This window comes from Zootoca vivipara, chromosome 8 (genome assembly GCF_965207765.1).
Source record: "Zootoca vivipara chromosome 8, rZooViv2.hap1.1, whole genome shotgun sequence".
NCBI lineage: Eukaryota > Metazoa > Chordata > Lepidosauria > Squamata > Lacertidae > Zootoca > Zootoca vivipara.
The window spans coordinates 40,126,487-40,270,665 of NC_142591.1; the positions used below are offsets into that span (position 1 = coordinate 40,126,487).

Here is a 144,179-nt window from a genome sequence, read left to right on the forward strand (position 1 = left end):
TTTTAAGTCTGGCTTTTAAATTTTATCTGTTTTGATAGATGGTATCAGCATATGCTCATGATCAAACACCAAATATCAAAGGAAACATAAAAAAAGAAACTGCCACCCTAGTGAACTAGATTTCTTTCTTTCTTTTGCAAACAGCAAAGAACACTCCCAACATAGTTCATCATACTCTACAAGTTCAGCTTTTGTGTGTGTGTGTGTGTGTGTGTGTACATGCCCATTTGTTCATATTCAAATTCTTCTATCTTGTTAAGGATGTTTGCTAGCATTCATGTAATAGATGGGAAACAGGCTTCAAACAAACTCCAGCATTTTGTAAATACTGAGGAATTTATTTCCACACCACATGGTCTCAAACAGACTCTTAAAACAAGGCCAGTTACAATTTAGTATGCCCAGAGTTCTCAGTGCTTTCCCTCAAACAAGGGAAGTTTTCAATAAACACTGTACATAGCCAGTTGAACTGTTTGAACAATTATTTAGAAATCATTTTTTTTGTACAATCAATGCAAGAATACCAACATTAAAAGTACAGTACAGATAAATTCACAACAATATAACAGGGAAAGAAATTGAGACATGGATGTGACAGTGGAGTACAGTAGCAGTGTGTACATGCACTAAAGTGCTAGGGACCTAATGACATGCAAATCTTTTGTCTGTGTATGTATCGTACAGCTCACTTCATTAAGACTGTCTGAGGCTCCCCCCGCCCTTTTCTAAACATTTCATTCCATATTCCCTGCAGTCCCCTCTAGTTTATTTAAGACAACTCTAGTCAACTAGTTCAATGGCTTTTTCACTACTTAAAAGTTACCGCTTCAGACATGCTAAAGCACCTCTATGAATTTTCTTTTTCAAACTGGTAACCAATATAATTAACTTAAAATTCTTTTTTTTTAAAGAACAAAACCCAAACCTTAACGGTGCAAATATAACAGAAGGCAGTCAGTAGTCAGAGAGAGGGAAAGAGAGAACACATTCAGTTTCCCATGAAACATAATTCATGTTTTATTTAAAACCTTATCTTTATCTGCATATCTTTTAGATCCTTTTAGATAATATACTGTGTGTAGAAAAGATGGAGGCAAAAATAGTTTTCTGAGCTATGAAAAAAATAAGTTATTACAGGCACGTTAACTGTTTTATTCTAGAGACATCTGTTTCTCAGGTACGCAAAGCAGCTGCATTCTAGAACATTCTTGAACCTCTGCAACTTGAGCTCTCCTCACTGACAGAGACTGGCCATGGCAATGGTGCTACTATGCAAAAGACAGTGAATTATTCTGTGATAATTCATGCAGGCTTGCATCACTGGTTTGGGTTCTCCAACGGCAGTTCCATGCTTCCATATTCCTCCCCAGTTAACTGAGATAGTGAGGCAGTAGGGGAATGTGAGGCCCATCGGGAAGGTGGGCGTCGATTCGCTGGTCTCTCTGGTCGGGAGAAGCAGGATTCTAAGGATGGAGCAAGTGCGGAACACGGTAGTTCCTTTTTTGTGAAAAAATGGAGAGGAAGAAAATTACCAATTTATATATCACACAATGAAAGAAAGCTAAATCCAAAATCTAAGCATATGTAATTTGGCAAGTAAACCAAAGCAGCAAAAACCACATTTTTGTAGACAGCTCTTAAATTCTTGACTTTTGCCTGTAACCAATGAAGCAAAATATGAAAGGATGAGGCAAGCAGTTTAAGTGAACTGATGTCTCTGACCAACATTCACTTACTAGGATTTTGGAAGAAAATAACTGAGATGGCAGCTAGAGGAGGCCCAAACAGAGTCCTGCCAGTCTCCTGGGGGGGGGGGGAGGGAGAGGGGAATTTCCAACCCACCCCATTTTTAATACCAGTTTTTATCCCAGTGAGGTTTACTTCTGATCTTGGAGTCACCTCAGAGGTTACTTAACAACAACAAAGTGCACCCAGGAAGAAGACTGGTTGAATAGGGGAGAATTCTAACGCCTCGTCTTGTCTACTCATGCTGCTATTCAAACTGCACCTTTCCAATGAGTTAGAGAGATTTGGACCTCATTCTACACAAAATTCTCTTGCTGTCACATGCAGTCTGGCTCAAAATGTTCACATTCAGGAGTAGTATACTGTTTAAATATGTTCATAATTATAAACACTGGCTGTAGGCATAACTAAAATACTTGATGTGAGGCAGTTCCATCGTGTGAAGTGCCCCCAAATATATTTAATATGTTTTCAATGATGCTGGATGTTGCATTTGCTTGTGAGAGGACAATTGGTCAGGTTTGTTCAGGTAACATTCTCTATAAAATTATGATATAATTATCAACTGAAGAACACTCAGAATAGAAAGCATGATTTCCTCTCAATGTACTTGGATTTAAAAATAATTTGGACCAAAGAGCAATGGTAGGCAATTGCTAAGCAATATTACTGACTTAAAACTGACCTAAACTGACCTTTATAACCCAACTGAAAGTAGTAAAACAGACAAGCAGCTCCAGCTAACACCAGTCATTGATATCTATTTACTTGAAGTAAAAAAATGAAAATCATCCCCCAACCTCTGGCTCCACAGTTCTTAACTGGAGCACCCCCTCCTCCTTTTGTAATTGTACAAAGAGATCGATCAATCCAAGTGGAAGGAAAGAGTGCCACTTTTAGAAATCAGTCACATGAGGTACTACTTCAGGTTGCTTCAAGGCCTTGTCAGCCTTGGCAACAGCCCAAATCAATCTGCAACCCAGGACTACTGAAGGAGAAAAGTTAAAGACTGGCAAAGTAAACAATGCAAGGCCTGATTGCATTTGGAGTACACAGCCTTTAACTGTGATGTTTCACACTGAGAGTTTATTTATATTTTAGGACTGATGATGACAGCTAGTAATTACAGACTTTCCTATAGAATGGAGAATTTTGCGTACAATTTGTACAGAGGTGTAAACTTGCCAAAGCACATAATCAGGTTTCCACTGTGTACCTTTAAGAATCTAAAAGCAAAAAGTGCTAAGATTACGGTATCAACACATAGAAGAAAAAGGTCCACAATGAGGGTGTAAATCACTAAACAGGTGAGAGAGTGATATGCAAGCTATACAAAAATCCAAATCAAAATGTGCCCTGGCAGTATACAAAGCTGGAAGTTATATACCACATAGTAAGAGTTATGGAATAAGTTACTGAATAAGAGCCAAAGACACATGTTAAATGGAGTGAGAGATTTAGCACACCATGCTATAAAAATGGAACAAAGGCAGCAAAAGACAGGAGGATGCTGAGCCTGGTTACATGATATAAAGCAGACATTGACAGTTAAGTATTTTGCTCCACAATCCCTAACCATGTAACTCAGAAGTAAGTCCCGCAGAATTCAGGGGGACTTATTCTCAGGTAATTGTGCACAGGATGGTTGCTTCAGAGAAGCAAGGGCAGAAGAGACAGAAACAGACTGAAACAGGATGCACAAAACGCAAATTCATGGAATGAAGAGAGGTGGCTCTCGTGTTATTGTCTTCAAGCTACCCTTGAAAAAGCCCTTTCCCTATGGAGAGAAAAGGACCACAGCACTTTATGGGGGAGAGTGCCTGGAAGCTGAATAAAGAGATGGTGTACAATGGATACATATTCTATATGTATCAGGCCTCTAGCAAGTGCCGAATTTCTTTAGCTCCAGTGCTAGAGACAAAATGCTACCCTTCAAGATCCCATTAAATTGAGAATTCTTAGCATTATAAATCAGGAATAGAGCTTTTGTACTGTAAAGCTATCATGAAACATCCAATAATAAGGTGAAGAATACACTCATGCCCATTGGAAAGAAATTATAAGTCTCCATCTTGTTAAAATATGGTATACTAAAATCATGCCCAGCCCAGCGTCTACTGTAAGAAAAGATGGCCCGAGACTATATTTTTCTAGATGTAATTATATGCGCAGCTCAGTTGGTTACCCTGACATATTCTTGCTAAATACATGGCCACATTTATTTATTTCAATGATGTTACTCCTATTTCAGACAACTTTCTATCACAGCTTTAAGAGATAGGCAGAATTAGGCCCACATATATTTCTGCACTCCAGTATGTAGTACACACCATTTATAGCTGCTTTCAGTGCATAAAGGGCTGGCAGGTTTTGTTTTGCCATACATGGTTATGTTTAAGCCTGCTGCTTAGAGTGTCTATAATATGAGACAGGATAAATGAGATGCTTCAGTGCAACCAGTTTACTAGTAATGGACAGCACTGGCCTGGTTCACACATAATCCTAAACACAAATATGCCTCAGTGTGAACAAGCAAATGGGCAGACTCTCAGAGTGGAGATCACAACTGCTTGGCCCCTCTCTAGTTGTTTGTTGCTGTGCAAAGCTAATCTGAACTAACCAGGCTTTTTGTTGTTGCTTGGTCAAAGCAATGTAATTTACGCAAGCAACAACATTTCAGCATTTGTCCCGTTTCCTTTTACTTCTTTCACAACACATTTCATGCCACAGGGGAAGCCCACCTTTCTCCCACAGTTGCTATGCATTTGGCAGGCATAATAGCAAGTGGCTTGAACTGACCCAGTAATCTATCTTGCTCTTCCTATATGCTTTATTATTTTGAAGTGTTGCATGCTTATTTAGGTCCCAATGCTAAATGTCTTTACTAGGGTAAAACTCCCACTGAAGTTAATGAGATGATGAACTCAAGTGAGATATAAAAATGCATAGGATTGTGCTGATACTCAATTTGTGCCTCTTTTTTCTTTTTTAAAAGCAGGACCCATTTTAAAACAGATGAAAAGCTGTGAGGGGAAAAACTCATGCCATCATCCCTTCTAGCCAATCAGTACTGTGTACAACCAACTTTTGCTGCAAACACAGAGAATGGTTTTTCATGTGCTTGTGCCTGCGGAAGAGTTTGCATGTCTTGAACATGTAATGAATGTGCACCCCCAGGAGCCCTGCCTCTCAAACTATGTATGTTCAAATACATCTGTAGGACAGACTCGTTCAGTGAGGCAACCATTTCACCTTGCCAAGCTTTCTTCCCATTTCCTTTCCATCTGAGAGAAAAGGAATGACTCACCATGCAATGAAAACCTTTGCAATGACAAGGCTATCATGCTGCAATGGCAAATTCCACATTTATGAACGTCTGAATGCACCATTAGTCTCGAAACTAGGTATGTAGAGATTCTTTCCATTTTACTCCCAGCCTTCTGTGGGGCTTTTACTGACCTTGTCCTGTGGATTGGTCTTCAGTTGCCACAGCACAAGCAATGAAGCATGTTGCTGCATCTAAAGCAGGCATAGGCAACCTTGGCTCTCCAGATGTTTTGGAACTACAACTCCCATGATCCCTAGCTAACAGGACCAGTGGTCAGGGATCATGGGAGTTGTAGTTCCAAAACATCTGGAGAGCCAAGGTTGCCTATGCCTGATCTAAAGCATGACCCTAGCTGGCTCTGCCCTATTTATCTAGAAACTGAAGAATTATATTAACAGGTGCAATAAATGATGGGGACCGTCAGAACAACAAGTAAAAATACCTTCAAAACTGCACTGTGGCCATTGTGGGCAGAACCCTATAGCTAGCAAAGCTGCGTTAAAACTAATTTGGTTCAACTTAGTTCCATGGAATGGACCTGGTTTAAGAGGAAACATGCTGGTTTGAAAGTGTTCATGACAGTGACTAATGGATAATATTTTGGTGGGAAATGTTTTAGAAGACATAGCTATATGAATCAAAAGCTTCATTCTCTATTTGGAATCCACTGTCAGCTCATGCCAGTTACAGGGAATGCTGCTGTTCCCCCGGTTTACACTTCTACACCAAGCAAAAGTTGTTGTTGTTTTAAGTAAAGAATTTTGGAAACAAAGGTAGAAAGGACTTACAGCAGTGAGGCAGGCAGGGTTAGGGTCCCCAGGGGGCAGTTAGTAAGACAGTTTGGTTCTGGACATAGACAGACAGAGGGAAAAAAGAGAGGAAGTAGGTTGGAAAGAATATTTAAACCAGAGAAATGTAGTCAGCATTGAAGAGCTCTCCATATTTCACTGCTAACATTTATTGTGCCACAGCCATAATTGGAGAGGCTATGTGAAAGATGCAGTAAACTGCTAACATCACACTGAGAAAGCAAATGGGAGACACCCCCAATTTTTATCATTGTCTTACATGAGGGTTTGGTATTAAAGGCTATATCTGATTGGTAAGAATGTATTCCACTTGTTCCACCAAATGTATTCCAAAGTCCGAATAAGTTTTGAAATTAGAAAGCTTCTGTCTATTATTTTTTTTAAAGGCAAGGAATGGGTTCATATAGCAAGAATCGGAAAGACTGGGTGACAAATCACATCTAGTGGATATGAATTTGCTGTTTTGTCTTTGCCTTTAAGGAAGGGGAGAAAAAGCAGAAGCAAAAAAAAAAAAGCATTCTGATGCCATCTGTTCTAGCGCTGGAAACGGTTGTCAGCAGAGAGGGCAATATGCAGTAAGGGCCACATAATTAGGAACAGAATATGAAGCATGACACAGCACAGCAGCTACAGTAGCTCTCTTGCCAAATAATGTAGCCTGCTGGACTTTCTTCATGAGCTCTTCTCTTTCCCAGCTTCTTGAATAACACAACTATGGTGGATGTGTGCAAAGTTCTTGGCAGCTCAAGGAAAAACCAGACATTTTGTTTTTTGTGTGACCTGAAGGAGTTTCATGTATATAGATTCCATGACTAACTAATCAGATAGACGTTTGGTAGGGTCAGGGCGGATGTAGAGGGCATTTTGAAAATTGCATTTTGAAGATACAAAACTTATCATATTGCCCTGGGACAGAGCAATATAAATACACACACACATATATATGAAAAAAATCACCAGTGTGTATTTAACATTTGTATACATAATACACATATGCATGTGTATGCACACAAATATTCTGCATTTTAGCAAGTATCACAGAAAGTATCCTAAATGGAAAAATTGAAGAAAACAATTGTAAGAAGCACAAATGAAATAGCAACAAGCTTCTAACTGGCATTCCATGTGGGTATTCAAAAATCAGTGATGCATTATTCCTGCAGAGCAGAAATAAATTATTCTTTCAGAATGAGCAGATTGGCTAATTTGGAATAGATACGTAAGGCACTCCCACTGCCAGAATCAAGAAAGGAACAATACTGACAGGATGCTTTATTCACATGGCATGCCATTTTAAGTTCAGCCCAGCCACCAAATGAGCAAAAATGCATTTGGTAATCTGAATAGAAGCCATTAGCAAGTAACTTCCTAAACTGACTTGCTCTAAGTGATTATTCCATAAACTTTTCATCGTGTTATCACATTTTAAATGTCCATCCTTTGGACTTGAGCCTTTCAAAGTTCACCATCCCACATATTTGTGGAGCATTACTCGGGGTGCTTCTAGAAAAGCATTTGCTGTGAGAGTGGTTCTCTTCCTGCATACAACATTTTTGCCGTGTCCCCACAATGTCACTGCCATAAAAATGCCAGCCTGTATCCTCACTCCCTAAATTAATTTGGATTCACCCTTTTTGAGGAAAATCCAGTAAGTTTTTTTTCTTTAAATTGTTTACAACACATTTACAATATTAAGACCTGTCTGGAAGCACCCTCAGTGAGACTTGTATCTTTTTGTGGAACTATGGAAGTGAGTTCAAACAACACCCAAGCAACTGAAGCAATTGCCATTGTGAAAAGATCTGCTTAAAGATGATATAACAAGAGTAGTAACACACCACACAACTGGCAGTGTTTCTTTTTCCCTGTATGTGACATTTGGTTATAAAAGTTGCCCACAGAACATGTTTGCCTTTATGCAACACTTCTTAATTATTACTTTATGTTAAGAGATTATAAAATGTGTATATTCAAGGTTAACTTCAGTAACTACTTTTGGAAATTGCAGAGCAATTCTACACATGCCTACTTAGAGTTCATTGGAGCTTACTCCCAAGTAAGTAGGTACAGGATTGCAGTCTTAACGCCACAACTGGCACAGTGAACCAATTTCAAATGGTCATTATAATGAAGATCCGTTTAAATAGCATATTCACACATATTTTTTAAAAAAAGAATATAAAATATTTAGAATGCAAATGCAAATACTGCACTTATTCAAGAATAACAAGAGTTACCGTGGCATGCCCCTAAGTGAATTCATTGCTGAGCTGGAATTTAAACCTAGACCCATGCCAACTTCTATCCATAAGACCATACTTGATCAGCAATAAACCTTTCCTAATCATCTTTATACATAATTTTCACATAGGAGAAAAACCGTACAACCTTGTGTGAAAATCACATGTCTATTGTGCTACTCTGCTTTCAAATACCTGGAATCCAAGGCACAAGCCTCACATAGTTTTCAGATATGATGGCACAGGTGAACTATCCAGAAAAATATTAACATCTGGACTCAAAGAGCAGTACAACAATGTTGCAGGATACTTATGAAGATTATAGAAAACCTAGGGGTTCAAATATGTAGTACTGTAGGCAGATATTTGCTGGGATGCATTATGGACAGTGTATCCTTCCATAAATCTTCTAAGACCAAAGAAAGAGGCCCTGCTGAAAGTTTCCTCCATCCAAAAAGTAAATTTGTGGGCAAATTTGTTCTAGCAGATAATGTTGTAGTCGGTAGCTCCCAAAGCTGTGTCTGGAATTCATTGCTAGCTGACCTCCAGAGTGCTACCACCTTCCAGACTTTCAGAAAGGGTCTGAAAACCTATTTGTCTCAGGAGGCTTTGGATCACAAAACTAGCTAGTTTTGAAGCAATTGCATGGATACTCGAGTGTGGCAAAGAGTGCCTTTTGTGTATATGAAATCTCCAATTCCTAAAACAAACTTGCTATGTTCTCCGCTCTGGTCAGAGCTCACCTGGAATACTGTGTCCAGTTCTGGGCACCACAGTTCAAGAAGGATACTGACAAGCTGGAACGTGTCCAGAGGAGGGCAACCAAAATGGTCAAAGGCCTGGAAACAATGCCTTATGAGGAACGGCTTAGGGAGCTGGGTATGTTTAGCCTGGCGATGTTCAAATATATAAAAGGATGTCATATAGAAGAGGGTGAAAGGTTGTTTTCTGCTGCTCCTGAGAAGCGGACACAGAGCAATGGATTCAAGCTACAAGAAAGAAGACTGCACCTAAACATTAGGAAGAACTTCCTGACAGTAAGAGCTGTTTGACAGTGGAATTTGGTGCCAAGGAGTGTGGTGGAGTCTCCTTCTTTGGAGGTCTTTAAGCGGAGGCTTGACAGCCATCTGTCAGGAATTATTTGATGGTGTTTCCTGCTTGGCAGGGGGTTGGACTGGATGGCCCTTGTGGTCTCTTCCAACTCTATGATTCTACCACATTCAGCAGATCTTACTTTTAATAAATAAACTTGCTTAAGATTGTACTGACATACATTTAAAATTGTCATGGTGGTACTGTATGAAATACAAGTTAATTAATATTTTAAATTATACTGCGTATGAAAACTGCTGTGTTATCTTTCAAATATATTACAATGAATCACCCCTCGATATGATCATCTCATGGCTTGATCCATCATCATGATGCATTCATTTAAAGACCCATTGCTACTTATATCTCTATTATATACAAATGCCACGTCCCACCCCCCACCCCAAATGTGTGTGAAGCATAGAAAAGTGTTGCATTAAAGTTCTTCCAAAATGCAGTCTCAAAGAAGCATACATTATACAGTCAATTTCCTTTTGCTTAAAAATGTTTGCACATTTATATTTTAATCAACATTCACATATAACATTCATCATCTAAAAAGGTTTACTATACAAGGATAAAACTCATTACCTCAATGGACCCTGGTTCAACTTTGTTTATTTCTCCTGTGCTGTTCTCATTGCTAAGACTGGGAGGGCTGTATGAAGCTAGCCTTTTCTCCTCCTTTAAGGCATGCTCCATAAGTTTCTTGTTGAGAATTCTGGCAGCATTTTCTGTAAGAGTATATCCCGGAGGAGCTGATAAGTCCTGCCTGATACTTGTCGTTTCAGCTTCTTCATCCTTTTGTAGCTCTGTGAAACGGAGGGGACTGGGTGACCTACCACGGATACTTGTGCACATGTCTTGCATAGGACCCAGTTCTGACCTGGGTTCTGCTGACCTTGATCGGCTGCTGGACCTGGAACATTTTTGGAGGGTGTCATGAACCACAGGGGTATGGTCAATGATATTGAATAAACTGGAGAGGCCATCATTGATAGTAGTATGAACTGGACTCTCCCTTGTGGTGGTTGATCTGGCCCAAGCAGATTCACTGAACCCTTTCTGAGGTGTGCTTGGTAATGTCCTGTTATTTGGCTGATCTGATTTGGAAAAGGCTTTCTTCTGTAATTTTGGGGAACCATATTTGGGAGAACAACATGTGCGTTCAAATTTGGCCTGGACCTTTTCAATAGCAGGTGCCACCTGCCTGCTCCTTAAGCTTCTTGATGGTGATGAGACAGGTGTAGTACCCCCCTTTGGTGTCAGACACCTGTGTGGACTGCTTGTGATACTACGCAAAGTTTCTGTCTGTAAGCCCACACTGATAGTTTGAGTGGTCTGTGTGCCCGTAGTTCTCAACCCATTAGTCTGACAAGCTGTGTCTTTGAACTGAAGCTCTGTCGAATTTGAACGTATTGCATTTCTGACAGAATAAGCTACCTCTTTCATGTCATCACTCATGTTTTTGGACATCTCCAGGCTGTGCAAGGAGGACGCAAAACCCAAAGTAGTGCAAATAGGACGTTCAATAGGATGAATACCACTTTCCAGGAAATCGTTATGGTGTCTGGAGAGGTCAGAAGACCATCGCCCAAACACTTCTGAAGAAGCACCTTTTGTCTCGCCCCCATTTCCCTTAGCTTTGGTCATAGGGAACAAAAAGTCTGGTTCTGGCTGGCTTTTCCCTTCATTGCTAGCTACCACTGAGGTTTCAAACCTGCGAACAACTGGGGGACTGTGAAAGACCTTAACTCCCATTTTTTCTGCAACAACATGACTCCTCAGTGGTTGTTTCTGGCAGTGCTCAGGGCTGGTCATGGTATTAGTTGTCATAGTAACACTGGTGGTGAGGTACCATGAAGGTGGTTGGAATGGATCTGGAATTGAATTATTGACTGCCTTCCCAATCTCTGTCCTCTCTGCCCAAGTATCTCCAGGTCTTTCTACAGCTCCACCATTTTTTCTGGTAGTGTTGTAATCCCAGGTTTTGTTGAATTCCTCAATGTATTTCAGATCATCAGGAGACAGAGGAGGGGTTATCTCCTCCTTGCTGCTGGAAGAAGGCAGAGTCTTTTCGGGAAGAAAAGGAGAAATGTCCATCAAACGCTTGAACTCTGACATAGAGGAGACAGACATTGCCCTGAAGAAGGAAGCACATATCAAATTAACAAAATTGTCAGGAAGCCTGTATTGAATTTGTTGTATCATTTAGGGTAGTAGTAACCATATAGTGTAAACATTCTTATTTAAAGCAACTTTAACAAAGTGAAGTTAACCATCTAGTTTAAGTAACCATTACACATAAGCATCACCACCTGCCAATATCACTATTTTAAACAAAATGCAATCTACTTTGTTTTCACTTTATATTTGAATCTTTGTGCTATTTTGTCCTACACTTAACCACAGCTATTGATGGGCAAACTGAGGAAGAAACTAAATGGCATGCCATATATTAACAAAGGTATTCAAAAAATAAGAAGTCATCACTAATGGGAAGTCACATGTGTGATACCTCTCCATAATATTATGTTACAGAATAGTGGGGAGATTTTTTTCACAGTAAATTTCTAGAATTGAACCTCTGGTATCTAGTTTTAAGAACTTGAAACCAATTTAGGGTAAGTGTGTTAATATAATTCATGTAATTCATTTTGTTCTATGTTTCACCCCACTTTACTCACCTTTGAAGATTTCCCTTGTGCATTTCTTCTTCCTGTAAGTAAAAATAACTGTTAATTTTGACCTTGCACATATGCCTATATTGGGTGCCTGTGGGCTGTATTTGCATTAACTTTATTCAATATATCAAATTCTTGAAAACCCTTTGAAGAGCATATCTGACCTCCCCCATGCTTCCAATATTGGATAATTAAGCAGGATTTTTTTTTCTTTATATGCATCTGTGTAAAGTATTCCCAGTTGAATTGACTAGTATAAACAAATAACCCTCACATTGCTAAGACCAGACACACAGATTAATTATCTCTCAATAGAGCACAACTTTTTTTAGTTCTAATTATTATAAAGGCAACTAGTACATATCTCATATTATATATGCATGTCTGAAGCTGCTTTTCTGTGCTACTCTCTTTGATATCAGTGACCTTGCAGTTCCGAGATCAGATAAAATCTACTTTTTGACATTATTTCATTATAAATTTACTAGATATTGATAATTAGCATCAACTGAAACTCATTATACCATCCAAGAGTTGCAAGCAAAGGACCAAATATCTGCAGATAAAATTACATCGTGCAAGGGAATGCATAAAGAAAGGACTAGTCCAAATATCCTACATGCCAGGTAATGAAATTCCGGCTGATATGTTGTCCAAGGTTGTAAATAAAGAACAGTTGCACAGTTATATGCAAAAGCTACAGTTTGGAACTACTGAGCTTAAGGTTTCACAGAATGGGGGAGTTTTGTCAGGAGATTCAGTTCCACCTTAAGGCTTAGGCATGTTGCTGCTGATGTATGTCACATGTCTAGGCATTTCTGTTTGTACTTTTTCTTTACTGTACTGTTTGAACTGATGGAAGAGAGAAAGCATCGTTTGGCTCTCTCTTCAGAGACGCTGTAAATAAACCGCTTTAAAATGCCTCTCTGCTGCCTTATCATCTCTGCTGAAACTGCGTGGGCATCTCTGCTGATTGCGTGCTCAGGTTGCTGAGACCCTGAGTCTGTTGAATGATTGTGTAAAAGTGTCATTATTGTTTCACTGTACCTTTAAGAGTCAGGAAAGATTTAATGACTGGGGCTCTGCAGCTGTGGAGCAGCTCTACAGGTGTTGCTGTGAAGCTGATGATGCAGGGTATATCAGGGGTGTTGTGTGTTGCCTCTGTGCTGGGCGTTTTCCCAGTGTGCTCTTGGTGGGTGGTTTGGTTGTGTGGGTATTTTGTATAAGCCTGATTTAATTTTTGTTAAATTTACTTTCTCCATTAAACCAAGCATTTGTTTAAGTCTTGGTCTCTATGTGTAAGTTTCTCAACCAGTTTCTGCTGATTTTGCTTTTAACCCCAACATCTTGGTTATGGGCCCAGTGGTTGAGCGTGGAACTACACATGTTAGTTTTTGGAGAAAGGTTTAGAAAGGTTTTTTCCTTCTTTTTGCTGCAACAGTTTTGTGGGCTGGTGGTTGAAAAGTTCCAGCATGGCAGACCGTGCTGCTGAGGCTGAGAAGGCTTTAACATTCCCGCAACTAACGGCCGAGAACTACAGTCTATGGTCCTTTCGCATGGAAGCACTTCTAACTTCCCGTGATGTGTGGAAGTACGTGACCGAGGACCCTCCTGCTCCTATGACCGATGCCTGGTCGAAAGGTGATGCTAAAGCAAGGGCATTAATTAACTTGTCTGTTAGTGATCAGCAAGTTGTGTATATAAGAAATAAGACTGCCAAAGAAATGTGGGACAGTATTGCGGTAGTGCACGTTGGAAAGGAGTCAGCGTCTGCCATAGCTAGTCAGATATCTGCTGTACCTCCAGCAAAATTAACTGTGGAAGGGGTAACAGCAAGATTGATGGGCGAGCTGGACAGAAGGGAGGCTTGTGGGATTAGCACTCCTATTTCTAAAAATAATGAGGAACGCCGTATGCAAGTCTGTGGTGATTCATCTGCTTTCAAAACTTCCAAGCATTGCTGGTTTTGTAAAAAGCAGGGGCACCTTGCGAGGGACTGCAAATTTAAAAAGCAAAATGCTTCAGGGTCCGTTCCAGTTCGTAAATCACAGACAGCAACCCAGCAGTCGGCAGCACATCGTAAAGATGGACGTGAGCCGCGAGCGTCCCATGTTCATGAATTAGGTCGTAAAGTAATTAAAGATGACACGTGGAAATCGTTTGTAGTAGATTCTGGGGCGTCAATTCATCTTTGTAACGACCGAAGTCTGTTTGTTTCTTTCGAAGAGGAAATTGGCACCATTCATCTGGCCAACTCCGACGTTCTACAGTCGCTTGGCAGAGGTACTGTGAAACTTGACTCCTTAAACATCACAATAGCAAATTGCACTTACTGCCCATCAGTGGACAATTTATTATCAGTAAGTTGCTTTGCACGCCAAGGAGTAACTGTGTGCTTCACAAAATCACTATGTGAGTTCTACAAAGGGGGAAAGCGTGTATTGTATGCCAGAGAGTCTGAAGGTTTATATAGACTATATTTTAAAAAGCATTCACAGCCACCTGTGAACTGTAGAGTAACCCAGCCAAGTCAGGGGCTGAGAAATGTAAAGCCTCACTCCGGATGTATTCATGAGGCGCATAGACTTTTGGGACATTTAAATTTCACAGATGTGATAAAGACAGAGAAGATTGTTGATGGACTAAACTTAAAGCCATGTAAATACTATATGCAATGTGTATCTTGTTGTAAGAATAAGATAAAAGTTGCAAGAAAGGGTAAATGCTCAGGCAGGAAAGTAACAGAGCCATTTGAACGTGTGCATTGTGATTTAGTAGGGCCACTCCCTCCTTCCTTAGGAAATTCAAAATATTGGCTTACTCTTATTGATCAGTACAGCAGATATTGTTTTGTTTACACCATTGCTGAAAAGTCACAAGCACTTGAGAAGTACAAGATTTTTTGCAACTGGGTAAAAACCCACTTTAACAAACCTATAAAGCATTTGTTTTCTGACAGGGGGGGAGAATTTGTTTCTGAGGAATTTTCACATTTCCTGGAAGCGCAGGGGACTGTTCACGAGTTGTCCTGCCCTAGAAGTCCTTGGCAGAATGGGATTGTAGAAGTAGTGCAACGTGATTTGCAGGCAGGTGTTAAAACTTACTTGCATGATGCTAATTTGGGGAAAGAATATTGGGCGGAATCTCTTCATGCCTATCTTTTTGTTAAAAACAGATCCTATCATTCTAGTTTAAATGTTACACCCTATGAAATGTTGTTTAAAAAACGCCCTAATTTAAAATACCTGCGAATTTGGGGTTCAGACGTTATTATTCACTACCCTGCTAGACACAAGTTGGATGAGCGTAGTGTTCAAGGAAAGTTTATGGGCTACCAGCAGGGGGCGTACAGAGTTTATGTACCAGCAACTGGTAAATTTCATATTACCAGAAGCATGATTGAAACTGTGAATTGGAATAGAGTTGCTATTTTTCAAGATAGTGATGGTTTAGATAATGCTGATGAGGAGGAAGTAGAAGTAGAAGAGGAAGACGCTGGAGCAGGGGATACTAGTGAATCTGAAGACGAAAAGCCTGTTGTGTCTGGTGATTTGTTTGAAAATTTAAAGACACAGACACCTAAAGAAAGGTTAAGTTCTTCTGAGTTTTCTGAAAGTAAGAGAAGCCCACAAGAGTCTCATCAGTCTGATGATAGCAATTTACAGTCTGAAGCTAGAGGTCCAAATAGTTCTACTGATTCTGAAGGGCCTAGCTCTTCTTCAGGACTAAGACGTTCAGACAGAAAGAGACAGGAACCAAGACGGTTTTCAAAAGAGCAGTTATATACTGTGTATGCCAATAAAGCAGTTTTTGAGCCAAAATGCTACAACGATGTTCAAAAATTACCTTTGCATGAAGCTGTAAATTGGTACAAAGCTATGGATGATGAAATAGCTTCTTTAAAAGAGCATAACACTTGGTCTCTTGTACCACAAACCCCAGACATGAGAGTTATTGATTCAAAATGGGTTTATAAAGTGAAAATGAATGATAAAAACGAAGTTGTAAGGTACAAGGCTAGGTTAGTAGCCAGAGGTTTCCAGCAAATCCCAGGTGAAGACTATGATTTGTGTTACTCACCGAGCGTAAAATATGAATCTGTTAAGCTTTTGTTAAAAGATGCATCCCAGCGTGGACATTTTGTCTATCATGTAGATATAAAAACTGCCTATTTGTTTGCAGATTTAGAAGAACAAATTTTTATGCGTGTCCCTGATGGCGTAATCGCCACTAAAGGAGTAGTGTGCAAACTAAATAAATCTCTTTATGGTTTGCATCAGAGTGGTAAAAACTGGCATCAGACTTTAGTGAAGGAATTGCTGAATTTTGGCTTTACACAAGGCAAGGCAGATAACTGTGTATTTACAAAAGAAAATGGAAATTCTGTGACCAAATTATGTGTGTTTGTAGATGATATATTAATTTCTACAAAAACTAAACATGAATATACACAGATAGTGTCACTGTTACAAGAAAAATTTGATGTGGTAGAATTAGGCAAAGCTAAAAACTATATATCCATGCAAATTCAAGAAGGCAAAAATGGTTCTTATCTGATTCATCAAACTGCAAAAATAGATGATCTTGTTGAAATGTTATGTTTAAAGAATGCAAATGGGAAAGAAACGCCTATGGTATGTGGTTTTACTTTTACAGATGGCAATAACATGTTCTCTGACAAAACTTTGTATCGCTCTGCCATAGGCAAGCTCAATTTTATTCAAAGAGTTTCAAGGCCAGATGTAACTTATGCTTTTCATTTTCTGGCAAAATTTGTAGAAAAACCCACTACCCAATGCTTCAAAGCTCTTAAGAGAGTGGTGATGTACCTCAAACACACAAAACATTATGGGTTGGAATTTACACCATCTATTGACAAAGGTTTTGAAATATATTGTGATGCATCTCATGCTGTAGAGCAAAATAATTACAAAGGTACATCTGGTATGGTTTGTTTTTATAATGGGTGTCCTTTTGAATGGAAAGCACAGAATCAAAGGATTAATTGTCTTTCTTCAACTGAAAGTGAGTTATATGCCTGTACTCAGGCCATTCGTGATATAGAGTGGTATTTACAAATATTTGAAGACTTAAAGATGCCAGTATCACTCCCAGTAAAAGTTTATCTCGATTCCCAGAGTGGACTTGCTATCCTGTGCTCAGAAACCAACACACAGCGCACTAGAGTGTTGAGATTACGTTTACAATTTGTAAAGAATTTGATTGCTGACAAAACAATTGTTTTTGAATATGTCCCCGGTGACAGACAAGTTGCAGACATCTTTACTAAAGCACTTCCAAAAGTTGCGCATGAAAGACATGTACAAAGTTTGTCTCTGTTTCACAATAATGAACTGCAGGGGATATGTTGAATGATTGTGTAAAAGTGTCATTATTGTTTCACTGTACCTTTAAGAGTCAGGAAAGATTTAATGACTGGGGCTCTGCAGCTGTGGAGCAGCTCTACAGGTGTTGCTGTGAAGCTGATGATGCAGGGTATATCAGGGGTGTTGTGTGTTGCCTCTGTGCTGGGCGTTTTCCCAGTGTGCTCTTGGTGGGTGGTTTGGTTGTGTGGGTATTTTGTATAAGCCTGATTTAATTTTTGTTAAATTTACTTTCTCCATTAAACCAAGCATTTGTTTAAGTCTTGGTCTCTATGTGTAAGTTTCTCAACCAGTTTCTGCTGATTTTGCTTTTAACCCCAACAATAATTAGCATCAACTGAAACTCATTATACCATCCAAGAGTTGCAAGCAAAGGACCAAATATCTGCAGATAAAATTACATCGTGCAAGGGAATGCATAAAGAAAGGACTAGTCCAAATATCCTACATGCCAGGTAATGAAATTCCGGCTGATATGTTGTCCAAGGTTGTAAATAAAGAACAGTTGCACAGTTATATGCAAAAGCTACAGTTTGGAACTACTGAGCTTAAGGTTTCACAGAATGGGGGAGTTTTGTCAGGAGATTCAGTTCCACCTTAAGGCTTAGGCATGTTGCTGCTGATGTATGTCACATGTCTAGGCATTTCCGTTTGTACTTTTTCTTTACTGTACTGTTTGAACTGATGGAAGAGAGAAAGCATCGTTTGGCTCTCTCTTCAGAGATGCTGTAAATAAACCGCTTTAAAATGCCTCTCTGCTGCCTTATCATCTCTGCTGAAACTGCGTGGGCATCTCTGCTGATTGCGTGCTCAGGTTGCTGAGACCCTGAGTCGTGTTCCATGGGAATCACCGGGACTGAGGAGAAGAGGGGGCTGCCGGCTGGACCTCCCAATGGTGATATCCCAACAGGCAGACCATTACGTTAATCATATGGGGAATGCCATAACGATTCCACACAACATGCGGTGTAAGAACAACCTTCCCTTAGTCATAATTTTTATGCCCAGCTTTTAAAAACATCTATTTTATGGAAAGAGCTTGTTCTACAATTTAAAAAGATAACTGTTTAGAGCCCTATTAAAAAGACACAAATGATAAACAGTGGCAGGGAAGAAGCGGGTGAGAGAAGATATACATCAGAAATAAGGGGGGTGGGGAGAAAGATCAACATCAGCATCTGCTGCCCCGGTAGGTCCTGCTTCCTGAGGTAGTTGCCTCAACTTGCCTCATGGGTGCGTTGGCCCTGGCTATATGCAGCATAATGTTTGAATAGAGTCACTGCAAGAAAGATCCACTGTGCATCTGGCTAAATCATGGAGTCAACTCCCAGAATGAACTGATTCACAGAAGGCCCATTATAAACAGCAGTGGAAAGCATTCTTTGACAAAATAGCAGGGATATGGGATTACAACTGAGCTGACAATACAAAGAACAATGGACGCACCTCATTTGCACAAGTTAAGAATCTTTCTCGCTCCAGTTTCTGAGGCTGCTGTTCATCGGAATCATCCGGAGAATCAAGGGACAGTGTTTCCAGAAAGAGGTTTTCTGTGGCAGTGCACCTGTCACTTTCCTTCAATTTCGACAGTGATCGATCTTCAAATTGCATGGTGTCTGAATCAGAGTAGGATCTTGACCCCATTGGGTGAGGCACTTGATTTGAAAATGAATGAAGGCTAGTTTCTTTTGAGTCACAAAGAATGTCTCCTCTTTGTGGATTTACTTTCTGAAGCTGAGAAAGAAATTAATCATACATGAACATCAACTGAATACAGAGTAGCTTTCACAGTAGTTGTCTGCTTATTTCATCTTATACCACTATAGATATATAGATAGATATAGATACGGTATAGATGATATTGACTTAAATATTGTATTGAATTTTATATAAAAAAAGGTAGAAAGATTGATCATTTCCATAAAATCGTTTCAACTCAGATGCTTCAGGAAAAGGCAGTTCCTAGTTTGTGTTTCTGATGGCAAGAGCACACTTACATGGAAACTTCTTGTTCAATGCCTTAGGCTTCAATCCTAAATACATTTAATAGGACAAAACGGGATTTGCTTTCATGTAAACATGCACAGGGCTGCCCTGTTAGGCTGCATTCAAATGGCAGTATCCTCCAGCTAGATGAGAAGGAAATACCAGAAAAGGTTCCAACTTGTCTCTACCATCTGTTCTCACCCTAATAATTTTATTTGGACTAACACAGATCAGTGCAACAACTAGTGCAGTGCCTGTGTGCATTATAGGTGTCAGGCATAATTATTTAGCTCATGCTGGGAAGAGTAGAAAGCTGTTGGGGACACAGGCACAACATTAAGTGGGATTTTAGCATCTTTCCACCTGTAGACCATGCTATCAGCACTTAAAGCTGTGAACTTCCCCTGTTTGGTGTGCATGGGGTGAATCTGTGGTCAACACAGCCACAGGAAGACTTGCAGGGGTGGCATATACTGAATTGCATTTGAAGTCCATCACTAGTCTCCAATATATGGACATGTTCAAGGATTTGGCAATGAACTGTCTGTGTGTACATAAATATACTAGAACAGCAAAAATGTTCATCTTCATAATTAAACAGCAAAAAAATGAGCTGTGAAATAATTAATATGAAAACCGAAAAGTGTGCAGTCGCCATCAGTATAAAATTAGGCTTGATGTTTGTCTCAAGAGATAACACTGTAGCAGTAAACTTGAAAGAGAATATTTGGAAGCCTTGAGAAATGTAGGTCAGCATGCTTCTATTTCCACAATTATCCCAAATGATCTATTTCATGCTTCATAAATCTGGGGATGTTTTGCTTTCCTACATTATGGTTTAAGTAAACAGAAAGAAAAATGGTCAGTGATTATGGTGAATACAAATTGATTATGCCGCAATCCTCTTTTTCTGTTTTTAAATGCTTCAGATTATTTACCTTCTTGTTTTACGTATATGTTGCTGTGTTGTCTCCAAACACACAGAGTGCCATGCAAAATACCAGAGATAAGTTAATTGCTTCCATAGAAAGTACCATCTGGCTAACTGCTAAGAAGCTATATTGATCCAAAGATGTACAATTTTCTGAAAGTTTCCTAGGTTAAAGAGGAGTGCTGCTGCCTATGAAAATGAATTTAAACGCAAGAACTTTGTTCTGTTTATAAATTGTTTGGTTTGTAAATAGTCATTTTCCCTTCCTCAGTGAACTGAAGTTTGCTTTATTGAAGCCCAGGAGATATAATGTACAGGTTTCCCCCCAGTTGGTAGCCTGTCATGAAACAGCTAGGCTGATACGGTTACTAAAAAGGTGAGTATCTGTCTTGTGAGGTTTTCTGTTATAACAGCTGACAGTAGAATTCAGCTTTTATATGATTCAATAGTATCCAAAAGATCAACCTGAGGAAGGATATTTCATTTGGACTATAACTAAGTTTCAATGAGATGTAGAGTTTTCAGAGACAGCCTTGTGATTGGTTAGAGGGCTATGGCTCACACATCACAACAACTACACACTAGGAAATCGTTCTTGTGAGAGGAAACCACAGGATTAAAAATGAGTAGGATACAATGTGTAGATCTTAATTTTTTAAGAAGGAAAAGGAATATCATTTTGTGGTCCGAGAACAAGAAAGCTTTGCATTATAAAGGTCAGAGTGACTCTGCCTTTGTGGGAGAAGTGAAATGACAGGAAATAGCCTTTAACCTTTAACTAATTTCCTATATACTAGTGAGGCTTCTAAAATTAGTTTTGGAAGCATTCTTCCTTAGGTCCCTTGGGCTTCTGTAATTATCTGTTATGAGAAACAATGAAACAAAGAGTGTTCACCCTGTTTGTGCAGTTCTTTGTTTTCTATATAAAGAAAGCTGTATAGTTTCTTTTTAATTTTTGCAAGATAGTTGCACAGACACATTCCATCATGACCTGACATCTGAATTACCTGCTCTAGCCTTCTCAGCAGTTCCTTCTTTTGCCTCTCCCACTCCTGCCGGTCCTTGCTGAGCTGCTCCAGAAGCTCTACCTTTTCTTTATTCCAGTTCTTCTCACTGTGCTGGATCTGCCACTGCAAGTCCATAACTAATCGGTGACTGTCAGCCAGGAGCTTCTTGTGCTCCTCCCTCTCTCTCTTGAAAGCTGCTTTTGCTTCAAGACCAGTCTCACTCTGTGCTTTTTCGCTCTTCCCTTCCAGCTATAAATGAAACAAAGGTTGTTAGTGTGAACATCTCTTTTGATGGCAGATTTAAAGGCTGGGCTTTGCTACCCAGTTGACGGGGATTCCTACATACATGCCTTAACATTCTGAAGCACAGCTTTTCTCTAAAAGAGGCAACTATAGTATAATAGTCATACAAGGACTCCATACTTGCCTAATTGCTAGATTAAGGCTGAAAATCCAATTAGACATGTCACCGAAATTTGTAATTCTTTGGCTCTGAATTCAAACCTCAGCAACTCATTATATTTGTTCAATCTAAGGCAAGTATTACAATCCACAGCTTTTCTTGCAGTTCAAGCTATTATCTGAGCTGGAGGATAGCTGTATTATGAATCAGAGTAAGTCTGTGAAGGGGGTGGGGGTGTTCTCCTATTTCTGTATCCAATGCCCTGTTCCTTGCAAAGATGCCATATTGAAATCACAGAATGGTATGCAGATCTTCCCAACGCTATAAACACATCCTGGGAGTTTCCGTGTTCATTATCAATAATTAGGATTACATTCAGCTAAAATATCTTCCAATTGAACCAATACCATGACTCTGGAGCAGTTTCAAATAAGTGATCTGTCTGTATCTATGCAACAAAGCTGTGAAGCAGTCATCTCTGTCTGCTGTTCTAGGCATGTGTCATGAATAGCTTGATGGAGATCTTACACAGTCTCCCTATTCTTGGTGTCTATGGTGAAGAACTCATGTAGGGAAAGAATGAAGAACCCCCATTCACTGGCTGTCACCAGTTGCAGACACAACTACTTTTCTACCTAAGCTGCAAGATTGCTATTCACACACACACCCCACTTCATTTATCATTCATTACATCCAGTAGCTTTCTGACTTTTATCCTCACTGAAATTAGGTAATGCTACCAAACAATTTTTTTAGGCCTCTTGTCATTTTTGCTCTCACCACCTATGCCTGATGTAAAATAATAGCATCAAATAATACATTTGTCATGACTTAGAATAAGCCTGCCACAACATCTGCTCTAATTTACAATACTTTACTTAATAAATGCAATAAAGCACAATTAATAAATTACTCTAACATAAAATTATTACATTAAATAAAAAATCAAAACCACTTACAACAGGGAGACACAAAACCACAATTTCTAGGACTTAATAAGATTCTAGGACTTAATAAGATTAAATAAAAGCAAAATGTTAATACTGTCCAAACAGTATTCCAAACAGCATCACATCAGGGAAACCATCTAGAGAATGAGGCACTAGTTATTTGAGTAAGTGCACCTGAATCCATCCTACAATTTGATTAAACAATAATAAGAGCTGGTGGTTCACTCAAAGTTGTTGTTTCCAGGGCCAGCCTTATGGCCAGGCTGGGTGGCGCAGGGCGCCAGGGCGCCCGCCCGCTCTCCGCGGAGCTGCGCTCGCCCACCACAGAGCTGCGCCCCAGCAGCCACACTGTGCGCTGCGTCTGCCCGCCTGTCGCACTGGGAAACGGGGCCGGGGGGGGCGCCGGAGGGATCCGTCGCACCACGGCGCCAGGGCGCCAAATATACTTAAGATGGCCCTGATTGTTTCAGGCAAAATTGAAGCTACCTTATTTATGTTAGACAGCTGGTCCATCTAACTCTGTGGTCTACACCCATTGGCAGCAGGTCTCCAGGATTTGAAAATACGGCCACTCCCTGCCCTACCTGGAAATGCCAAATATTGGACCTAGGGGCCTTCTGCATGCAGAGCAGATCGTGTGCTGCTGAGCTACTCCCCTTCCCCAATGGGAACTGTACCTGCTCCAGCTGACACTTCAGTTTAGTCCATTCCACTTCCCAAGTAGCTTTGTCAGTGGCATACTGCTGCTGGAGGCCATGACGTTCTCGTTCATCATCCCGGAGCTCAGATCGGAAGTCATCCAACAGTATTTTTAGGGCATGTAGAAGCCTGCGGTTTTCTCGTGCCTGCAGAAACAAAAGCTATCTGTAACATTAAACCCATTACCGTCTTTTCAAACATCTTGGGATAAATAAGGGGTTAGTTTTCTACGTTCTTGTCATGAAAAAAACCCCAAATGCTAGCATCCTTCCAAAGAAAAAGGAAAAAAGTCTCAGAAGGCTGGCTTGTCTATAGTGTGATTTCCTGGTTTATAAAATAAAACAAAATGATTCAGCCCACAATTTTAAGATACCAAGTCAAAGATGCCCATAATATCAAACTCAGCTGCATCCAAAGTGTATTGGTGCCTGGTACATCCAGAGTGGGAACCCGTACCCCTATTACTATGTTTTCAAAACCTTTCCCCATCTTCTCTAGAATGCCTAACCCAGTGATTGTGAATCCAGCACCTAAAATGAGAAATTACCCTGCTGTACTGTATTAAGTCAGTGTGAGAAGGAGAGACACACTTGGATAGAGAGAGTGTGTGCGTGGGGAGAGAAATGTTTATATACAGTGTGTGTGTACAGTGATACCTCGGGTTACAGACGCTTCAGGTTACAGACCCTGCTAACCCAGACATAGTACCTCGGGTTAAGAACTTTGCTTCAGGATGAGAACAGAAATTGTGCTTCGGCTGCGCGGCGGCAGCAGGAGGCCCCATTAGCTAGAGTGGTGCTTCAGGTTAAGAACAGTTTCAGGTTAAGAATGGACCTCTGGAACGAATTAAGTTCTTAACCCAGGGTCCCACTGTATAAGTGAATGAGAGATGCATGTGTGTCTGTGATCCGTATATGTGCAGTGTGTGTGTGTGTGTGTGTGTGTGTGTGTGTAAAATCAACACTGTGATCTCCACTATCAGGACCTGCAAGATGTAGCTGATTTGAGGTTGTCTGGGGCAGGGGTGGGGGAGCAGCAATGACTCTAGCGCCTCTAATTTTGTATTATGCCGCCACCACTGTCCACCATGGCAGTCATGTTGTGTTATGGCAAGTCTCCATGACAGTCATTTTGTGCTGAGGCCCACGGCATTCTCTCAAAATTCAAAATATGCCTGCTGGTTCAAACAGGTTGCTGACCCCTGGATTAAAGGAAGCCTGTGCCAAAGCTCAGAAGAGAGATGAAAAGAAAGCATAAAAGGGGCAATGTTATTCCCTGAAGGATGCTGCTTAACTCCTATGCCTATGAAAAAATGTTATGGAAGAAAGTACATTTCTATGAAAAGCCACCAAATAAGAGTCTATCATTGTGTGTAACCATATTATGATGACTGAGAGGCAATTCTCAGTGTGCTAAAAAATCCAGGTTCTTAATTCAAAAGTCAAATAGGACCTTTGTTTCACTTCTCTCATGAAGCAGGGCTATTGCTAGATCTTGCCTCTACAGAGTCACAGAATGATAACTGTAGAGTTAGAAGGGATCCTGAGGATCTTTTGGCTCAACCCCCTGCAGTGCAGGAATATGCTGCTGTCCCATGTGAGGATTGAAGTTGGTATTTATCAGCACAATGCTCTAAACAACTGAGTTATCCAGTGATCACTGCAAGAATACATTTCCCTGAAGGCGAAGACAACTCTGAGGAAAAACAAGGATATGTGCCCTGGTGATTTGTATTGCGGTGACGCTCTACAACAGAGGTCGGCAACCTCCGGCCCATGGGCTGGATGCGGCCCACAAAGGCCGTTTATCCGGCCCATGGGCCGCCCGTGATCCGAGCCACCCGCTCGGTGAGTCCCCCGTGTGCTGCGCTAAACCGGTGCAGTGCGGCGCGGGGACTCGCTGAGCGGTGCCAGAAATGGCGCCTGTGCCTGCGCAGACACCGGAAATCATGTGTGTGCATGCCCAGATGCCGAAAATCACTTCTGCACAGGCACGATTTCTGGCATCTGCGCAGCCACAGAAGTGATTTCCGGTGCTGCGGACATGCGCAGATGCCATTTACAGCGTCCTGCTGCGCCCGTCTGGCCCACAGACAATGTCCGTGGGAATTGTCTGTGGGAATTGTCCGTGGGCCCATGGCTGGATAACCTTGCCAACGCCTGCTCTACAAGATAGGCAGAGTGAAAATACACCAAGGCTAGCATCCATGTCTATGTTTTTCTACTTTTGTTGTTTATCCTTTCCATTCACAATGAAACATTCAGCACTGTAGGGGAAGCCAGGACTACCCTGCACTGTGCAGGACTATATAGCTTGAAGTTTCTTCTGGTTATTACATTTCCACCAATAGAAGTGGTGGTAGTTTCTTCCTGAGGTCAAATGATATGGCTTATTTCAAGTCCTGATGAGTCAAAACTTAATGTGTCTGGGCAATCACTGTTGCTCCCCATCTCTCCCTTTCTCAAATTTATTCTAAAGAAAATGCCCTTTGTGGGCCAGAAGAAGAGAAGTTTCTGCAGATGTTGAAAGTGTCAGACAGCCTACAAAAAACAACACATGGGCTACTCTAGAGTGGCAGTTACTTCCTTTCTTGTTTTTGACCTGCTTTCAAAGAAATATCGTAACTGTAGTCCATTTGTTCATAAATGCTATTCTGTGTCTTAATAGTCGCTGGATTACTACTGTCAGGACATCCTTTTTATAGGCAGAGGTTCTAGAGACAATGAGTCATTGCCCAATTTTATTTCCATAATTAAAAATTGCATTAGTAGGTGCTTAATGAAGTGCATCCTGGGTAAATAAAGCAACAGCCGCCAATTTTACTAAAAATGATGTTACACCTAAAGCAGTCCGAGGATGGGGAATGGTGAATACTCGTTAGGATGCCCGAGAAGGCCTTTTTCATTACAGTCACAAAATTGCAGACCATCTCCCACAAGAAATCCACCAGTTCTGGAAGTATGATCTGTTTAAAGCAGGCTTTTTATTTTTAACTTTTTTCCAAATTAGCTTTTGCTTGCTAAATATATCAGTGCTGTAATTGCTGCTTCTCCCTGCTATCTAAAATAGTTATTTGATTGTCATTATTGCTTGTTTTTATTTGAGTGTTTTATTGAATTTTATTAGTGTCATTGTATTGATCGTATTAAATTTTTTTTACTGCCTTTGGAATATCTTATTAAACAGTGAGTTACTTCTCCTCTAAATACATAATTCTGACTTGTATATTCATCCTGAAATAGAGAGTTTTCAAAGACTTTATATCAAAGAGCATTGGATAAACTGCCAATGATTTTTAAAGGCTCTGCATTGCACCCCAAGCCACTGCTGCTATTTTGGAAACCACACTGCTGATTTAATATATCTATTGGTATTTCCTGAGGCCTAAATGCTGCATATGAATCTAGGTCAGGCTCAAAATAGGTAAACCTCTCAATGCACTTGGGGTGGGGGAGAAGATATTAACATTAAGTAGCTTGTTTTAAAAGCACCCATTGCAGTAAAGGGGTTTTCTTGCACCATTGCTATCTTTAAATTAAATAAATTAAAGCATATATGCCTTCTTCTTTAATTATTTATATGAAATAAAAAGCCGCACACACAAATGGTTACTGTAGATGGTACATTGCTATGATGTTTAGGTGGTGAGCCTATAGATATTGCAAACCATCAGACAAATATATATGTTTCTGGGCAATAAGCCATGATAGGAAATGGAATATTTCATTTAAAGTATCAGTCAGAAAGGCAGCAGCAATCATATCATTCCTTTTTCTCCTGATTAATATAAACACGATAAGTGAAACACATTAACATCACTATGTAATTAGGATCACTGGCATGCTGTGATTAAATGAGTTTTACATATTGCAGAACATGAGGGGTTATAACCAACCAAGTTCTACTCAGAGAAAACCCATTGAAATTAATGAACCTAAGTGAGCAGTGTCCATTAACCTGAGTGGGTCTACACTGAGTAAGATTAATGTTGAATACAATCCAGGAAAGTAATTATCTGACACAGTAAGCACCTGCCTTGGTACCTGCTTTTGATGCTGCAACAATTCTGCAGTCTGCAGTGGTGGCCCATGGTCCATTATCTCCATGGTGGAATGTTGGGAGTAGTCTGCCAGTCCAAACACTTCCTCCTCTTCCTCTTCGTCCCGTTCATCATGCTTTTGTTCAGACTGAAAGCTGAATTCTGGCAGGGACTCAAGGTGTTCCAACTAAAATAGCAAGTGAATAAAATCAAAGATAACATTTCTGTCTGAACGTTTGGATCCAAAAGTTCCAACAAGCATGTGTTACACTGCATGCACAGGGTTTCCTCATTCCCTTCCATGACTTTATTTCATAAGGAATTCTTCATTCCTTAGAAGATAAAGTTGGGATGGGAAGAAGGCTTTGTGAATATATATTTAAGATTCAAGGAAGAGGATCATTACCTATTTTAAACATGCAATTTGTTTAATTGTAATAATATTAAACAGTGTCTAAAATCTTGAAGAGATTTTGCTTTGGCATGGTAACACTAAGTGCAGACTAATTCCATTAGGGCCAATATGCATACAATAGGCATTATAAATCATCATTATTTGTGACATGGCCACTACATTAGTGATGGAAATTTTATAGCATATATGGAAGCTTAAAAAATGAAAAATTCCACAGCTCAAATTCTTGTCTCATTCAAAAGGTAACATATTCTTCTCACTTTTGATAATGTAGATATCTAGTTTAGTACAAAGCCAACAAATGTGAACGAACATAGCAGGCATGATGAACATGTTAGCTACATACAAGACTGAATTATTTGGATTCAAAAGGTAATTTCCCCCCTCCTGAGGTGGTTTGGTAGAGTATTCTCAAAGAGCGATATGCTTTTCTCTTCCTTCCTATTTTCTATAATGCATTATTTAGGAGCTGCATAAGAAAACAGTTCGCTCATGATAGAGCCAAATATTTTGAGGGTGGAAAACAGAATGAATGACAACCACTTCTACTTCCTCACAAAATGCTGCTTTAGGGCTCTTCTGCTAGTTTTCAAACAAAGCATATTTTCATTATTCAGAGAACATTTTACCTAAAATGCACAATATTGCTATGACCCCCAAACTGATCTGAAACTATTAATAGACTGATTATTGTAAATCTTTTCAGTTCAGTGCTAGCTTCTTGGCACCCTGGGTGTTGGGTGAGGGAGAATGGCCTATAAGGCTATTGATTTGCTTCACAGATTTGTGTCAGACAGGATTGATGTAGAGATAAGTAACAGGTAATTGAGAATAGCTGTACAGCTAGGCCCACACTGCAAACCTCTTTCAAAAAAATACCAGAGACAGGTAGCTTCAGATTCATACCTGCCAAGTTCTGGCCTGAGAAATAAGGGACTGGGCTGGAAGTAGCAGACCGGAAGTAGCACTGTCGCCATTTTGGAACTGGGCGGAGCATGCTCAGAAGTAACCTTTGATGCTGCTCTGCCCTGTTCCAAAATGGCCGCTGCACCAGAAGTCGCGCTGCAGCCATTTTGGAACTGGGCAAAGCAGCATCAAAAGTCGCTTCTGAGCATGCTCCGCCCAGTTCCAAAATGGCCGTCGCGCCAGACTAAACCGGGAAAAAACAAAAAAATCCGTTTTTTTCGGCTGGGAACAGCTGGAAAAACGGGGGTTTCCCAGGGAATACGGGAGACTTGGCAGCTATGTTCAGATTCCACTTCAGCATTTTTTCTGCTCTATAATCAATGTGACACTGATTCCAATACTACAGTTCAGCTTGCTCTGACACCTGAACTTGAAGCAAGGTTATCTCTTAAAATCTATTTTGTTCCCAGCAGAACTATCCACATCACTTTTCCTTGTAGTTTCACTCCATTAAATGACACGGGACAGTTACCTTAAGAACATCCTCTCCTTGCTCCTCCAATTCCTTGCCTTGTCGCCACTGTTTCAGCAACCCTTTCAGTTTGGCATAGAGGAGAAAGGTGTTCTGCTTGAAATGCCTGAGTTCTTGATGCATCAGGTTTTTCTCCTGACTCCAGGTCTTCTCTTCCAATTTGTTCTGCAAAGTTAAGCTTTGCACCTCCAAGTCTTTCCTCCGTAGGCTCTGCAGATGGTCCTCTTCCAGCTTTGAACAGAACAACCATGCACAACATCAACAGGGTATCGCCCTTAAGGGTTCATTCTTGTGTGTGTTTTTAAAATCTGGGCAAGATGAACCAAGGTTGCTCATTCTAATTATCATCAGCTAACTGTGTTTGGCAATGGATCTGATTTTTGAGGAACCTGAAGAACACAGGCTGTAGCCTTAATTTAATTAACCGTATGTGAATAATCTACTGAGGAAATACACAGCTCATTTACTTTAACAAGCTGCATCAGACTTGTGCAGCATAAACATTTTTATGCTCTATGTTCTCTTCATTGCATCCTTTCAATATGCTCACCATATGACCCAGACCCTGCTACTGCTGTATGTGAATTGTCTTTGCTAAATTTATTTTTGACTAGTCACTATAAAACACCCAGAGCTTCAGTAATTATAGCTCATTCCTCTCCCTTTCTCCTTTCTGAAATAGTACTTTCTCTGCCTTAAGGAGAGAGAGCTACTTGCCTTCCAGGACCAATGCTGCTAAAACTATAAGAAATCCTATTGATGGAGAATATGGCTACTATTATATGCCATCTGCATACATTCCAAATAAATAGCCTGGGATGACCCAGGCTATTTAACCAGCAAATAAAGAAATAAAACAGTCCACAATCTCAGAGTTGCCATAGTTTTAGAATACTTATGCTTCAGTGAGAAAGCACACTTGCTACCCAGTCACGTCTACTACTTTTACATCTGTTTTATCTCTGCCAAATATTACCAATGAAGCAATGAAAAGAAAGGAAAGAAAACTACTTTGTGGTAAGTTTCTGTTTGGAAAAAAAAGGTTATTTAAGTCCTATCCTGACGGGTTTACTTTTAACAAATATTGATTGACAAAAACATGTACATTTTAGTTGGCTGTAACAATGGGCAAAAATGTAACAGAGGCCAAATCTCCATGTCAACTGATTTAGACCCAATAACGGACTAGATAAATTTAATGCACAAAAATAGTTCTACAACATACCCTACAAAAAATAATAATACTGTTTTCAGAGGCCATTCCTTTCATTAGATTCCTGAGCTATGGGAGTTTTACAACATTTTCAAGAGGTGGAATTGGGCTACAGAGAGTAGGAAAACTGCAGAGCCTTACAGCATACAATATCTCTGGATCTAGAAAGATCCTTGTAACTTTGAGATTTATCATCTTGGCAATAGGACTGAAAGCCAGAATTAATTTTCTCTTAATTGTATTTCCACAAGTCTGCCAATCCACAACAAAACTATCTATGAAACAGCACTGAAACTCATTTAAGAAACTTCTAAATTCTTACCACAAACTAAGGAGTTTCTGATAGTCAGAAAAACAGACAAAGGTCTCTTCCAACAACTGCATTATGCATTTACCTGAATTATCTTTTCTGTAAACGTTTCTTGCTCCTCTTGGCGAAGTTTCACCTCTTGCTCAAGTTGAGCCTGAAGCTCCTGAATCGATATATTCTGTACAGGTAAAACATGGCAGTTCCTGAGCTGATCAGCAGGACAAAGGAGTAAGGTTCTAACAGGTCTGACAGAACTACAGGACAGACATCACTGAGACACACAACTACACAGTGAAAAGACACTTCAAATATGCATTGTGTTCATATTCAGTGAGATCTAATTCCAAATGAATGAAAAATCTGCACACAGATTCCATTGCTGGATCAGGAACTGCACATGTAGACCTGTGGCCTGTATCCATATTAGGATACACATTAAGACAGGGGGCTTTCAGGCCTTTTCTCATTTGCACTGTCGATAGTAACATGCACATCTCAGACTGTGTACATGTTGTGAAAAACTGTATCTGGATCAGAGACTATGTATTTACTAGTCTGTGTGTCACTTGAAGGTTATGGAGATCATCAAAAAGTTATTTATGTTTTTAGGGGCTCTATTCTATTTGATAGTAAAATGTCCAATGTGATAAAAAACAAGATTATCCTTACATCTAATTTTTAATTCGCAGAACTTCAAATAGCCAAATTTCTATGTGTCATCAATCACAGGCCAACATCATGTTCCAGCAACAAATGTAAAAGTATAATTAATTTAATATGTTAAATCAAGTATACAGTCATACCTCAGGTTGTGAACATGATCCGTGCGGGAGGCACATTCGCAACCCGCAGCACTGCGCCTGCGCATGCGCGTGACACAATTCAGCACTTCTGTGCATTATGTCATTTTATGTTTCTGCGCATGTGCGAGCGCCAAAACCCAGAAGTAACCCATTCCGGTACTTCTGGGTTTGGCGCGGAGCGCAACCCGAAAATGTGCAACCCGCAGTGTTTGCAACCCGAGGTATGACTGTATATTTAAAGTAAGGATCCTGGCAGCCTTGGGCAAAATCTGTTCTCAGCCTGGATCCTTGGCTGTTTCAGATGTGTCAGGAGGAGATCCAGAAAATGCAACCCCCTCCACATTTCTTGTTTTCTAGCATTTCTGTGTTGCTTGAGCAGATTGATTGTTGTATTCTGATTTTGTAAAATGTCAAAGGGGTAAAAGCTACATACAGCCAACTTGTAAAAAAATAATAATCAGATGATACTAGTGGGCCATATCTAGTGCACCTCTGCTGGTGCAAAGGACTTCTGTGCATGTAACAGAACTTCTGCTTCCTCTCCTGTCCCCTCTAGGCCACTGCATTCCCTCAAAATTGGCTTTGGAGGGAGGGGGACCCTCTGTAGCAGATTTTGAGGGAGGAAGGAAAGGAAAAAGAAGTTTCACTGTACAATGACTTAAGATTTGGCTCTAAAGGAAAAGGAAAAAAATATTCCAAAAAACAAAAATCAGAGTTCTCTTAAACTCATGTTAAAACTAGATTGTTGTATTTTTCAGATAGCTGAATATGGTTTGATATTAGGATGTCTGCTAGTGGTGTGTACACTCATTCTACATTGGCTTTGGTCTACAGGTTTTATATTTCCCCCCCAAAAGACTGTTTGACTATACAGGTGATGAGGACAAACATGTATGCACAACTGTGAGAAGTGAAACTACTTTTACATTTCTTTAAAAGTATTGCCTATCTCCAGCTGAACATGTTAAGACTTTGATGGAGATAACATAAGGTGTACTGCGCTACCCTATGCAAATGACTCCTATCATGAGAGTTCCATGTCAGCAAAATGTAAAAGTTTCAAGTAATGAGGCTAATCTGTGAACTGCTTATGCATAGGTTTATTTCATTTTAAATGAAGTGTTAGCTTCAGCTTTAATAGACACAAAGTACATGACTAAAATCTTTTAATTAGTAATTCCCGTCTCTAAAGATTTCTAGAGAGCCTGATCCTCAAGCGCCCTTTAAGCAGAAGGGGAAACATGCATACCAGTCTCCCAGTCTAATAAATAAACAATGAAGAGCTAGCTAGCTAATTAATTAATTAATTAATTAAAGTATTTTGCTGAATTTATATTGCTCTGCTCATTTGGAATAGCTTTTGTGTATTTTATAATTGTAATGATTTTATTTGTTTTATGATTGCATTTTCTATTGAAGTAACTTACCCTATAACTATATAGTGAAAGGCAGTTTTAAAAAATCTTCTAAATAAATATATAACACACTATTAAATACTAGCAACAATAATTGGAGGAAACAATCCTTCTACTGGCAAGTCTCAGCATCAGTGAGTCTAATATTTGTTGTGTTTACAGTGCATTGTAGAAGAAGAAGAGAAGAGTTTGGATTTGATATCCCGCTTTATCACTACCCAAAGTAGTCTCAAAGCGGCTCACAATCTCCTTTTCCTTCCTCCCCCACAACAAACACTCTGTGAGGTGAGTGGGGCTGAGAGACTTCAAAGAAGTGTGACTAGCCCAAGGTCACCCAGCAGCTGCATGTGGAGGAGCGGAGACGCGAACCCGGTTCCCCAGTTTACGAGTCTGCCGCTCTTAACCACTACACCACACTGGCTCTCTCATGTTGTATATACAACATGAATAGAATCTATACTTCCATGGGTGGAGTTTCATTTAGAGAATGTTGGACTGGAAGAGAGTGTGAGTCACAGTAGGTGTGAGGTTGGAAATGATGGCTGAGAATGGCAGGTGAAGAGTTGGGATAGTTCTGTAGGGACAGAGGAGAGGGAATGAGATGGCAGTAAAAATGAAAGTATAAAGACCTAGGATAACTGTAACGGTATGTTAGTTTAGGCTATTAGCACTCTTAATATTACTTGTTCCAGATGCTATGTTCCCCAGTTAAATATATGTTTACATTTTAATTATGTGTTCTGGCCTGGGTGGATACTAAGGTTAGTATATCTCACCCCATATTGTTTTGTCTGGATGTATTCAGGTAAATGGGAGAAGGCCTTCTGAGTGGCTGCTCTCAGACTTTGGAGCTCCCTTCCTGGAGAATTTAGACTTGCTCCCTCCTTGTCCTTTCACTGGCAGGTGAAGACTTTCTAAGCCTTGACTCCAGACTTAACAAAGCAGCTGAGTGATCAGAGACCATCAGAGGACAGAGTCTTCTAAGGGATCCCAGGAATTTCACACCAATAAAAGGTATGTTTCCTGATTTGTCAGGAAAGCTGAATTGTTGAAGCAACGATACAGTCTTATAACTCTATTCACTCATATTATTCCCTTTCTCTCTTTTGACTAATTATATATTTGATGCAGGTGAGGCAACATTCATCATTATGACCTACTTACATCATAGAGAAAAGGGGCGGCGGCGGGGGGGGGGGAGTCATAGACACAGAAAAATAAACTCAAACAATGCAGACTATTGGATAGTAACACAGAACTATTGAACATAATGCAAATGCGGAATAACACAACTCACAGGCATCCCAGTCCAGGGAAATTGCTGTTACTTTTACTGGAATCAATATTTTTACATCTCCCACCACATCCACAGCACCAATCCATTATTGGGAAGATATGGGCGGGGAGTAGGGGGATAAGAAAATAGGAAAAAACTGACCTAAGTCTGGCCACACTACACCACTGCCTGCTCTCAATCCACCTAACAACATACCAGCACAGCAAGAGGTTTCTACTCTCTAGTCCCAATCAGCCAAATGGGAATGCTGTTGCACTTATACAGGGGTCCCCAAACTTACCTCGCCAAGGGCCGCTGTCGCCAGCGCCGATCGCGCTGTGGGCCGGAGTGCGCGGGAGCACATGCCCATACGCGTGCACACACACGATTTCCGGCACACTTCCGGATCGCCGGAACACCGGAAATAGCTTGTGCACATGCGCATGAGCCTCCTCTGGCCCGGAAGTGCGCCGGAAATGACACTTGCACATGCACATAAGCTATTTCTGATGCTCTGGTGACCTGGAAGTGGGCAGCCACGCCATGCCGCGCCGCACCAGTGAGAGTGGGTGGCAGCAGCAGGCAGTGGGGGCTGCCGGGGGCCGCATAAATGAGCCTTGTTGGCCTTAGTTTGGGGAAGCCTGCACTTATAGTTCCTAGATTAGGTTCTAATGCATTGAGTGCTATAGATTCATTTTAGAAAACTCAACATTAATTTACAAATATTTCTTTTTGTATTTGTTGTTTAATTTCAAAGGTTGCTTACTAAAATAAAAAGTCCTCCCACCTTCTAAATCCATAACAAACTTAAGACAAATAAAAAAATTCCTTCAGTAGCACCTTAAAGACCAACTAAGTTTTTATTTTGGTATGAGCTTTCGTGTGCATGCACACTTCTTCAGATACCATGAAGAAGTGCACACGAAAGCTCATACCAAAATAAAAACTTAGTTGGTCTTTAAGGTGCTACTGAAGGAATTTTTTTATTTTGCTTCGACTCAGACCAACACGGCTACCTACCTGTAACTAAAACTTAAGACAGTCCTCTAACTAGGACAATTAACAAGGAAGAGGGATTGGTTTCCATGTTTTCACTGCTGAAAAGTCTTTTCCCAACGCTTTCTGATTACAGAATAACAAGAAAACTTTTATATGTTTCTTATTCTTCAGATATACATAAAATCAAGAGAGAGAGAGACAAGAAACCGGTGGAAGGTCACTTGGACTCACAAATTAATGTTGAAGAGTGTTGCCATTTTGGGTTGGGGGGGATGACATCCATATTTTTAGCCCATGTGCAACTATTTTGAGAATTATATTTCATTGATTCAATTTCAAACATGCATCAAATAATAAAAAAGAAAAGCTAAGTAAGTATTGGGGGAAAGAAAAAGAGACGAGCAGTTCCAATCCCCGTTTGAAAATATAAATAAGTAAACATATTATGCTTTCACTGACATTGTACTGCATACCATGCTCTTATTTTATATTAATGTGATAAAGTTTTAGCCTTTAAAAAGTATCAAAATGAATTAAAATGTGCATTTTAAGATAAAGTATGTTCAGAAATGCACAAAATACATATCTGAGTATAAATTTTCACACATAATTTTTTAAAATAAAAAACACTATCAATGTGAAAACAGGACAGAACATACTTAAGAGTAATCACATCTAAAATTGATATGAATTCATGTTACCATTCAATATTACTTCCTATATCCAAGTATTATACATAAACTATATTTCATTTAGTTAAAAATAAAGTCCAGATTCTAACTCTAATTTAGAACATTCCACTTTATGAAATATAGTAATATGAAATATATGTCTATACCTGAAACTTTTGCTAAAATGAGACTGGGGATGTTGAGCAATATTATGCACCATTTTCTGAATGTGTTTAGAGTTTGGGTATCAAAAATGATTTTATAATGGGTATTCCAAGACTATTATTTTGTCAGCTTCATGCACACTCTGGCTCATATGTAAAGTATTTGTTCTTGCTGTTTGGGTTTTTACTAATAATTGCATAAATGTTTCAAGCTTATCTTGAAAGTGAATTTACAAGATCCACATGTACCCATTTAATTAGTGAAAACATACAAATCACACACACACACACACACACACACACACAATGTAACACAAGAAGGGAACATCTACACAGATTTGCTGATGGTTGTGCAACAATGAAAAGGCTATGGAATGTCTAATGAAATATGCCATAGGAAATAAAACATATATTCATATAATACATTTTATGAAAGTTGAAACCATTAAAAAAATGGTTTCAACTCAGTCCAATGTGATCTGTTATACAGAGAATTCCCTGCAGATACAAAATGAAAGTTAACAAAGTTAACAAAACAACAACTTCGATTTACAGATACTTATGTTCTAGACTGTTACTTACAATACGAGCATAGTAAATAACAAAACAATATATTCATCCATTTATTTATATTTCATTTATATTTATATATTTATATTTCATCCATTTATTTAGATAAAAGGCATTTGTGCTTTTTTTTGCTACCACTAAGGTAGGGAAAGGGAACAGAGTTTCTCATTTCACTGCACTTGCTTGGTCCACAACAGGCATCCCCAAACTTCGGCCCTCCAGATGTTTTGGACTACAATTCCCATCATCCCTGACCACTGGTCCTGTTAGCTGGGGATCATGGGAGTTGTAGGCCAAAACATCTGGAGGGCCGCAGTTTGGGGATGCCTGGTCCACAACATGCTACATGCTGTTTCAGCCCACCGGGCTGAATTGAATCTAATGTGTGAAGGCCAACCATTAAGCTTCAACAAAATTCATCCTTGCCCTGTCCAAGCTGCACCTGAGAGACAGAAATTGAAAGCACTGTATAATGATGAAAGGTGGAACCATGAATAGCAAGATATTCCCCTTGGTCGCAAGTCTATCAGATATTTATTGGCAAAACCATTAGAAGAAACAGGATACTAAATTAAAGTATTATAGTTCTGAACAGGAGGATTTCTGTTCAAAATCTGTAGGTACTCTTACAACAGTAGAGCAAAACTTTTACTCCATTTCTTATTTTAAGAAACCCAAAGCCACCTGGGACAGGCTCTATCTAAGCAAAAGGTAGATGTGACGGGAAAGGCTGCTTAACCCCAACTTCTCTGGTCCCTTTTTCTAAAGCTAAAAACCACAAGCTGCCCAATTTTATTCCTGTGCAGTGTGAGGAAATCTCTGTTTGAGAAAATAGCACCCCAAGGCACACAAACAGAACCAAGTAGCCCTGTTCTTAGATTCTATGCTATTTTTCTTGCTGTTGCCATTTCACAAAACTGTTTATGTGAAACGCCCTTCAGTTTCAAAAGTAATTTGTCATGCAGGATGGCAGAGGGCTTGTTTAGGAATTCCAAACATCTTAGGGCTTGTGGGACAAGCAACATGCTTGTTCCACATTAATGAACAAAGTTATAATAATAGTTAGTTCTGCCCCATAAATTAAAGTATTTTCTGAGACAGGAGGTTCACAATTCAAAAGACACAAAGAAAGAGGAAAAAACAAGGCGGTGAAAGGACAATTTGTGAAGTGAGATGACTGGCTATGGATCCAAAAGTGGTTCCTGTGGTCATATTTGGTACCTGGAGATGGGAAGTATTAAGTGAAGAAATTCAGAACAGTTGGACCTGCACTTCATTCAAAGTTAGCATTTGACTAGATTAAGGACTATTCACCTTGGCATATAAAGCCTAGGGCTTGCTAATCAGAAGGTCGACGATTCAAATCCCCGCGATGGGGTGAGCTCCCATTGTTTGGTCCCTACTCCTGCCAACCTAGCAGTTCAAAAGTGCAAGTAGATAAATAGGTACCGCTCCGGTGGGAAGGTAAACGGCATTTCCGTGTGCTGCTCTGGTTTGCCAGAAGCGGCTTAGTCATGCTGGCCACATGACCCAGAAGCTGTCTGCAGACAAACGCCAGCTCCCTCGGCATATAGAGCGAGATGAGCGCCGCAACCCCAGAGTCATCCGCGACTGGACCTAATGGTCAGGGGTACCTTTACCTTTACTTATCTTTGTCACATTTCTAACACTTTGAATTTATCTTCCATGAGTTGTATCCCAAGTTGTTAAAGGCTTCTCTTGTTTACAAATGGGCTGGTTTACACCTTGTACTAGAGCACTGGGGGCCATCCCCCAACCTCATCCACCTGCCCCATACCTAATGTCATATATGACACCAGGTATGGGGCAGATAAAGCTGCAGCTTCAAAGGAATAATCAGGAACCTTAAAATACACTCCCAATTGTTGTTTGGAAGCAAGGGTTGCTGTTAGTGCCAATCAGCTGGCAGCAAGCCCTGCTGGAGTTGACAGGACTATGGAGTTCCCTGCCCAAAGTGGGGGATTGCTGTGATTGGCAATTAGCTTATCAGCACTTGCTGGAAATGCCTCCTTTGCCCATGTAGCTTGAAATCAAGTCACATGGGCAAGAAACATGTTTCCTAGGGAAACACTTGACCTTTGACATCAGGTAACTGACAGGTAGGTAGACCCACTGACCTGTCAAAGTGGCCTGTGAGCCACTCTGGGGGTGGGGAGTTGGGACCTGGCCTGCCAGCTAAGCCCAGTTACCCTACTCCTGCACTAGAGTGTTGTAAATGAACCCCAAATGTAATCTTCTGCAAGGAAAAACATGAGAATTATTACAGAATCCACATCGTACAGCACAGTGTATATAAATTCAATAAAGAACTCCTACTCTAGCACTTGCCCAAGGTATTGTAAGTCAGTGCTACTAGCTATTTTCCTTCTGCTTACAGTTCCTTGGAGCCAATAGTTTGCTCCTATTAAAGATTTAGAAATATAGTTCTCTCTCGCACAATAGCAGGGCTCTATTCTATCTGTGAGTAATGAGTTGAAATGTTTCAGTAGGCGTCTGTCTCCTCCCCTGTGCTGAACTAGTTGAATAACTAGCTTTAATGAAGAAAACAAGAAGTCTGCTCTTAAGGCTTTTTTTTTAAAAAGACAAGTTTCAAAGCATATACTTAACCCAATAGTTTACCTACTAATAATACTATATGTTAATAACAACTGGTGCAGTACAAATAATGGTAGCAATTTAAAGTAACTTAAGACTAGAGGGTGGTTCCAAATTAAAGACAATAGACTTACACTGTCTGTCATCTAACAATTAATCTACCACAACACTATGTATAAAATAATCTGCAGTGGGAAAACAGACTTAGAAATGGGGGGGGGGGACGTTTTAATTTTTTTAAATCTTCCATCTATTTTTATTTTATTAGCAAAAAGAAATATGTATCATCAATATTAAGAAAAAATAAAATAAAATCAATAATTTAATTATACTCAAAAAGCAGTTTAAACTAAACTGAGGTTCACTTCCCCCTATCCGTTATTTATAATGCCTGTCCAACAAGACTAAAAATCTACAGATTTCCTAAGTGGCCAATGCAAATACATTTATTCCCAGAGCAAAGCAGCTAAAAAGTTCCCTTTTGCCATTTTGAGCTGGGAAAGCATCAATGGCACACCAACTTGGGGAAGATAACAAAATAGTGCTATCTTCAACATCATTCTTTAACAGCTGACTTCCCATTTTCTATCTCCAATGTATATAATTTTGCTCAGTTAAAATATACAGTATTTTGTATCAACCGATTGGCAAATTACTGTGAGGTGGGATATCCCTATATCCCTGCCAATGAAGGAGAAGAAGTAGGATGAATGAATCTAGAATAAATAAGCTCATGGGTCTGTTCTCATAGTCACAAATGCAGGTTGGAATAACTGATTCACCGTTCAGGGAAAGTTCTGAAGGAGCACTTAATGCAGATTAGTTAAACTTTAACATCTCGAAGCCACTCTTTTATTCACATAATCGGGGTGGTTTATGGGAACATTTTCACAGTCTTCTGTTAATCCACGTCTTTTATTCTTGTCAAATGCAAGTGGACTATTTTTCCCACAGTCACAGATGACAATCACCATTCCATGCTTTAAAAACACTTTATATGGCTAGAAAAACTCCAGTGCTTTCCCTTCTGACTCTATAAACAATGGAGTTCGTTAACTGTATTAAGGGGCAACTATTGAAGTGTTAATGCCCTCATAGCTTATTGTCCATAGTTGTGAACCAAACTATGTTAACACAAAATCTAAAATCAACACTCAAAAGTAATTTCACCACATGCAAATAATCTTGGTTTCCCTGTTCTATAATGGCAAAAAAGTGGCAAAAAATGCTATTCCTGAGATCTCCAAACTTTGTGCCATTGTATATAAATTTAATGTCAGCCTACTATTTTAATACAATATAAAGTTTGATCAATTGTTGACGTGGCCTTAGTTTGACAAAACATAGAACTGATTGCAAACACACACACACACCCCCAAAAAAATGTTTGATAGGGATATAGAAATTTGGAGCTGGAGTTACTGGGTCTTCAAAACTCTTATCTCAGGCAAACAGGTGTGTTTTGTACACTTTTGACTCATGGATTAAAGTTCAGGTTTTATTACCTGTAAAGCACTACCCTGTAACAAAAAATTTTATGACATCTTGCAATATTGTGTCATATACATGTCTGAAATAAATGGCTAACATTTACTTCATATTCCTATTCTCTGGGATAATATATACTGTATATATATATATATATTTAAAAAATACACTGACCAAATTTATTTATAATATCTAATGTCTCTATGCCCATCTGCGTGTTTGCTCATCCATTAAAAGAAGGAATCTAGTACAGAGCTGGCAAGCCTGGGCCCTAAACAGACTGTAAAATAATATGTCTGTTCAACACAGGCCATTAGAACAAACTATTTAGCATAATACCAACATGCTTCCAAACTCTGTTTATTTATCATTGCCCTCCTTCATTTCCCTAATTCTGATTATGCCAATTCATTCTGTGCCTGGCTGAACCACAACAAAAGTTAATACATGTTGTGCACAAACATACATGCAAATGGAGGCTTGTTGCATTATTCTCTCCTCTACATTTCAAATCTGCCTCCCCACCTTCCAATCTAGGCAATGCATCTGACAGACTTGCTGGATTGTGAATCAAATGCTGATTTAATTGTCTATCTTGCTACTTCCTCCATGCAATCAGCCTTTTGTAATTTTAAAATGCTGCATTTAAGGAATCAAATATACATTCATACCCTCTTTAAAAGGTTTTAAACACTGTAAAACTGCTTTTGGAAGAAGGTGAAGAATTGGGTTAGCGGCATCACTGATTTTCAGCCAGTTAGGACTGGGAACAGTTTCCTGTCAACTCAATCCAGGATAAAAGTCATACATCTAAACAAAACGTAGTGACTGCTATTCTACAGAGATCACCACTCAACATCTGTACATAACATACCCACGATTAAGAATTCAAATATGGCTGGTTCCAGGACACAGCCAGATGGACTATGATGGAAACTAATGCTTTTGCAACCATAAGCAGTGACAGCTCATAATGTATCATCTATGGATAAATGTACAAGTCATCCTACTGATGATGCTTATGCATGCAAGCTTATTGTTGTTCTATAGAATGAAAGTGGTTGATGTATACAACAAGAAATAGTTCTATACATTTGGAAAGATGTTCTTCACAGAAGAGAAAAAAAGGAAGCCCTTCTGTGTGGGGGATTTTGGAGAATGTCCATAAAATCACAACTATTTATATGCTATCAAGCATTGGGGGGGGGGGAATTACACGGGCTTTCTGAAAGTTTTGTTGGTGAGAAATACAAGGAACATACTACACTGCAGTCTTGTAGTGGCTATTGCTTGCTATAGTGTTGAGATATATAATTTAACTTCCAATGATTTTTCAAAGCCATCAAGGTGAACAAGACAACCACCACCCACATTTCACACATGGCATTCTGGCTATCTGTTTCTTTCCAGGTCAGTTACAGGTATATCAGGGGTGGCCATTAGGATCACAGAAGTCTAAGGGTGCAGAGGTTTTAAGCAAACATTGTGGGTTGCTGTTGTTGGTTTTTAGCTCAAATTCAAGTCATAATAGCCCATATGAATTATTTCCCACCACTTTGCCTTAGCTTCTGTGACAAACACTTATTGATCCCTTTGAGGGCAGCAGGAGCTTTTTAATAGGCTGTGCTAACCTCTAGACTGAAACAACCCTTGTTTCCTGGCCTGTAGAGTTTAAATTCTCCATCAGCTCTGCAGTGTGGTTCGGTGGTGCCTCGTTGATGATGACTCTCTCTCTCGTCTCCATGGTCTTGGCTGCGCTGCCACTCCATCTGATCCCTCAGTTTGGACTGTTAGGTGCATGGGTGGGGTTGATAACACACACAAAAACAAAGGACAGGAGGAAATAAAAGAAACAAAAATGGGTAAGGTAGACGACTGAAAAAACTACAAGACAAAGAAAAGCATGAACAGAAAAACCAACTTAAATGCAGTGGCATAAGAAAGTGAAGAGAACAGAACTAAAATGAGGATGAGCAAAATAATGGGCTGAAATATCTGAAAAGCAAAAAAGAGAAAGAGAGGGGAAAGAATGCACACTGGTTATGAGGCGCATGCAATGAGGATGCATGAGTCAAACCAACAGCAAGCATACAAGTTATGGAGGATATGGGGATACAAGGCTCTTCCATCCTTACTTGTGCTGTGCAGAAAAGCCATATCCAGTGTGGCAGCTGTGGCAGTATAGACATGAGCCCAAGGGAAACGGGTTACGAAAGGTAGTCCTTCGCTGGCTACAGTGCTTCTTTGCTCACCCCTCGGTTATGTGAGAGAGCTGCAAGCAGGCTTTGCAAGAATATCTTATTTTATTTTGGATTTTTATGTTTTGCAAGACCTTTTGAGAACACATTTCATTTAAGGAATCAGAATAATAGGAGGGGGAAAGGTAATTTACACATTCATTAGCAAAGCTGCTAATGGAGTATGAAAAGAAAATGTATTATGATGGTGCCTCTCAGTAACTTTTTTAAAAAGTTTGACATCAGAACAAAACGGCCATGAATATAGCAGATCAAGGACGGAGGAAATGAAAAGATTCAGATGCCTTTAGCTTCTGTTAGCTTTTTTTTGCCATGAGGAACAGCCTCTGTAGCAAAGTTGCAGAGATAAAAACCTAAAAAAAAGTTTTATCATTTATACTTCAAAATCATAACAAAGCAGCCATGAGTAAAAATAGCACCAATGTAGCAGGAAAGAATTAAAAAAAAGGTGAGGTGACAAACAAGAAGTCCACCTACCTGATAATCTGAAATTAGCTCCTTTCCCTGGTTACCAATGGGTGAGTCTCGGGATAGAGAGGTCATTGTGGAGAGAAAACTAGAGGATTCTGTAAGATGAGGGAGAGGGGAAAGGTCTTCCATTTGGTCTTTGAGGCCTTCCCCAATACTGTCAACCTTCTCTAGGAAAGTTTGCAGTTCTTTCTGGAAATTTTTCATTCTTGAATTAATATTATCCAAAAGTTCCGGCTCATTCTTGCTCTCTGGTTTTTCTTCATCTTTTCCCAAACCTTGCTCAGAGGAACTACTGCTGGTTATGTGCACTTTTGATTCATATATTAAACTATCTGTGTCAATGATGAGACGGTCAACAGCTCTTTCGAGCCTTTCAGCCTCACGCCTGATGCTGATCAAAGACTCTGTATCCTCTTTGGCCCTTGTTAGTTCAGTGGAACAAAGATCACTAACTTCTGATGGCTTCCCACTCCCAAAACCTGATGTCTTTTCATATACATCTTCTGAGTCACTTTCACCCCCAATGGGTCCCTCTCTCTTTGGTTGAGGTAGATGGCCCTCTTCATTGTCGCACTCTTTCTTCCCTGCATCACTCTCAGCATCACTGTCCCTAGAGCTTGAAGTCCTCAGGCCTAGATGTGAGGCAAGATCATAGCGCTGTACGTTGGATATCAATACACGATTCTCATATTGGAGTTTCATCACTTTCCCACTCAGTTCATTGATTTGAATTCGGGCAGATTTCAACTCTTCTTGTAAGGATCCACTGCACTTGGAAGCATTTTCATCAAGCCAGCCAGACTCTTGTCCAGGCTCAAATTTGAATTTATTTAATTCATTTGTTAACTGCTTATTGTGATCTTCAATTTCAGAGATCGATCTCCTCAGCAGTTCTGCCTCTTCTTCTACAAACTGCAAATGACGGCGAAGCTCTGCTGCTGACTCCAGAGAGTCACCATAAGGTGAGGTAGGAATGCTTGAAACATGCTCCTGGTTTAAACATGCTCTCTCATACTGGCATCTCATATCCTCCATCTCAGCCTTAATACCTCTGTTTTCTACCTCCAGCTCCACTAATTTTCTCCCCAGAATGTTAGCTTCCTCTTCTACTAGTTTCAGACGAAGCTTAAGTTCAGCTTCTCTTGTGCTGGGTGGTCCTCCGGCTTCCCCAATAGGGAGTGGACTTTCCACATCTCCATAGATAGACTTGTACTTTTGAAGTTCTTGTTCCAGTTCATCTTTCTCCCTGCCTAGTTTGGCCATCTTCTTACGCATCAATGCTGTTTCTTCTTTGGCAAACTGAAGCTGGCACTTTAAGTCAGCACTGTCTTCCTGCCAAGAAAAATATCCCAAAAATGAAGAGAGAAAGAGGAAATTGTTTAAAATACAAACACAATGGCTGTAACTCCATACAGCACGTGTAGGGAAGATGTGAGTTGTAGCTCAACATCTCTCTCTCTCTCTCTCTCTCTCTCTCTCTCTCTCTCTCTCTCTCTCACACACACACACACACACACACACACACACACACACATTCAATGAATGCATAGCTGGTTAAGTGTGGCAAAATTGCCACCTTATAGATTATCAGGAAAATAACAGCTACAAATACAAATGTTTCAGAGATTGCACATGTTTAATTGCACGTTTAGAAAATTTTTACCTTCAGCTTCTGAAAAATGAATAAATTATTAGTTTCTAAGTTTAGAAGCCCTTCCATGAAAAATTGTGCATGCCACCCAAAAGAAGGCCCAAAGTTTGCAAGCAACAGTGTAATTCTGCACACACTTTTTCTGTGAGCTGCATAACCCTCACTATGTTAGGCTTTTATCCGTCACGCACACTGAAGTGTACATGGCTGTTTTCCAGTGTAGGAAATGGTACAATAAATCATCACACCACTCTGTGATACTTAATAAGTATAAAAGTTTTGTTGATTTTATAGGAGTCCAGTATTATTGCCACTTATAATTGAAAATCAGCTGCTACAAAATCCAATATAAAGTATCTTATAGCAAATCCCAATATGTCCCACATGCCAGAGAAGGTCTGCTTTAGAAGGTCTGTAGTGACATGTACGATTGCAGCTTCTGTTTGATCAAAACTAATAAAATAAACTATTAACCATAAAATGAGAGATGTCACACACGTGGAAAAAATGGTGCCCATGGGCAGAGCTGACATTTGCTTCTGCCTTTAGTGATAGAGTCCCTGTTTGTACATTACATTTATGGGAGCAATGTAGCTCCCATGCATCTCCTAGTAATGTCTGCTCTATTAAAGAGTGTATTGGCAGAGGGAGTTCAAGATTAATGTATTTTAATCTTTGTTGGAAGCCACCCAGGATGGTGGGGGAAACCCAGCCAGATGGGTGGGGTATAAATAATAATAAATAATAATAAAAAAATAATAATAATTTCTATAAGCATATAGTAATTTAAGGCAGACAAATGTAAGGTACTTAGACTCATAGTGATCAACGTCTGCCCAGAAACCTATGTCCCAACTGTGGAAGGACATGTGGATCCAGAATTGGCCTCCATAGTCACTTACGAACACACTGTTAAGATTGTGTTGATGGAAGACCATCTTACTCAGCCACAAGTGATCTCCAAAGAACGTAGATTTGATTCCCTATCCATGTTAAAAATTATTGTACCTTAATAGTATAAACCTACACATAAGGTAAAAGTAAAGGGACCCCTGACCATTAGGTCCAGTCGTGACCGACTCTGGGGTTGCGCGCTCATCTCGCATTATTGGCCGAGGGAGCCGGCGTATAGCTTCCAGGTCATGTGGCCAGCATGACAAAGCCGCTTCTGGCAAACCAGAGCAGCACATGGAAACGCCGTTTACCTTCCCGCTGTAGCGGTTCCTATTTATCTACTTGCATTTTGACGTGCTTTCGAACTGCTAGGTTGGCAGGAGCTGGGACCAAGCAATGGGAGCTCACCCCGTCACAGGGATTCGAACCGCCGACCTTCTGATCAGCAAGCCCTAGGCTCAGTGGTTTAACCACAGCGCCACCTGGGTCCCTAAACCTACACATACATGTCTATTAAAAAGTAAGCCTTGTTAAGTTCAGTGAGACTTCTAGGTAAGTGTACAGAATTGCAGTCTGAGGTTAACTTCCTTAACTAAAACTTCTCAAATGGTATATCCCAATTAGTGAAAAAATAACCAATTAGGATCAATGTGTGTGTGTGTGTGTGTGTGTGTGTGTGTGTGTGTGTGTGTTATGTATGCATGTGTGCAGAGAGGAAAAACATATGGCAACATTAGTTAACAATATCAAAATGTTCAACAACATATATCTTATTTCAATTAGAACGATTAGGATTGTTTGTTGACATCTTATGTTAAATCTGGGTGAGGTTAATTTAGCATTTTCCATTTTCCTTTTTTCATGCACAGAGCCTTAAATATTTTGAGAAATATATAAAGAAATATTAAGTAAGCATATGCTCATTACCAACAGCATGCTAATTAAGGACCATCTCTTGTAGCAAGGCAGAGCTATTAAGCAGCAGGAAAATAACAGGATTATAGCACAGAATATGCAAATAAAAGTTCCATGCATTGGCTACATTAGAAATTGAAGTTAGCTCATTTGTTACCAGATAAATCTGTAATGTGAACCAATCTTAAAGTGACAGATTAGCTGCCCTGATCTATTAGACAGTCTCGTTTATCAGATATGAACTCCCACTGGTTGTGGGATCCAGTTTCTCTTAGAAACCATCTACATCAGCCTTCTCCAACTTGATGGCCTGCAGATGTTTTGAACTACAACTCCCATCACCCCCAGTGCAATGAACGAGGAAAAGCTGTTCTATTGTCTTATCTGTGATCAACACCATCCCTTCCTTGCCACTATAATGCCCTGTTTTGGAGTTTCATTGGCCCCTGCTGGTGGGAATACCACCAGAAGGAATACTGCTCACTCGGCTCCATTTGGCCTGCAGAAGGATGAACAGTGGGAGGCTGGTTGAGCTGGGGGCGGGGGTACATCTACATAATCCAACCCCATCCACCAGGCATAAGGTGTGTTTGCATTGTTTTGCTCCTTATATCGGCCCCAACTCTAGAACTGTTCATGCAAGATTCAGTCAGTGTATCCATGAGAAGCTCGTAACATGCCAATTACCACCTCCTCATCCAACCTCTGTATGTTGATGAGGTCTTTTTCACAGAATCTGGGCACACACAGGGTATAGGCATGTCAGCTAAGTTTACACAATGTGTACTCTGCATTTTGAAGAGAGTTCTACATACAGATACATTAGCTGCCAAAGAGCTTGCAATATATACCAGATGCAGAAATGAAAGGGGGGGGGGGGCGGGCAGAAAGAGGAACATGAACAAATTAGGATTGCAGCGCAGAAGCTGTGATGAAATTGAGGGATTGCTTGTATTACAAAATGTATATAAATATATATCTGTATCTTTGACCAGTAGGTAGACCTGAAGAGAAAGGGATGAAAATCAAATCTTCCAACTCCTGTCACCTCCTCAATGGTCTTTGCCAGGCAGAATATGGCTATGCACTTACTGGGCTGTAAGCTGGATGAGATGGCAGCATAGCTGGTGCCCAGGAAATTGGGCTGGTGCCAATAATCCTACCTTGCGCTGAAGAAACAGTTTTCTTTGTGTCCTGACTGCTGCCTGGCACTTTCCAAGAAGCTCCATTCTGCAGCTCTGCTGAACAGAAACTTTTTTTTTTCAATAAAACTAAATGCAGAGAAGTATAGCTAACACTCTCTTTGTTTTCACGTCATTGGATTTTTTTAATCCTGTGTTTCTAATATTTGATCCAAAAATTTCAGTACCTTAATGTAAGTGACAAAAAACACTTAGGAACTAAGATCCAGACAAGTATACATGGAACAGAAATGCCACTTTCCCCCAGCTGGTCAGATAATGGGGAACATGTAGGCAGGTTCTGGATGACTGATTGTCAATCTTTCAAGGAGGAAAGAAAACTTCATTGACACCACAAGCTTTGAGGCTCCAAGTTAAGACATCTTTATTCGTCTAGGCATATTAAATTGTTTTTTTCTGGCCTCTGTTTGTTTAACAGCTCTGTTGTATGGCTGGCTCTCAGTTGTTTGAAAGTAACTTTATTGTATTTGGAAAAGGGCAAATGTAGGTGGAAAATATAGTCCAGATACACTCTACAGTGAGCAGTAACATGGAGACTCACAGCATCTTTACCTGCCCATCATTGTCTTCAGCTTCCATTGGCAACAGTCAGATTAATCATACAGGTGCATGAAACTTGTGCATACAGAGGTTTATTAATTTGAGATATGTTAGTTGAAACACAACCACTGAGTGGAAATCTAATGCATGTGCCCAATCTATATAACAACCAATTCTAAAAACTGGGGGTGGGGTTTCTTTACAGGATAGGAGTAGAATTCTAAACCAAGAGTACTGAGGAAATCCACACTTTATGAATTTAATAAAAATCGAATCCAAGCGAGGCAAGTGTATGGCTTTAACTTTTCTATTTTAATCCAGTGGAAAGAAACTGATATCTTGCTATCACATGCTGTTCAGCTCTCATGAAAAAACAATGCCTCAAACTCTGAGAGAATAACACACTATGTGTTGTTTTAATGTGTGATGTGCCAAGATGCTCATTAGCACAAAAACCTTGGCACCAAGGATAAATTTAGTGAATGTCCCTGAGCTCTCTTTGCTCCAAATACTTTGAGACAAGGTGCTTTATTTTCCATAAGAAAAGTTTCAGCTTTTGTCTATAGACATGATAGAAGCAGGGGGAGGGGGAATCAAAGGTGCTTATTACTGTATATAAAAACTATGAGCAATTCTGAATTGCAAGTTTATTTTAAGGAGGTTCTGACAACTTTAGCATTTCAAAAAATTGTAAATCCTGCTTACCTTTCCCCTGTGAGGTGTCAGGTGTAGCATGGCATGACACCTCTTCTCTGGTTCCTTAACAACTGGCAGGAGATGTCCCGTCCCGTCCTTTCCCACTAACCGTGGGATTTAAATTTAGCCTGCCTGTGAATCTGGCCATATCCTTGGCAGCATGTCCTTGGCAGTGGGGCAGACCCAACTGGGGTCTCCGGGGGGGGGGGCGGTCTTCACTCAGGTCCATTCCTTGGACATAAAATGAATTTGTCTCTTTTTTGTGCGCAGCTCAATTGAATTGTGATCTCCCACCCTCTCTCCCTTTTTCGGCAGAGTTTCAGGTGGGTCCACGGGAACACCTTGCTATGCAAGATGAGGGATTTTTCCTTCAAGCAAATTGGACCTGTCTGGGTTTTTTGATTACTTCACAGCAGCCGTCACAACTTTTGGCGGATAAAGCATTGGGTGGGATCCTTAATCAAGCGGGGGGGGGGAGGTCGGGGGGGAGTCAGAAGTCTTAGCCTCTCCCTACTCCAAGCTAGCAGGGTGTCACACTGAATGGATTCTGTCCAAATGCCCAGATGGGGGCTGAGGGCCACAGCACTCCCTAGGGTGGCAATCCTGGTGGGTTGTTCCTATTTGATGTATGACATAGGTCAATCCTAACTCAGTATCAACCCCAAATGGTAACCAGCCAGCAGATGGATTGGATGATTCAGTGTCCTCAGTGCCAAAGCCTGAGCCTACTTACACCTGTAATAAATAAAAGTTGTGGCCTGTTTGATGCCAGATCCTTGTACTGTGGCTACTTTGCTTCTCATTTCCCCAGGCTTTAGAGGTGGCAGGCTCACTGCGCCTGGGCACACATACCAACAGCATTCATTTGCCCAGTGAATCTTCATGTGGACGTTGTAAAACATATACATGGTTGGAAACAGGTACCTGAGCAAATGCCTTCTTTTCTTTGTGAATATCCCTGCTGCCTCTTCTCTTCAGGGAGCTCTAAGAAACACACAATTGAGACCTAATTAATAACACAAAGTTTTAAGGAGAGGTCATCAAAGTGAATCAATGCAGTGGATCAGCATTAAGTTCTCTAGTACAGTCATGACATTTTATTTTAACCCCTGAAGCCTGAGAAGCTTTTTCTCTCTCTTTCTCCCTCGCAAGCTTTTGACATTAACAAGGAGTTTAAACATTGTACCAGGGATTGCCAACCCAGCACATGCGGGCACCTTGGCACTTGTGAAGCCTTCTGTGCTGCCCCTGGAGTAAACCCCAACCCCCAGATTCCCAGCTTTCATTTTAAAAAAAGTTGGTGTCAGGTTCAACTAAACAGTTGCACTAGCAGGAGCTTCCCCTGCTAGTCTGCTCCAACCTTTCAACATTTAACACACCCACCCAATTTTTTTTTTACTGCAGACACCCATATATATATATACGAGAAGGAGATATGGACATGTGGTGTTTAAGGGGGAAATGTATGAATGTGTGATCTATGAAAGAGAGGGAGAGATGCATGTGTGTCTGTGCTCTGTATGTATCTTGTATGCAAAAAAGTGAGTGTGGTGTAGCCATTTTGTATATTTTTCCTGGTACTGGATAATGCTCCCTGTTGTTATAGGTGTGCATGTAGGAGAAATCACTTGTTTGAGCTCCACAGTCAGGACCAGCATGAGGTAGCTAATGTCACATGGCAGGCATTGTCCCATGGGATAGGGAAACAGCAATAACTATGACTCTAATTTTGTGTTATGTTTTCAATTCAAACTCATAATGAGCAGAATACAACAGAATACAACAGCTCTACCTCCAATGGTAGCTATTTTGTTCACTTTCTCAAAATTCAAAATTTTGCCCTCTGGTCCAAAATGATTGGTGACCTCTGCTGTAATTTAAGGCCTGTATCCAGTGCTTCTCAGAGAAGCATCAAATCAAATTAATAAATGCAACTAAATTAGTTCCATTAATTTCAATGGATCATCTGTGTGTAGGAATTAATTGTATACAACGCTGTGTTTTTGCTTAAATAAGTACATTGTGGATGTGGTAATAATAAACATGATTTGAGTTGAGATGGGAGGTGACGGACAGAAGTCCACATGCTTCTGAATGAGCCTAACTGATAGTGGCAATGTTACATGGATTTTGCAATTTCCCTAAACATAGTGTGTGTGTGTGTGTGTGTGTGTAAATAAAAGCATCATACAGGTCCACTAAAGAATTCAGGAGTTGTGACATATGCCTGGTTCACACAACACGAGAAGCCAAACTCATGGTTAGTGAGAAGACAGCTTAAGAAGGAGTCCACATTTGGATGGTAAGCTAAACTAAACCTTTGCTCAGTGGAGCATGGCAACAAAAAGGACCAGGGAGGAATGAAGTGTTTGTGAGATCGTCTCTAGGAGCCTGCACATTTGTGCAGTGCCAGAAAGCCATAAATTGGCTAACCATGTTGTTCATACCAGGTCAATACATTGAACTATGGCTGCATTCCCAATTACCTGGGAATAAATTTAATTGAATTTAATGGGAATTACTTTTGAGTAGGTGGGCATAAGATTGCACTGCAAATAGGCTTGTTTTTGTGTGCCAGTAAATATATTCTTAGACTCAAATATGTGAATATTAGTAGAAACATCTGTAATGTCTGGCCATTAGCTGTAAATAAAATAGTTGCAATTTTCTTCCTGTCTGTCTGCTTTTTCTAAAGCAAAAATATATTGGAATTAGTTTTAAAATGATCAATTGACATCCCACTGCTGGCTATTGTATGATTTTAGCTGCTCAAATGCTGTGGATTACAATTAATCCCATTTCCCCTGTGTTCTGATCTGACCAGCACAGCTATTTACAGTTCACTCATATACAGCAGCATATGCTCAAAATACTCTACAATTTATTTTTATTCTTTGCATGTTCAAAATGTTAATCTGCTTTTAAGATTACTGTGATTTGCTATTGCTGTATGTTGCAAATCCTGTTCAAGAGAAGAAGTGTTTTTTGAACACCATACTATTTAGAAACATAATGTTTTGCAATATTGTGCTAGAAAATTCAGAGTAGGTCACAAATGGGATTTATACTATGATGACCATTACATATTTCTCAGCTTCCATACACAAAAGACTCACAAATATATCTTACCCATAAAATAAACTGCTTGATGCAATATGAAGCACAATCCAGAATCACACCCAAGACCTTTAAGCACACTTGTAAGAGAAAAGCTAGCTGCTATAGGCCTTATTTTAACAGCCTTTTTTTGTAGTCCTTCATCTATTTTATATACTACTCTGCAGCTAGGCTCTTGAATGATTACATTGCTCTACACATTGTTAGACTTTAATACATTACACCATAATTAATAGCTTTGCTAAATATATAACCAATACCTTAGGCTACATTTATAATCCAACAGTTTTGGCTAATGCAAAATGCAATCTTCATATATGCTAGCGTTCTCATTTAGGCCTTAGGGGGAAAAAAATTAGCAGCCAATTTAGTAACATGACTTCTCTGAAATCTAGTTCCCAATACCCAGTAATAACAGGAAGTATGGGGCTACATCTGCATTATATATTTAAAACACTATTATACCACTTTAACAGTGGTATATCCCCCCCAAAATCCTGGGAAATGTAGTTTGTTAGACAAATCCTATTGCCCTTGCAGAGCTATAATTTCCAAGAGTCCCTGGGAAGATGGATTGATTGTTAAGCCACAATGAAAAATGTAGCCTCATAACCTCATTTGTTCTAATTGCATCGTAAATCCAGAGGGTGGCCGAAATCTCCATGGGCTAAGTAAAAGTGGTGGGAATTTCATGGGAGTTTCCAGATCAAGCTTCTGGTACCTAATTTAAAAACCTCCTACAGTTAAATCCAACAAGAATCTTTAACATTATCTAACAATAAAATGTTAAACTTCAACCGTATGCATATCAAAACGATGGACTGCCACATCATATTTTTCATTTATCGCAAAGCCCATTGTCATCATGTGCTAGCAGCAAGGCCAACACAATGAGACCAAGTGCATCCCAATTTAGGGATTGGAAAGGCTTGGTAGAGTAGTGCAGCCATAAGAACATTCACAGCTGCAACACTGGTACCAGCTAGGGAAAAGTGGGGGGGTGCTCCTTCCCTATGCCAGCTCCCAGGCTGGTGAAGCAGAGAGACCTGGGCCATTTAGGTAACAAAGAAGTGGCTCTATGCCAGCCAGCAAATGGGTGGGCCTCCTTCGCTCAACTCGCTCAACTCAAAAGACAAAGGAGTCTTCCTCTGATGGAAAACAACCATCTATTGAAGACTCAGTGTTCAATGTAGACTCAGTCCACTGTGCACAGTCAGTCTGTGAACATCTCCAGTCTGGGTACATCTCCATTTCATTCACTGAAATTTCTGTAACATCTGACTCTCTTCAAATCATTATGGAAAACCTTAATATGGCAAATGGTATGAGGTATATTCCATTTTATTACATATCCTGTATTAAATTCCTTATTTAACTTATATGCAGAATTCATCATGCGAAAGGCTGGACTGGATGAATCCCAAGACGGAATTAATATTGCCGGAAGAAATATCAACAACCTCAGATATGCTGATGACACAACCTTGATGGCAGAAAGTGAGGAGGAATGATTTAAGAACCTTTTAATGAGGGTGAAAGAGGAGAGCGCAAAATATGGTCTGAAGCTCAACATCAAAAAAACTAAGATCATGGCCACTGGTCCCATTACCTCCTGGCAAATAGAAGGGGAAGAAATGGAGGCAGTGAGAGATTTTACTTTCTTGGGTTCCATGATCACTCAGATGGTGACAGCAGTCACGAAATCAAAAGGTGCCTGCTTCTTGGGAGAAAAGCAATGACAAACCTAGACAGCATCTTAAAAAGCAGAGACATCACCTTGCCAACAAAGGTCCATATAGTTAAAGCTATGGTTTTCCCAGTAGTGATGTATGGAAGTGAGAGCTGGACCATAAAGAAGGCTGATTGCTGAAGAATGGATGTTTTTGAATTATGGTGCTGGAGGAGACTCTTGAGAGTCCCATGGACTGCTAGAAGATCAAACCTATCCATTCTGAAGGAAATCAGCCCTGAGTGCTCACTGGGAGGGCAGATCCTGAAGCTGAGGCTCCAATACTTTGGCCACCTCATGAGAAGAGAAGACTCCCTGGAAAAGACCCTGATGTTGGGAAAGATTGAGGGCACAAGGAGAAGGGAATGACAGAGGATGAGATGGTTGGACAGTGTTCTCAAAGCTACCAACATGAATCTGACCAAACTGCAGGAGGCAGTGGAAGACAGGAGTGCCTGGCGTGCTCAGGTCCATAGGGTCACAAAGAGTTGGACACGACTAAATGACTAAACAACAACAACAATTACATTGCAAACCACATTTTATATCCCTTTAATGTGTGAAGGAAACAAAATTGTTGACATGGTATTTTCCTTCTCCATCCAGTTTGGTTAAAATCATGATCTCATATTGATGTGCAATGGGAAGTGTGTTGTACTGAGTGCTGCTCATCTCTTAAATGAAGCAGATGCAAAAATGTGAATTCTCTATAGAGCGTCTGTTCTTTCAGTTCCAACTTTACAGGCATACTTGCTGTATTTCTTCCTGTTTCGTGGCTTTGCTTCAAGTTCACACATCAAAAGAGGAAATCAAAACCCATGGGCTATTATGGAACTTAAAGTGCTTTCAAAGAATTGCCTGATTCCAAGATGAGGTGTATGTTGCACTATCAAGTTAATGCAAATGCCATTGCTATTGCCTACTTCCTTTCCTCCCCTACCACTCTGATATCTCCCTCAGCAGAGCTACCATTACATAAAGGACAATCATTGGAGCCGGTGACCTTCAACAGATCCTTTATAGTCTGCCCACAGAAAGCTCATTGCGGAGAAAAAACAAAAGCAGCCTGAAATCCAGATCCTGTATACTCAATGCTTACAACGGACATGTGCCAGGCAAAAACTGATAATGGTTAAGGCTTTCTACATGTAAAATCCTTACACATGAAAAGCAAGTTCACACCAACCAGTCTGATTGCAGGATGTATTAATGTGAAAGGAGCAATGGCTAGCATTGTGATGTACAGTACATACTGTAGTGCACAGGACCTTGCAAATCCAACTTTTCATCCCTCTTCCTAATAATCTTGTAATATAGGGTGTAATTGTTGGTATTCCCAATTGCTCTGATCTATTTATTTGCACTTACCCACTGTTGATTCTCATTCTTTAACATGGACTACAATCAATTATGCAAATTTCTTATAAAAATAAAACCCAGAAAAACCCAGTCAGTATTGGTTATTTAATATTTTTCCAAGAAATTCAGAGCAACAGTTGTTTTTATTTCAGAACTGAACATATTGTACCAGCACTTTCATAAATCCTTTTAGGTGTAGTACCCTCCAAAAGTTTCTTGTAATAGGAGATTCTATACACTAATGTGCTATGCCAAAAATCTTTGCCTATTCCTCTAATGATGTACCGTAATTTGCAGTCTCTTCCAAGTTCAAAGTTAGTAGATTTGAAAAAACATTTCTTTAAAAAATTATACTCTTGATGTAATTTTCAAATTGTTCATATGATATTCAATGTGACTTCTGAGTTCACGCTCAAAAGGATCAAAAGGACCTTTACTTTCTATGAAGTATTAGGTAAAATTCTAAGGAGTTGACAGATTAAACAGGCAGCAACACAATCCCCTCTGCACTGGACATGCCCCAGATAACCTTTATAATCTACTCTTGCCCATCTATCTGCTTACAGTTGTAAAGCACTGTTTACTGCAATAGTGCTTCTGCTGTCTTTCCCATTCTCTCTCTCTCTCCTATTCCTCATTCTGCCCAAATCTCATAATACAAATGATCAGAATATAAACAGTCACAACTTTCTTACAATGGCATTGTTAATAAATCTCAGAAAAGGGGTTTTGAATACCGGTGGGCGGTATTCAACTATATTTTACTCAGAGTAGACTTATTTAAATTAATGAACTTAACTTAGTAATGTACATTAATTTCAGTGGGTTTACTCTGAGTAAATCTTACTGAAACAAAAAAGAATATTGATTAACCTAATAATATAAGATAATGTAAGATCTATTGCGTGTTATCTGAGGTGCATCCCATAGTCAATTTTCTCTGACAAAAATGGAACAAAACTGTAAATAAAGAAATGTGTTGAATTATAGAAATATTCTGTAAAGCACATATAAAACTGTTCCTATGTATTAATTTAATTGAAAACTTAGTACAGTGGTACCTCGGGTTGCAGATGCTTCAGGTTACAGACTCCCCTAACCCAAAAATAGTACCTCGGGTTAAGAACTTTGCTTCAGAATGAGAACAGAAATCGTGCAGCTGTGGCGTGGTGGCAGCGGGAGGCCCCATTAGCTAAAGTGGCACCTCAGGTTAAGAACAGTTTCAGGTTAAGAACGGACCTCCAGAACGAATTAAGTTCTTAACCCAGGGTACCACTGTATAAAATAAAACAATAATTCCAACAAATCACACAATAATATGTACCAGCAATTTGATATCTCTGACCATAAGTAAACAGCACTTCTTTAATTGTCAATAAGAGAAGCTATAATGTTAGGATTAGACAGGGGCGTCTCTCCGCCAGGATCTGATGCGTTCTCCCAGTGGGAGAGAGAAGCTCTGCTACTGGAGCGCCCTGCTGCACCCTCTGAAGGCATGGGAATTTGAGAAGTTACCACCTGCAGTGTTCTCACCATCAGTAAACAGAATAGTGTTCCAGAAGCTGGCCATTCGATCCATTCTTGCTATGCTCCCCTTAGAGGGCGCTAGTACTGGACAAAAGAAGGCAAAGGAAACCTGCCCACAGGTTTCAGCTCTACCAATGCAAGCAGCCTGGTTTCAGATGTTTCCCAGCTCCATATAGGAATGCTCAGTAAATTTCCTACAATGGTGAAAAAGAAAATTCTAGGCATCAGAAGCAGGTCTCAATGTGCCACAATGGCTTATACTTAGGTAAGTGCACATAAGATTGCAGGCTTTATTTATTTATGTGACTTATTACCAGTTCTACATTGAAATCAATTCCAGGGTGGGTCACAAGATAAAAATATGTAAGACAATAAAGTAAAGCAATATGCAAAACCTCTTAAAAACAATGACGCAAATTTTCAGTCTTCCAGAGGCAAAGCATGCGCTGGAATTTTTTTTACCTAGGAATGCCTGGTCAGGCCAAAAAGACACCAGACGTAGAGTGCACTTTAAGTAAGTCTACATATGAAATAGATTAGAGGTGGAAAAGACATGCAGTCATCTTTCCTTGGCACCATTATATTTTAATATTTTATTACATTCTTGAGTGCTTTGCCAGTCCATCTTTTAACTGCTTCGAGCAATACAACTTGCATTACAGTGGTACCTCGGATTAAGAACTTAATTCGTTCTGGAGGTCTGTTCTTAACCTGAAACTGTTCTTAACCTGAGGTACCACTTTAGCTAATGGGGCCTCCCGCTGCCACATGTTTTCTGTTCTCATCCTGAAGCAAAGTTCTTAACCTGAGGTACTATTTCTGGGTTAGTGGTGTCTGTAACCTGAAGCGTCTGTAACCCGAGGTACCACTGTACTTCCTCCCAAACTTGCTTCTAAAAAACGAGCCCATGGTTTTAAGTGTACATATCACGGTACAAATTTGTGCAGGTCTAACAATTCAGGATTGTTGTATTTTCCCATCTCTCTTTTCCCAGCATACTCCAACACAGATAGATTACAGCCAAGATTTATAAAATCCATATGTTAACATGATCACTGCTATGAAACCAACAGAGATAGTCAAAGGTCCGATAGAAGAACATACCACTGGAGTCGGCCCATACTTTAAGAAATAACCCCAATAAGTAAACCCCAGAGGACAGTGTACATTTGCCAATATCATAATGCTGTTATACAAATATGTGGTGCAACCACATTTGGAATATTGTGCACAGTGCTGGTTACCTCACCTGAAAAAGGATATTGTAGAGTTCAGAAAAGTTCAGAAAAGGGCAATGAAAATGAACACGGGGGTGGAGTGAAGAAAGGCTGCAGCATTTGGGACTTTTCAGTTTAGAGAATAGGTGACTAAGAGGTGACATGATAAAATAGTATAAACTTATGCATGGGGATATACACAAAATGCTTTCTCCCTCTCTCAGAGCACTAGAACACATGGACATCCGAATAAGCTGAAAGTCGAAAAATTCAGGACAGAAAAAAGAAAACACTTCTTCACACAGTGCAGAGTTAAACTATAGAACTCGCTTAAAAAAGGAGGCAGTGGATGGCTTTAAAAAAGGTTTAACAGCTACTAGCCATAATGCTTGCCTATGCTTTACTTCCACTTGTCACAGAAATTGACAGAAGGTGGACGGTGGTCCACTGACAGACTGTGATGGCCTGGGACTCGGGCTTGGACTCGGAACCAGAGGAGTCTCAGTCTGCACCGGATCCTCTGCCTCGGACATCAGCTGAACCAAGTCTGGGGCCTGATTCTGAGGAGCCTCAGTATGCACAGATTCCCCTGCAACAAGCACCAGCTGAGCCAAGTCAGGGACCTGAGCCTGTCCTGGCTCCAGATGCCCGGCATCTCCCAAGCTGCAGAGACTCAGGTCTGAGAGAAGGAGAGACCTGAGTACTCGCAGGAGGAGTGCTTGCCTTTGGGCGAGACAGGGTGGTGAGTCATCGGGGGATCGGGACCGGGCATTACCCCGTCAGAGATAAAAGGCAGTCAGACCCCACCCCAGGTTGCGGGAGCAACATTGTTCTTTGCCAGATCTTGCCTGTGTTCCTGTTCCTGCCCTGGTTTCCTGCCTGTGTTCCTGTTCTTGACCTTGCCTGGTTTCCTGCCCTGCACCCTGCTTTGGCTACATCGGACTGACTCTATGTTGACTCTTTGGACCGTGGACCAGACCTGGACTTCGCTTCTCAGATTACCCATGGGACCAGCACACAGACATTTGATCAATTTCCAGCAGATGAAGTGTGTGCTCGTTTTGGGGGTACAGTACTTGCAAAGAACCCTAGACTTGGTGGCCCTTGGTCTTGACCTTGAAAGGCTCTTCGTATGTTCTTAAACAAGAACACTCTTGTGTAAATTTAAAACACAGAGATTGTCTATGGAAATTCTAGCAAAAGAAAGACAGGCTTAGGGGGTGGGAAAAGCTTAGTTTCAGAGAGTGCATTCTTTGCATGCAAAAAGGCCCTGGTTCATTCCCCAGCACCTCCAGGCATGGCGGGAAAAGACTGAAACTCAAGATGACAAAACATTTAGTGTGTACACACACACCTACACCTTCCACTTAAACTCACAGCCTCCGCAAGCTGCTTTTGGTTAAAAAGAACAACAACCAGAAGTGATCACATGCTATGTCTAGTCTGCACTAAGTGATGAGGGAGGAAACCCCAGTTTCAGATCTTGCTGCTGCTTCCTCCACTCTGGAGCTGGTATCCACAGAAAGTGCAGAGAGACAAGAGGCTCTTGCTTCAATTGCTTTGTAATGCAAATGCAAAACTTGTGTTGACAAGAATGATCATTTGCATCACAAATGCCTCTGCTCCACATTCTCTTATGCTTTAGTTTAACCTTCCATGAGCCATTAACATAAATAGTGGAAGAGATGCACAAAAACTATTCTAGCTTCAAGTATGAAAACACTCTAGGAGTTGCCCTGAGAACCAAATTAGGCAAGACATGAGATATTTGTGACAGGATCTCCTGACATTTTTTCTAAAAAACAGTGGGTCAAAGGAAAGTAGAGGAGCACATAAATAGCCCCCCAATATGCTAGCCATCCTAAGAAAAATATATGTAGCAAAACACACAGGTACCCAAGCAATTTCTATGAAATGAGTCAGACTGGCTGCCAATGTTTTTAGCCAATGGGTGAACTAAATGGGTGATTGAGACATAAGTTGTTGGACCCTGGCTACAAGAATCCCTGGGATCCTAAAGACATGTTTCTACCTTCATTTTAGTGCACTTTCCCTGCTTCTGTCTTATTTTCTAGTTCTTGGATACACGTATTTGTTGCTCTGTTTGTTTTGTTTTGCTGCCTGCTGGCCACATGGAGCAGTCAGCAGGCAGCTAATTGTGAAGCTTTTTAAAAAATATGTGTGTTGCATAAGGAGAATATTTTTGCTTGGTACCTAAAGGTATGTCCCTGAGCATTCCACAAGCAGGGAGCCACCACAGAAAAGGTCCGTTCTCATGTTGCCACCCTCTGTACCTTTGGTGGAGGAGGCTACAGAACAAACATCTTAAAAGGGATCTAAGCAACCCCAGAATATAAATAATACCACTAAAATTTCTGTACTTTTCTTTTGTAAGTAATGGGGAGGAGTTAATGTTGAATATAAATCACTATTCATGACACACTACTTATCAGGAAACAATACACTGCCCAGCAAGGCAACAAATCACCATGCAGCATTTTCTTTAAACTGTACAGAAACAATAAACTGGAATGCATTTGTCATTATATTTCTTTTGTGCTGTGCTAGGTAATTCTTTCTATTGAAAGCCAATTGTTTTGTGAACTGTTGATTATTTCAACATTTAAAAAGTGTGTGTGTGTGCAGGGATCAGTCAACCTCTTTTCTAGAAATATATTTTGCCTGCACATGTGCAGTTTTGTCTACTCAGTTTTACTGCAGTATGTTTATCTGCAGTAAATTTATTTATATTTTTGTACTGTTATGATATTAATGAAAAGTTGCTGCAGGTTAAAAATGTGAGTACATTCTGCTAGCCGGGTTCTTATGCTTATAGCACATGCTGATATTGCTAGGATTTCTGGCAACTTTCAGGCTTGAAGCATTATTTCCTTATGGTCTGTACTTGGGGTGTATGGGGTGTTAGGGGAGGGGTAGTACCTCTGGTGGGGGACATGACATGCTCCTTCTGGGATAGTTTGTCCACTTTTGGTCCCTGCCCTGCACTCGGCTCTCCCCTACGGTTCCTAGAAGTTGTCAGTATGCAACAACTGGCCGGGCTAAACTAGGTGAGGGTTGCCAATGGGTCTCAAGCTCTCACTGAGTTAGGGACATCCCCTGCATGCAAAGACAGACTTTGGTGGATTGAGCCCAATGAGGCCAATAGTGGGTCCTACAGGCAAGAAGGTGGTTTCTGCACGTGCTGTAGAGGGAAGTGAGGGGCAGATGGGGCTTCTCAGGCTGGGAAGGTAGTCTATCTAGGAGAAGGAAAACTCTGATTCTAAATCACTGCTGCCTTGTGAGATAAGGCTAAGGAGTAAACCCTACAGAAATTCCGAGTGGAGTTCCTGAGAAGGTTGGATGGTGCATTGTATGCCTCCTTCCAGCAACTCCTGCAGCCAAATGTATTGTTTTCCTTTCCTTTGGACCACATCAGCAAGACTGAGAGGGGGGTATTGCCATCTGGGCAGCCCAGGACCTCCATACACACTGCTCAGGCTTGTTCCCCAAAGAGGTCTCTTTGGTTCTGCTAATGAAGGGGTTTGACTTCACCCCAGAGGTGCACTCCATTGTTTCTTAAGACAGATGGGTGCCCCCTCCAAAAAAGTATATTTGGTTCTCTTTGTCATTTAAAAAAAAATTACATTTCCTAGTCCCATCGATATGATACAAAGAGCCTACACATTGCATCTATCCCAATTAGGACAACCTCTGTTTCCCAAAAAGTTCATGGCACCCAGAAAATTGATGCAAGTCCAATATGATCTAATGTAGCAGCCACTAACTCAAAAAGAAAAGAGATATGCCATGCTGGGTTTGCTCTACAGTTCCTTACTCCTGTTATTTAAGATGAAAAGAGTTCTAAAACTGCTGAGCAGCCTCAAACACATTGCATGTTCAGCAAAGCTACTGTATACAAGCCAGAAAATACAGTTCCAGGTACCTTGCAGCCAAATCCCCAATAAAGAAAATAAAAACTGCAAACCAAAGTATTAGGACAGGGGTCGCCAGTGTGACACTCATAGCCACATTGGAGATTTACCCTCAGGCTTGGAAGCATTTACATACTGAATTAAGTCAATAGGCACAAGGTCGCCAGACAAACTGGAATAAGGTCATTACCGTATGTTTTGTACCCTGAACCCTACTCCAGGTAACATAGTGAATAATATACAAACTAAAATATGCAGTTTTTGAGCATCCTTTTTGTGAAGAGCTTTTGTTGACCCCTAGTGTACCATAACAGTAAACAGAAACGATATATTTTTCAGGGACAATAGCCATTTTTTCCATATAGAGCAAATACCAATCACTACAATTATAATTAGTTGTTCTAATCAGATGGGAGTCTCAGTACCCAAACTTCAAATTAGGAAAGGCAGATAATCTCGTCCCCAGATAATATGGGGAGAGCATTCTCTTATTCCCCTGTTTTTCCCAAGACACCTCCATTTTTCTTGTTCTTTGTCTTTTTATTTCTCAGTTTCCTAACCTTCCTGGCCTCTTGTTTCACTCTTTATCTGTTATTTCTCCCCCTCCCCTCCTTTCTTTTATCTTTCTTTGTCTTACTAAAAGTTTGAGGGCTTGAGCAGTTGTGGGGGGAGCTTAGAATAAACCCTGCACCTGCTACTGCTGATGTTTGGTCCCAGTCAATTATCCTGCATCCCCAGCCGTCATGTTAACATTATTCAGCCTCTGGACACATTCATAGTAACAAATTTATCAGCCAGAGAGCTGGCAACTAACACATTAAGACTCTAGCACCTTCAAATGATCAGTATAATAGTGGTAACAGAGAGCGCAAATCTTTTTCCTTGGTTACCATTTTTTGTTATACTGTACACACATGTGTATTTACTCCCCTTATTGAGCCTCCAATATTATTCACAAATGCCCTACCTGAAAACAACTACAGTATCTGAAATAAACTAATGATCTATACAGCACAGATAAAAGCACATAATCTTGGCCTGACCTATAAAATGGACATCACAGCAGACTTTCTATCTAATACTTAAAGGAGATGGGTGAATAGCAAATGAATGCAAAGTGACCTGAAGATTAAATGTTATATGTAATATATTGTAAATAGCACAGCTATAATTGCAGTTGCCTGAAAATTATTCAATTAGCATTGAGGCTGTTACTTTATTTCCTGTAATTACATAAATCCATAAGATGTGGTTTTTAACATTGAATCTAATAGTTAATAGCTCAGAATGACTTTGGGTCCGTCCGTACCCTTTTTGACTATATAGAACTACTATGTAAAAAGCCACGATATACTATCTCAAGATCTTGGAAAGAAGTAAATGGAACAAGTTCCTTAAGGAACAATATTGGATCCTATTTAATGCCGTATTTTCATTAGTGATACTGGAGAGAGAAATAAAAATGTACTGATGGGATTGTAAAAACAGAAAAGGATTAAGAAATGATGAAGGTATAGCAGATGACCTCACCAACTGGTTCATGCTGGGGCCACAACTGCAGCTCCCAACAAGTCTGATGAGAATGAGCTTGTCTTTCAGTCTTGTTTCATTTGTGTATACAGTATGCTAAAAGGTCTCCAAGTGGCATAGAAAGTGGTTGGTTTCACAAATGCTTTTCAATACTTTAGCATCATGAATTTTGAGCCAAGGAATTGTGAAGCTTGGCGACACTTATAGAAAAGAGAGAGCCAATTTTCTCAACTATCATTACATCTCCAATATATCGTTAAGTGATGATATTGTAAAGTTCTAGGATTTTGTGTCTGATTGTGTGCACAAGCCAACATTTTTACACAGAGGCACTTGATAGAATAACCCAAAAGAAGATAAGCTCAAATTTTGAGGAACTCATCCGTAATCTTAATAGAATACTGAAGTTCTGTAAATGTCTTATTCTGTGAAGCTCATACTGAGGTAACTGAGTACAGGGTCGTAGCCTAAATCATTGAAAGAATGTGTCAATTTCCCCTTTTTATAATTACAGTATGCTAAAAAAGGGAAATTGTGTGTGACAGGGAACTGCAACATTGTGTGTTAATTGAATTCATGGATTTTGTATCTCAGACTCAATTTCATTTGCCTAAAGCAGAACAGTGTCTTAAGAATATGCTTCCTGAGGGGAAAGCAATTACTGTATTGAAGAAAAGGTTCCCTTATCACATTCTTAATGTGTGTGCTAAAAGCAGAGAGAAAGATACTGTAACTGTTTCGACATGCAATTTCCTGTACGTACTGTCATACATAGAAAACAGGGACCACACTATATTTATTATGTGTATACATAATGACCACTGAAATAGTGCTTCTATTGACCCATCAGTTTTATCATGTCTGCAATAAGACGTCTCCTGTATGAGATCAGTAACAGAAAATGGATCCTGCTCATTTTTTCAAAATGTCAAAAGGATGGCACATTGCCCACATACACCAATCTGCAAATGTAGAATTAGGCCTGCTTGTGGGCTGACAATAAGCTACGTACAGTTGTTCTATGTAGGAGAGACCATTTCCTTTCCACCCCACATAGAATGCCATGGTAGTTTGGAGTAAGGATGTATTTTTACAAGTGGTTCAAGCAATGCTTCCTTTTTGCAAGAACCAAAAGTACAGCATCCCAGTTCCCACAGTAGTCAACTGGATGCCTCCATGACGCCCACAAACAGGACACAGAAACAGGCCTTTCCTGCTGTTGTTCACCCAGTATTTGGCACTTGGAGGTATACAGTCTCTGAATCTGGAGGCTGCACACAGCCAGCATGGCTAGCGGCCACTGAATTTTAATTCAATTTTTAATTCAAACAATTTAGACACGTTGGCAGTAAGATTGAACGCATTATCGACAAGAAAAGGAAGGCCTTTCAGATCTGGCAAAGAGATAGAAACTACGCCACTAAGAAGAAAACCTATGCTAAGGCTGAGGTTTAAAGAAGAACCAGAGAACTAAAGAACACCTGGTGGATAAAAAAAAGCTCAAGAGATCCAGCACTTAGCCAATACTCATGATGCAGAGAGTTTCTTTAAAGCCACAAATACCATCCATGGGCCAGTAAATTATGGTATAAGCCTCCTGCGCTCAACAGACGGTACCACACTTCTAAAAAATAAAGAAACTACAGTGGTGCCTCGCTAGACAAATTTAATTCCTTCCACGGGTCTTTTCGTATAACGGAAAATTCGTCTAGCGAATCCCATAGGAATGCATTGATTTTTTAAATTTTTTTTTTGCCCATAGGAACGAATTAATTGAATATCAATGCATTCCTATGGGAAACCGCGATTCGCTAGATGAATTTTTCATAAAACGAATTCGTCTAGCGAGGCAACCTCCGCTCGAAAAATCCTTTCGTTAAGCGGAAATTTCGTTAAGCAGGGCATTCATTAAGCAAGGCACCACTGTACAGTCATACCTCAGTTTAAGTATACCTCGGTGTGAGTACAGTGGAACCTCGGTTTACGAACACCTCGGTTTACGAACTTTCGGTTTACGAACTATCCTAACCCGGAAGTTAGTAAACCGAGGTGCCCGAGGCCTACTGAGCGTCCAATGCCTTCGGGGAGGCTGGGCCTTCCCGAAGGCATCGGAGCAAATGCCAAACCTCCCCGAAGGCATTGGAGCGTCCGATACCTTCGGGGAGACTGGGCCTTCGTTCCGATGCCTTCCGGAGGCCGGGGAGCGTTTCCGCGACTGGGCTGCAGCCGCAAAAGTGCACCCCTGCCTCCGTGAAGGCATCGGAGCGAAGCCCCAGCCTCCGGAAGGCATCGGAGCCGGGACTTGGTTCCGATGCCTCCCAGAGGCCGGGGAGTACTTTCGCGGCTGTAGCCCAGTCGCGGAAATGCTCCCCAGCCTCCGCAAAGGCATCGGAGCGAAGCCCCAGCCTCCGGAAGGCATCGGAGCCGGGACTTGGTTCCGATGCCTCCCAGAGGCCGGGGAGCACTTTCGTGGCTGTAGCCCAGTCGCGGAAATGCTCCCCAGCCTCCGCAAAGGCATCGGAGTGAAGCCCCAGCCTCCGGAAGGCATCGGAGCCGGGACTTCGTTCCGATGCCTCCCAGAGGCCGGGGAGCACTTTCGCGGCTGCAGCCCAGTCGCAGAAACGCTCCCCGGCCTCCACGAAGGCATCGGCGCAAAGCAGTTAATCCGTTGTAGACGAGGAAAAACACCCCCTAAAGCAGCAGGGCCTTCGCTCTGATGCCTTCGCGGAGGCCAGGGAGCGCTCCCCGGCCTCTGCGAAGGCATCGGAGCGAAGGCCCTGCTGCTTTAGGGGGTGTTTTTCCTCGTCTACAACGGATTAATCAACTTCCCATTACTTTCAATGGGAAAGTTCGCTTCGGTTTATGAACACTTCGGTTTATGAACAGACTTTTGGAACCAATTGTGTTCGTAAACCGAGGTTCCACTGTATTTTCAGTTTAAGTGCTCCGCAGACCTGTCTGGAACAGATTAATCCACTTTCCATTACTTTCAATGGGAAAGTTCGCTTCAGGTTAAGTATGCTTCAGGTTAAGTACAGACTTCCGGAACCAATTGTGTTTGTAAACCGAGGTACCACTGTAATCCACTTTCCATTACTCTCAATGGGAAAGTTTGCTTCAAGTTAAGTACACTTCAAGTTAAGTACAGACTTCCGGAACCTATTGTGTTTGTAAACGGAGGTACCACTGTAAGTGTATTGCACTGGAAAGAACATTACCAGCATCTCCTTAACTGCAGCTTCCCCGCTCAGCTGCTGAGGTCCTCTCACAAATCCCACAAAAACAAATTAGAAATAAGCCTGTAGTATCTTCAAATTTTGGGACATGGGTGGTGCTGTGGGTTAAACCACAGAACCTAGGGTTTGCCAATCAGAAGGTTGGCGGTTCGAATCCCCGCGACAGGGTGAGCTCCTGTTGCCCGGTCCCAGCTCCTGCCAACCTAGCAGTTCGAAAGCACGTCAAAGTGCAAGTAGATAAACATGTACCGCTCCAGCGGGAAGGTAAACGGCATTTTCATGTGCTACTCTGGTTCGCCAGAAGCGGCTTTGTCATGCTGGCCACATGACCTGGAAGCTGTACGCTGGCTCCCTTGGCCAATAACACGAGATGAGCGCCGCAGCCCCAGAGTCGGTCACGACTGGACCTAATGGTCAGGGGTCCCTTTACCCTTTACCTTTATCTCCAAATCTAGGAGAGTTGTGTACAGCTATTAACCAAACGAAAGACAACAAAGCCAGCAGACCCGATGGAATACATGCCCAAGTCTCTAAAGAGGGTGGAATTGAACTGACACAACTTCACAAGCTCATCAAAAAAAAAATGAGAGAGAGGGGAGATCCCAGCAGACTTCAAGGATGCCAAAATCATCCATCTTTTTTTTTTTTTTTAAAAAAAAAGATGACAGAACGGACTGCGGAAATTATTGAGACATCTCTTTATTAGCTGCGGCTGACAAAATTCTTGCAAGGATCTTAGCAAACCGTCTCCTAACTATATCTGAGGATATCCTTCCTGAATCCCAAAATGATTTTTGACCTTCTCTAGGGGGATAGTGCGTATGATTTTCACTGCTTGACAGCTCCCTAGCCAGACACTCCAGCTCACCAGTGATTGGCTGGTGAGCCCTGCAAGTGAGTCTTCTGGCTGTTGGTGTGGTAAGAGGAGACAGATGTGCACCCTCCCACTGCACCAAAGGCTGAAGAAGGGAGTCCAGTCCAGCCATGGCCATGCTGGGGCCACAACTGCAGCTCCCAACAAGTCTGATGAGAATGAGTATTAACACAAGGACATTTTAATGACAGTTCTGAGCAGGCCCTACTCAAAGGAATGGAGTCTTTTTAAAGGTTATTTCCCATAGTTTTGTAAAGTGAAAAATAAGCCATAAGGTTACAAACTTTCCCATGATGACACTTTTCAAGTCATTAACTTTGGAGTGCTGCCAAGGAAGCCATGGGACTTTTATTTTAGTGAGCCTATTGCAAGTTAAGTGCTTTAAGGGGTGACATGGGACAGGGAGGCTGAGCCTACAAACAATGATGTGTGAGGCTCTGCATGAGTACAGCTTTATGTACACAAATCACATTTCTCCTACGCAACACCAAGATTAGAAAAAAATATTTCTTCTCGAAGCCACAAATGGCTGGTAAGCCTTTACAGAGATAGTAAAATAGACAGCTGGTATTATCTATTATACTTCCTCCTTTTTGTATTGTGTCTTTCTTCATAATTTTCTAATACTTCAAATACATTTACCTATTTACCTGGGCTAGTATTTGCTAGATACTTTTACTTTATCTAGAAAAGCTAACCACAATATTTTTAAATTAATAATTTTTTCAGTATTTTCATATTTTAATTTGACTTCCTCAGAAAAGCACTTCAAAGCCACTCTTGTGAACCAGTGCCATTATGATATCAGGTGGCTGATCCTCTCCATCTGTCAAACGTGGCTCATGGGAGCTTGTGGAGATGAATATATTTGTTTGCCAGTCTGAAAAGGGTCCTCGGCCCTGATGGTAAAGTTGGAAAAGTGTTATAACTGACAGTGTTCAAAGGATTATCTCTGGGAAAGCTACATGAAACCAATCCTGGAATTGCTTTTTGACATGTGCATATAACATATAGAAAAATTACCATGTGGCCTGCGTGGAATTACCCTCAAAGGGAGTGAACAACTCCATGAATCCTTCGTATACCACAAAAAAACTGGTTCTAACTTCATTAGAAGACACTTTCCCCACCTGGTCCACCTCCAGATGTTTTGGACCACAACTGCCATCATCCCTGACCATTGGCAATGCTGACTGAGGCTAATGGGATTTTTAGTCCAAAGCATCTCCAATGTTCTTGTTGAGGAAGGTTGAATTAAAGTTATATTGAGGAGTCTATCTTTAAAACGTATCCCTACTTTTTCAGAAGGAGGAGGACAACTTTTAAGATGATTTTTCTTTTTGGCTGAGCAAAACAAACAGTGGTATATCTGAATATAAGAAGCTGCCTTATAATAAGTCAGACCGTTGTTCCATCAAGCTCAGTATCAAGCACAGACTGGCAGTATCTTACTAGTGTTTCATACAGGAATCTTCCGCAACCCTACCTAGAGATTCCAGGGATTGGACGGGGCCTTTTGCACACAAAGTGAAGCATGTGCTCTACCTCAGATCTAAAGCCTTAACCTGCTCTCCCTTCCAATGGCAACAAAGCTGTAGTTTAGCAACAAAACACCCCTGAAATGCACCTGGTGAAGTTTATAACTGAGGTTATGAGGTCATGTCGAAATCTAACACGCTAACCCAGGCTCCCTCAAACTCGGCTCTCCAGATGTTTTGAGACTACAATTCCCATAATCCCTGACCACTGGTCCTGCTAGCTAGGGATAATGGGAGTTGTAGGCCAAAACATCTGGAGGCCCAAGATTGAGGAAGTTATTATCTACCTCAATTATTATCTTTGCAAGTTATTATCTACCTCTCTTCACCTTTGTCTTGTCTGTCTTCTATTGCAAAGGCTTTTCAACAGCAGCAACTGTCTCACTTCTGTGCTAGGTAAAACGCTCAACACTAAACAATAAGTAGCAGGGAGAACTTCATGAAGTTTAGGAATATAAAAAACACCATATTGGATAACCAGTCCACACCTCATATTTTTCAGATGAGGATGTCAGTATATTACAATATGCACAATGAGATAATGTTTGTCTGTAGGCAAACTCCCTCTTAAGCTTGAGCGCTTAGATACTGACTTTAAAGTCTGAGTCACGAGGGCTTAGATCACTTCCAAAACATTTGTAATGTGGAAATTACAACCCAATGGAACAGGGAGGAAAAGAAGAGCTGCTATTGTTTTGAGAAATTGCCTTTTTCAATTCTGGGTTGCTTTTTGAACAGCATGTGCTTAGTTTAGGTTTGCCATATGTCCGGAATCTACTGTGGCTGAAAGCAGTGTCTGGGAAGAAATTGGCAAAATCCGGATGTATGGCAAGCCGTGTCGGCAGTGCCATTTTTGCTGATTTTCATAAATTTGTGGTTTCCAGGGATACTTCTTGGAACCTCCAATAAGTCCACATATTGCTAAGAAGTCTTTGCTCTTATCAGCCAGGACATACAGACCCAAGTGTATTTCCTATGTAAGGGTTTACAGATAAGTTATGGCAGTCATGCACAAGTGACTATTTTCTCAGAAGATTAGAAGTAAACAAAAATCATCCTTCTTCATCTCCTGAATAAGGACAAGATAATGTTATTAAAACTGTTATTGGCAATGTGACAAAGCGCCACAAGAAAACTCTTCACATCTTCGAGACATAAGATATGGACAGGAAATGGAGAACAAGGTCAAGCCACAGGGTCAATGCAGAAGTACTCCTGAGACTGCAGACATGGAGTTACAGCTAAAATAGAAAAATGTTTGAGGAAAGGAGACAGAAAATAACAGCCTTGCTAGATTTTTCTGCTTTCAGGCAGTTGCCTGTAATGTTCTTATCCCCCTCTGCAGATTAGAACTTTTTGTGGGTTCCTTTATGCTTGGCTGACATCTATTAATGTTCTCTCAGCCACCCCTCTCAATCGTGTCCCTTGCTTGCTCATCCACCATACAAATCCTTTGTACTAAAGGCTACCTTACAGACATGCACCAAAGTTACAACCAGTAGAAAAAGCATCTGGTTCCTTCATTTAAAAGGGAAATGAAAATGAATGGAAGTGACAATAACAAATGGTGCAAATGCAGTTCTAACAAGTGAACAATGAAGCAATTAATGAAAATGAATGGAGTAACAAAATGACTTTTTATGCACACATCTAATTGAATTAAGCTTCGTGTTTATCATTCATTATGTAATATTGACACATAATTTTCACTTCATTAAAATAAAAGGAAATCTATTGGGCTTACACTCTTTAGAACCACAGACATTAGGCCTTTAAACTCTTGGCATTTCTAGCAAGATACATGAATGGTTTTCCAAGACTGACTTACATGTTTCACATGTGATACAAAAAGGAGAATGTCGGAAAGAAAATCCAAGTAGTTATTGCCCGGAAGTGACAACTGAATCAAATTTCTCCCCCATCCCTACTCTTTCCATTGGTGGCTCCTACTGGAAAAGGTGGGGGGCAGGCAATGTCCACTGATTCACTGTAGCCCTTTTCCCAATACCACCTCCCACAGCGTTCTAGAGGGTCCCATAATGAAACAGGCTGCAGGAGGACAGAGGGTTTAGTGAAGATTGGCTCCAACCTTTTCTCATGTGGAAGCATTCCATGAGTGGAACTCCACTCATGGGAACTCTAGATTTGTACAAGAACAAATATCAATATAGGTGGCTAGGTGCTAAAAGAATGACTTTACATTTGCTTTCAACCATCTGGTATGGAAAAACCCCTAAGAAGTTTGATATGAGCACCTTTATCCATTCCATTATAAAGTATTCATTTTCTTTATAAATCTGGCATCCAAACATATAATGTGGGAGTAGAAAATGCTTAAGAGACTCCGGCAGCTAAGAATGCCAAGTATTTGTTGCAAACTGTGCCTACCCCCCCCCCCAAATAAAGGGCTCCAGCAGACACACTTTTATGTTTGTAAAAACATACACTCTCCCCCTCAAGTTATTCTTTCAGTAACAGAAAAGCAGGTAATAGCTGGTACATACTTTTAAGGCTCTGTGCTGACCTACTGCTTTTCATTCAAGTAACAAGGAGAAGAGGGAAACAATATTCTGCTGCATTTGAAAAAGGTGCAAGAAAGCAGAATCAGGCTTATACAGTTGATAAAAATATTTTTTTAATTGTTGGAGAGGTAGCAGTTCTCACCACCTTTGACTCCAAAATCAAAATCCTTTCCCCATGAAAAATCTTTTCCAGATGCTTCAGGGATGCAACCGTATAGAAATGTGAAATAAAAGCAATCGCCCCCTCACTTGCTAAAGTTCACTAACTGTGAGAACAAGCCTTTAACAAAGAAAAGGCTCTGCTAAAAACATTGTAAAGCAGATTCCTGAACTGTTGCCTCTGGGTCCTCTGTCCCACCCCTTTGGATATTCAATTTGAAATGTCTGTGTGCTATTCAGGTTCCTGGGGCTGGTTTCAGCTAATTAGTCCTACTACCAGAAGCCCATGTAAGGGCTTCTGCTAGTGCAATGAGACTTCCTCATTCTCCCCCCACTGCCCCTCAAATTGGCTTAGGGGAGGTTCAGGAAAACCTTAGAACAACATGTATGGAGGGGGAGGGGGGTCGTTTAATCTGGCAAGCTGAAGCAAAGCAACATAAAAATGTGATATATACTTCAACACTCTGAAATAATTTTCAAAGACATATTACTAAAAATATTAAAACTAAGTTTGTGTCGCAATATAAAGTCATGTCATATAGAAGACAGGGCTGCTGTATTTGTTTAGAATGACAGCTTACAAAAGCAACAAGTGGTGGCACCATGTTGCACACTGGCAACATCCATCTTCATTAAACTGATTAGTAAAGAGGTTTGTTCTGTGGGAACAACACTCCTTCTGTCTGCAGCACTGCTGTTCTAAAAGGAAAAACCTCACTCAGGGCTGCAGCCGGAAAGAGATGCAGACAAGAGTTTCTACTGTAGCCTCTGCTTCCTTAAGACTGTTCACACCTCTTTCTTTTGGTTAATATGGGCAGGAGAAAAGTCAACAAAGTTCCATGGTGGAAAGTTATTTAATGTGAGTGTGCATTAATGGTGAGATGAAGTGCAGAGTGGTGAGCTGCTCAATTTAGATTAAACTTCACTGCTTCTGTTCATCATATTTCACTTCTAATTTGATTATACATAAAAGCATTTACAACAGTTTCTAACCACATAGATTTCTATGCCGTTCTCCTGCTGACCCTTACACTTTTATATCCCCCCCATAAAAGTGGAATCATCAGCTGCTCAATACGGCTGTTGCACATAAAATAAATCCTCCTTTCTTACTAGTTACACAATCTCATTCATTTCTTGCTAAACTGTTTTATAACATTCATGTCAAATCATTCTGCAGCTGCTACCCAATTCCTAATCCTCCCCATGCTTTGTCTCTTTCAACAGGGCTACCCTTTCCAAAGCAGCTTGAACTCTGCCATTGCACTGTTTGCCTTTTTCTCTTTGCTGGCTCAAAGTTTCCAGGCCAGACAAAGAATACACCAACACACACCCTAGGCAGCTGCAAAAAATATAGCAGCTTTATTGAGGAAACAGAAACAAGCTCCATATATTTTCAATGCTTTTGTGGAATGCCGAGTAGGAATAGCCCACTTCCACTTTTCATTGGCCAGCAGTATTTGAAGAATGGATTCTTGTCAACAATATTCTGTCTCCAACATTATCAGGTTTAAGTTGCAACTGTTAGATCCAAATCCAGAATCCCTGAGCATGGATGAGAAGCTAAAATATACAATGGGTATGTCCATATGGGGTTGATATTTAGAGAGTAGGAAATCCCAACTCAGGCATTCAGACTCCCCAGAAAGTAAAACCCAGTTCACTGATTATTTTCTTCCCTTTTATAGGATTTATCTTTTGCACATTCCCTCTCCCCATATCAGTGAGAAATTCAGAGGCAGTGCTATACAGTTTCATTTTCTTTTGAATGAACTATCCCTGGAGATTTCTGGTGCCTTTTTATTTTTATTTCACAAATGAACACATGGAGCATGAAGGAACAGACCAGAACTCCAACAGTACCCCAAAAACCAACCTGGGTCTTTACAATACCCCAATATCTCCATGCCTCCTTCTTGCAAATCAAACCAAAGCTGATCTGCATCTTCTTTAGCAACACTCCCACCCACACTTGAGCAGGCATGGTGTGTCTTGGTTGTAGTTATTACCATTCAATATGCTCTATTTAGATACACCATCCAGATTAGTAGCCAAGTTGTTTTTTAATATATATTTTTTGCAAACTATTAGTATGTTAACAAGACTGTTGCTGATGGATACTCCCCCTCTCAGAAGGGGTGTAACTGACTGATTAAAGAGTAGAAAGTCAAGTGCCTGGAGTGGGAAGTTGTACAATTTCATGTAAACTGTGAGGGGCAGAGGCGTCTTTTCCATAGGGCCTAGTGGCGCATTGCGGCAGAGCACCAGCCTCTGGGGGGCACTGGCAGGGCGCAACCAGCCACTAAGCCCTATGCTGGTCCCGCCGCCACGCTGTGATGTGCCTCCTTCTCCTTTTCCCCGCACTGTGTGCCTCTCCAGAGTGGTGAAGCCTCTCCAGAGGCCGTGCTCTCCCCTTCCCAGCCCTGCAGCTCTCCGCAAGGCGATGGCTCAGCTGAGGTGGAGCATTGAGGCCTCCCGGCGAGGGGGAGGCGACAGGCCTGTTGCGGGACGTGGCAGCGGAGGAGGACGAGGCAGCGTGGTCGGGGCCTGGCGGGAAGGTGCACCGAGCTCCCCAGGAGGCTTCGGTGCTGCTCTTCCCCGGCCAAGGCAGCCGCTGAGGAAAGTGCGGGAGAGGCGGCAGGCGTGCGTGTGGGAGGGTGGGAGGACCCCCGGGGTGGGGGGTGCCCTAGGGATCCCTGCACCAGGGCACGAGACAAGCTTAAGACGCTACTGGTGAGGGGGAATATGCTGATGGAAGTAAAAGGTATCATGGAACCTTGGTTGAAAAGCACTGTCCTAGCTATGCTCATTTGGGACCACGGAGTAGGATTTTCCTTGCAATAATTAAAATGGCTCTCAGCCATAAGTTGAGTTTTGGAGATCAGTTACTCCCAGAATGAACAGCAGCCTTCTCTAACCTGGTGCTCTCCAGATGTTTGGGGCTACATCACCTATTCATGCTTTTTAACATCTACATGCAGCCGCTGGGAGAGATCATCAGGGGGTTTGGGCTGGGTGTTCATCAGTATGCAGATGATACCCAGCTCCACCTCTCTTTCAAATCAGAACCAGTGAAGGCAGTGAAAGTCCTGTGTGAGTGTCTGGAGGCGGTTGGAGGATGGATGGTGGCTAACAGATTAAGGTTGAATCCTGACAAGACAGAAGTACTATTTTTGGGGGACAGGAAGCAGGCAGGTGTGGAGGACTCCCTGGTCCTGAATGGGGTAACTGTGCCCCTGAAGGACCAGGTGCGCAGCCTGGGAGTCATTTTGGACTCGCTGCAGTCCATGGAGGCGCAGGTCAATTCTGTGTCCAGGGCAGCTGTTTACCAGCTCCATCTGGTACGCAGGCTGAGACCCTACCTGCCCACGGACTGTCTCACCAGAGTGGTGCATGCTCTACGGTAGTTATCTCTCGCTTGGACTACTGCAATGCGCTCTACGTGGGGCTACCTTTGAAGGTAACCTGGAAACGACAACTAATCCAGAATGTGGCAGCTAGACTGATGACTGGGAGTGGCCGCCGAGACCACATAACACCGGTCTTGAAAGACCTACATTGGCTCCCAGTACGTTTCCGGGCACAATTCAAAGTGTTGGTGCTGACCTTTAAAGCCCTAAATGGCCTCAGTCTAGTATACCTGAAGGAGCATCTCCACCCCCATGTGGGTTCATCAGATACAATGCGGCTCATGTAGTATATATTGCACAATATTTTTTTTAGAAAAATGAATGAACTGCAAAATGTCGAGTAATTCTGATCACCAAATTCTGATCAGCAAACAGTTACTTGACATCCTGCTTGCCAATTTGTGCTCTCATAAACCTTCTGGTCACAGAATAGAATGCGTTCATCTGTTGGTGAGCTCCTGATGTGCCAACAATATTCAACCATGCAGGCAGCAACTGAGAAATAGCCAGAAGCAATATTCCAGAACTGAGATTATCTGCATGTGTAAAAATGCACCAAGAGGAGAGCTGTTTGAAACAAAGTTCAGAGATGGAATTCAGAGAAGCTTGTGTGTAGAGCACACCCAAAAAGAGGCCCCAAGAAGAGCTAGAGAGCCTGGAAATAGAGCAGACCTCAGATCACCTTTTAGTGTTAGTGGAATAAACCTTGGAAGGGCCCTTCTTCCTTCCCTTACTACACAGTCAACTAATTCCACTGCACACTGAAAAGGAATTGTTGAATTCTGTGCAAGGTTTCTTGATATCCCTTAGCAGGATGCACATTGAAGGGTCCAAATCTACACTGGCACAAATGAAAGAAAGGGTAGTTCAGAACAAAACAAAACCAACAAGTATAAGTATCTCCAACTGACTTGGTAAAACTGCAGGAGAGCAAGGGGGGAATAACTGTGGTGTGCTATCTGGTGTTACACTGTATTTTCTTTTCCTTCCTTTGTGAAATTATGAAAATCAAATAAAAACATTTTTTGGGGGGAGGAAACAACTCACCTCCCTTTTCAGAAGGCAAAAGGGCAAGCCTTCTTGTTGACGCAATCCTACCTATCACAGGATTGCTGTAGGTATGCATTTTTTCTTTATTTAATAAACTTTGTATACTGTTTAATCATAAAAACTTCTAAACTGTTTTCACCAAAAATGTACATTGAAATTATTGATTTTCATTACAATACTGATGTGTATCAGTGACTAAACACATAATAACTTTGAGAGGAATGAATCACCTTTTTATTATAAAAGAAGTATTTGGGCAAGTCTACCAAGAGCACCTCTGTATATACAGCAAAAGTTGAAGGGTTTATTAATTATTATTATTATAAAAACATTACTGAATAATCCTTGAAAGGAATCTTTCTCTGATCCCTCTAAGGCGACAAAATATTAGCTTTCATCCCTGCATGCCTAACATGGTTATTTCACAGCTCTGCATCTCTGAAATAATCCTGGAGGGAAATAGTATCTTTCAATTACAGTAGAGTTCCCGATTATCCGGAAACAGTTTATCTGATTTTCAGATTATCTGCGCCCAAAGGTCAGGAACTGGCTGCAAAAGTGAGGGTGAAAAGTCCAGCCTCTCTAAAACCTGAGAGAAGTAGGTTGGCTAATGCCAAGAGATGGTTCAGGACTAGCTTCATTTGCTGCTGTCCCCTTACAATTGTGGATGTGTTTGGCACTGGGTTAACTAGGCCATTCTTGCATGCAATCACACATTGTACATTATATGTTCTGCAGAACACGTGACTTTGAAAGATGGAACAAATTTAGAATTTGAAAGATGGAACAAATTAAGTTTTACAATCCCCCTCTCACTAATTCCAACAACCACCACCCAATGGTGGGAAGAAGTACCGTACAGTCATTTTTACTTATCCACAAGTTTACAGTACCATGCACAGGAACAGATTCATGTGGCCACTTTTTGCTCCAGCACGTGGCAATGAATCGCTAAGTACTATATAGAACAAGGATGAGGGCTGGAAATGCCACTTAAATATACTCCGCACAATAGGTTCACAACGTTAATTCTGTTCCTGATACCATATGTAATTAAAAGTGATTTTTATTATGAAAATATTTTGTAAGCCAATTGGAGAACCTCTCAGGGCCATAAAGTGGTATATAAGAATTCTCAAGAAACATAAGATACAAATTCCTTGTTTACTGTATCTAAATCTAGCGGCTCTACAGCTCACTGCACATCACTCCCCACAGAGATATCTCCATGTCAATAAGTCATTGTGCTGTAGGAAACCGACAGATTGTGCATGAACAGTTTTCTGGATCCAACTCCAAGACTACCATCTGGAAACTAAGTAGAACTACAGCCAGTCATGTCACAATGAACATATTGCATTAAGAAAGCTTCACTGTTTTCCAGTTTAACAATGGACATAATTCAACTTACTACTGTATTTTATTTTATTTTTAAAACCACATTTAAAGCCCCAAACAGTCCAGAGTAAATGTATTTGGAATATTGATTTCTTCCCATACAAACCAGCCCAGCAGCTGAGCTACTTATGGGAAGCCTCTCCCTACGTTTCACCACCTTCAGAGGATAAGTAGTGATCAATCAGGGCTACCTCAGCAGCTACACTCCAACTGTGAAACTCCCTCCCTTGGTAGATGTGCCCAACACGGACTTTATTATTTTATTCGATGCCAGATGAAGGCTCTCATCTTCACCTGAGCATTCTCTTGATTGTATTAGTTACTAAATAATAATGTAAATGTGATTGCTTATTTTGTTATTGTTCTGCTCAGTCAAGCTTTTATAGTTTCATCCATCTATATGTCTAGTTTTCATATGCTCCTTATTGTTTTTATTGTTGCATTTTTTGCGCTAGATATTTTTACCTTTTGTGAGCAACCTTCAGTGTCACAGCAGGCACAATGGTGCCATGCCAATATAACAACTAAAATGAAGTCTGAATAACACTGGTTTCTGTACTCCGTCACTCACCTTCTTTGACAAATGCCTTTGGAAATCAAACATGTAAGTACTATATTTCAGTTCCTCCCTTCCCTGGTTTTATATAAGTGCTTCATTTTACAGACTCACATATGTTGCTTTTTACGTTAAAAAAAATATTTTACGTTTTATTATTAAGTGAATACAATTTTTTTTTCTTGTTTTGGTCATATATTTTTTCTGTCATACAAGCTGCCCAAAGTGTGGCTAATAATAAATATCTTGCTATGGAACAGTAGGTGAACAGTTGACAAAGACATAGAATTGTAGAGTTGGAAGGGACCACAATGGTCATCTAGTCCACCCCCTGCAATGCAGGAATCTTTTGCTCAATGTGGGGCTTGAACCCATGACCCTGAGATTAAGAGTCTCATGCTCTGCCAACCGAGCTATCAATATGGATTTCATATGAACCTGTCCTTTATTAAGATCTTCATCAGATGCCTTGTTAAGAATATCCCCACCTTTGGATGTGACATAGGTGGTGACAGGATACAGGGCCTTTTCTGTTGTGGTGCCTGAATTATTATGGACCTCTCTCTGTCCATAATCATTTTTAATGAATGTCAGCTGAATTCAGTGCTGTTTATGGAAAATTTTAAGTGTTTTTTTTACTAGTGTTATAAATATTTTAAGTTTTACTGTTGTTATAATTATTTGTTCTGCTGTTCTTATGTCTTTAAAAAGCTTTATTGTGTTGACTGTTTTTAACTGCTGACTCTACTGTTATTGGTTTGTTTATTTGGCTTTTTATATAGGTTTTAATTATGTTGTACACCCCTTGGAAGTTAAAGTTTAGAGGCAGGAATTTTTTTCAAATAAACTAACTAAGCATATTCAGGTCTATTGATCAAGAGCTTCAGCAAAACCCAGCTATTCTTACAACCATAATGCACAAAGAAATTAAGTATGTTTTGCCCAATTTATAAAATAGAAAACAGCAACATGCTTTCTCATTAGTATTGTTTGAAAGATTAAACTAAATAAGTGACGGCTAGTTTTTGAGTGTGTCTAAATGCCCCATGCCAATCTGGTTTTAAAGTGACCCAAGACTGTATTTGCCAAAGTGATCTGTGCTGGCACAAGAAGACGGATGCTACATCATACAAGACTATGTAATGACAAGAAACTGTGCTTGGCTTTCATTTTCTTTCATCCAGTCATGTAATCATCCCTTTGTACAATTTAATGTAATTATAATAGTTATTTAAAGGTAAAGGGACCCCTGACCAGTAGGTCCAGTCTTGACCGACTCTGGGGTTGCAGCGCTCATCTGCTAGGTTAGATACCAAATAAAAGAACAAGTACTCTATGGCTGGATGTACAATGTAAATAATTCTCTAATACGAACTCTTAAAAAGGTAAAGGGACCCCTGACCATTAGGTCAAGTCGTGGACGACTCTGGGGTTGCGGTGCTCATCTTGCTTTAGTGGCCGAGGGAGCTGGCGTACAGCTTCCGGGTCATGTGGCCAGCATGACTAAGCCGCTTCTGGTGAATCAGAGCACCACACGGAAACACCGTTTACCTTCCCGCCAGAGTGGTACCTATTTATCTACTTGCACTTTGACATGCTTTCGAACTGCTAGGTTGGCAGGAGCAGGGACCGAACAATGGGAGCTCACCCCATCACAGGGATTTGAACCGCCAACCTTCTGATCGGCAAGCCCTAGGTTCTGTGGTTTAACCCACGGCACCACCCGCATCCCAATATACAAACTCTTACTTGTAAAGCCAGTTCTCTATTGCTTCACAGCATTCCCCCCACCCCACCCCAGATTTCAATGAGGTATTAAACAGAAGCTTAGCTGCACATGTCTCAATTAACATCTCTGTTTTAAATCCTCCGGATGTATTCAGTCCTCCCACAGGAACATTAAATATGACGAATAACTTTCAAATGTGAGAAAAGCAAGCGTTATAGAAACAGATTCCTACATAGTAAGGACAACCCATTCATACAATGCATTAACAGCACCAATAATCTGCTTGGTGGTTGCGAGAAATAAGATCTCACATGAAGCCAAGAGGCATGTAGCCCTCTGATGCACAAGAGGATCTCTGAGTCAGAAACAGTGGATTTCTAGAATATAGATGCTATTGGACAAAGCAAAAAATCAAGTTGGGAGATGCTGTCACTCACAGGTATATAAGTGACAGGTATTTTGTTGGCTGGAATTATATTATTAGTGAGTTTTGTTTCAAATATATTTCAGATTTATTTTACCAGCAAGCCTCTCATTAGGTATGTCATCGGTTGCTACTTACCTCTTTCAATCTATCCAGCTCATTGTGCAGTGCCTGTTTCGATATTTCCATCTCAATGATTTGTTGACGAAGGATTTCATTTTCATCCTCTGCTTTAACTCGTTTCTCTTCCACATTCTCTAGTTCATGGTGCAGCCTAACGGATACATCTTTGGCTACCTATTCCAAAAATAGTATACAAACATATCTTGTAGTAGTAACAGCAGTAGCATTTCCCATTAACAAAATTGAAAACATAAGTGCATAATAATGTAAGGTGTAAAAGGTTTCCTGACAGCAGAAATGGCTCCCTCCCTCTCAATTGGAGGGGCATTTAAACCACCCAGGACATTTAAATTGCCCATTCTGTAATACAGATACCTAGCACATCATCAAGAACTTCAGTGCTATCACTTGTAAAGTGAATTGGCACAATAGATTTTTAACACACTAGATGTGTTAATTGGTTTACCAATACCAGGATTTTCTGTGTTATTAACATAAACTGGCTTCCTGTGAAAGGCCACTTGCTAATATGTAATGATCACTGCCTGTACTTTTCTGCATTTCATTATCTTCTGACTCTCACTATTAACAATCCCCCTCAGTGCCTCCTGAAGTTGTAGATTATACTCCACAAAATCAGATGCCATAAAAAAGTTAGTCTTTAAGGTACCACAAAAATCTTTATTATTTTTGCTGCAAGGGACTAACCACTCTGGAAAGAATTAATCAGTATCCTTAACTAGGGGATGCAGGTGGCACTGTGGTCTAAACCACTGAGCCTTGGGCTTGCCGATCAGAAGGTCGGCGGTTCGAAAGCACGTCAAAGTGCAAGTAGATAAATAGGTCCCCTCCGGCGGGAAGGTAAACGGCGTTTCCATGCGCTGCGCTGGTTTTGCCAGAAGCAGCTTAGTCATGCTGGCCACACAACCCAGAAATACTGTCTGCGCACAAACGTTAAAGCAAGATGAGCGCCGCAACCCCCTCTTTTTTAACAAGCACAGCACAGATATGTATATAAATCTCTCTTTTTTTACAGATCAAGTGTACATACTGAAGAGAGAAAGTCTTCTGAAAACCAAGTTGCACACATGATTAGCACAATTCAGAGCATTAGGAATTTTCAGTTTAGGCAGTGGGAAACATGGCTCAGTTTGGATGCAACTATTGTGTATACATTTTAAATCAGTCCCCTATTTCAGAATGAGGTGAGTGAAGCCAATTTGATTGCTCCTTAACAGCCAAGGCTCCTTTCAGGTGAAAAGTTAGTACTTCATTGGGAGGGGTTTTTTAGCCTACACCTCTGCATAATGTGCTAGGTTTCCAAATGCAGAGAATATTCAAAGCATATAATTTAGAGCAGGGGTCCCAAACTAAGGCCCGGGGGCCGGATGCGGCCCAATCGCCTTCTAAATCCGGCCCGTGGACGGTCCGGGAATCAGCATGTTTTTACAAGAGTAGAATGTGTCCTTTTATTATTTGTGGGGCATAGGAATTCGTTCATATTTATTTTCCAAAATATAGTCTGGCCCCCCACAAAGTCTGAGGGACAGTGGACCGGCCCCCTGCTGAAAAAGTTTGCTGACCCCTGATTTAGAGTGAGAGGAATCTTGAATGTCATCTGGTCCAATTTCCTGCTTAGCATAGAAATTTTGTAACCGACAGGTGGCCTCTGCTTAAACACCTCTTGTGAAGGAGAACCCAACACCTCCCAAGGCAGTCTCTGTTCCACTGTCATACAACTATTACCATCAGGAAGTTTATCCTGACATTTAAGCCAAAATCTGCTTTCTAACCATTTCCACCCATTAGTTATAGTCCTGCCCTTTGGATCAGAGGACCTGTCTGTTCCATCTTCTGAGAGACTTCCCTTCAGATATTTTACAGCTCTTTCTCCCCCTTAATCTTCTGTTCTCCAGCTGAACATACCCAGCACTTTCAACCATTCAACATGGGGCTTGATTTCCAAAATCCCTCACCACCCTGATTACCTTCCTATGGATGCGCCCTAGCTGATTCCTGTATGTCTTCTTGTAGCAAGTGTGATTCTCCTATGTGCACTCTGAAGTGCCTTGGTCCTTACTGGCTGACAGTGGGGCTCCTGAGAAATGAGACAGATGGTTCTTCGGGACAAAGTCTGCTATGCTTCACATAGGAACAGTGGTGACTTCTATGACCAGCAAGAGCTTCCATTAGTCTTTAGATCTGCCTGTGCCAGATTACTTCCACAGAAACCATCTCCCCCACCAAATACTCAGACATAGCTGTGAAATGTGATAGGCTTTTACCAATTACTTATCAAGGATTTTATTGAAGGCAATGTAGCAGCCAATTGCACACGGGACTCTGACTTGCCTATAGCAGATAGCATGTGCAGAGCTCCATGACTAACTTTGATGTCTTTATGCATAAAGCCTTCACTCACCTTTAGATCTTGCTCTAAGCTTCTAATTAACTCCCCATCCACTTGACCCGTCTGCGCAACTTTCAAGCTTTTCTGTTCTGCTTTCCTGAGACGATACTGCAAAATGCGACAGTTCTTGTTTGCACGGTCCAGCTCTCGTCGAAGTTCCTGAAGTTGGTAAACATCTTCTTCAAGGTAGCTGTCACGCATCTCTTCCATTTCAGCCCGCAGTTCATCGAGCTCATCCTGCCATGACCCAAAACACTATCAGATATCAAAAAGGTGATTCTGTTCCCTCCCCATCAAGACACACATCAAAATATGATAGGAGTAATCCAGCACTCACAACTGCTGCACAGTCCCTATTTGCTGTCCAGCAGACAAGGAGAATCCTGTTGAAATGATATTGCAAGCAACATCAAGCTCATGTTGATCTTGCAAACTAATACCAGTTGTAACTTACCTCTTCAGAAATAACAGGAACAGCAAAAAAAGAGTTATATATCAAAGCTGTAAAATCAGTTCATATCCTTGTCTATTGTGCTGCTATGTTTCCTTACACCAGTGATGGCCAGACTTGGCCCTCCAGCTGTTTTGGGACTACAACTCCCATCATCCCTGACCACTGGTCCTGTTAGCTAGGGATGATGGGGAGTTGTAGTCCCAAAACATCTGGAGGGCCAAGTTTGGCCATCACTGCCTTACACCAACAGTGATACAACCTTCCAAATTTGAAACTAAAATTATTATGCTTTCTAAGATTTTTTTTGCTAAAGTTTGCAATACAGTACAGTACATTTCTTCTAGAAAAGAATATCCTTAAAAAAAACCCCAACTCATTCCTATTAATCTAATCTGTATATACCTGACTCTCTCAAGCTAAAACCTTTATAAGCAGGTCTTCAGGCTCAGTGGATAGGCCATTAACATGCTGGAAGATGACTCCTGGGACACCAACTATTCTATTATTAACCTAGCTCTGTGTTTAAAAAGAAAACTGATGATGGAAAGCGGCAATAAGATTAGTTCTCACATAAAGGCTTCCAACAAAGATTTAGATACCTTCAATTTGCAGTTTGCTCACTGGAAGGACAGATCGTGAACCTGAGGCTCCAATACTTTGGCCACCTCATGAGAAGAGAAGACTCCCTGGAAAAGACCCTGATGTTGGGAAAGATTGTGGGCACTAGGAGAAGGGGACGACAGAGGACGAGATGGTTGGACAGTGTTCTCGAAGCTACGAACATGAGTTTGACCAAACTGCGGGAGGCAGTGGAAGACAGGAGTGCCTGGCGTGCTATGGTCCATGGGGTCACGAAGAGTCGGACACGACTAAACGACTAAACAACAACAATTTGCAGTTTGTTGGCCTTTTTAAAGAGGAGCAAAACCAAGCAGTTCTGCCTATTGGATATTTTTCAAGTACACGTCTATGCCTATAATTCTTTAAGAATAGCATAGGTGCCAACTATAGGGGGCCCTGGGGGCCTGGGCACCCACAGCACAGGCTCTTACATGACTTCCGGTTTGTACCAGAAGTCACATCAGAGGCCAGACGCGACCCCTGAGGAAACGTCAGGACGCAACTTCCGGTACGAACCAGAAGACATGTCGGAGGTCTCGCGAGGCCTCATATGTGATCTCCAAGGTGGTGCAAGACCTCAGAAGTGCCGCTGCAGTGCGTTGATGTAATGTTATGTCATGATGTCATGACGCTCTTACGTCATGGGTGCAATTAGGCACCCAGAACCTGGGTCCTAAGTTGGCGCCCCTGAAGGATAGCATTGCTTCTGTGTGTGTGCTATACACACACATAGGTTTGCACAGTGCTTTTTCCTAGGGGTGCTCAGGGGTACGCATACTGCTAAACATTTTGCGAATCTTTGTACTTCTGTCCATTTCCTGTATTTATTTTTCTCGATTTGAACTATAAAACAATGATTTTCTTGAATCAAAATGAGAGTACCCTTAAATATTTTTTTAAAGAAAAAAAACCACTGGGTTTGCACAAGTGGACTAAAGAACCCTGGCACAACAAAACCACTTTAAAAAAACCAGTGAGACAGAAGGGGGCAGGGAACTGTCATTTCCATTAGCACAGTACTTATTTTGTGATAATCAAGAAAGTTATGCTTGGGGAATGCTCTCAGTAATATTTAAACACCTATCCTACAAGTGGCTGCAAATTTATAGACTCCCATAGTAACTCAAATAAGGTCTGGTGTAAACCCTTAAATACAGGAGGAATAATTAGCTTTGGCAGTGGGTACATATGGTTGCTCAGCATCAGTGCAAATAAACAGAAAGTGAAATTAGGTCACTTTTATTTATGTTATTACAGTAGGTGTCTAACTTTGGGATCTATGTTTGGAAATGTCGTTAACAGTCTTTTCCCCACCCACAAGCATTCTTCACAGAGTGTGGTGTCTATGACATCAAGATCATCAAAAGATCCCCCTTTTGATGGTAGTAAATAGGATAGTAAATAAGATCCACATTATGTATTGTATGAGATCCTGAATCCACTTGGCAAACACAGAGTGCAACACAACCCTATGCCTGTTACTCAGTAATAAAGCCCAACAAGCTTATTGAGGCTTAGTCCCTGGTGCTTAGGGATGGCAGCCCCAGTCCCTCTGAAGCCTAACTGAGCATAGCATAGGACTGCCATCTAAATGCTCAGTGCAATGTGAGTGCACAGCTGCCATTCTATTTAATCAGGCTGGGGTTGGGCTGCCCTTCAAGCCCTATTGAAGTGAATGGAAACTGCTGAGCAGCAATGCTTGGCAAATTCTTTGCTGTGTTTCCTTGATAAACCCACTGAACCAAGGTCTGCTCAAAGATATTGTGGGAAGGGCAGAACGAGTGAGGCAAAGTATACTTACTATTTAATAACAGTCAAACCAGAGGGAAGCTTAAATTCGAAATAACTAGAAGATCTGTCATGCCTAACACGCAAACTGCTGTTGCACACACAATTGTTTTACATATGCTCTTCTGTTTTGCATTAGTGGCCTTTTTATTAACAAGATTCACCACACTTATGTCAACGTAAACAGAAAAACCAGCATGTAAATCTACACTACTGTATAGTGAAAATAAACATGAGGTGGGGAAAAGTGTGTTGAGATTGTGTCTGCTTTTGAAAAATGCAAAGCTTATAAAAATTCATGAGAGTGGCTGTTGTAAAAGAAAAAGGAAAAAAGGGCACTGTTGTGATGCAGAAGATGCTATTCATTTCTGCTACTTAAGGGGCTTCAAAGGGTTTGAACCAGTGGCAGCTTCAGCCAGAGCTTATATATTTCTTTTCTTCTCTTTTTAAAGAAGACTCGGCGCTATACATTTGCCCTAGGAAACTTTTTAATACTAATCTCTCCATTCTTTAAATTACCCTAATGTTTTTTAATCTCGGGGGGGGGGGGGAATCCAAAATAACTATACACATCAATATTCTTATGCTCATGTCACCATTTGTACCAGTTACAAAATATACAGTTAGAAACATATTTATTTATTATGGATCTTCAGGCTTTTTGGTAACATTGTTTTTGCACAATGAAACCCTCTGAAAGGTCATGCATGTAAAGCCAATACAAAAAAAATTACCAGAGCTCTTAAGAGTGTCAATGTGTTTTCAAATTGCTCCCAGTTTTAAACGGTTGGAGATTGTGTGTGTGTGTGTGTGTGTGTGTGTGTGTGTGTGCGTGTTCATTCACTCTGCTTCCCCTGGACAATGCCATGTTTCAGCAGAGCCACAGCTGTGGCTAAGAGGATAGACCCACAGCCATTGTTTCCCAAGCTGAATTCTCACTCTAGCAGCTGACTGCCCCAGCATTTGCAGATTGTCGATGTTCTTCTGATGCCTAAGGTTAGATTTATCTCCCCCTTGACTAATACATTTAAGATGCAACAGAATGACAAACCCTTCCCAAAGAAGTAAGGCATAGCCTTTGATATATATGTTTTTAAATAATCACCATCAATTCTAGATATTCTTACTGTGCAAAAGAAAAAAAAGATTCTACAATACGTATACACCAGATAATATCCACTGTTAGCCACATTCATCAGAAAACCCATTTAAATGAATGCATCTACTCTAGCTTAGTTTGCTATCACTCAGGATCTTGGCAAAAAGGTATATAAATTCAATAAATAAATTTAATAAAATGTATTTGACATTTTATATGACATTTGGTGGTTTCATAGGAAAACGTAGTGCCTTCATATTCTTGATAGCAGAGGTGAGAAACCTCCACTATGCAAGAGTCATATTTAATCTGTCAGGAACCATGTGCAAGCAGTGTTGTGGGGCCAAAAGCAAAAGTGGGTGGGGCCAGAGCTACCCCACTCTCTCTCCCCTTCTCTCACACACATACCCATCCATTCAAATGCATGTCCATTCATGCAATTCTTCCTCCCCAGCTGCCTCTCTTCCTTGCCAACCTGCAGAGCAGCTAGTCATAGTGGGTGGAAGAGGGAGTGGCACAAGAGGGAGCACAGTCTAAACAGTGAGGCCCCAGAGAGACTGCTTCACATCCATGGGCCAGAGGTTTCCCACCCTGCTTTACAGGATGTTAGGAAGCCTTGGATACCATTCAGATGATATGCCTAAAACTTCTGCTGCATAAATAAAGGCTTGGGGAAAGTGACTTAAGAGTTGAAGGAGACAGCTACTGTGTCATTTTGGACCAGAAGAATAATGGTCCAACTAGATATTTCAGGTGCAGCCAATGTAGTTCTTCACAAGCATGAACTGGACTCTTTCATGTCTGAACTGTTCTTGATTGGAGGGGCAGTGTCTAATTTTAATACAAAATATGAGGCTGAGGGGAGCCGAACTCTTTGCCCTCCCACCACCTTATTTCACTTGGCAGATAAGTTTTTCAAAGTGATGGAATGCATTGATGCAACATGAAGGACCACAGCTTAGGTAAAGGACTGCAGCTCAGTGGTACAGCATTTTTCTTGCATGCAGCAGGTCCCAGGTTCAATCTTTGGCATCCCCAGGTAGGTCTGGGAATGTTCCTTGGCTGAAACCCTGGAAAGCCATTGCCAGACAGAGTAGACAATATTGAGCCACATGAACCAATGGTCTTCATAGCAGCTTCCTATTCTCCTATGAAGAAACGTTCACCTCTCATCCATTTGTATGTGCTACATTACAAATCAAACTCCTTACTTTAAATGCAAATGAGGCTGACAAGACTACCCTACCCTGTCTAGGTCTACAGTAAACTAATCCAACCTTATAAAACAACCACCAGACTGATCCCCAACACTACTGTACCATGTTGCTTCTATAAAAAACAACTCCCCCTTGCAGCTTAATCTTTAATCATTTAATCCACTCTTTTAGGTCCAGTTCTAACATATTCCATCTCCAGGCAAAATTCACATACGGTAGTCTCTGTAAATAAAAGGTTACAAAGTGAAGCATTTGTTAATCTAAACCCAAAATACTATATTCACAAGAAGGAAAGTCAGATGGTACAGTATTTGTGGTTACTCAATCATCTCAGTTTCTTTTATTTATAGATCTTTCTGAATGTAGCTTCAGTAGTGTGCCAAAAGATCATATTGTAAATACAAACCCTTGTAGAAGTTCCAGCACATAAAAATTCATGCAGCAGCATTTTGAACAGTGACTTCTATTTATGGATGGGAAGACTTAACATAGGAGAAATAATTTTAAGCAGCATCTTTATAATAACATTTTTAGTATGGCTGTTCTTTATCCTAGGGGCCTGCTTAATATGTTAAGGGAACAATCCTAAATATGGGAAGCTGGCATAAAGTACACCAGATCCAAACTCTGTTCAGGAGTGTGGCTGCTGTCAGCCTAAGCCTGGAAAATAAGCCTTTAAAATTGTGTTTGACTTAGGCCACCCCCTTTGCCATCATGTTTTCTGCTGGGTTGCCAGGTCATGTGACCAAGCTGAATGGAGTTAGGATCCCCCTGCCCAATCCTGCCACCCTTTCCTATTTGTTAAGGCTCATGCCAGGGTAAGCTCCACTGGTGTCATTTTAGTCCTTGCTGAGCTAGGATGAGGAAGTTATGCCCATGGATCTCTGGCTGAGTGAGGGTTGAGGACCTGGGGAGCCTGGCTGAGCAGGGAACTTGATGGCTGACCTGGAGATCTGCCACATCTTCACTCATTCTGGCAGATCTCAGCTTAGTTACTTACTAACAGTCTTTGTTATGGAACAAATACATGAATAAGATAACAAATGATTTGAACCCCAAATTAGGGAAGGGAGAGATCTCATTTTAACTGATAAAGCAAGTGGGGTGCTTTGTTTTTTCATTCAAACTTGGTGATGAAAAGAAGCTTGCTCTCCCCTGCTATATTTCCACCCTTATAAAGGCTAAATTAAACAAAAAGCTACATACCATAGCATAGACCATACAGCTGGCTAAAATACAATGGTACCTCAGTTTACAAACACAATTGGTTCCAGAAGTCTGTATTTAACCTGAAGCGTACTTAACCTGAAGCGAACTTTCCCATTGAAAGTAATGGAAAGTGGATTAATCCGTTCCAGACAGGTCCGCGGACTACTTAAACTGAAAATACTCAAACCAAGGCGTACTTAAACCGACTGTATGATGGGTCTGGCTATACTTTTTCTTTCCCCCCCAAAAGAAACATGCTTAAAGTGAGGCTGGGTGAAATGCCACCAACTTCTTTTCAGACAACTAGAGCCTGGCCTAACGATCCTACTTCCCTTTCTCACCTACTTTGAAACCATCCAACCCCCTACAAAACCATTCCATTTTGTGCTAAGTGCTAAGCACTAAGTGCTAAACTCAGAATACTGGGAGGGGGCATGACTGCTTATTGTGGTAGGGTACCACTTTAAATGCATTGTGTGGATGGGGTCTGTATTATAGCCCACAGCAAGCATAGACAACATGACGCCCTGCAGATGTTAATGGACTACAACTCCCAACAACTTCTTCAGGCAGCCATGTTGGCTACCCCTGGTCTCTTGAACAATCCAGGTTTCTTTGAAAAAGACAGGTTGTAGTCAGGTAACAACGGGAGCAAAAGTGCCTGATCTCTTCGTTAGGGCCATGCTAAAGAACTGAGCAAGGGGGAAGGAAGTGTGGTCAAGGCTCACACAAGCCTTTTGATTTAAAACCCCACACTTCATGTTCTCTCATCCCCTTCCCTGACAAAGTTATTCCCACATGTCTTCAAGGGACTCTCCCCACAATCGGGTTTGTGCATTAAATACACTTTTGTTTCCTATACAGTGCACACAGCAAGGCTGAGTGTTGTACTTCCCTTACAGGGATATCACATTTCCCCCAACAAAGAAACCATTATATTTTGGAGCTGGGGAAATGCTATATTCCCCCCGCCCCCAGTGGTATATTTGTTTCTTGTGCAATTCTGGCACCTGTGGGATGATCTTTGTATTCTGGTGAATATGCTTCTGATACAAACTGCCGTTCCACGTGCCCACACTATTTCGTGATCTGTTTTAAAACATACAGTACTTCTGATTTTTTTTTAAAGATCTCTGTAGGCCATAGCTGCCAAGTTTTCCCTTTTCTCGCGAGGAAGCCTATTCAGCATAAGGGAAAATCCCTTAAAAAAAGGGATAACTTGGCAGCTATGCTGTAGGCTCCTCCTCCACAATCCAATTTAACTCATCTAGCTTCGTGTTCTTTTAGCTGGCAAATCTGCTATGAAGTTGCATATATATACACATGTATCTGTACAGGTTTTTCAAAATTCTTGGGAACATTTGCCTTCCCTTGCTCCTGTTCTAGAGCACACATTTAACCTTTAAAAAAAAAAAAACATAAATGTGAGAGAATGTCCATAAACTGCTGCATTTTCCCCACCCTATTTTGTGTGCATGTGATATCATACTGCTGGCATTGAGAAGACTTGCAGATACGTTGTATGAAGGGTCAAATACAGTTGAGGCACACTGCAACTGATTATGCAGGCAGGGTGGGCAGTTCCTTTCTACTAGGACCCCCTGCCTTTATCAGCTGCCCAGCAGACAGAAATCTAGCACAGAAAGACTGCTTATCAATTTCCATGGCAGGAAAACCCTCTGCTAATTTCCCTCCCTGCCACAGCTGTTAAACACCTACCATAAAAAATGTTGACAACCCTGTATTGAAAGAGCTCCATAGCTCTCCATGTGTGATCTCTCACCTGTCATTTCCCTCACAAACAAATTATACTTTATACTTATATATACTGAATATCAAAACAACTGTTTAACTTCTATCTTCAGTGTTCATAAAGAACATAAACTAGCTCTTGTTGTTCTATTTTTTTTTACCATTTCAGTTTGTTATGGGGTGGGGTGGATGTTCTTGAAAGCAGGTGTTTTATTATCACAGAGATTGGAATACTGTAGACAAAAAGATTTCCCATGTAGACTCACTAAGCTATAACCAGCTTTCAGAACACTACCATTTTAACCAACCAGCTTGCCAGTCAGTCTTCCAAAGGAAAAAAATTCCACATGTTACTGTGTTAGATCATCAAACTGCTAGTGGAAGGTCAAATATCTACATGTTTATACTATGCTTTATAATAAAAACAACAACAATGAAGCTCAAAGGCAACTCAGTCCTCATTTTAAATTGGAAGAAAGTTCCACTGATGTCAACTTTCCAAGTTGCATTACAGTTTTTGGAAAACCACCATGCCAAATTTAAGTTAACAAAACAATTGTATGATTTGCAACGTATTTGCATAACTGAAATCTAATAGAATGCAACATATAGTGGCTTGTAAACAAAGTAAAATATAAAAGTGGGAAACAATTGTTCACAGATTCCAAGAATAAAACATCTATTCTTCCTTATGGGTTGTGATTGTGCTTCAGCAGGCTGAATGAGGCTACAGTCATAGACAAACTTCCTTGAAAGTAAATGCCACTGCACTGTACTCATTTTGATTTCTTTCCAGACAAACATGCATAGGAACAAACTGCATAAGATTCTTCTCAGAAACTTTCCTACTAAACCCAAAGGTTTAGATCCAAAGTCTTACACTACTTTAAAGTGGGCATCATACAGCTACTATAAAGAGGAGCTGAAAGGAATTTGGAAAGGAAATTGCTGTCAGTAGTATCTAATTCACAAACAACCTCCCACAACATCCATGCACAGGCAACTAACTGCTTCTCTCATAAACATCCTGGAGGTGAAAAGACTGGCATCCTCCTTCTCCAAGAGCCACACTCCCTTCCATCCACACAAACATTTTTGGAAGCGTCTCTGTAGAACTGGTGTCTCCTCTTGTGGAATTAAAGTACCCTGATAGAAGGAATGTCCAGCCCCCTTTGATGGAGCTGCAAGGAGGTTCTAATCTGGAACCCAGCACAGCAGTAGCACCATTCTGAAGAGCCCACATGCCTCAATGGAAAGAAGAACCAACACAGAGTCTTGTGCCCGCTTAAAAGGCGAACTTTAAGGGGCCACAAGACTCTTCGGGTTGTTTTTGCTGCAGGGGACTTATACACCGCCACCCCTCTGAACGTAAAGAAGTTTGACATTACTGTGCTTCAACTGCAGGACACAAAGCGAGCGCATATTTCTGCAACCGTGAGACACGGCGTTTGTATGTCTTTTTTTATAAGAACATCCGTTAGCAGAAGAACTTCAGGAACCACCAAGTTGAACCCCGTTTGCTCTGGAGAAGATGGGGTGAAAGAGGGTGCAAAATTGTCACCCCTATCTCTCCTCCTCGCCAAAAACTACTACCTCTGGACCAGCACACCACTGTTATTACATCCTATAATAACTCAAACTGGGAAGGAAAGTTCCTAGCCGTCCAGTTCGGCTTGTCAATGCTCCTTGCTCCAAGGAATCCCCTCCCTCATTTCCAAGAAACTGCCCTTATTCCAGATGGACGACCCCACCCCACACCCCAGTCAGTGTCTGGAGTGTCTGTTACTTTTGAGAAGTTGCCTCCAGGCTCCAGGCCAGCCAAGCGCTGCCTTTCCTTGGCGCCTCCCCGCCTCCCTGACCCGCTGGCTGCTCCCTCAGGTCCTCCCCCCCTCTTCCCGCCCTTTACCTTGAGGTAATCGTTCTCGGAGCGCAGCTCTTCGATCTCCCTCAGCAGCTCCTCCTCGTCGACCACCAGCTGCCTCTCGCTGGAGGAGGGAAGCACCACCAGAGGGGCTTTGCCGCCCAGCCTCAGGCTCCCCGCAGGCGGCGCGCTTTTGGCCGGCGCCGCTTTCCCCGGGGCTCTCCCCCAGTTCGCCTCGTCTCCCGGCGGCGGCTGCTGCTCCACGTTGGCTGCTCCCGAGGGAGCCGGGGAGGCAGGTGGCGCGGCTGCCGGTCCTTTGCTGGCGGCGTCCGAAGAAGGTGAGGCAGGCTGAGGGGCAACGCCTGGCCCCGGGGGCAGAGCGGGCGCTGGCTGCGGCTGATCGCGTTCCCGGTCGCTGGAGCCGGTGCCGGACTCCGCATCGCTGCTGGCGGCCTGAGCCAGCCTCTGCTCGTCGGAGAGCGGCTCGGACGGGCAGTCGGACAGGTCGGAGCTGCTGTCCGTGTGGCTGATCCTGGCGCCGGATCCGCTGCCCAGCCCAGCAGCCGGGGCCAGGGAGCCCGGCGGGGCCAAGGAGGCGCATCGCTTGCCCTTCCTGCCTTTGCTTGGTTCGCCCCCGGGCTGCCTCCCGCCGGCCTTGGCGCACGCCTGATCCTGGGCCCGGGCTGCCTTCTTGCTCGAGAGGGCGGATTTGGCGCTGCTCGCCTTGCCAGGCGCGCCGGCAGCGAGGCAAGCCGCCGCCGCCGCCGCCTTCGCGCCCTGGGCGCAGCTCCGCCGGGAGAGGCGGCTCTGCGTGGCCAGCAGCCCCGGCGAGTGCGGGCGGGCTCCCGCCTGCGGGGACTGCGGCTTGCCGGAGAGGCTGGGGGATTTGGGGGGCACTGGCGGGGGCTTGGCGGAAACTGCCCGGGCGTGGAGGTCCTTGAGGAAAGGTCTGGCCGGGGAAGGAGCTCGGTGGAGCCTCTTCTTCTCGGCGAAGGAGTGGTGCGGGCTCTGCGGCGACGGCGGCGGCTTCAGAGGCTCGCCGAGGCTGGTGCTGTTTAAAGTCTCCATAGTCCCGGCTGCCCGAGAAGACGCCGAGGAGGGGCGGACACTTGAGGCTCCTCGAGCCCTTCCCGAGCGCAGGAGTGTGCGTGGCGGAGGCGACGGTCCTCCCGGCAGAGCCCCGCAGCAACAGCGCCTTCCTCTAGTTTTCGCCTTTGCTCTCTCATCACTCCTGCTTCCACCTCGCCCACCACAAAGCTCACACTTTTCCCTCGGTCTGATTCAGCAAGACTGGCTCTCCTCCACTCCTCGGTCAGAAAACACAAACACACACAAAGCACAATCGGTGGCAATCTCCCCCCCCCCCCCACAGCGCTTTCCAATCCGCTCGATGCAGCTCACGGTAATGTTGCAGCCTGCAACATCGACTCCCTTTTCCTTATGTCCGACGCAGACAAGTGTTTTCCGGATTCCTTCTCCGCTTCGCCAGCTTTGCAGACCGAGACAGTCATTCATTCATCATTCCCGAGCCACCCTCTCGTCGCTTTCGTCGCCACTGCACCTCCCGATCTCCCCAAGCAAGCTCTTTGCTCCTCGCCTTAGCTCCTGAAATAGAGAAAACTGCAAACGCTGCTGTCTCCCGTACTGACGCTTCCCCCTCTGTGCGCATGATCCTCCCCTTCTGTCACCCAGCCAAGCTGCTCTCAGCGCGAGCCACTTTTTCCTAGAGCTCTCTCTTTCTGCATGCGTATTTATTGGGGCTCCTCGGCCAGTTTCAGCCTATGATAAACCTGGATTGCGCGGAGGAGGGGGGAAGAGATGATGGAAACTTAATTCTGTAGCCATTGGAGTGTATTGTTGCAACCTATACACTTTCCTAATGTTTATTCCTTGGCAAAAACAAGCCCTTTGGTGCTGGGGCTGCAGCAGCAGCAGCAATAGCAATAGATCTATTCTGCTACCCCCTCTTGCCTGTAGCACAGGCTGGCATAAGAACAGGTTTTATTGCCCAGAAGATAAGCAACTCTTGTCCAGAGGATGAGCACTAAGAAAATCTCCAGTAGACTGATGTTGACTGCAATCCCCAAACTGATATCCTTTACACTTAAACTTGATAAAGCTGTTTCGGTGAGCTGGAATGCCTGGAACTGCAAGTCAAATAGTTTTGGGCCTATCCACCGTGAATTTTAGAACCATTAAAATGTGAGAAACAGAACGATTAAAAGCAGAACACAACCCAAGGTAATCAAATCATTTTTAAAAAATCCACCCGGCTCCAGAAATATGTCTAACCCCAAAGGGAAGAGAAAAAGAACATTTTGGAATCCTATCGCTGTGATCTGAGCTAGGTAAGAAGAAGACAACTTCCCCATTCATTTTCGTGGGACCTTCTCAACATACAGAGTTCTATGATGCACCAGAGTGTACATAAACTGTGGTTCAGGGTAACTATTTGAAAATGAAAGAAACAAAGGATTACAACTAAACTTTACTCAAAGTAGACCCATTTATATTAATGGGCCAATGTTAGATATGTTGGTTATTTTCAATGGGTCTACTCTGAATAGGTCTTGCATTGGATACAAACCATGGGGTGGTATTCAACTACATTTTACCCAGTGTAAACCCATTGAAATGAATGAGCATATCTATGGTCCATTAATTTCAATAGATCTATTATCAGTGAAACGTAACTGAATATGACCCACCATTTTAAAATGAAAAAAAAAAGTTACATTAAGTGATCACTGGAAATATTCTGTTAGTCATTGAGAGTATTCTTCTACCACTCTTGTCAGGAATTCAGAAAAGGGGGGGGGGGGAAGTAGCTCATGCAAAGGGCTTCAGGTCAGAGATCTTTTAATTAAAACTAGGCCAGCCAATGAAAAATTTAAAAAGTTCAGGGAGGAGGGCAGAATCATGCTGAATGTTGTTTATTATGGTAGAAAAGCTTCTTGCAAGTAAATAAAGAGTGAAAACATAGGAATTAAGGTAAAAATGAAGGACAATACACTTATAGCAATATAGTTCAGTTGTGGGCCTTTAGACAAGTGCCATGGTGGTCACAGTTCTGAAGTGGCAATAATTCTCATCTCTAATCCTTCACCCCCAGAGGGACACTCCATTGTCCCTTGAGGCAGGCGAATGCCAACAGCAACAACAACTATTCAATGGCACTTAATCATGATCAATATTTCTAGAACTGCTACAGTAATTTATGCAATGTGTATAAATAGGGAAAACAGAAGATGAGAGTCTTAATAGCACCTGATTAAGCTGGGAGATAAAAACCTCTATTATTACAAAGTCAAGGTGGTCTCATGAAAGATGAGCCCCATCACCATCATTGAAATGTGGGAGAATCTGATAATCTCACCCAATACAGAGTGGTCTTATCATTGGATAACACCTTGCTGAGGTCAATAGCTAAAATGCTAGTGTCACTCAAATGTCATAAGACATGTTTGCACTGGGTCTTATATTGATACACAAATAATTTCACCAGCCTTGTTCCTACCTTGGAAGGAGTCTTGTGGCTTGGCAGTTTGCAAATACAGTGGTACCTCGGGTTAAAAACTTAATTCATTCTGGAGGTCCATTCTTAACCTGAAACTGTTTTTAACCTGAGGTACCACTTTAGCTAATGGGGCCTCCCGCTGCCACACGTTTTCTGTTCTTATCCTGAAGCAAAGTTCTTAACCCGAGGTACTATTTCTGGGTTAGCGGAGTCTGTAACCTGAAGCGTCTGTAACCTGAAGCATCTGTAACCCGAGGTACCACTGTAGTGAAGTAAGTGTGTGGTATGGTTATTTGAAAAGAAAATAGATAGATAGATAGATAGATAGATAGATAGATAGATAGATGGATAGATAGATAGATAGATAGATAGATGATAGATAGATGTAAAATGCTTTGCCTGTTAGAATAAGTAGTACAAATGTGTTTCTGTTTAATTTTGTAGCACACTAGCAGGATATTATAGCCTAAGTAAATTGGCAGGACCCTACTATAGGCAGGGTGTGGTAGAATGTCTCCAGCAGCAGATTTTGGGGTACAGATTACAAACATTCAAAATATCTATTCCCCTGAATGAGATCTCTAGGACAGCTATAAAGTGAATCACAATAGCACTGGGACTCTATTCCTGTGTAGCTGTGGTTGGCTACACATCAGGCTTTGGAGAAGATATTAAAGACTCATTTGTTTCATTCCCCTTTTCTGTGTATTTTTTTCTTTTTGGACCCGCTTTTTCGAACCCGTAGGAGCCTGTTGTGTCAGGATTGAACTATTGTTATGTGCTGTATGTGGGAAGATTGTTATGTGCTGAATATGGTTCAGAAGCTGCAATGGTGCAGAATGCAGCAACCAGAGTGCTGGTGGGCACACTGTACTGTTTGGGCCATGTATTACATTAGTTCTTAAAGACCTACACAGGGATACCTGTTTCCTTCTGAGTCCAACTGAAGGTGCCCAGATTGACATAAAGTGCCCTAAACAACTTGGGCCCCAAACTTCCTCCCATATAGACTTGCCAGGCTGGCATATCCAGGGCAGGCGTATTGGCAGGTCCAATTCCCTGCAACGTTTGTGGGTTGGCAGTGCATGAGAGGGCATTCACAGATGATGAAACTCTCTTCCGCCCTCATTGCACCTGGCTTCATCATTGTATACATTTTGATGCCAGGTCAGACCTTTTTGCACAAGACTTTGGTGGTGATAGATGAGATCAGAATATCCCTCCCATTTAATATATTTGTATTACATGGTTTACTTGTGATGAACTGTATGCCACCCACCCTGGGACTAGAAGTATTTGCCTACCCTTCACCAAGCAAGTCTTAGGGTACAAAAATGGATTTAGGGCAGCATGCAGCCGAGGAGGGCGCCTTCTCCAAGCCTCCTTCCCCAAGCCCAGCACTTGGTTTGCCCAGCTTAAGCTGGCACCACAAGGGCTGGGGGGGAGGAAGGGTGTTAAATGTTGGCCTCACACAGGGTGGCATATTACCTGCTAGGGAGGGATACAAGAATTTAATTCAGAATTAGAAACGATTAAAATAGAGTGCAGTCACATAAATAGGGTGGGTTCTGAATAAGCAGTACAGACAGCAATAAGGTAAAGGTAAAGGGACCCCTGACCATTAGGTCCAGTCGTGACCGACTCTGGGGTTGCGCGCTCATCTCGCATTATTGGCCAAGGGAGCCGGCGTATAGCTTCCAGGTCATGTGGCCGGCATGACAAAGCCGCTTCTGGCAAACCAGAGCAGCACACGGAAACGCCGTTTACCTTCCCGCTGTAGCGGTTCCTATTTATCTACTTGCATTTTGATGTGCTTTCGGACTGCTAGGTTGGCAGGAGCTGGGACCGAGCAACGGGAGCTCACCCCGTCACAGGGATTCAAACCACCGACCTTCTGACCAGCAAGCCCTAGGCTCAGTGGTTTAACCACAGCGCCACCTGGGTCCCACAACAGACAGCAATACAATTATTTAACTACAACTGTTGGAACAGTTTTTACCTTCCTAAGAAAGAAAAAGAGGGTCAGTTTTCCTGGAACAAGATCTTCCAACACCAGTTGCCAGTGTCACCACTAAGAAGGCCCCCTCTTGAGTGCCCACCTACCACTGCCACCTGCTGGGAACACGACAGAAAACAAATCTCTCTTTAATGACTACAGTGCACCAGCCAGTTCACACAGAAGTAGATGATCCTTCAGGTACCCTGGTCCCAAACCATTTAGGGCTTTAAAATATAGTGCCAACACTTTGAATTGGGCCTGGAAACATATCAGGAACCAGCAAAGGTGATTCAACAGCGTGCAGCCAAGGTCAGGCTTTTGCTATAAGCCTACCTGTTGCATTCTGGACTAACAGAAATTCCAAGATACTTTTCAGAGTCAGCTCCATACGAGCAGGTTTCAGTACTCCATTGCATGTTAGCAAGGTCTTTCTCCTTCAGGAAATGATGAAGCTGGTACACCAGCCTTAGCTTTCAAAAAAGCATGCCTTGCTCCAGGCACCACCTGTTTGTCTAGGAACTTCAGCATGCTAGCCAACATCCAATCATTCATGGATACTCAGGACTTTAACAGCTTCCCTGTGGTGAAATGAAAGAGAGAAAGAGAGTTGGGTAACATCTGCATTGGTAACACAAAACCCCAATTCTCCAACTGACATCTCCAAGGGTCAGTGTTAAACAACATGGGGAACAAGGTGGGTCCCTGTTATGATCTCATTGGGAAGAGGAGCTGCCCCTCACAACCATCTTCTGAAATCTACCTTCAGGAACTAATGTCAGTCATATTGTTTATTACTATAGTTTTGCCACCATCAATTCTATATGTACTTTCTGCTTCAGGCACCAAAATGTCCTGAACATCTCTAGTATGCACTTTCTACACCTTTTCCTCCAAGGTGCTCTGGGTGAATGCATGGTTCTTTCACCCATAGTTCTTTTACCCTCACAACAATCCTGTGGGGTTAGGTTGGGCTAAGATGCACCTCTCTCTCTCTCATTTTCCCAGATAACTAAGTTAGGGTTTGTTTTCAGCAAGGATTGTGCTTTTTTTAATGCACCAGGGGTAACTAGTAGCTTTCTCCTGCTCCTGCCCTGTCCCAAAGCTTTAGGATGTGGTACATCATATCTTACAAACAAAGAGTGTGACCACAGTTAGGCTGAGAAAGAATGACTCGTTCAAGACCAGCCATTGGGCCTCATGGCTGAGCAAGGGCTTCAACCAGAGGGACAAGGCTTGTGAAGGGGATGCTAATGAATTCATTATGATTGTTAGACTTGGTAGCACGTGTATTGTTCTGCTGGTGTATGATTGTGTGCATGTGTTGTTCTATAAAGCCTGTAAGTGCTAAACCATTCTACAAAACAAAGCTTGCTATTATTTTGGTGCTTTGGTGCTTTGCAGGAACCATTTAATCAAATCCCCCAAACAACACTTTGCATTTATTTGTTTGTGGAACATCTAAGGAAGGGGGGAGGTTGCTTAGTGACAGTCTCAGCTGTTACAATACCATTCAGAAGGCTTCCTCAACAACCCCCACCCCCTATCCCATCCCAGCTCAGTTCTGTTTTTGCTTTCTGTTCACCACTGAGAAAAAGATCTTATGAGACTATTGCATTTTAAAGGGACTTAATGTACAGTAGATACCTAAAAGTGCATGCATTACTTTCTGTCCTGCACTCTTAGTACAGTATACTGGTCCACAGTCTGTAGCTATTAACGGTTACCATGGCTCCCGCCAAACCATGGCTCTCAAAGGAAGCATTTCACAATTTTATCATCTTCCCAGTGAGATGGGGGGGGGGGGAGGAAGAAGCTTGCAGCAATTAGAAAATATCATTTTTTTCAGTAGGGAACCAGCCAATACACCATAAGAGTCTTCTGGATATGATCCCAGACTGATGACAGTGGATGCTGGACTCAACACAGGAGAAATGGTGAGGGAATGTTACTTCCAGGTCAGTCATTAAAACTGAAAGGGATGTCGTAATTCGATCTTTATAAGCAAGCAGGGAAGGAATTGGCACAAACAGAGATCTTATATTGCCCAAAAGACTCTTGCAATGAGGTCAAAGTTGGAACCAGGGAAAGAACAGGGGGAATAACTCTACATCATTTTTCTCTTCAGTGGCACATACTGTATATATATATTTTTTATTTATTAAATTTCTATACCACCCTTCATCTGTAGATCTCAGGGCAGTTCACAACATAAAAACACAAGATAAAAAACACAACTAGTAAGTGTGGCATCCCTAACTATGGAAAATTGTGACTACCGCGAACATAGTGGGAATTATGTCCATTTCTTGTTTCTGTGTGCATTGAACATTAACATTGTTATTTACTGTGGGATTCTTCTGTGGATGCTTTAGAGAAAATATGGATTAGTTTGCCATTTTGGAGGTTTACTGATCTTGCAATGAGCTGATGGGCAGGCAAGAAAGAAGTGCTTTGCCAGCCCTATGTTTGGCACATCCCAAAGCACTGAGTATAAGGTTGGCAAAACCCTTTGTGCTGAGGAGAAGAAGTTTTGTTGCACAGACAAAAGTGTTTGCAGAACTGTTTAGTTGGCTACCACCTACAGTGTCCAGAAGTAACAACATCTAAAACAATTCACCTCTAACTCCAGTTGTTTTATCCTGGTCTACTTCTGCCTTTACTTAAGGAAAAAAGAGAAGAGTCAAATGTATAAATCAGCCTATAAGAAAATTGTAATTAGAGAATTTAATCTGATATTTCAGAACATTACATTTTTTAATAGAAATCTTCCAGTTTAGTCCATGACATGTCTGTAACTTGGTTATATTTGGAGTTTGTTATGGCTTCCAGACATAAAACCTGACAGTAACAGTGATACTCAAGACATGTCTTATCTTGCTCAATATCTCAGTTTCTACCAATCTTATACAAACATAACATCACTATGAAATGTGATGGTACATATCCAAAGAAGCAATTGTACTGATGATGATATATCAGAAATAGATTTTACATCATTTTTACATCTTACGTACAAGATTATTTTACATCATCTTACATAAATGCTCCCAAGTCCAGCTTTAATATATGTCTAATTTAAATGTCATACATAGGGATGAGTTTAGCTACTCTTCTCTCAGAAGAATTGGTTGGGTATACTCTCAAGGGTCACAGGCTGTGTTATTATGCATTCATATAAATTTTAATGCAATTGAAGCTCTGTTTAATGGTCCTTGACTAAAGCCCCTAGGAATGGCTAAAATGTAAACAACCATAACTGTAATTTAATCAGAGAGCAACCCCCTACCACCGCCACATGATTTCTGTGACCTACCAGAACAAAACAGCTAGTGCCTCCTTTTTTCACTTTGAAGAAAGCAAGCTAACTATATTCCTTTGTTAAGTTGCTACTATACGTGACTTCAGGTTGCTGCCAGTTGACTGAAGGTTTTGTACTTCTTGATTAGCTTGCTTTAACTAAATTAATTAAGAAATTAAAGCTTAGTAATTTGATATCAAAGAGGATACAATACTTTGCATGAATAAAGGACAAACATGTATTACACAGAATAATTTTACATATATTGATTAAAATTTAAACCGAGGCATACATTGTATATGACACCTTCCAGAGAATGAATTTAGACAACCTAGTCATCTATGGGTGCTGGCACATTTGGCAGCCTGTGTACACATAACCCTAATTTTTAAAACATTTGGCTGCTGCTGATTACTTTATGAATCACCTTATGCCCAGAGATCTCAAAGTAAATTGATAGATATAGATATAAAACTAACAATAATAATAACTAAGGCCCCACCTGAACCATGCTTTTAAAGCAGTATATCAACATTTGAAACAGTTATGGGCCATGGCTTTCTGGGGAATCCTGGGGAACTGTACTTGGCTACAGGTGCTGAGTGATGTCCGGCAACCCCTATTTCCCTATTCTCCTCACAGAGCTACTGGGAAGACATCTTCAGCCTTTATACGTATACAATTCTTATTCAGCATGTTTTGCCCGAGAGCAATGACTTCATATATTTATTTGCAAAGAATAACATAACTGAAATAAAACACTTCCATTTAGAACAGATTGCCGTTGACAAACCAACTGAGACATATTGCGATCAACCGATAGCTTTGGAAGCAAGAAAAGAGTGTGTTAAGTAATTAATAGAAATGTTAAAAACATTCCCTCCCATGGCACTGTATTCATGCTAGCATCATGTTGTACCAGATGTGTAACATCTCATCTGTCACTGGGTGCCTGTTCAAGAGAGGGACTCTGGCCAATGCTCTGTTTTGCTAGGGAAAAGCTCTTGAGTTTTAATGAAATGGGGTTTGCTGCTTTAAAGAAAAAAACAGTCCCCCAGTATCCAGATATTCTCTATCATGTCCAGAGGTCTGCTCACCACTGCAGCTTCTTCAGATTAAGCAGTTCTGACCAAATGCTGTCGGGTCACTTCAGTAGCAGTGAAGGTTCGTTGTCCTGGGCTGGAAACTAAATTGCTGCTTAGGCCCACACAACAACCCCCCTTTTTCTTTTAACGACAGATACCTTCCCATGGCTTGTATTCAATTTAGTGTGATGGTAATTAACTATCCCGTCAAATACAAGGATTTATGCTTGCGCAGTGATACTTTCTCCTACATAGGATATATAAGCCCTTATCACAAGCTACTTTTGAAACTTCCCATGATTTCAAAATCAGTTCACACTGCATATACGTGAGGCTCCTCTGTCAGGAAGACAAGCCTAAAGTCTCCACCCTGTGGGGCTTACAGAGCTAGTTTCAGAGTTCTTTGGATTCAGGTTTTGCTCCAGGCATCTACTCTTCTCCTACCTCCTTTTAGGAGGATATGTTTTCTGCTAGTAGCCTTGCATTTGACTGTTGGATGCAATACAGTGATTGCAGTGGTCTCCATGTGGGGTGAAAGTTTCACGTGTGGCACAGCCCTATACCTGTAAATAAGGATATGATACAACACTATGTAACAACATAACTGTTGACATGGCCTTGGTATGCTTAGTAGCTAACCCAATATGTCACAATTATGCAGCACTGTGGATCAGCAATGTCATGACTGCAGTAACAATCATTGCCAGATGTGGCATACTGTTAATGTTACATTACATGCTATTGTGAAACACAGACTTGAGTGGAAGGGATGGTAGTTGTGATGAGACAGGACTGGAGACAATTTAGCAAGTTATAGAGAAAGACCATTATATCAGCACATACTTAGTAGCTAGTTTTCACGTTAAGATTACAACTGATATGTAGTATTAGTAGGATAAACTTTGGCCACTTTCCGAGAACAGCAAGCAGCCATTGCCACATCAGCACTAGTCACTTGGTGGGTTGTTGTGGTTTTGTGTCTCTCTAGCATTAAACTAGGATTGCTATTGTTACATTGTGGTACATTAAATAGATGGTACTTTTGTGTTTTTGCATGTTTTAATATGTGCATTAAAAGGTGCTTTTATAAAAGACCTTTTAAAAGAAAGACAAAGATGCTTATTGCTTAACAGAAGACAGAAGCTGTGATGTTTCCGGCTGCTGAGGATTCACAAGAAGGTGCCAATATATGCACAGTGAACATGCTGTGTGGTGAGGTGTACATTATGGGTTGACATAATTCCAGCCTTTAATTTCACATCTAGCACTTCTGTAGGATGTTTTCAGCTGGCCCAAAGCATTTTTCTGTCTGAGGCAAAGGACTAGTTGGTGGCCCCTTCCAATTCCACAAACAAAAGCCAGCTGGACTGGCAGCTGAATCAGACTTGAATACTGATGACAGGACAGTGTCCTCCACCATATCTGAGGGCAGCAAGCTATATTAAGGGCACAGAAGGCAAGCCGTGCATGGCACACACCTTGTCACCGTTCTCTACTCACAGCACCTGCCACCCGAAGCATCTGTGTCACTTTGCCTAATGGTAGGATCAGCCTGAAGCTGAGAGGATTTTAATTGTGCTTTGTTCCATTCTGCTTTTAGAAACCGCCTTGCCTTTTGTTTCTTCATGTGCTGTCTCCTTTGACATTTGTGTAGTTCAAAGGGTAGTTCCCTCCGCCCCCAATCACAAACTACATAGTAAATTTGCTTTCTAAAAAGTTCAACTTCAATGCTCCTTAGAAATTACGTTTTACCTCAGGCATCACCTGTGCCATCAACAAACTGTGGTTCTCATGTCTTCAATATTTGTATAACGGCAACCAGCTGGTTTCATTTCTCTTGTCAGTGAAGCCTTGGGGTGGAAGCAGCAGCTCCTGTAGTACCCTTTTCTAATGATATAGTTATTAATGTGGCTGAATCTCCTTTAATTTAGCAATTTGTATTTCCAGGTGATCTGTAGCATTTCTTCAGCAGCTGAAATGTATTCTTCAGTAGCTAAGATTTATTTGTGAGGTAAACATATGTCTGGAATGCCACAGGAGAGCAAAAATATTGAGGAGATTCCAGATTCTTCTCTCCCTCCTGACCTCATTGCCGTGGGTAGAAAATAAACCAGAGGCTGGCATTTTGTTGCAGACAAACCAGTGTTCATAACTGGGTTTCCCCCAAACAAACTACAAGTGTTAAGTCAAGAACAAAAGTATCCCTATTCATTTATTGTAGATCTTTAGGAAAATGTTTAGGAGCAGAACCTTTAGGTCCTAAGGAGCTTCTATAAAATGTGTTTCTTCTACTCTTCCGGTAAAAATTAAATAAATGCAGTCTTAAATTAGTCTCTCAGGAGTGTTAAATGAGTCTCCTAGGCAGTGGATGACTGGATTGAAACCCATAAGAAATTGTAGTTACTAGATGGTGGTAAACTTTAAATGAACATATAATTATGGGAAAGCGAATAACAGCCTATAGTCTGGCTACTGATCAACTGATAACACCTACCTATTTATTCAAACTTATTTCAAGGTGAAGTTGGAAAATTTGCTCCAGCTTACACATGCAAATTATGAGGTAGGTGGGATGTTATTCCCAATGATGTGAAAAAAGAAAAGAAAAAAGATGAAAGGGTGTTAGCCGCTTCTCTCTTTAATTATTCATTTTTAGCACAATTACTAATTGGTAGCAACACCTTTCCTTGCCACCTGCCACTTGCTCACAGAAAACACTTCCTCCTTGTTTTGCTGAGATGTTAAGTGTATCCCACTTCAGGTCTTCCTTGAGAGAACAATATTTCTCAGATATATATTTTTAAAATTACTATTATAAAATTCAACACAATTTACAGACGTGTGCAGACACCACAGCTATATCTATAATATACAAGCCCTGCTAGAAAATTTTCTAAAAAAATAATCAGAAATGTATATGGTCTTTTCTCACACACAGCTCCTGTGAATCTTGGCTCCTTTAGAATTGGCCATAAGCGACTCACTCCAGCACAGTAGCCCTAAGGGAACAAATTTGGACTCCTTTGTTTGGCCCCTGAAAATAATTTATTGCAGTGGGTTTGCTTGATATGTGTTAATACTAAGCCAGAAGCGGCTTAATCATGCTGGCCACATGACCCGGAAGCTGTCTGCGGACAAACACCGGCTCCCTTCTTTGCATTTCTCTATTACATGGTGATGGCTCAGTTAAATAATAATAATCAGTGTTTTTTCTAAAAAAATGTTTAGGTGTACTCTCATTTTGACAAATCACCATTTTATAGTTCAAATTGGGAAAAATAAATACAATAAATGGACAAAAGTAAAAAGATTCACAAAATGTTTAGGGATATGCGTACTCCTGAGTCACCCCAGAAAAAAGCACTGATAATAATAATTTTATTATTTGTACCCCACCCATCTGACTGGTTTGGCCTAGCCACTCTGGGCGGCTTCCCATATACAAAAATAATAATAAAAATTAAACATTAAAAATTTCCCAATACAGTCTTTTAAATTAAGATTCTTCACACATTGTATTCAAATTATAATTCGTGTCTTACTTGTTTTTTTTTAAATCAAATATATATAAATACAGTAAAATCCATTACTCCATATGATGCAAATGGTTTTCTTTAAACTCATAATGAAAACAACAGCTAATGTGTTTGAGAAACATACTTTGCAAGTTATTTGTAGACATGATGTTTAACTGTGTCTGTGTAAAACTGTAGCACTATTATATACTGATGATAACATAATACAGGTATGTTGATATATAAAATTATGTCAAAGCATTGCTTAGTGGAAACAAGCAAGTTAGGAAAGTTTTTTTAAAAAATAAATCAACACTTTTCTCAGGCATTCCCCCCACGCTTCCTTATTTAATGAAACCATTGCGGTTAACTACAGCTGTGTCTCCCAGCTCTGCTCTTAATATGGGCATGCAGTAATAAATAGGGAAGGGGAGTGGAGGACTACATCGAATATTTACTTACATATGCTATGCAGCATGCTAGGCATAGACAGTTGGTGACATAGAAATGCACAGTCTCAAATCACTTGCCACATTAGACCCCAGCTGTCAGACATGGGACACACAGTTAAAGGCATAAGATTGTGGTCAGGTTCTCAGCCTGGACCTGCATGGTGACAATATGAAATAATTGTTGGAAGGATTCCCCCACCCCTGCCCTGATGTCTGGTTAAATCTAGTAAGAGAAGTGGGCAGCAGGGAGAATGTTATCTTGAGAAATGATCCAAATATCAAGTGACATATTGAACATTTACAAATTTGCATTTGGTACTTGCAGAAGATGTACATGCTAGAGGGGCTCAAATTGTGCCTAAAACATCAAACATCAAACAGCTAAAGGAATAACCATCTAAATGTGCCTTTCGTGGCCGACATTTTTGGTATTAGTTTTCCACCTTCTGCTTATGAGCAGTAATTTTGTGAGAGACCATTCAAAAGTGAACATAAAGCTTGAGTTGCTCCTTCCAGAAAACCCCTCCCCCTCCTCTTCATCTTTAAACAGCTTTAGATTCTATAATGTGGAGCTTCCCCTACTTTCCTGTATAGCACACAATAGACAAAGTGTCCTACATAATCAGTTCCACCAGATAATTCAATGCTCTGTCTTTGTGAGTCACACTGCATGAAGAAACTAGAGCTGTTGACTGGAACTTGTGCCTTTCTGTTACACAAGAGCTGAGTGAGGCTCTTCTCACTCACAAACAGCTAAATTCATGCTAGCAAGGAACTAATGCATGTATATCCATGCAACATGGCTGTAGGGACTACATTTGTAAGTGCATCCTGCTGTAGAATGTGACATGCAATGACTGAATGTGTGGTAGGATTCCTTATTTTGTCACAAATCTGATTAGATTGCTACATTTTCAAAACAGAGATGTTTTCATTTTAATATTTTGCCAGATATAGCACAGAGGATGTGCAGAGCAATGCTATTATGAGTGGTTAAGCACATAGGAAATCCTGCAGATTTGCTGACAATACTGAGCTAAAGGGACCAAACAATAGCAAGAAGAGGCTGGTATCTCTCTGTCATTATTCTACATAACAAATGTGAAGTTCTATATAGGTAGTCAATTTGCTACAAAAGCTTATCATAGCCTAGAACTTTATTGGCTAGGAGTCCTGGAAAACCTGCCCCCAGCCTTGCAGAACATTTTCCACCTGGACTGGGAGACTGACTCTAGCTACAAAAACTGAGGCTGCTGAAGAGATTATTGGGCTGGGGTATTTTCTAGGGGGTTTGTTGAGAGTGGAGGTTGTTGTTGGTTTTATAATCTTAAATTTGGACCTCATTATTTATGTGGAAATTGTTCAATTTGGTTGTGTACTTTTTTACATTTTGTTTAGTATGTATGAGTACTGTACTTTCGTTATGCTTGTAGTCGTGTATTTTTTTTTTATATGTTGGAAGCCACATTGAGCATGGTTTTAACTTTGGAAAGGTGGCATACAAATAAAATGGTTGGATGGATGGACTGAGAACCTATTTTCATTGATAGGGTTCAGATCGGGAATATAAGAAGAGAATCCCCTTGACCATGTATAGAGTGCCTTAACCAGCTATCAAACATCTGTGATTAAATGGAATGAATTCTAAAACATACAATGTACAGTGTTGGTTCTTCTGGCTCTGGAAGAGCAGGAACAGTAAGAAGGGTTTGGAGAACAGAGCTGAGTGTGTTGTGCAACCTGCTCTTTGCCCTTTGAACTAGCCTGCTGCTCTTGGGTGCGATGGAGGACACATTCCTCTCACCGGATTTGACTGTCTCTCTGGTTGACTTCTGTATATGGAGAGGGAGCGGTTGCTGTCTTGTCCTTCACCACAAGCCGCAAACTATTACTGTATGGGCCTGCCCTGAGAATGTAACTTCAAAGCAAATGTGAAACCCAACATCTCTCGCTTTTAAAAGTTTGTACTGTTTAATAGATGTGAGGACAGAAAGGATGTACAAGCAGCAGCCAAGAAACAGGAAGCCTAAGAAAGGAGGGTGGCATAAAGCAAGGGTCCAAGAAGGAAGGATTTTTAAAAATGGAGTAGTGACAAAAGACAAAGAGACAGCAAAAGCAAGAGGTTCTGGTGTGTCCATCAGCTTTCAAAAGCAATCAATGCTCATTGTGTGATGCCGTGACACCCACTGCCTTTAAAGAGGCTGTGGTGTGTATGTTCCTTTAAAAGTCCACCCTTGACCCAAACACCAATAGTCCTTTTGGGTGGAAGGTGGTGGAGAGGATTGTGGTGGACCAACTTCAAGAGTTCTGGGTGACACTGATTGTCTGGATCAACTTCAATCTGTGTTCAAGACTGAATTTGCTTTGGTTACACTTACGGATAGCCTTTATCAAGAGGAATATGACCCTGTTACTCTTACTCGATCTCTCAACAACCTTTGATACCACTGACCATGGTACCCTCCTAGATTGACTGTATGGGATGAGTATTGGAAGCACTGTGTTGCAGCGGTTCAATTCCTACCTGTGCAGTCAAGCCCAGGGAATAGCATTTGGGGAGTGTTCTTTGGCTTTCTGTCAATTGTGCCAAAGGGCGCCATTTTATCCTCAGTGTAACTGAACAGTCATTATAAGTTTTAGAGAATACTGCCATCGCTACATTGATGCCACGCAGCTCTATTTGTCTTTAACATCTGAATCAGGATGCTGGGCCAACCCAAGATATTTTGGAACCTGAGGCAGACCGCCCCAAAATGGTACCCTCCCATCATTGCCAAAGGGGGGGAAAGGGGGGGGGAGTGAAGATCGACATCAGGAACAAGGGGAGAGGGAATAAAGATTGGCCTTGGGGTCTGCTGCCCTGTGGATCCTGCTGACTGAAGTGGTCATTTCATGGACCAGTACATGAATGCAGTGGTGGACTAGGTGAGGCCTAATAAACAGCATTTGAATCCTGAGAAGACAGCGGTTTCTGTGGGTAGATGGTTCCTTGGTTTGGAAAATAAGACTGGTGCCTGTTTTGGAAGGAGTTTTACTCTCTCTGAAGGAAGCAAGTATTGTAGCTGTATCTGGATCAGAATAACCTAGCCACTGTAATCCATGCATTGGTAACCTTCAGGGCCGGCTCATCGTAGACCCCCGGTGGCGCAGGGCACCATGGCGCCGGCCCACCAGGAGGGCGCCGCGAGCTGCGCCCGCCCACTGGCCGGCCGGTCCGCCAGTCCGCTGCGCGCGGCGCCCACCTGCCCACCCACCGCGCTGGGAAACGGGGCGGGAGGGCGCCGGAGAGATCGCGCTGTGCCTGCCTGCCCACCCGCCCGCCGCGAAGCAGCGCCGCGCCCACCGCGCCGGGGAACGGGGCGGAAGGGCGCCGGAGAGATCCGGCGCACCATGGCGACAGGGGCACTTAAGACGGCGCTGGTAACCTTGAGACTGGATTACTGCAGTTCAGGGTCTGCAGCAGCTAGACTGCTGATTGGGGCAGATGACTGACAGTATGTAATACCTCTGTTAAAATATCTCCACTGCCTGACCATATGCTTCCAGAATAGGTTCAAGGTTCTCTTATTAATATACAAGGCCCAGAAAAAATTGGGCCCAGAACACCTTAACTGCCTGAGTCCATATATCCCAGCTCAATCATTGACATCATGCAGAGGACACCTGTTAGTTGTACCTGTGTTGCAGAGGTCTGAGTGGCTTCAGCTAAAATATTCTTCCAGCAGAGATTCTGCAAGCATTTTGTCTATTGACTTTCACTATTGAAGACTGTTTTATGCTGAGAGGCCTATGTAGCTATTTAAACTTCCTTGATTAGATAGTCCTTTTAATTATTATTTTGCATTCTTTCTATGGTGTTTTATGTTTTAATCTATAGATTCACAGAATTGTAGAGTTGGAAGGGGCCTCAAGGGCCATCTAGTGCAACTCCCTGCAATGCAGGAATCTTTTGCCCAACATAGGACTCAAACCAGAACCCTGAGATTAAGAGTCTTATGCTCTATTCCATTATATTATATTATATTAATTATATTATATTATATTCCAGGTGCTGTTGTACACTGCCTTGATATTTTATATGAGTTGGAAATAAATCAGGCTGCAATCCTAAGCACACTTTACTTGGTAGTTAGCCCCACTGAACAGGGCTTACATTTAAATAAGCATGCATAGAACTCAACTACAAAGCATTTTTTAAAAGCAATTAATGCCCATTAAACCCTAACTGGTAACAATAGAAACTAATGAATTGTCTCCTCCCTTGAAGGTCACAGCCTATAGTTTCTTCTTCTTCTTCTTCTTCTTCTTCTTCTTCTTCTTCTTCTTCTTCTTCTTCTTCTTCTTCTTCTTCTTCTTCTTCTTCTTCTTCTTCTGCGTTCACTCGTAGCCGAGTAGGATTGTCTTCCATAAACACAGTTTTACCGGTAACAATGAGTCCGCGAGTGACTGTGGAGGCCAATTCTGTATAGCTGCACACCGACAAACACAGTAGTAGGAATTTCCCCACTCTTTAGCTTGTTAAATTTGGTGATAGATTGTTTTTTTACAAAGAATTGTTTAGTCTTGCAAAGCTGAGACAAACTTAGGTAATTTCTCTGCTGCTTTACTTATTGAAAATTTCCCTATTTAAAAGGAACTTCTCTCACAGAACACAGGTTTCTTCCTTTTATTAGACTTTTTTCTTTCTTTCTTGTTCTGTGTGTCATGGATCAGGATGTCTTTATATTTCACCAAAAATAGTTTTTTTAGCTTAGGAAAGAATTTGCCACAACCTGCTAAACTGTGCATATGTACAAAGCCACAGCATTAATATTTTTATGACAACCATGAAGCTGAAGCAGAGGACATGCTGCTCTTAAGAGGATCTTCCTAATCAAATATGCTTGAAATGTTATCTACTTTTATCTTCCAAAAATAGCAGTCCATTTCAGAGATGGTTGACCACACTAAAATATAGCAAACCAGCTCAAATGGTGTGGGTTCATTGTTAGAGCGAGCTTTCCAGTCAGAGTTATCGATCACAATTTCTAAAGTGCTTCCTGTTCTGCTATTTCAGGACTTGAGGGGTTTTTTTCTCTTTTACTTGAAGCTGGGCCTTTGCCAGTTCCTGTCTCTGGTTTATATTAGTAGAATGCTACTAACAGACCTTGATGCTGGGAAAGATGGAGGGCACAAGGAGAAGGGGACGACAGAGGACAAGATGGTTGGACAGTGTTCTCGAAGCTACGAACATGAGTTTGACCAAACTGCGGGAGGCAGTGCAAGACAGGAGTGCCTGGCGTGCTATGGTCCATGGGGTCACGAAGAGTCGGACACGACTAAACGACTAAACAACAACAACAACTAATAGACAAGTCCCCCCCTCCCACTTTTTTAAAAAAACGAAGGACCATGTTGTAGTAATAGAAAGTTTTTTTGCTGCTGCCAGGGGCAGACATTGGTCATTTTGTACCTTGTGCAAGGCCAAAATTTGGCGTGCCCCCAAATGGATCTTCTCAATTATGGATCTTCTCAATTTTGTCCCCCTCAGCTCAGTGCTCTGAGAGGGGGAACTAAATCCAGTGCTGCTGCTGCAGCCATCATGTCTGCAATGTGGTGTCTTCTGGAGCTTTCTTATAGGCACGGAATGGTTGGCAAATACTGTATTGCCCTCTACTGATAGTGGCTTTTCACCAAGAACATATTAATCAAGTACTCCAGTGTCTGCATCATATCCTCCAGTGCCTTTGAGGCACAATCCACAACACCGATTTCAACCTATAACACCCTAAACAGTTTTGAGTCCTACGGTACATATCTTTGAGTTCACCCTTCTGTTAGGTTCCATCACAACCTCTTAAGGCCAATCAGCTCCTGTATGGAACTTCTCTTCTCCCACGCCCTTGTAGAAATTTGCTTTTTAGAAGTTCTATCAATGACCGAGCCTGAACATATTTGAAAATCATTGCACCTATGGAGGAATAGCTGAGGGGAGGCATGCCTGGTCTGTTCCAGGCAGGCTCCAAAGACAGGTTTCCTGACATAGTGAGCAACCGTCCCAGTATCCTGCTATACTTTGCTTACTTACCTCCCAGTCCGCGACATTCCATCTTCAAAGAGGCACAGCTTCCACCATGGGTGATGGAAGACAGGCAAGCCAAAGACACCACTTCACTTTGACCTTGGCTTCACACACTTAACTTTGCTATTTTGCCCTGGTTTAGGGTTTTAAAAAGATATTCTATATTGTTATGTATTGTTTTCTTATTGAAGATACTATATATTGCGTATTTCCACAAAGTTTAATGTATGTGTTTGTGTGCCTGTGTTCTGAACCAACATCTTTCCCTTGTGAAGAAGCCAAAATGTGTTTAAGAAAGCTTGTATTTCAGTCTCACTTCTGGTGAATATATTTTATGAGGTACACCAGTGACACCTAATGGCACTTGCCTGTTACTGCACATTATATCCAAGGCTTTTCCTAAAACATTATCATGATACCGTGTTTCTCATATTATAAGACACGTCTTATATTTATTTTTTCCTCAAAAAAACACACTATGGCTTATTTTCAAGGGATGTCTTATTTTTTTCCTCCTCCTCCTGCCGCGGCCGGCATTGCTGCTGCTCCTATCACTATGTCTTATTTTCGGGGTATGGCTTATATTCCTTGAATGCTTAAAAATCCTGCTATGGCTTATTTTATGGGGATGCCTTAAAATATGAGAAACAGGGTATATAGCAACTGAATCTAATAACCTACTCCCAACTTTTCAGCACTTTTACGTACTTCACAATTACAGTTGTGATTTAATAAATATCAGGTATCAAAGTGACAAAAAACCCAGCAGAGAATACCCATTCTTTTGTCAGATGTTCAGACACCGTGGCTTTTTTTTGCAAGTGACTCACATCTGACTACCCGCTATGCTGAACTTAGCCATGCAGAGGTATAAGTCTCTCTTGTTTCCTGGAACTGCAGAAACAAGAATGTTTGCATACATCCAGCAGGCCACAATACATGGTTCATTTTTAGCATCCTCAAATAAGTGTTGGAAATGAAATAGCAAGCTTAGTATACAAATTAAGCTACCGGTACCTCCATGTGTGTTCAATATTGTGAGGAGCAGCCAAAACTAAGCTGTAGCAGCATTGGGAGATCTTACACAAACTTTGAAGCATTTCACAGGAATGTATTTTGTGAAAAGATAGGTAATAATTTAGAAAAGAAACTGAAGTGCTGAAACTATTTATATGCTTGTTATTGATAACTGTCCCACATGACCAGTTGCTAGCAATCACACCAATCTCTTGAAATGGCAGGCCCACCTAAATTCCATTAGACATAACATTAGGTAATAATTACATTTGCCCTACCCCACCAAATCGCCAATTCCTTCCATACTGAAGTTCTCCTGCCAAATTAGGTTATTAACACCTAGCTAAGGAAGAGACCACAAATGAAATTTGCTAGTCAAGGAACACTTAACAAGTTTGGGCTGTTTTTACAAAAACTGCATACAAACAATTGTATTAGTAGGATGCAACGTGGATTAAAAAAGTTCTATTTGGAGTTGTATAGCCCACTACTTAGTAAGAATCTTGTATTCCTACCGTAGTATTTCTGGAATGTGGAATAGATGCATTTTGGTATACATCTAGTGTAACAATATGTTCAATTCTGGGCAAAAATGACTGTGAAAGAAAGCATTTCTCTTCATACTGGAATCACTCTGGTTGATTTTTCAAGATTTTGTTTCAGGTATTGTAAATATAGGTCCTATAAATTGCAATCTTATATGCACTTGATTGGGAGAAAATCCAATCGAACTCAGTTAGGCTTATTCCTAAGCAGACATGCATTATTAGTATTACAGTGGTACCTCTGGTTGTGACTGGGATCCGTTCCGGAGGCCCATTCACAACATGAAAAGGCCGCATCCTGAAGCGCTGAATCTGTGCATGCGTGTGACACAATTTGGTACTTCTGAGCATGCACAAAGCACGATCTAGCGCTTCTGTACATGTGCACGCACCGAACCCAGAAGTAACCCATTCCAGGACTTGCGGGTTGGGAACAGGACGCAACCTGAAAAGACGTAACCCACAGTGGACGTAACATGAGGTATGACTGTATTATGAGGATTGCGCTGTCACTTGGGAGATGATATCCTTTTCTTCTTTAGGACAGGAAATTAACAAACTGGAGAAAATGGCAATATTCATTATCTAAAGCTATAGGGAAATGTCTATGTATAAAGAAAGGGCTGTGTGATCAAGCTTGTCCATAAGTCACTTTTTATAATGCTATGTCAGAAGACACAAACTGACATAAGTAGGAGAAAATGTAACTTCAGTGGAAATCAGGTCATCCCCTCAAGTTCTTTCGATAATAAGAGATTGACAAACACCTTGCTTAGATGTACAAGTTCCTGATAAGATATAAGCATTTATCTACAGTTGTTTTCTTACATTTTTATTCAAGAACTGAAAGCAAAAAAACAGACTTTAAAATACAGGAAAATCACCTAAATATTTTTCAAGTTTAAACTTACTGTCCAATAGGTTCCTTTCCACTGTTATTGCCCACAGCATTATTACAAGCCCTACCAGTGTTACAAAAATGGCAAACTTCGCCTGGCCAGTACTGTATGATATTTTGTGTGAGAAGAATGACATTTGTATAGGCACGTTGTGGTAGAAGAAATAAGTATACATTTCAATTGTGCATCTTTTATTAGTTGAAACTAAAATGATCCAAAGAGGTATACCAAGATCAGTAGAAATAGCATATATTTAACTGCAACCAATTACTTAACATTCTTAGTTCCTCCCTGAAACCTGAGGTCAAAATACCAGGAAAGCCAGTGGAACCCACTGCTGGTCAGACTAATTGCTTAGTATATAGAACAGAGGCTCAGGCACTGAAAAATAAAGAGGAGGCAATTTGGAGTTTGAAAGCCAGCAACTCTTATTTTATGTTCCATGAGTCATCACTAGTTTTGCTACGGCCTGCTGAGATACTTTCAAAAAGCAAGTCTTACTGGCGATATAGGATGCAAGTCTGACTGGGACTACAGTCCTAATCATTTACTGGAAGCAACTTTTGCTTCCTAATAAACATGCTTAGGATTATGCTAGAAGTCAACACATCCAGTCCTGTTTTTATAAACTAGAAAGTCACTTTAAAAAAAATTCTCCTAAAATTGTCCTTTTTGGCCAACATTTGATTTTTGGCATTCTAATAAGAGATGCAGTTCCATTGTCATTCATAAATACAAAATTTTATTGGCACATCATTAGTTTAGAACGACAATGCTTTTCAATACCACAACATTTAGGACACATCAAGTTATTCCAATATGTAGCTACTGGTTTACCACAGCTAAACTATACAGTGCAGTTTTAATAAAAGATATACCAGAAAGATATGGTTCACAAACTGATTCAGACTAAAAAAATCCTTTAGTACAGCATATTTGATGGGAATAAGCTCACCTATTAGAAAAGAGTATATTGTAACAAAGATGTCTCCCCAATTTGTTCACACAAATACATATATATGAGACAGGAAATGTCTTGTCCTAAAAATGATTTAAAAAAAGAATGTGTCTAGGACAGCAGCAATGCCTTATATATATATATCTATCTATTTTAGGTTTCAAATATATCTCTGTTTTTTGTATCTTACAGAACCCGATTGCTAGCTAATTTATATTTGAGGAAACTAACTGTGCAAGTTGGCAATTCATTCTTTATAAACTGCACAGAATGTAGTTCCTCCGCACGCGCACACGCATACACACAAATGACCTAGCATAAAAAATAATAAATAATAAAGAATTGCCGGAAATGTCAATTGTGTGTTCGGGGCTCAATGCACTGAATCCTGCTACTATACGATCCATTCATTTCAATGATGCTTGCATAGAACCACATATACAAGCCCCATTGAAATGAATGGTTTGCGTATAGCACCAATACTTTGCAAATTTCATTCTCAGGCTACAATCCTAGGCATACTTACCTGGGAGTGAGCCCTCTTAAACACAGTAGGTCTCACTTCTGAGCAGTCATATATAGGATTGTGCTGTCAGTCATTTTAAAATGCTACAGTAAACACTTTTATTTTGAATTTGCAAGTGGGAAACAATGCTTCTTAAGAAAGCTTTAGAAAGTCAAAAGTTTAAAAATTATTTTAGAAAAAGCTAGCAAAGCACCATATACTAGGAGAGATTCTGTTTATATCAAGGACCATTACAACATTTATGTTCAGAATAAGGGAAGTATGGATTTAATTTCTTACATCCTAGGTTTGGGAGTGCTGTGTTTCCCAGCCAAATGTACAATATTTATAGCACTGGGAAAGAGGAGTGAAAAACCACTTGTGGGAAGGGCAATACTTAACCAGCTACAGCTGAATCCTACCCAGGCTTGCATATTTACAAATTAAGAGTATAGCTCTGACTCTGAATCAAAGTGCAACAAGGAACTGCCACATGATTGTAGTGCAGAGTCGGACAGGTGCTGCCTGCCCCCCCCGCCTTTCCCTCCTCCCACTTATCATTTGCACACTGGATGAAGCAGCTGGTCAGCAACAACGGACATGAGGTCTTGGAGGCGGCAGTTCTGGTGGAATTTCTGGCTCTGGTTGTAGGGACAGGATACTGTTGGACAATTCATTTCTTATAATATCCAAAGGCATCTTAAAATGGGGGGAAAAATCCTGTTGTAAGCAATGTCCTGCACAGAATGTTATAGAGTCTAACACAGTCCAATGGTATAACCTAGAAATATAAGCATTGCCACCTAACCTGAATTATGTGACCTAAATTCAGATCCTGGCATAATATTCATAATTAATTACATTAATAGGGCAAATACAGTGGTACCTCAGTTTAAGTACACAATTGGTTCCGGAAGTCTGTACTTAACCTGAAGTGAACGTTCCCATTGAAAGCAATGGAAAGTGGATTAATCCGCTCCAGACAGGTCCGCGGAGTACTTAAACTGAAAGTACTCAAACCGAGGTATGACTGTAATACCCATAAAGCTCCATCATTCAATTTTAACACATATAGCTCTGCTAAATCAAGTATCAGCTTTTTCTATTAACAAACTATCATTACTGATAGAAGTTAAAAGCAGCAGATTTTATCTGGATTGTGCCTGCTACGTTTTGGTGAGCTTATTGGTCAGTAGCATGAAATTTTGTCCTTTACTCCTAGCCTCACAACAACGAAACAAAACAACCCATCATGCTAAAATCAAACTATACAACCTCATTCCCTCATTGAAGCAAGAAGAATTACTGGAGCTGTTACACTGATACCAATTCCCATTTAAAGGAGTATTAAGTACCATACATATGAAAGCAATGCAAAGTATTCTGCTGAAAAACTGGTTGTAGCAAATAGCCCAAAAGGTGCACTCTAGAAACTGATTTTTTTAAAGAAACATTAACACAGTACTTTAAATAATCAACAGTCCCATTAACTTGCAGTATGGAAGCATTTTACCTTTTTTAGAATGTCATCAACCAGTTTCAGAAATATTTCATCCACATTAAAATTATCCTTGGCACTGGCTTCACAAAACCGCATCCCAGTTATCTGCTGTGCAAACTGATGGGGAAAATTAAGAAATCATGACATTTTTAGTCTGGCTCAAGGAAATTTCATTTGATCAAAAGTATATTTAGTTCCATAATAAGTATATTTAGTTCCATAATAATACTAGTACATTAGGATGAAATTAAACAACAATGAACAAATGCAAAATAAGTTTGAGAATTAATTTAAATATTCTGACTTGGATCTTATGATAAATAGGAAGATAAGCCAGTTCAAAGATAAAGAAGTTAACAGAAGGAATTTTTCCCATGCTTTCCTCCTCACTGGAATCCCCAAAAAGTCAGGAGAGGGGGTGGTGCTTCTGAACTTTTAAAGAAAATGAATTAAGATTATAGTAAAAAGGTTCCAAGGCATGAAGTTACCCAACATTAAAATTAAGATCAAAATGAATGTAATGTTAAGGTTCTGCACCATTCACACTTCCACAGAAGTAATTTCCTATTTCCATCAATGTCTGTTAATTTTGTTTCACCTTCACTTACTTTTTCTCCCTGTTGCCGACTGATCTCTCTGTCCACTTCACAGTCTAACTTATTTCCAACCAGTAGTAGCTCAGCATCTTCTGAGGCATACTGGGGGGTGGGGGGTGGAAAGAAGAAACACCAAAGCATAAAATTGCATGTTTCCACTAGCTTAGGCCTTTTGCTTTTAAATTTCATATTGGTAAAAATGAAGTCATTCAGTCAATACATTCATAACAGTTCTAGGCTGTTAAGCTACTTGTTAAGGCAGTCTTGATCATTTCTCCTTTAGTTTAGGCTTCACTCTACCAGTACAATTTAGTAACTTCTTGATTGAGAACTGTTGGACTGTGCAACCTCCTGTAACAAATACTGCATTACTGCTGAATAATGTTAGAAATGAATACATTGGTACCTCAGTTTAAGTACACAATTGGTTCCGGAAGTCTGTACCTAACCTGAAGTGTACTTAACCTGAAGCGAACTTTCCCATTGAAAGTAATGGAAAGTGGATTAATCCGTTCCAGACGGGTCCGCGGAGTACTTAAACTGAATGTACTCAAACCGAAGCGTACTTAAACCGAGGTATGACTGTATAATCCTTATGTTGCACTGTGACCATAATGGTTTACATTGTTTCTAGTGTCTGAATACAGCAATTTCAACTCAAAAATTTGGCAGGATTCACCATAAGGTCTCAGGGTCAGTCACAGCAATTTAAAATAAAACAAAACACAGTTGACAACAATTTAGTCACAACAATAGGGTGGGTGCTACCGGTAAAAATATAAACCTCAAGTGTCAAAGGCCAGGTTATAAAGGTGTATAGACTATCATATACGGCAAATGCACAGCTGAGGCAAACATTTTTGTTTCAATTCTCATATATTATTAGGTAGGAAACAGCTGCTGATTTAGTGCTAACCCTTGTTCAATAAGCCACCCCCTCTCACACCCACTGCTAACATTTTCAGCTTTGTGCTACCAGTTGGTGTTTAGGTCTAGAGCTCTAAAGCAGAGAAACACAGAGGTGGCTTGATGAGCTATGTATGTGGTGATGCAATGAATAAGAGACCACAAAGCTGCCTCAGCACTGCAATTAACCAACACTCATGAGTTTAGAAAAGTGGCCATATATCTACTATAATGAATTCTCTGGACCAGGCATAGGCAAACTCCAGCCCTCCAGATGTTTGGGACTACAATTCCCATCATTCCTGACCACTGGTCCCATTAGCTTGGGATGATGGGAATTGTAGTCCCAAGCATCTGGAGGGCCAGAGTTTGCCTATGCCTGCGCTGGAGTGTACTGCTACCATGCAATTTGACTTTATTCCTGTAAGTATCAAAACCACTATTGCTTATTTTGAGAGACTGAAACTTACCTTGTCAATCATTTTCATCCATTTTGGCAAATCATCAAATGTCTCCTTCTTCGTGATATCATACACCAATATAATACCCTTGGCACTTCTGTAATAAGCTGAGGTAATGCTGTTGAATCTTTCCTGACCTGCTGTGTCCCTGAGAAGCAGCAGGAGCAAATATTGGTATAACAATTTTATAACTTCACAAACTGCAATTACAAATTCCGACATTGCAAATTTCTACTGCAATAAAGTCCATATATTGAATCTGTATCTTACTCCACCAAACAAGTAAGAACCACCACCAGTTTTATGAGGCATTTGTCTAAGAAAAGTAGATGAACTCACAAGGAAGAAAAATAGCTCTTGGTAGGATTAAAAAACCCCGAATGAAACGTGCAAAGAGTTATCAGCACTTCCACTTTTACCACATACAGTTTTAGCAAGTATATTCAACTGTCAGGGTGAAATAATTCATGCATGCAATGGCTCTGTTCACATGTCAAAGTAAACCATACTTAATGATTCCCCAAACAGGGGATCATGGCTTGCTTTGCTCAAACAAACTGTGATTGGTAAGACAAGAAAAAAACTTGGCTAAACATCCTGGTTTGTCTGGAGTGCAACAAACCACTATCCGTATGTTGGATAGAAAGCTAAGCCAGAGATTCTGGTTTGTTGTTCCTACTTGTGATGTGTTAGAGAAGGAACAAAGTGGGAGCTACCTGTGTGTTCATAGTAAGCCATTAACCATGCTTTACTATGATGCATGAATGTGAACAATGTAATGATCACTGGGACAGGAGCAAGTCATTTACTGCCATTTACTGTTTGTCTTAAAAACTAAACCAAATGCACATGGATATATCTATGATCTCTCTCAAGACTGCTTATAAATATATAGCAAAACTAAGTTTCCAAGACAAGACCCCAACATCCTACAGCCACACTTAATGTGAGCCTGCCAGACAAGTCACATACAACACAATAATTTCAAAAGTATGTGATCCTAAATCATCTATATATATAAAAATGTAAAAAAGACATGTTGGTGTGTTTCCACTTTTCACTAAAACTGCTTGACCGAGTGAGGTGAAATTTTAACACAACATCACATGCGAATGTCCGAAGGATACAGAAAGTTTGCTAAGACAGATGTCACACCTCCGCCAGGTAAAACCCCCCAAAAACCCTGTTCCAGAACGCACCACTCAGCCAAAAGTGCCTGCTGGGAAAAGAACCATGTTACAAATCAGCGCCCTCTAGCAGCGGCTACACTGGTACTGCACCTATAAAACCTTCCCTCTCAACAGCACCTTGGCTCCTGTTTACATACTAGGCCGAAGCCTTTACAGACTAGGCCGAATGGAGGCACTGGCTCCCTGGGTGGGGGTTGGGGGGGAGGAGGGGATGGGATAGGTCAGGACACGGTGGGACCAGTCACAGGGATGAGCCGGGGGTGGGGGGAGAAGGGGGCGTGATAGGTCATGGGTCGGGACAGAGAGGGGGGAATCACAGGGATAAACCGGGGGGTGGGAGGAGGGGGGAATTTACAGGGATAAGCCAGGGGAGGGGGCGGGATACGTCATGGATCGGCACAGGGTGGGGGAAATCACAGGGATGAGCCACAGCAATGCATGGCAGGGCCAGCTAGTTAGTTTTAAAACACATTGCTGTGTTAAAAGAGATTAAACATTACAGGAACATGTAGTCTCTTAGTTCTGATGGTGGGGGAAAGTTATCTCATCTGAGAGGGGAGAAAGAAAGGCTGCCCCCAGCTGGGCAAAGTAGCCAGTGTGACATCACTTCCACATCCCTTCATTTGGCAGTGTAAGGTAGTGATGCAACCATACCAGCTGCATTTACTCATAAGTCCAATGATAAAGAAGATGCATTGAATTTAAGAAGGTTGTTGACAAGCTAGAACACCTGCAGACGAAGGCAACAAAGATGATCAAGAGTCTGGAAATTAAGCCTTATGAGGATTGCTTGAAGGAGCTGGGTATCTTTAGCCTGGAGAAGAGGAGACTGAGAGGAGATATGGTAGCCATCTTCAAATATCTTAAGGGCTGTCACATGGAAGAGGGAGCATGCTTGTTTTCTCCTGCTCTTGAAAGTAGGACTTGAGTCAATGGCTTCAAGTTACAAGAAAGAAGATTCCAACTAAACATTTTGGGGGGAAACTTTCTAACAGTAAGAGCTGTTCAATAAGTGGAATGGACTCCCACATGAGGTGGTAGACTATCCTTCCTTGGAAGTACAGTGGTACCTTGGGTTACAGATGCTTGAGGTTACAGACTCTGCTAACCCAGAAATAGTAACTTGGGTTAAGAACTTTGCTTCAGGATGAGAACAAAAATCGCATGGTGGTGGTGCGGCGACAGCGGGAGGCTCCATTAGCTAAAGTGGTACCTCAGGTTAAGAACAGTTTCAGGTTAAGAATGGACCTCCAGAACGAATTAAGTTCTTAACCCAAAGTACCACTGTATTTAAGCAGAGGTTGGATGGCCATCTGTCATGGTGCTTTAGCTGAGATTTCTGCATTGCAGGGGGTTGGATAAGATGACCTTTGTCTCCCTTCCAAGTCTAAGATTCTATGATTCTAATAAATGTTTATGTTCCACTGTACCTCAACCCCAAACATTTTTTCACAATTAAGTCTCACTGGGTTCATGGGTTTATAATTCAAACACTGCTCAAAATTTTTGAAATGTTTTCATCATCATCATCATCATCATCATCATTAGGGATGAGCTTCTAAAAGTTTATTTATATAAAAGTAGTACAATAGACTGCATAGGGAACAGAATATTTTGATTATCAACAACATGCAGAGAAAGAAATAATAACTGCCTTTCTGTTCACCACACAATTTTAAGTTTGTCAGAAGCAGCTAGCTGAAAAAGACTCCATAGCTGCAATGTACAAGTTAATAATAAGTTTACCACAGCAACACTGGTCTGGTTTGCATGTCACACGAAGACAAACCATGGTTTAGCATAAATGTGCAGGCTCCTAGAGAAGAGATCCCCCGTTGTTCTGCTGCATAGATAATCGGTAGCTTAGCATGTTGTCCGAATCCAGACTCATTGCTTAGATCTCTCCAGACTAACCCCAAGCTGTAACCAAGATTTGTCCTATGGTTTATAGCTGGTAGCTTGTCTGAGAGAGCCAAACCATGAGCCCGGATTTGGATAACATGCTAAGCCAAACTGGATCAGTACAAAAGCAAAACAATCAGGAAGGAGCAAAGCAGCTGGAATCTCCTCTCTGGCAGATGGCACACATTCACACTAAGCATGGTTTGGTTTAACATGACATGCAATCCTAGTCACTAAGTCACTAAGAGGACAGAATTAAAGTTGCTCCTAAAGTTCTTTATTTAAACAAATGCAATTATGCCAGATCTTCATTTAAAAGAAAGAAACATTGGATCTTCTTTCAAGTTTGTCAGTATTAAGAGAACAATGATGTATTTGCTTTCTACGCATTAAAATAAAAAAACTAATAGACACCATAGTCTCTCTCACTGAGCACTGGATGCAACTTTAAAATCAGTGCTTGCAATATTACAGGTAAACACACATAACTGTATGGAGTACATGGTTTCTCACATGTAAAGTATAATCTAAATCAGGCATCCCCAAACTTCGGCCCTCCAGATGTTTTGGACTACAATTCCCATATTCCCTGACCACTGGTCCTGTTAGCTAGGGATCATGGGAGTTGTAGGCCAAAACATCTGGAGGGCCGCAGTTTGGGGATGCCTGATCTAAATGATTTACAGACCCAATCTTGCTAACCTCAGAAAAAATGCACTGTAAGGAACTTATCAAAATGCACTTGGGAGAATTACATATTCAGTCTCCATCCCTACGTGTGACAAGTTTCCTTTCTGCTTTCCGAAGTATGTTTTCTGGTTCTTTGAAGTTCTAAGAGTACCTGATGGTCACAAACTGAAAAAAACTGCACTGGGCAAAAAGCAAATACTATTCTTTCTTAGAAAAAGCTTCTAATTAACAGCCAGTTCTTTGTTTTTTTTCATGCAACAAGATTTCCATTTCTGTCACACTCAGAACCATAGAATGACTGCCATGGAGAGGGTCAGTGTGATGTAGCTTTGAGTACAAAGGGCTCAGAGGTACAATGAAAAGAAATTAACATAGTGTGGAGAATTTTAAATATAAGAATGTTCTGTTAAAAAACTGTTCAGTTTGTAAGCAAACAGAATGAGAAAAAACTGGCAACTTACTTCTAACTGGAGCTCAGAATATATATATTTGGGGGGTATCTCAGATGGCAGCTTGCCAAGAAATAGTTATGCTGGTACTAAAGAGGTGGTGATGTGTCTTGTGATGTTTTCTGTTATGACAACTAGCAGAACTCAGCTTTTAGAAGGTCATTAAAATTTAGAAAGTCAAGCTGTGGTAGGTCATTTAGAAGATATTCCAATTGAACGCACTGGTTCAACGAGATGCAGAGAGCCTTGTAACCGATTAGCAGTTTCTGACAGAACAGAATGGAAGGGCAAGCACAGCACCGTTTTGAGAGGAACTGAGGAAGAGACTCAGAAGAGGTTGAAAGCAAGTATGAAGAGAGGATGGTGCTGAGCAATATCTGCCCTGCCAGAGGAAGCAGCCAGAGCTGTGCTGAAACTTGAGAGGTCCTTATGTCTTCACATGGCCATTTAAGAAGAAACCAAGACACAGAGCTGAAGACTAAAGCTGAGAAGGTCTGAGAGAAAAGAAAGAGACATACTCCAGCATTGCTCCTCCAGGGGAGCTGAAGCCACATACAGTGGTACCTTGACATCCGAATGACTCGAGTTCCGAAGGTTTCGACTTCCGAAGTCGACAACCCCAGAAGTCTCTTCGCTGCGCGTGCGTTCTAAGCCTGCGCAGAAGTGGCACGCACGGTCGGCACACACGCAGAAGCGCGAAATCGCGCTTCACGCATTCACAGAACAGGCGCTTCGGCAACCGAAGACTTCAACTTACGAAGACGGCCGCAGAACGGATCATCTTCGTAAGTTGAGGTACCACTGTAGTCCATTAGTAGAGGCTGCTTAAAAGTAGCAAGGCCCTGGCTCTGGGTAAAGTCCTCAGTGAAGCCTGTAAGGTATATGGGAGTAAAGAGACTCTTGACCAGAGGGAAGACTTTAGGTGAAGATTAAAGGCAACTGCATATTTATTTAGATTAAGATAATTAGGGCAAGTTAATAAGCATTTCAAAGCACATAAAAGCTCTATTTTATATTAAAGCGGCAAAGAATCCTATTATATTATTAAAAAATAAATTAGTATACTGTATATCTATTTGCTCTTTAAATATAAGTCTGTTGGTCTGTTCATCCCATGGCTAAAACCAGCTTGTGTGTGTGTGTAGAGGTATGTAAAATATGACTAAAGGAATTATTTGGTTATAAAAGGGATAAGGAAAGCAGGTTATTTTTTATGAATTTGTTTTAATAGTTTATACACCACTTAATATCAGAGTTTCTGTATCTTAGATTTCTGTGGCAGGGATCCTACAGGTGATAGATATAGGTGGGTTCTTATACCTAGACGTAATATAAAAAATAAAATAGAAAGGCCAAGTGGGGCCAGAGTGATGGAATGAGATAAGCCAGGGTTGGTACAGCTTCCACACTTAACACTGCCTTTCCTTGGTTCCTTCTTCCCAGCATAGCTGGGAAATACTTTTGCTACTGCAGCTTCAGAAAATTTTCAAGATAGGCATGACATGCCTATAACAATGGCTTTATTCTCCACATCCTAAGAGGGGTTCAAGGTGCTGAAGGCTTCCCCCCTCATGCCAAATATATCTCCTTACGGCCAAAGCTCAGCAACACTGTGTGCAGGATTCACCTAATGATCACTGTCAGCAGAATAATAGATTCCTGGCAATAGATTCCTGGCAATGCAGGAATCTTTGGCCAACCTGGTGCTTGAACCCATGACCCTGAGTTTAAAAATAGACTTGTTAAATGCATTCACATGTTTATTGTTTTGTCTAGTGCGGCCATTGGGCTACCAGTAAAGTTTCATGGATACTTTGCTTGTACAGTGGTGCCTCGCTTAACGAATGCCCTGCTTAACGAAATTTCCGCTTAACGAAAGGATTTTTCGAGCGGAGCTTGCCTCGCTAGACGAATGCGTTTTACGAAAAATTCGTCTAGCGAATCGCGGTTTCCCATAGGAATGCATTGAAATTCAATTAATGCGTTCCTAAAGGCAAAAAAAAAAAATATCAATCCATTCCTATGTGATTCGCTAGACTAATTTTTCGCTATAAGAAAAGACCTGTGGAATGAATTAATTTCGTCTAGCGAGGCACCACTGTATTGTATGCCAAGTATCACTTCAGCTTGCAAACACAGCAAGTCTAAAAATTGCAAGGTAACACTTTTCTAGTCCACATCATAATAAGGAACATGGAAAGAAGGAGACTGTTATATGCAACTAAGTCTTCTCCTCCTCAAGACCCAACTTCTAACAAGGTGACATAGCAAGCCAACCCTTAAGTTCTGTTCCTAAGTATGGAGTTTATTCATTCTTTGTATACACTGAGCCCTGTTCTGGAGGATCGTGCAACTTCAAGAGCACCTTTTCAGAGGGCAACCATTTTTATTTTAGACTTATCTTTGGAAATATTTTTCCACTTAAAACTTTCATATATATTTCACAATTTGCATGTACAAAAAGGAATAATCACTGAACTCCACTTGAGCACTTCAAATTGAAGGAAAAACATGCATGTAGGATGTCAACATGGGAATGTAAATGACACATTGTCTTGATGTACACTTAGCAGAGAACATCTCACTCCTAGAGATATCCTGAAGGAATGACATGGGAAATGAACATCTCACAAAAAGCTTTAAAAATATGTGGGCATGCTTAATATGTAAATGAAAACACTTGAACACACACTTTAACTCTAGACTTTGTGGCATCAGTATTTTGTGACAAAGGGAAACTGGAAAGGAAACACCAAACATCCAGCAATAGACACAGGGCCACTTCAAATGGATTATTTTCCTACATGGATAATGCATGCACAAAAGCAAACTTGCACACAATAATTCATACTACATATACTTTCCACAGCATTTCCTACATAAGTTCCAATGGCATAGGAAAAGGTCATCTTTGAGTGGCCCTTATATTCAAAATTTGTGAATTTCTCAAATGCTGAAGAGAAAAGTACAAGTTCATTTTTTTCAGGTAGTGTTCAATTAGATAATCAAAACTGAAACAATTTAAGAAATATTCAAGATGTAGAAGTGCCTGGTTTGTTTTTATAGCAACGAGAACATAAGCATGGCAGCATGGATTCTTTTACAGCCTCTGCATGATCCCAACAGCTGATTTAAGTTCTTAGAAAAGCTAGGCAATGCAAACAACTAATTTAAAATAGGTCCATGACTCCCTGTTTTTTTTTGGGGGGGGTGAAGCCAATGAGATTATTATAGTGGTAAACGTTTGTGAGAGATGCTGAGATCAAACAAAATTTAAAATTAGAGAAAAATGAATAAATGTTAAGCTACATTTGTATAGTAGCCAATAAAGCAACATTTTAATTGTCAATAATGTATTGTAATTTATAGGAATTTTACATCTGAAAGGGATTTCAAAAGTCATTCCCCTACTGATGCAGGAAATTCACTACCATAGCACCCCAGAAACGTGGGTATTTAGCCTCTGTTGAAAAAGTCTAACAAAGCAGAGTTTGCTATCTTCCAAGGCAGCCTATTTCACTGTCAGACCACTTGTATTGTCAGTAAGTAGTTCCTAATATTTGGGGGAAAAAATCCGTTTCTCCTAATCTGAACTAACTGGTTCAAGTCCTAGGGTCCTTCCCTCTGGACATAGCTGCCAAGTTTTCCCTTTTCTCGCGAGGAAGCCTATTCAGCATAATGGAAAATCCCTTAAAAAAGGGGATAACTTGGCAGCTATGCCTCTGGAGCAACAGAAAATAATTCTTCTCCATCATCTATGTAACAGCTCTTCAAATATTTGAAGAAGGCTAACATGTCACTTCTTAGCAATCTCTACTTTGGGCTAAAAATGCCCAACTCCTTTAACCTTTCATCAGGAATTGAACTCTAGATTTATCTTGACTCAAAAAATCTTACAAATAACCAATCCAATATATTTATATACTGTAGGTGTGAAACACTCTAACTCTAGGACTTTCCCCATTCATTCCACCGGACACAGATCATTGCACAGACATTCAACCTGTGTTCATTTGCTTTCTCCAACAAATGTAGTATGCAAAAGCTCTGTGTGCATAAGAGTGCACAAAGTACTCCTTGGTGGGAATAACATCTTTAATAAATATTTTTGCTTACTTAAAATGTAGGAAATCTTTGATGCATCACAATCTCCATGGAGTGCTATCCTGTTAAGTAATATCCTTTTGACAGTTTTTTAAAAAAATTAATCTCAATTTATGGAGAATAATCAATGTCAGAACAATTGGCTCCTGTTAGGCATCCAAGTACATAGTTACATGTGACGAATACTCATTGAAATAAATAGGATGAATTTATTTTACTTAGGGCAGAATTTCAGGTGTCTTATCAGGACTTGTATTTATTTTAAAAAACAACAACACTGAATCTAAGGAGATTGCAGTAATTATTATTTTCACACCCAAAGATATTGGCACATTGAAATACTACATTACCTCGTATCGGCTTCAGTAGGCCCTGGCTAAACATCATGCTGGCTCAAGTACCATTCTGTGGCCATAGGATTCCAGATGGGGACACAGATGAGGAATGAAGTCATGCCAGTAACTTTCAAGTATTAGGTAACAGATGATACGAAAGATGCAACAGCAAATAACTCAGATGGAAGCAAGACAAACACATGGTGCGACAAACAGAGCTGATGGTGACCTGCCAAGAGGAGTTAGTAAACTGAATTCACTGCATCTATGCAAGAGTTAAACACTATCAGATTAGATCAGCGTTGCCATTTGAACAGCCACAGTCTAATTTTTCTACTACAAGTTATAGCAAATCTAGTAAGTTATCGCTAATGCATGAAGTATTATTAATACACTAGGATAAAGCCATTAGCTATCTTACTTACTTAGGACTGTTAAGCATAGGTGGTTTATCTCATCACAACAGCAATTTGTATCACACTACTATGTATACTTTTATAGCATGGATGAATAGCACAGAAACTACTTCTGAAAATACTTCCCTTATTCTTTGGATCCTAAAGCAATATATAACCCTGTTTTCATATATATATTTTCATTAGTATCACTAACGGTCTTTAGAGCAAGCCTAATTTTCCTCATTTCAATTTTGGTGATGTCTGGATCAAATATTTAAGCACCAAGATCTCCAAATGCCATGGACTTCCCCAACTGGCACCTTTAAAGTAACATGCGAATTTTAAGATTATATAATGATTTGACATGCTGAAAGACAAAAAATCTGGTGTATGTGAAGCTAATAAAAAGTATAGGAATTAATTTAATGAAACAGCCCAAAAACGGACTGGTAGTTCTTGTTAGAAATGCATACTGAAAATATTAAAATAGACTGTCTTCTTCTCATTGACCTTATATAAGCTGCTCTGGGAGCCTTTTCAACTGAACAACAACATAAAAATGCTTAAATAAATAAAAACTGTAGGGTACATCACTTGATTCCACCCCACAAACATTACCTTATAAATTTGATGCCTATTGCTATAGCTGTGTGAGGGAAAGGGAAAGGAGCAGTAGGTATATTAAAGCTAAGTTGTCTTATAACAGTTAATCATATTAGAAAAGCATATTAAAACCATGCTAGAACACAAAACTTTAAAACATTCTGCTGGTTTTGGTTATTATTTTTACTTACCAGATTTGTAATCTAATTTTCTTTCCTCTTAGCTCTACTGTTTTGATTTTAAAATCAACACCTATAAATAAAATACAGTAAACAAAAAAAGGAGGAATAAGCAGTAAAAGCAACACAGGTATGATTTAGTTTAATTTAGTACCTGTTCTTATTTAAGCAACGTAAGAAGGACTTGTACCACTTAAAGAGGCAAGACGGAGACAATGGACAGATATTTCTTATAAGCACTCCACATGAACTTATCTAGCATGCTACCACCAAAAATATTTTCAACAAGGGGAAAGGTTGGGTTTTTTTAAATTATTCAATTATTTTCTAGGAACCACCAGATGTTCTATTTTTTTAAAAAGGATCACCATCAGTTATTGCATCTTAATAGTTCTGTTTGCTTCAGCCTTGCTATCTGGTGTGGAGATTTAGCTAGAGAAGTTAAACATGTCCAACCTCTACCTAAAGGAATATTTTAAAAAGTTCCGCCCCGGGCATTGGCAGGGGTTGCTACGCCACTGACATTGGTGAAGTATGTATATAGGTATATCAGCTTCTGTTATACACATTTCATTGCATGATAGCACAATGGCTTTTCTGTTTTTATACTGTAAACCACCTGTGACCCTCAGATGGTATAGAAATTTAATAAATTTAATAAATAAACAATAAATTTACTCCTGCATAATATTTTAGAAACTACATTAGAAAATTAGTTTATTTAAAAATGATATCATTCATTAAATTTTATGTCCCAAGCTAGGCAACTGGGAAGTGGTAGGGGAAGGAGAGAGAAAAGAGGGTAAGTTTGGTCCAGTCACTTTTCAACTGGATACAATTTTCTTACTGATTGTCCTATGTTTCATAATATTGCAGTAGAGCTAAGCAACTCAAAGATATGCCACTATTGATGGGTTCAGAGAGCTCAGTGCTTTTTGATATATACTAGAATGACATCTATCACATAAATATAACTTCAGTGTAACTATTTTTCAGGCAGCCTGGAAAAAAACCTTCAAATCCTGTAACTTTTTAACTTTCTCTCTTATACTTTTCACAACTCTAACACACTCACAATCTCAAATATAACACAGAGCAGAAGCTTATGGTCCAGTCAGAAGTAAAGTTTCAATCTTAAAATGACATCAAAAACACCTACTTGTTTTGTTTCTTCCGATCCTATTTCAGCTGTTTACAGCTTGACAGCTGATCTCTCTCATTACCAAAGGAACACTCATCTACTAAACTTAGCTCTACCCATTAGTTCATTTTTCATTTTATTAAATCTCACAGATGGCTCCATTTTGAATAAAGGCTGCTCAGTCCTTTCCATGGCGCAATATGTATATAATACACTTAAAGTAAGGTGCCTTAAAGAATTGGTTGCCTGCTTATTCAAAAACAATTGTATGTTCCTTTTCTATACAACCTAGATTCTGAACATGAACCCTTATCAGAAACAATTGTCAAGAGTCGTAAACAGCTAATTTCTTAGTTATTAAAATTGCTGGATAGCCTTTGACCTCACCCAGAACTTCAAGGAAGGGGGAATGCTTCAACTGAAGATGATAGGAGGCGCTCTTCGTTATCTGAAATCTTGTTGTTTCAGATAAATGTTTGGCTAGCTTTTTTGTGAGCCACTTGCTATTTTTAGTTGATTGAAATGGAATAAAGCCAGCAGAACAATTGTATTTTTTGTCCATAAGCCATTTTAAGTGTTTTGGTAAGGTGACTCAGAAATGTTGTAAAATTAAGATATAGTGGTAGTTATCCCTGTTTTTAAGTATATGTTGTTCTTTCAGAGTTTCTGTAAAATCATTATACTGTAAATGTTTTCTAAATTCTCTACATGGTATGGCTGCTTTGGAGAACACCTATACTGGTTTATCCCACAATACACACCCGTGTGTATTTACAGAAACATGGTTTATACCTGAAACTCCTGGCTTCATATGACCCAGCAAGGAGCACAGAGAAAATTAATGATTGCTGTACTCCAGATTCTGGGGGATATCTTACACATTTTTACTTTAAGAAACAATTGGGTTAACAGCCCAAACCAGAAGTCCCATGTCCTGTTCTGTGATTACCAGTCACCATGCACTGACTTCTGTAATCCTTGCTTCCAGTTTCTAAAATTAGCACACATATTGTTGCTTTGTTGTTTAGTCGTGTCCGACTCTTCGTGACCCCATGGACCATAGCACGCCAGGCACTCCTGTCTTCCACTGCCTCCCGCAGTTTGGTCAAACTCATGTTCGTAGCATATTGTTGCTAGTAAGTTACTATTATATGCAACTAAAACGGCAATCCTGTATTCACCTAGAAATTACTCCCATTGAACCTAATAAGGCTTAGTAAGGAGTAAACATATATAGAACTGAATTGTAAGTACTGGTAATCAGTAATTACATCATCATCTTATTGCAATTAAATGTTATTTAAATTACAAACAAATTCTATATTAAATTGAGATATTCCTTTGGTTGACAACATGAATAGAGAAAACTCCCATAAGGGAATTTTAGAACCAGAGTGCCATACATTAACATTAATGTAATATGCAGAGAACAGTATCTAATAGCTGAAGCTTTCCTTTCCCTTGTACAGTAACATTTAATTTGTTTGGACACGCAGGAGCTAGAAAATGAACTTAAAGCTCTGCTTATCTCTATTAAAACATTACACCACAATGATAAGCAGAATACCAATTAATGTCATAAGTTTAGTAGAATACCAGGGCTTCTTTAGAACTCAAGGCACTGGACAACCCTATAAACCAGGGGTGGGGAACTTGTGGCCCTGAAGCTCTTGCTGGCTATGCTAGCTGGGACTGATAGGAGCTGGAGTCCAGCAACAGTTAGAGGGACATATGTTCCCTTCCTTGCTATAAGCATTCACACAATGAATAGCCTCACTAATCGAGGAGATTTAACTGCTGCAAGATTGTAGCACTGTAGGTCAATAAATCTTAATAAAGGATGCAGGTGGATTTAAGTAGCATTGCAGAAGATTTAATAAAGATTGTACCAGCCATCTTAACATCCAAGAAACTACTTTTAAGTTGTTCCTTTGTAACTGTTAGATGTCCAGCTGTAGCATATTATACATTTTATGTTCCACAAGAACAGCTCAAGTTCAATAGTAAAGCATTTCCTTTTCATACAGGAGGTCCCAAGTTTAATCCCTAATATATCCAGATAGTGCTAGGAATGTCTGCTGTCTGAAACCTTGGAGAGTCACTGCTTGTTAGTGTAGACAAGGTCAGACCATTTCTCTATCTAGCTCAGTACTGTGTACAGCAGCCTCTCTCAACCTTGGGTTGCTAGATGTTGTTGGACTACCACTCCCATCATCCCTGGCTGCTGCCCCCCCCCCCATACTACACTTTGGGAAGCACTGCACTAGATTATAGATGTGTTCATACTGGGACCAATTCTGTGAAATAATAACTATCAAGAGTTTCCATAAAAAGTAGTTGAACTAAGTAACTGAAGGATTGTTTGTGGACTAATAGCAATGCAGTTACCACTGAAGGAGACCGTCTTGCTATTACTGTCATATATTTAGCTTTTGTTTACCACCACTAAGAAGGTGTTGGAGAGATGAGGTAACACTGTATAATCAGAGTTACTTTCATCTCAAATGAAAGGGAAGAGTCTCCCCTATCACCCTGGGTCAGGGGCAGATCCTGGGTAATAAACAAAGACTCTCCCATCAGATCAACAAAACAGCAACGTCATGAGTGAGAACAGATAAACATTTTCTAATAATTAAACACTCCCCAAACTGAGAAGCTACTAGTAATAAATTAATCTGATGATGGGATACTTCTTCCTCCCTCATCACTTTAGCATTCTCGCAAGATAACTGGCTCTTTACTCCAACAATGCAAATAGAATGTGTGCTTCTCATGCAAATATAACTGGAGGTAGTTTTAATAATACAAGTTTATCTTTGTCATCCCAGTAAAGGGCAGGAAAAGACTATTCACTCCCCGCCCTGAGAGGAAAGGAAAGAGCACTTCATCCCTAAAGGATATGACACACACACACACACACACACACAGAGAGAGAGAGAGAGAGAGAGAGAGAGAGAGAGAGAGAGAGAGAGAGAGAGAGAGAGAGAGAGAGAGAGAGAGAGATTCACCTGAACAAACAATAGCAGCATTGTACAGTACAGTAATTCCCAGCTCAACCTTACTATGGGGCTGCTTGCAGTTTCGAAGGAAACAGGAATTTCACACGGACCGCAAAGTTATGGATGCGGCCCGGGTGTTTTAAGAGGCGTCTTCACAACCAACGGGGTGAGGAAATGGGGTGGGTTAAAGAACCCCAGATAGTCCCAAGCACGAATCTAAGACCCAGGCTTAGAGAGCCACCCTAATTTTTAAAATACGATTTGTAACGCCCCACTCCACCCTATCCACGACGCACCCGCTTCCCCCTTAAAGTCCCCTCCTCGCCGGCCCCTTCTCCTCGGCCCCGCCGACGGGCCTCACCGTACCTACGGTGGACTTGCAGGCCTCGCAGAAGGTGTCGTCCGTGAAGCGCTCCATCAGGCTGGTCTTGCCGACGCCCCGCGAGCCGATGATGATCACCTGCAGCTTGAAGTCGGCCGGGCGCGGCGGCTGCTTCCTGCGGCGGCCCTGAGGCCCTGAGAGCGCAGGGGAGCCGCCGGCCGAGCCCAGCCCGCCGCCGCCGCCGAGCCCCGGCCCCCTCCGCTGCAGCCCAGAGCCCGGCTCCATCCACTCATGCGGCTGGCGAGCCCCGCTGCCCACCGCCCACTGCTTCAGTCAGGGCCCGGCCCTAGGCCCGGCTGCCCTCGCCCACTACGTCTTCTCCCGGTCGGAGGAGGAGGAGGACCGGGGCTCCAGTTAGTCTGCGCCGCGGCCACCCGGATGACGAGCAAGAAGCTGCGAGCCAGAGACGCCCCGAGTCACACGGAGGGAGGCAGCGCCCTCTGCGGCGGAGGAGGACTCGGCGCGGTCACCTTGAGGGGGAAAGCGGCCCGGCTATCGGCTTCAGAGGAGGAAAGCCGCCGCCGCCGCCGCCGCCGGGCCCTGAGACTGGCGCGCTTTCCCTGACCAAGCGCCTGCCTCGTTGCGCAAGGCCGCAGCAAGGAGGAGCTGCACCCGCAGCGGCGTCACGGGATGAAATTTAATGGGTGCAGCAGCTATCGCAGGGATACAGCGAGGGCACAGTTTTCGCCTGTTGAATTCCTGACCTTTCGCACATCTTTTCTGAGCCCTGTTAAAAACAAGAAGAACGACAACTAAGGCGGTCACTCCCGTTTTTAGACAAAGCATCGCCGGCCTCTCACATCAGGCGTTTCGCATTGTGAGTGGGAAAGAAGGGAGATTGCTATCATGGCACCTATATACTGTACAGTACTGTATATGCAAGAGAGCAGGTTAATTGAGCATATATATTAATCGGTGGTGTCTTTTTAACTCATGAAAAGATTTTTTAGTCTTAAAAAACAAGCGGCAACCCTAATAAATAACCTTTCCTTCTTTTCAAGCATCCCCTTATCTATGCTTCTAATAGCAGCTTGAGCTTGGGCTGCATTAAGATGCACAGCCAGAGTCAACCCACACGCACACTTAGGCAGCAGCCTCAGATGGCAGTGGAGTGGCCCCCCACGGCCCCCCACCTGATACCACTCTTGCAGAGCCTCATACCCACCCACATCACAGGGGCAGCAGTGTGGCATTTTGCCTCAGGAGCCAAAATGCCTTGGGCGACCCGTGATCACACCTAAGATCCACTATAACCCATGCAGTGTAGGCCCATATATTGTTATGAAGTGGGGGGATGGAGAGAGAGATTCCACCAAACCCAATAAATCAATGAATGTCAAACTTTAGCTAATATTTGGGACACTGAAGGGGAAAATGCAGGCTGTAGCAGTTCTCCCAAAATGTGCCATAGGAAATCCCTAGGTTTAGCCTTTGCAAACTAGCCTGGCTGGGCTGGTTGAATGTAGGCCATTATGAAACAAAGTGCTCAGGTCTGCAAAACAGAAGTTAGAATCATAGAATCATAGAGTTGGAAGAGACCACAAGGGCCATCCAGTCCAACCCCCTGCCGAGCAGGAAACACCATCAAAGCATTCTTGACATATGCCTGTCAATCCTCTGCTTAAAGACCTCCAAAGAAGGAGACTCCACCACACTCCTTGGTAGCAAATTCCACTGCCGAACAGCTCTTACTGTCAGGAAGTTCTTCCTGATGTTTAGGTGGAATCTTCTTTCTTGTAGTTTGAATCCATTGCTCCATGTCCGCTTCTCTGGAGCAGCAGAAAACAACCTTTCTCCCTCCTCTATATGATATCCTTTTATATATTTGAACATGACTATCATATCACACCTTAACCTTCTCTTCTCCAGGCTAAACAGCTCAGGCGACTTTGTGTGAGGTGACAGGAACAAAGTATTGTTTTATAGGAGGCTTGTGGTGTGCTGTGAAGAAGAAGGAGAACAAAGGGCAGACCACCATGAGCTGCTGGCTGGAGGGGGCTGCACTAAGAGACCCAGAGCCATGGCTGCCTGCTGCTGTAGACCCAAGCTTACTGAAGCCATGAGAGGGATGATGAGAGACACTATTGGGGTATAATGTTCTGCACCCCTTCCACTGAAGACTTCCAGGTATTAATATATGTTAATAAAGCATATTTAACTTATATGCAGAATTAATCATGCAAAAGGCTGGACTAGATGAATCCCAAGCCGAAATTAAGATTGCCGGAAGAAATATCAACAACCTCAGATATGCAGATGACACAACCTTGATGGCAGAAAGTGAGGAGGAATTAAAGAACCTTTTAATGAGGATGAAAGAGGGGAGCGCAAAATATGGTCTGAAGGTCAACATCAAAAAAACTAAGATCATGGCCACTGGTCCCATTACCTCCTGGCAAATAGAAGGGGAAGAAATGGAGGCAGTGAGAGATTTTACTTTCCTGGGCTCCTTGATCACTGCAGATGGTGACAGCAGTCACGATATTAAAAGACGCCTGCTTCTTGGGAGAAAAGCAATGACAAACCTAGACAGCATCTTAAAAAATAGAGACATCACCTTGCCAACAAAGGTCCATATAGTTAAAGCTATGGTTTTCCCAGTAGTGATGTATGGAAGTGAGAGCTGGACCACAAAGAAGGCTGATTGCCGAAGAATTGATGCTTTTGAATTTTGGTGCTGGAAGAGACTCTTGAGAGTCCCATGGACTGCAAGAAGATCAAACCTATCCATTCTGAAGGAAATCAGCCCTGAGTGCTCACTGGAAGGACAGATTGTGAAGCTGAGGCTCCAATACTTTGGCCACCTCATGAGAAGAGAAGACTCCCTGGAAAAGACCCTGATGTTGGGAAAGATGGAGGGCACAAGGAGAAGGGGACGACAGAGGACGAGATGGCTGGACAGTGTTCTTGAAGCTACAAACATGAGTTTGACCAAACTGCGGGAGGCAGTGGAAGACAGGAGTGCCTGGCGTGCTATGGTCTATGGGGTCACAAAGAGTCGGACACGACTAAACGACTAAACAACAATAATAAAGCATATTACTTAAAGATACTAGCTTCTGCTGTTCCTTTACCTTCCCAACGAATATACAATGCTGGGTAAGCACCTGGAACCTACGGTAGAATCTTGCACCGCTTATGGAGATTGGGGTAGCATGTAACAATATGTTTACTCCGAAGCAAGTCAAATTCCCAGGAACTGCATGGAATTGCAGCCTTAAGCTAATATTGGAATAAGTGGGACCTGCAACCAAACCTTGCTATGTATCCTTGTTGTTGTTTAGTCGTTTAGTCGTGTCCGACTCTTCGTGACCCCATGTATCCTTACTGCCTACCATATGTGCTCTTCTTAAGTGCTCCTGCCAGCTACTCATGCCCCTTCCAGGACACAATCAGCACTGCGGGCTGGAAGTTCCCCATCTATGCTATAAGTTGTTAGAGCAGAGGTTCTTAACCCTATGGGTCCATGGATAGGCTTCAAGGGGTCTGTAACCAGGCAGAAAATAGATAAATTTCAATGCAACTAAATGAATTGTATGCAAAATCTTGTATGTTTTTATGTGCAGTTGTCTGGGGAGGGGCTCCATGGTTTTCATCAAATTCTCAAAGGGGCCTGTGACCCAAAACAAGGTTAGAAACCATTGCGTTAGAGTCTCAAGGAGCAAGTGCCTTCCCCATTTCCAGGGCTACTAAACATGTTCATACCTCAGTGGACTATTATGAACATTTCCTCCTCCCAGAATTTTTTATTTTATTAAAAAAAACCTTTTCTAAATCTCAGCATTCTGTCAAGCATGTTGATATTTCCATCTTATTTCTTAGTGGCCATGTTTTGTATATAATCATGCAGACACTCACCTTCTGATCTCGTCGGAAGCCACCCAGAGTGGCTGGGGCAACATAGTCAAATGGGTGGGGGAAGAAGAAGAAGATACATTAAGGTATCTTAAGGTATATATTTCTCTATTGCTCAATTTAGGTTGATTTATCTGCCTTTTCATAAATATTGTTTAGATGGGAGAAATTAAAAGGTAAAAGATGCAGCAAGTAAGGGCTGGTTGTAATCTATGCCTCCCCTCCTCATTGACTTAATGCCACTGTAACATTCCCTTTAAGGGCAGTTTGCTATGCAGACATTAGCTGATGGTAAAATTTAATTCCAATTAGGTAATTTCTTCACCTCATGTTTTCTCCCAATGAAGCTGCTGTGAAATGTACAAGAGCAGGCTGGACAATTTTTGTGTGTCAGTTTTCACCTGTGCTTCCAGCCTTTACCCCACCCCACCCCACCCCACCCTACCCCGCCACCCCCACCCCCAGCTTCTCCTTTGCTCTTCCATGGAATTCCACATGGAAGGCCACAGAATTAACCTGCAAGACAGATAGTTCAGATTATATTTGTAATTATTTTTCTGGAGAAACAATCAATATGTCAACAGGTTATAAAATATGAATGCTGCTGTTTTCATGACAAATTAAGTCAGTATTTGGCAGCAGTTGAAGACCTGGGGACAAAAGCTGACAGCATGTCTGTAGCTATAAGCGAAAATAACAAAAACATTTGAACTTTTCAAATGCCAAGCCAATAAACAGGATTCAAAAATGACAGCGGAGTAGAGCTCTTCTATTTTTCTGCAATAGAAGCCATCTCTTTTAAATTCTCTCAGACAGTTATAAATCAAGCATCTGAGGGAACAATATAAATAGTGTGATAATATTAACTACAGTGGAACCTCGGTTTATGAACACCTCGGTTTATGAATTTTCGGTTTATGAACGCCACGGACCCATCTGGAACGGATTAATTCATTTTCCATTACTTTCAATGGGAAAGTTTGCTTCAGTTTATGAACGCTTCAGTTTATGAACAGACTTCCGGAACCAATTACACCCATGCTTCAGTTTATGAACGCTTCAGTTTAAGTACTCCGCGGACCCGTCTGGAACGGATTAATCCACTTTCCATTACTTTCAATGGGAAAGTTTGCTTCAGTTTATGAACGCTTACTCCGCGGACCGTCTGGAACGGATTAATTCACTTTCCATTACTTTCAATGGGAAAGTTCGCTTCAGTTTATGAACGCTTCAGTTTATGAACAGACTTCCGGAACCAATTGTGTTCATAAACCGAGGTACCACTGTATACCCATCATAAATTGGAGTTTATATCCTCTGGAAAAAGTATTATGTTTCATCAATGTAGTGTAGTCAAAGAGCATATGGATCTCACTCTTCATTTGCTTGCTTCCATATCCATCTGTCTTTAGAAAATTACCTTCTTGTTGCTGAGTTAACATCCCAAAAATAAACGATTTCTGAGCCTCTGTGGAACTTCTATGGAAATAGCTTTTGTATCAACAAAACTGCTTGCTGCAGCATTCCTAGCTTACTTATCAGATGGCCTGCGTCTAGTACAGTCATACCTTGGGTTGCAAACGTGATCTGTGCAGGAGGCGCGTTTGCAACCCACAGCGGTGCGTCTGCACACATGTGATGCAATTTGGTGCTTATGTGCATGTGCATGATGTCATTTTGCGTTTCAGCGCATGTGCTCCGCGCTGAAACCCAGATATAACCAATTCCGGTACTTCTGGGTTTGGCGCGGAGCGCAACCTGCAAATGTGTAACCCGCAGTGTTCGCAACCTGAGGTATGACTGTACAACAACAGGAGGGGATATTGCAATTAAAATACTTTACCTCTCTGTCACTCAAAAGGATTTATGTTCAGAATCTTTCTAGGGTAATTAGCAAGATGACTGAAGGAGAGCAAGGTAATGGAAGACAAATGTCATTTTCAATAACTTTATTTTTCTCTTATCTACTCAGAGCCTGCCCTATAAAACAATGGTGGGCAAGAGAGTTGATTGCTGTGGATCTCCAACCCATTTCTGTTAGAGTATCCAGTACCTACTGCTTGCTGGGATTCTTGCAAAAATAAAAATGCCAGACTAGCTGAGTCTTGATTGGATCTATTCTAGCTAGACCCTGCTTTTGTTATTAAGCATGCATGTGTGTGAGAGAGAATTACAAACATTCACAATTCTATGTGCATATGGATAGGCTACGGTAGCAAGGCAACATGACTGGTTTTTGTTTCCCAGTGCGAAAACATCAGAAATAGTTGGCCACTAGAGGGAGTATTCCTGCCAACCTAGCAGTTCGAAAGCACGTCAAAATGCAAGTAGATAAATAGGAACCGCTACAGCGGGAAGGTAAACGGCGTTTCCATGTGCTGCTCTGGTTCGCCAGAAGCAGCTTTGTCATGCTGGCCACATGACCTGGAAGCTGTCTTCGGACAAACGCCGGCTCCCTCGGCCAATAATGCGAGATGAGCGCGCAACCCCAGAGTCGGTCACGACTGGACCTAATGGTCAGGGGTCCCTTTACCTTTAGAGGGAGTATAGCTGTTGTTCAATGTAAAATCTGTGAGGTGGAAACTGTGGCAAGGATAAAGTTGTTCAAACTATAATACTGTATCAGTAGTCTTAACAACTTCACCCTTCATACAGTTTTACAGGAAGCTGAGAAATCTGAGGATTATTGGAAACAATGTATTCTGGGGCCCTTCTACACTTAATTGTGCTGTTCCCTTGCCCCAGCTCAGATCACATATAAGGTACACACATGACATCTTTTGCAAAAATGCACATACCTGAACTACCCCTTTGAAACTGCCCCTGCACAACCATCCTTACCTTCCAAGCAAGGCACAGTTGTTAAGGTTGAAATCACACAATTTTATTGTGCACAACATAAAATATATTCAAATTATAAATAAAACGTAAAAACACCCAAAATTGTACAATGTGCTGATATTAATGGCTTATACATCTAGTTTTTCAAGACTGATTTAAAACCAATTTTTCTCAAAGAGCCTTGAATCAGGCTTTACATTTGCCATTCATTTGCACTGTGCAGTGCAATTATCTTCAAGTTTACTCAGACGTAAACCCCACTGTGGTCACTGGGGCTTCATCACCAGGTAACTACCATAGCCTATGCATTGCAGCCTTAAAGCTATCAATGTCTAACAAAGTTTTCAAATGTATTGTACCGTATTTTTTTTAAAGAATTATGTATGCAATTGATACACATGTACATCAGTAATACACTTTTCCAGATTAAGTTGTACCAGTTAACTGGAACTTTTGACAATCTAGAAGTAAAAACAAAACTTTTCCTGTCCCTTAAGACCCATCCAGCTCCTGAAAATGCCAAAAGACTATTTGACTGTGAGGAACATGGAACCAATGCTTTACTTTCTTGGAAAATGACAATAATATATGAGGAAGGAATGACCTTTATCATGAGTTGTATTGTCAACTTCACTTTTGTAAAGCAACGTTTTCTGTTTTCTTCTCTTGCTGGGCTTATTGCGTTTCAGTTTGATGCAACCCTATGGTTTTTATTGTTATTGTTGTTATTACCGTAATAATCACCTTTAACATCAGCTTTCACCTGTGCCTCCTAGAAGCTGTCAGCATGCTACAGCGGCCAAACAATGGGAAATGGCTTTGACTGGCTGACTAAACCAGGTGAGGGTAGACAATGGGTCTCAAACTCTCGGTGAGTTAAGGACATCCCTTGCATGTGAAGACAGGCTTCGGCGGACTGAGTGGGTGGGTCTAACAGTCAAGATTTATTATTAATGCTAGAGATGGAAGAGTATCACCATAGTAGGCTAATGCATTAAGATATTAAGATGTAGTACAACATTCTGCAGATTGCTCTTCCCAGTATCACTGGCATAGCTGCCATTTCTCCTTGGAAGGAGAACATAATAACACATGAAACTATGATTGTCCCTCCTGCCAACTCTGAAATAATCACATTTCCTAGTTATGTGTTGAGGTGCATCATACATATTTTCCACATTCAGAGAAATCTGTAATGACATTCTTATGATCTGTACCTCAACATCACCTGTTGACTGAAATTTCATCTACTCATGGCAGGCAGTTTAATAGCAGGATAGGGAGCCCAAATGTCAGACACCTGTTACAGAAAACAGCATAAATGTTGTGCTTGTTGCTACTGATTTCAGCTGGGCAGAACCCACTTTGCGCTATACTCTGATGAAATTTACTAGTCTATAAAGCTTGCAGTGCAATTACTATGCTGAATTCAAACGGCGTAAAATTCTTCTTAGGGTGAGTTACTGTTGTATTTTTTAAAAAAATAAACAGTTTTAGCTATTGGTTTATATTGAGTGTAGTTCCTTCTAATCCTTCTTATTTTTTGTTTATTAGTTTCCAAGAAACTAGAAATAACATGCTTGGTTAATGGTGCTTAAAGCTAATTTAGATGAAAGAGAAAATTGTTATACATGCAGGCAGCAACCCTCACTGTAGTGTGTTAAAAGGCAACCAATCCTATTCAATATATCGAATTTCTCTATGGACTAGTTAATTGGCTCTGCTAAACATGGTCGCTTCTATTTTATACTTCTATTCAAATTTCGGTCTTCCACCAAGTTGCCCAAGCTTCATTAATTCATGAACATTGGCCTTGTGTTCCATAATTGTATGCCTCTCATGCAGAAATTCACTGCTCGTACTACATTACTTCAAGGATGCCTAGTCCTTGTTCAACTGAAAGCTGTTTTAGCAATTTTTAGTACATTTATTAGCAACACTTAATCTACATCAAGTAAAACAAATTGCAGGTTCTCTCCTCTTTAATATAGGGCACAGGCACATATTGTACTTTGCAGACGGATTCATTTGGTAGATGCAGACTGATTTGATATCATTACGTACAGTGCCAATGTTACAGACACCAGCAGTTATTTTTTTTCCCTCCAGGATAATCTAAACTGGGTAACCATTAATGCAAAATGTGAATATCCCACAAAATTAAATTTTGGAATTATTATAGTCCTTAGTAGCAATAGCAGCAATAGCAATTCTACAGCAATGTTAAAACAATCCAGTCTTTTGGGTGGGCAGACTAATTGTATGGGTCTTTTCTATGCCCACAGCCAGCAAGTTGGGTCATTTATATGTTAACCAGCTGCACAGAGCCACTCACAGACAAGCAGTTCCCACACAGTGGGAGCAATGTTCACAGGGCCTTTTGTTGACTGGAAATATTACAGAGCTATGCGTAATTCTGAGGTATTAAGAATATTGTTACAAAAGTTGGGTGCCTCCCCCTCTTAGCCGAGTGGTGGCAAGAGTCCATAGGGTTCTAGGCACTCACCCAGGGTCTGTGTTCCTTTGGAGAATTGAGACACAGCAGAGACTGGTAACTTTAAGAAATATGGTTTATTCACCTATTTACACCTTCAGTCTGCATGGCGTCCAGATCTTACAGCATGGCCATTTCAAGAGGGGCTTGTACCTCAC

At 41.1% G+C, this 144,179-nt stretch overlaps 2 protein-coding genes across 2 annotated transcripts; both read right to left on the reverse strand.

Annotated features, from left to right (window-relative positions):
- Window positions 1–317: 317 nt before the first annotated feature.
- On the reverse strand, window positions 318–94,627 carry MTCL1 (microtubule crosslinking factor 1). The gene is made up of 15 exons (XM_035125651.3): window positions 93,190–94,627; window positions 83,156–83,380; window positions 80,749–80,907; window positions 50,228–50,287; window positions 43,412–44,737; window positions 42,308–42,463; window positions 30,760–30,852; window positions 29,152–29,382; window positions 27,303–27,485; window positions 23,238–23,405; window positions 21,208–21,456; window positions 18,730–19,017; window positions 11,903–11,934; window positions 9,807–11,358; window positions 318–1,497 (listed from the first exon to the last, which is right to left on the reverse strand). Exons 1-15 carry the CDS (start codon window positions 94,210–94,212, stop codon window positions 1,318–1,320), a joined length of 5,925 nt encoding a protein of 1,974 aa, XP_034981542.3. The 5' UTR covers window positions 94,213–94,627; the 3' UTR covers window positions 318–1,317.
- A 21,624-nt stretch (window positions 94,628–116,251) lies between these two features.
- RAB12 (RAB12, member RAS oncogene family) lies at window positions 116,252–135,158 on the reverse strand. Its single transcript, XM_035125254.3, has 6 exons — window positions 134,816–135,158; window positions 130,322–130,382; window positions 120,469–120,607; window positions 119,105–119,194; window positions 118,509–118,613; window positions 116,252–117,694 (listed from the first exon to the last, which is right to left on the reverse strand). Exons 1-6 carry the CDS (start codon window positions 135,054–135,056, stop codon window positions 117,581–117,583), a joined length of 750 nt encoding a protein of 249 aa, XP_034981145.1. The 5' UTR covers window positions 135,057–135,158; the 3' UTR covers window positions 116,252–117,580.
- Window positions 135,159–144,179: the final 9,021 nt, after the last annotated feature.

Bases quoted from the DNA above. Each gene is read 5' to 3' on its own strand.
- MTCL1 (XM_035125651.3), bottom strand. From the start codon at position 94,212: ATGGAGACTTTAAACAGCACCAGCCTCGGCGAGCCTCTGAAGCCGCCG. The intron at 83,381-93,189 runs GTAAAGGGCGGG...GGGTCATGGCAG, and splicing joins CCGAGAACGATTACCTCAAG to GATGAGCTCGATGAACTGCG. The intron at 1,498-9,806 runs GTAATGAGTTTT...TTCACAAAAAAG, and splicing joins TTGAACCAGGGTCCATTGAG to GAACTACCGTGTTCCGCACT.
- RAB12 (XM_035125254.3), bottom strand. From the start codon at position 135,056: ATGGAGCCGGGCTCTGGGCTGCAGCGGAGGGGGCCGGGGCTCGGCGGC. The intron at 130,383-134,815 runs GTACGGTGAGGC...TTTTATTTATAG, and splicing joins GGCCTGCAAGTCCACCGTAG to GTGTTGATTTTAAAATCAAA. The intron at 120,608-130,321 runs GTAAGTAAAAAT...GCTGCTTCTCAG, and splicing joins AAAATTAGATTACAAATCTG to GGACACAGCAGGTCAGGAAA.